Source organism: Balearica regulorum, chromosome 8, assembly GCF_011004875.1.
Source record: "Balearica regulorum gibbericeps isolate bBalReg1 chromosome 8, bBalReg1.pri, whole genome shotgun sequence".
NCBI classification, from domain to species: Eukaryota; Metazoa; Chordata; class Aves; order Gruiformes; family Gruidae; genus Balearica; species Balearica regulorum.
This window is the reverse complement of record NC_046191.1, coordinates 577564-721742: the sequence shown is the minus strand read 5'-3', so window position 1 is coordinate 721742 and position 144179 is coordinate 577564. Positions and strand designations below refer to the sequence as shown.

At 47.6% G+C, this 144179-nt stretch overlaps 2 long non-coding RNA genes across 4 annotated transcripts; both read right to left on the bottom strand.

Annotated features, from left to right (window-relative positions):
• Positions 1-73721: 73721 nt before the first annotated feature.
• On the bottom strand, positions 73722-143709 carry LOC142602699 (uncharacterized). Of its 3 annotated transcripts, none has more exons than XR_012836463.1 (4): positions 83085-83271; positions 82241-82369; positions 78396-78473; positions 73722-77455 (listed from the first exon to the last, which is right to left on the bottom strand). It is a non-coding gene; the product is annotated as an uncharacterized LOC142602699 (long non-coding RNA). The 3 variants fall into 3 exon arrangements; XR_012836464.1 differs by having other exon boundaries at positions 83137-83271; XR_012836465.1 differs by lacking the exons at positions 82241-82369; positions 83085-83271 and adding an exon at positions 143579-143709.
• Positions 107300-114663, bottom strand: LOC142602700 (uncharacterized). Its single transcript, XR_012836466.1, has 3 exons — positions 114418-114663; positions 113135-113227; positions 107300-111427 (listed from the first exon to the last, which is right to left on the bottom strand). It is a non-coding gene; the product is annotated as an uncharacterized LOC142602700 (long non-coding RNA).
• Positions 143710-144179: the final 470 nt, after the last annotated feature.

Here is a 144179-nt window from a genome sequence, read left to right as displayed (position 1 = left end):
AAAACATGCACGAGCAATGGTAAAATATGGAATAGGAGGTCAGAAATCACACACATATAAATAATGAGTCGGCATTTCCTTCTGCACCAGTGGAGGACCCAAAGAAAAGGGTCTGCTGATCCCCCCCAGCCGCCCCGGCCGGGTCTCTGGCTCTGCCTTTCCTGGTGCCGGGCTGATGGATTGGGAGGAGGAGGCAAGAGTCTGACAGATTTTCAGGCTTTAAGATTAAATGCTTGAAAATACAGTAAATAAAATATATTTGAAGAAATACAGCAAATAAAATAAACTTAAAGAAAAATGATCATTTCCCCATGCATTAATATTAATACAGGAGTATAGAAACTTCACATGAAAGATGCTCCTGAAGACTGAAAGCACAAAGCTGTTACAGCTCCGCAGCTGCTCGGGAGAGGCTAAAGCTGCTGTAAACAGCCCCACCGTAAAGCGCAGCTGCCTCGGCTGGCAAAGCCCGTTTGCATCTTAGATAAAACCTCTTTTTCCCTGATTTCCTTTTAATCTATTTCTTATTCTGCAAGGAACGCCTGAAAACAGCCATAACAATGTACTCACAGCTAAGAAACTGTACACATATTTTAAGAGTGCTCAACACCACATACGCCCCCCCGTCTGAAGTTCAGCGGCCAACACGGGGGGTCTGCGTGGGTGCAGCGAGATGGTGGAAACCAGAAACGGAGCTGATGCGCCCAAAGCCCATTGCCTCTGCCAAAGGCTGTTATGGTCTGCTGCAGCCCAACTACACCTTTATTCTATATCATACAGATTCTAGCTCTGCAAAAAAAAACAGACGACGTGGTGTTTGGATTGAAAAGTTCTTGATTAACCACTGTGACAGCAAGGAAATCAAGTTTCTGTGCTGACGATGCGGACAATGTGGTTCTGTAGTGTGTCGTCAACAACTGACAAGGTACTGATTTGGTCAGCATTGTAATTTCACTATTAATCTAGCCCGATAGTTTATTTCCCCAAAGATACGTGCAAGATGCTCTGCTTTTCTTCCCCTGAAACGAAAATGAAGCGGTGACTAAGCAACATCTACCACACTGCAGGGCTGTGCAGTGCTTCGTGTTTCCAGAAAAGGGGAGGGAGGCTTTCAGGAGGAGAGGACCGATCCTCCAGCCCTGGGGCCCCGTCGGCAGTGCCGGTGGGTATCGGTCAGTCCGGCCGCCTTCGCCCGAGGGTCCCCTAAGTGCTGCTCGGAGCAAGGCTTTCAGGCTTACCCAGGTGTCCCTCCCCCTTCCAAAATTAGTGACAGATTGCAAATGCTTTGGTTTAATCTGCTCTAAATGCAGTGTTATAAACTGAAAGATAACGGCGAAAGCAGAGATTACATTAGCTTTCGCACAGACGTTGCAGAGGGAGAGGGCACCTCCTGCAAAGCTCATTCCTGCATGCCTGCACGCCTCTCCTCCCTCTCCCAGGCAGGGCCACCACCATGCCCTGATGATGCTCGTCTTCATCTCACCTGAAGGCAGGAGCAGCCCTGGACCCTCCGAGGGAAGGCAGAGCCCCGGGGCCGTGCCCAGTCCAGCGCAGGGACCCCGACCGAGGCACAGACGTCCCTGCAGCAGGACCCCACGTGGGACCTGCCCATCTCAGCCCAAAGCGCGTCCAAGCTGCGGATGAGGTCAGAAATCGCTCCGGGCGCTGAGCCTGAAGGAGGTGCAGCCGGGGGGCACAGGCACATCAGATCCACTGCCCCGACAGCCAGCGCTGTGGTTTTACCTCCGCGGGTCCCTGACCCCCCACCCACGGCCACAGAAATTCTCCTAAACATCGGCGTTGGTCTGCTAACATGCATCAAATAAATATTCGGATACGTTTGTACCATCAGATGGATAACCCGGTGGTGTTTGGGTTTGGCTTTAAAAGCCAAATTACGTACTCTACATTCCCTCGGCAACTGAGGAGCAGGCAGAGAAACTCCTTTTAAATTTAACAACTTTGAATGTGTTGACATACATCAAATCCAAATCTGGGGTAGGTTTAAGTGACACATGTCATCTGACTGGAGGGTTTATGTGTTTGCCAGTGTGAACACAAAAAGGCTCAGTGTGTCTGGGGAGAAACAGAAATAAGATCTGCGACAACAAAATTTGCTTGCAGATAATTAATCACTTTTGTAAATAAGTAAGGCCAGATTTGCATCCCTTTTGTTTCTTCTTCTTATGATCTACAGGTCAACTCTTGCTGTGAAAATATTAACAGCAAGCAGATTTCCCAGTCACAGCCCAAGGACTCACTGAAGATGCATTCCCACTTCTCAGACAGGCGTGTTTACAGCAGAAGGGCTCCCGAGCCCATGCAGCGAGGGCTCCCGTTGAGCAAAGCGAGGGACCAGGTTCACCCACGAGGGTCGAAGCTGCAGAGCCAGAGCCATAAATAACCAGAGCAAGCTGCTTTCTGCTCCAGGGAAGGAACCAAATTCTTTGAATAAATAATAAATAATCAGGACTTGAATGAAACCTTCATACATACCTAAATGTTTGTCTGTGTTTTTCCAGGTAGGACATTACGTTTTCCCGGCAATGCTTACCTTGCTGGCTGTAACCAGCACATCATCGCTATCACTGTCGCCAAAGAACAGGGCAGCAAACGCTGATCTGAAGGAAACGTGCACCAGAAGCGTCCTGGGAATTAGTATGCCCAGCACCCCGAGTGCCCCTGACTTACTGCCAGCAGCGTGAGGGTGATGCTATAGCTCTCGTGTATCTAGCGTGAGTTGTAAAATGTGTCTATGCATGTGAGGAAACTCATCACTAAATTCTTGAAAGAAATTCTGAATCAGAGAGAGATAAGATTTTGCATCTTCTCTATGTAGGTTCTTTACACCAAGGATGTTACCTCATTATTGGGTCCAGCTAATGAACCTGGACTCAAAAGCCAATATATTATTTTCCATAGCACAATTGATTGCAATTCTAGTATAACTCTTCCATACAGTTTTTGTTTAAAAAAAAAAGTCATTTAAATGCCTATCATAGTGAAAAATGAAATTGTAGTTAAGTCTCTTCAGGACTCTTAAATGCCATTATTAGAGGAAAGAATTACAGAACAGGTAAGAACACTTAGGTCTAGTCATCTTATGCATTACACAATGGTATTTTTTTTCTCACTTACAAAACATCCAGAAAACATCGGGATTCAACTGCTCAGGAATGCCTAGATGCAGACACACAAATACACCCAGTTAACCTTGTTCTCAGCACATCTAATTGAGTTTCAAGAGGGAGCAGCAGACTGCCTTCACGCACAAATGAGGGACAAAGAGAAATAAACGTTAGGAGAAGCTGTAGGATCAAGCATCAGTTATTTGCTCGTGCTATACAGAAGATCACAGTCCATTTATTGCCCATACTAATTTAGATAATCGCATCTATGGATATATGCAAATTGATGCGTGCATAGTTTTTAACATTCATAACGCTGCAATATTTTTTATAAACCTGTTGAGAGTACACTGAAGTTTCATTCTCTTCTTAATTGTTTGGAAACAGATTTGATACTTATGACACATTTTTCTGCACTTCTAATTGCGTAGAAGGCAATCTGCAGCAATGGGTTTTGCATATATTTCACTGCCTTTTCTGACATGAATGTTGATGCAATTGATTAATGACATGAATTTTCTTATGTGTGATGCTTTTACGAGCATTTGCACATGGCTGCGTAATTCCCTCATTTGTAAAGCTGCTGCAAGCGGCAGGCGGGAGCTGAGGAGAAAGGCGGCTGTGGGGGTTTTGGAGGAGAGGAGCTGGTCCCGAGAAGCTCCCCAAAGCAAGCCCCCGGTCCAGCAGCTCTCAGAGAACCAAGTTTCTGCAGCAGATTCAGAGACACTGAGGCCACCTGAGCAACTGCATACTGTTTTAGGGTGGTTTAGGGCCGTACGGACAAGCCACTTGTGTGCCCCTCAGACCCACCACACTTCGTCCCACAGCGCCGTAGGGACCGGCAGGTTCCTGCCCCCGCCAGCCTTCAGCAGATCGGGGGTAGCATTTCACTTGGCTCCTGAGGCTTGCTCCATGGACAGAGCTGTGTCAAACATCACGGCAGACGTGGATGCGTTTTTTGGCAGACGCGGGCAGCAGAGCAGGAGGGGCGATGCGGGCACTGCCGAGCTGGTCCGACGGGAGCGGGGCTCTCCTCCAGCCGTGCCGGCTCCCCTCGGGGCTCTCCTCCAGCACGGCACTACCAGCCCCAGCACCTCCTCTAACCGGGGTGTTGCTGTCGAGGTATATCGGGCTTCCCGCACTCCGACCGCTGCGGCTGCGTGCTCAAACCTCCCCATCCCCGCTCCGGGAAGTGTCCAACGCCCGCGCTGCTCTCCGGCTTCGTGTCCATAGCGGACAAAGCAGCACACAAACCTCCAGGTAAACCACAGACACCTCTCCTGCTCATCTGGGACAGATTGCCAGCGTTTGCTGCAGGAGCAAAAAGCATTCCTGAATTACAGCATTTAAGTTCATTCAAACTGAAAGCAAGATGGAAATTTGAAAACAATCTGAATTTGACCCTGGAGTTTCAGGGATTTGCATTAAAATCCCACAACCACCACCACTGAAATTGGATTGCCAGGCTGCTCAGAGCACATAACTATAATTTAGCATGGCAGCAGATTTTTCGACTCATTTTTTGTTGCTTGTTTTGCAGAAATGTGTTTCTGCTGAATTCAGTTCACAAGCCAAACTTTGGCAAGATCATTCTTACATTTCTTTCACATCTCCGCTTATATGAAGTAAATAATTCTGACTTGTTTAATTCTTAATCTACTGTTTTATAAGAGAACCCATTTGACCTCATCAAATTTTGAGTCTAAGAATGACTGGGAAGTTTAAAGGGACTGAAAATTTTCCTTCCTACTCTACGTGACTATCGGTCAGTAAGAACAGTAAGTAAGATGTTAAGGCATCTTGATTCGTGCTGAGATTTAATTCCCCTCTTGTACTTTCCTTGGGAAAGAAGTCTTGCACAGACACAAAAGGTCAACAGAAGAGCCATAACCTGCAGAAACTTAAGTCCAGTTTCCAGAAAAATACTAAAATAAACAACTGAACCAACTGTAAGTCCTCACAAGGAAACAAAAGGAAAATAAAAAGTCAACATTGATTTGTCAAGAGCACCTCATGTCAATTCACTCATATTTTTCTGAGGCACAGTGGTAGACCTCGTGGGGAGGAGAACCAGCCCCTTGAGCAAGGCTTTCTCTGCTCTTTCACGGGGTGTTCTTCTTTAACTGAGCAAGGCAAACACTGCCCAGGTGAAGCCATTGCACCAGAGAGGGGAAAGACCTTGGAAATCTGGCTTGGAGAGTAACAGTCATTATCCAAACACAAGAACGGACAGGGCAGAGCTTTGTAGCCCTTCATCCTACATCAGTTTCATTAATGTTTTCATCTAAAGTCTGCAAACTGTGCGTTACGGGATTGTGGGAATTGCCAAGCTAGTGTGCCAGGAGCCAGAGGCCAGGTGACCCACTCAAATTTCAGAAATGGCTGAAAATATATTTAACTAGGAACAAATTATAACATGAAACACTCAGAGAGCAAACAGAACAGCATAGCCTGAAAGGTGGCAGAGCACTCACTTACTGTAGGCATTTGGAATGCTCTGTCCAGTTCTGGGCACTGAACGTCAAATGGTGAGATCCAGGAGAAGATTGTCTATTAAGATTGAATAGGGTTGTTTAACTGAAAAGAGAATGGGCACAGTAGTCTTGAAATACATACAAGGTTTCGGTAATGAAGGTGGGATAATCTGCTCAAACCCATTAAGACCCATGGAGAACAGCTCAAACTCCAGTTTAGATGCAGTCCTCAGCCTAGACGTTAGGAGGAAAAACCTAATGATCATGTGCACCGTGGAAATACATGTTTTGGAAGTCTGTCAGCAAGAATCTTTATGAATCCGCACAGTGTGGTCAGGGCGAACCTTCGTGGCCAGCAGCTCCTGGGCCAAGCCAGATCTCACTGAAGGTCAAGCGAGCTGCTAATTTAGTCTCAAATTCTTTCTTTTAGAAAGAAACTTGTGCAGTTCAGTCACTGAGACCTATTACAACTGCTTCCAGAACAAAACACATGCACTGAGGACAGATTCACAGATAGGCAGGGGTTGGAAGGGACCTCTGGAGATCATCTAGTCCAACCCCCCTGCTAAAGCAGGATCACCTAGGGCAGGTTGCACAGGATGGCGTCCAGGTGGGTTTGGAATCTCTCCAGAGAAGGAGACTCCACAACCTCTCTGGGCAGCCTGTGCCAGTGCTCTGTCATGCTCAGAGTGAAGAAGATTTTCCTCATGTTCAGATGGAACTTCCTGTGTCCCGGTTTGTGCCCATTGCCCCTTGTCCTGTCGCTGGGCACCACTGAGCAGAGTCTGGCCCCTTCCTCTAGACACCCACCCTTTAGATATTGGTAAGTGTTGATGAGATCCCCTCTCAGCCTTCTCTTTTCCAGACAAGGGAGAAGACAGGGTCCCTGCTGCTCGAAGTCCATGTGATGCTTTACCAAGGCAGGTCATTGCTGCAGACAGGATGCATCAGGACTTTCACCCTGTGTCCTGTTGGAAGTTGTTGAGCCCCCCAAGCTTCCAGCTGGCATGCCACGATTGCCACACTGTGTTCATGGTTCCTGGCAGAGGATGGCCAAACTCCAGCCGACGTGAGGGTGGACAGGAGTTTGCAGCGGGGGGAAAAAAAAAACAACACTAAAAAACCTCCCCCAAAAAAAAGGCAAAAAGCTTTTTCAGGCAATGCCCTGAGAGTATCTCATAAATATGTACATTCTAATGGCAGGAGATGTTAAGCATGAAATTGTGTATACCTTTGGAGAGTGCAAAGATCATTGAGAGTAAAAAGGGGGAAGGTGGAGCTGGTGGAAGTGATCCAGAATCACCCCCGTAGATGATACAAGGAAGTTAGGGGAAAATATTGGACACTGCAGTCAGAGAAACTCATCTGCAAAATTATCTGTGTGCCTCTGCACTTCATTCCCATTCCTTCAATGAATACTCTGTGCAACCGTTCACATCTAGATGAGGCACAAATATTTAATGAAACCTATAAACAGTCCTCAGGATGTTTGTTTTAAATAATGAATAAACCATGAACAGAGGTTTCCCATCACTTAGCTTCTAGACTTTTCACCCACTATAAATTTATTTGAAAGGCCCCACTAATGTTTGGATAACACCAGGAAAGATGTTCCTACTGTCCTGAAGGACAGGGGAAAAGCAGAGACCTAGTGCTTTTGTTTGAGAGGTTACATGGGAGGATGTGGTTTTGAAAAGCACCTCACCCCACTACAGGTGGTGTTTTATGGGAAGCGTTAACCACCACGGAGGTGCCTAGAGCTGATTAGTCTTTACTGGAACACAAGGAACAAGTACCTGCACGAAGGCAGGGAAAAGGTCTCTTTATCAAATTAAAGGGATCGGATTTAACTCTTTAAATTGACTGTAAGCTTTAAAGATTTTTGTTCCAGTAAAAGTATTGATCAGTAGGAGATCTGCACGCTCCCCTTTCTTTGTATGGGGCATTTATGCCACCAACAGCGATTGCAATGTTGATTAAAACAGAGGAAAAGGTTAAAGGCTACATTTGAGCCGTGAACATTTTTTTTCACACTACCAGAGAGATATTTTTTTTTTTTTCTAGAATAAAGGTAAAATTATTTAATGTACATTTTGCTTTTCAACAGATTCAACTAGCAATAGATACTGGCCTTGCTACAACATCCTGTTACCTTTAATGGCTTGCCAGATTTTCAGCACCAACATGAGAGGTAAAATAATGGAACAGCTTCAGTCCAATTTTTAGATCCTTTTAAGTATTTCTCGGTTACCAGAGCTGTAGCAGGAATGCCATTTTTAATTACCAGGGTTGTGCTGTATATGCGTCTTAAATCACAGTCCTCTGCTTGGAGGTGGGAGAGAAGGCTTCCTAATGTCACGGGGAGAAGTTAGAGTCAATATTTAGACATTTCAGGTGGCTTTTATTTTCTAATTCTGATAACTAAAAACAGCCTTCCGTTGATGCTTACCTTTCGCAGTGTGCTAATGTCTGCTCAGACGTTGGCAATTAACACTAAATGCAAAGAGGGTCACATTGAGAGCCGCGACTCGCGCACCCGCAGCAGCACTGTGCGACACCCCTCCAGCAGCCGCCGAGGCAGGTGGGGAGCATGGGGTCCGGTGAGATGCTCCCACGGGAGCCCTGACCCCACGCTGCGTCCCCCGGCTCGCTGCACCCCTCGACCCTTCCCGACGAGCGGCTGCCCCGCTGCCCGGGACTCCTTGCCCAGCCCTGCCTGTAAGCTGGCCACGTGCTTCCAAACGGCCGCTTCGAACGCACGTGAAACTGAGCCCTGTGTCTGACGGGGTGCTCACCCCACCCCAAATCACATCTCCCTGCGAGCCCCTCCAGGAGGGGGGAGGCGATGCACGCCAGCCCCGGGCGGTCACAGCATCGCTGCCCTTTCCCCCGCGCCCGCGAGTCCAGCAGAGAAACGGAGCCCTGGCCTTGGGCTGGTCTCTGCAGCTTTCCTGCCACGTCACGGCCCGAGCTGGGGATGCTGCGGGGCTGGGCTGGTGCCACGCTGTCAGCCGCGGAACCCCCTCCCTGCCCTCCCGCACCTTGTTTCTGACCCACAGACAGGGTCTGCGGGGCAGCACCGGGGGGGAGCACGGAGAGGGGGGAAGGACGCGCTGCAGGCACGGTTCCCGTCCCATCCCCGCTCACGTGCGGTGCTTCTGGATGGTGATTTGTATTTTCCCCTACAAGATGTCAAGCCCCGCTGCCCATGCCCATGGTTGGCTAAGGAACACTTCAGAAAAGTGTTACTTTTTTCCAGGGCAGAGACACTAATTTAAAGAAAAAAGAAAATGGCGAAAACACTTCCCCCTGCCCAGCAGTGGGTACGTTAGAACTGGGATTTCTTTCTTAGGACAAGGCCCAAGAAGAAAAATTGCGAGATTAAAGTCAGACATTGAGTGCCAGGAATCAAAACCATCTAAGCAGCAGGCATTTACCCTTTTCTCCGAGGTTTTAGGAGTGCGCGCGGGAAGAACTACCAGTACTTTTACACCGCCGTAGCAGGCGGCACGATCCCAGACCCCTGAACGGCGATGTCAGCGCGACGTCTCGGCGCCCGGGGAGCTGGCAGCGTGGTGCCGATGGGGACCAAAACGGCAGCAAATCCTCTCATGCCCGGAGATCAAGCAGAAAAAGTTCACAACAGGATTCTGGGCATGTAGAGTGATGCTCACAGTCATAATCACACTGTTAGTAAAATTTGATGTGGCAGATGGGACATCTTTTGCCGGGAAATAGAATCTGATCTTTAGAAGATGAGTTCTTGGTATGAGTCCACAGGAGCATCCCAGGGACGAGACCGCAGCAGCTCCACGCCGATTCACTGCACCCCGGAGGAAGCGTTCCGAAAACACTTAAAATCGAGAATGGTTTCTCTTTTGTCTGCACAAGCTCTCCAGCAGGACCAGTTCTGTATTTATTTCTGTAAGGAAGGAGACAAGCAGAATCACCTCCCTTTACAATTACGTTACACAGGATTTCTCAGCCAGGGATCTGGGAAGCGGTACTTGCAGGTACTCACCCAGGAATGGCCAGGGACATTTTGCTTTGCTGTCTTCCCTCTCTCTCTCTCCATCCTCTCCAGTGGCCTGCAGTCCCAGAAAACACCCTCACAAGGGAGCACAGTTACTACAGCCAGAATTATTTACCTTAAAGTGAAATTCAGGATTTGCTCTTCTTTAAAAACCTTTCCTCACGTGTCAGACACTTCAGGAAACAATCTGCTCCAGCACCAAGATTTCAGGTTCAGCTCAGGAGAACTCAGTTTTGTTAGAGATTTGTCGACTCGCTGCTGTTTATGCTTTTGTGAAGTTGAGATAACGCCCCAAGTTTGCGGCAAGCTTGTGATATACAAATAAGAGCACAGCTTTGTTATATGGCTAGACTTCAAAGCTGGGGTTGAACTTGAAACCAATTTGTGTGAAAACGCCTGCACGAGAGGCGCGTTGTGATGTTACAGCTGCTGGTGCATTGCAAAGGCACAAGCACATTTTCCTATGGTGGTTCTGGGCAAAGGGGACAGGATCTGATGAAATGGCCGGAGCTGGCCCACCAGCTGCCAGGCACGGGGTGGCACCGTGGAGACGTCCCTGGGGTGGGCCGCCAGCCCACCAGCACCCTGTCCCAGCCCCAGGAGGTTAAAGCTGGACCCCGGGGATCCAGGGTGCTCCCGTGGCCAGAGCCAGGAGCAGCAGCGATGCCAGAGCCCACCCTGGCTCTGCACTCCTGGAGAGAGGTGGTGAGCATCGCCTTCGGAGGTTCCTCCTTGCTGCTGCAGCCTACAGTCTCTCCACTCCAATTTCTCCCCTAGTTATTGCCCCTCCCTGCCATTACCCCATAAAAAAGTATAGCCAGGTTTTTAGCATTATTATGCGAAGTCACTTTGAATTTATTCATAATGGGGAGAAGATCAGAGGTTTTCCTTAGTCACAACATGAAAAACTAAAGGCAAAATAGGCTCTGGACAGACAACGTGGTGCTCGCAGCTGCTGTGAGCTGATGGAAAGATGCCTTGATAATTAGCGGCTAAAAATCCCTAAGGTACATGTTTGGACAGTTGAAGTAAACCCGTGGGCTGTGTAGGAGGTACACGGTCAGAGAAGGACAAACTCTGACCAGATCACGTGCATGCAGGGCTATCCAGGCACGCGCCGCGTCCCCGGGGCGAAGGCAGGCTGCGCGCTAGCCCTGTCGTCAGAGGAGGTCGGGAGCTTCAGCTGCTCTAAACAATACACTGGTAACAGACAAAAAACCAAAACACACCAAACCGAAAAAAGCTTTTAGACCCTTCTACTGGGCTCCCCTTCCTAAACAGACATTGGTTTCCTTTGTGCTTGAACGTGGTCTCCGAGATGTCCCTGCCTGGTTGTTCCTGAACTCTTGCTCTGAGCGGGAGGCAGAGAGGGCTGGGATCCGCTGCGGAGGGCACGCCGGCACGGGAGGTGGTGCCCGGCAGAACCCCCCGAGAAGGGTCCACAGCGGCAGCGCTGCCTCGCCACCACTTACCGGAGCAGCCGCCGTCCGGGGCTTTCCCGGCGCTTCAGCAAGCTCAGCCGGGCGGCTGCAGGCACAGCCACGTGCGCTACTCTGCCTGGGCAGTCTTCAAGAGCTTTTACGGACAATGATCAAATAAACTAACAAATTTGAAATGTGGTTTAGTAATTGACCATTTTAAAACATTAGACTACAAAGGACACATTTTCTTCTGGGATGTTTTTTAAATTCCATTTGCTGTTGTAAGTAATAGACCTCCCGCAATCTAAGAGTGCATGAAATCATAGCCATACTTCTTAAAAGCTGAATACTTTGTAACAGAAAACTCTTTCACTTATATATTTTATCATTCTTCATATTTTTTGAGCATAACTAGTTCATAAGTGCATATTGAAAACACAAGGTATCTCAATATATTGCCACCTCATCAGTAACTGAGAGTCTTACTGAGCACATGATTTTTTTTGTCAGGTAACTATGGTGATAGGCAAGGTTGGGATTTTTTGTGGGTTTAGTTATAGATTGGTTGTTTGGGTTTTTTTTAGGATGGGCACTGTCTTTCCCTATCTGTGTTGGAGTCCTGGTTAACAAAAAAAGTCTTTTTTGCTAAGATAATATAAATAAAAAGACAAAAATAGCAGTTGATAAACACTGTGTATCAAAAGCTGAAGCAGACTAACAAACAGCTGCAGCACTTTATATTTGTCTTCATGTATATGCATTTATCTTTACATAGTATTTATGCACAACACACTGCCACCAAGGTCAAAATTTGGAACCAAAAAATGACATATATGAATATAGAACAGAATGAGTTCAGAGTGGATTTGCCAAACCAGCTCTTGAACAAGAGTTTTTAAGCCACATCACTTGGAGTAAGGTGTTCTCCTGCTGCTCCCCTGCATTTCGCAGATCAGCTTTTTACAAGAGCACACGTTTCAGATAAATGTTCCCTAACACACATATCTCACAGCCCTGTGTGGCTCATTTCTTGTGCAGCCTTCGGGGATTGTACAGGCTGAACCGCTAAAAATGAGATATCCCTCTGATAATAGCGATCATCATCCTAAATGATGAATGCCCCAGCTAGCTGCATCAGCCGAGAGAGCATCCCGAGCATGAGACTTCTACTCGCTTTCTGTGGAAGAGCGAAACATCAACACATCCCCATAAAATGATTTCCTGAATGCAGATGCAATGTGGTTTAGCTTTATTATCAGACAGATCAGGGTAAAGACGTTATTTCAACAGGCTGAGCCGTGTTATTGAACACGTCTATCATGGTCAAGAACCTACTCCAAGGATCTTGGCACCCTTCCCTCCTTAACCCACACCCCCGTTCTCGCAGGCAGCGTGAGCCAGGGCCCAGAATCCAGGGGGTTGAGCAGGGACAGTTAATGTGCAATCAGCAAAATAAAAAGCAATCATGAAGTTGCTGCAAGGGTTTTGTAATGTAATGACTACTAACACTTAATATCTATTTACCAGGTACAAATGCAGGGTACCTTGAAGATTAATATCTTTGCTGATACCACAGTTAGCTTTTTATCCCCTTCCCTCTAACCCTGGCTCTCTCTGCAGTCCAACGCCCGTGTGGAGACACTGGACTTTTCTCAGACGAAGGCATACGTACCATTTCAGAACGCTGCTCATCCAGATGCACGCAGAAATAGCAGCGCACACATAGATTAAAACAGTTTAGCCAAGCAGAGAGGTCAAGCGAGCACTAAGTTTGTAGAAGTCTTGGAGATCTCCCTTTCTCCCCAGTGCCTTGCCACTAACACCAGCCCCTCGTGTTCAGCCCTGACTCCAGTAACGCCCAGCCCTGACGGCAGCTGATCCTGGGAGGAAGGACGTGCCACGTACCCCGACCCTCCCATTAGGGCTGCCCTGCCTCAGATGAGAACACCAGGGGAAAGGGAACTGGTGGAAAACACTTTTATAGCCCCAACCCAGGGAGGGTCCCTCAGCTGGAGGGAGATAGGGGGGCACAGACCGATCCGCCCTGAGCTGGGCTTAATGTGCACCAGCTGGGCCAGGTTCAGGCTGGGCTTAGCTAGTGGAAATGATGGGAACAGGGTCAATGCTGAGCAGAGCTGCTCCCCAGGAGACCCACAGCTCCTCCGCTGCCTCTGGAGCACGTCGATGGAGCCCCAGCACTGCCGTCGAGGGACGCGTGACAGCGGGGGCTGGAGCCGGGGCTGGGGATGCTCCGGGGGGCAACAGCTCTGCCTCCCTGAGGCTCTGCGGGCGTTGCAAACACGGAAGAAAAAAAAGGTGTATAATCACAGAAATAATTGCTGAGGAATATCAGAAGGGGTTTGTTTGCAGAGTGTTCTCTGAGTCTCACAATAAAAGGACATAAAAAGGACAGTAATTGGCCACTTGGGATAAAGTTAATGGTAAATACTCTAATAAAAAAACCCAGACTGCACTTCAAGTAGATCACTTATCATAGTATTCCTCCAATATAAAGACTTTTCCCCGCACCTCTGCACTTTTATGCTTAATTTGCCAGCGACTTCTACAATTATAGCATCTAAACAAACCAGAAAAGAACCTTTTGTTGTTCTGAATTAGAAAATGTTTCTGTCTGGGTGGAGAATTGTTATCATTTTAAATTGCCTTCTCCGGAGCTTGGTGTTCTGGGGTTTGGGGCTGGGGACATGTTTGGCTTGGATTTTAATTTTTGTCTTTTTTAATTTATTTTTTGACTCAGCTGAACACAGGAACATGTGCCTGGGAACCATGGGGTCTAAGAACCATCATTATTTTATTAAAATGCAGTAATACCGTTATGGGACCAGTATGGTGGAAACTGTGTGGCTGCACCCTTCAACATCGAGTTATTTTGGTTCCAGACATTTAATACTTGAGACACCCAAAAAGAGTGTGCTAAAGGACTCATCCTGCTCTTGCTGTTTCTGCTGAAATCAGAGGGAATCTTGTCAATGTGTTAATGGAAAGAAGCCTCTGCTGTGGTCTTACAGGCAATAGAGCAATGTTCCTCTCAGTGAATGTTTAAAGATTTGAAGGATATTTTAAAATACATTATAACATTAACTTAAATTCTTTCCTGAGTTCGATTTGATATTTATGCATGCTAGGCAAGAGAATGAACTATTTCAGGCTCACCAAAACAACACAGCTTGCTTCCCAGTTGCTGCCGCTTTTGAAACAGCAAGAATACAATGGAGCAAAACAAGTCCTAACCCAAATCACTGCTGGCCACACTTGAATTTCCACTACTGAGTACAGCACTTAAGTAAATTTGCCTTGCTATATTCGGTTGTTTCAAGCAAAGCTTGGAAAAATTGCCAGTGGAGATCTATGCTCTTGCTTCCTCTTTTTGACATTGTTTGAAGTAACTACATATTCAACAGCAAATGTGTCTGAGAAATCCATGCAGAAAAAAAATCAGCACAAGGCCATCAAATTAATCTAATAAGGGCAAGCACTGAAAAAAAGCCTGTTGATTTCACACCTGGAGAAATCTGCAGTACTCTATCAAATCTCCAGTGCTCAGCGTCAGGTAACATGTAAAATGTTATACATCAAAACTGGGTACAGAAAAGCGTCCTAGGTAACACTGCATGGTCTGTGATAAAGAAAAGCAGACTGCAAAGCCGTTATCCTCTTTAAGTCTTAAATTGGATGAAAGATGTTATATTTGTTAGCGCAGTATATGTGTGGATAATTCACAGTGAATCGTAAAATCAATGACTTGCACCTCTTTTTGCTTTAGATATTGTCTAGGGTCACTTCTCTTGAATGCAATGATACTTTTGAAATTATTCTCTGAATTATTTGGTTCATTTGTTCATTTTTCAAATGAAATTTGGTAGTAATCCCTCTGACTGGGAGGTTGATGTCCAGAATTTGCAGATACAAAAATGGCATTATATCTTCATGCCATTTGACTGGAATGGAAAGAGCCCTTCCAGTTAGATTTCTGGTGGAAATACAACTTGCATGCTACATGTGTGACTATTTATCATTTTTCATCTCAAAAGATCCCACTGTATCTTCAATAATAAATAAGATCGACCATCTTTTTACTTTTCAGGTACAGGATCATAAATCCAGACTGACTCCAGTGAAAATAATGGAGCCCTGGACATGTGAGATCAGGGTAGGAGACACCAGATTTAAGCAATGAAGATCTATGCAATGGAGAGCAAATTTGACAGAAAAATACTAAGTGCTAATTGCTGCAAATCTCAATCCAGCATGATTAAGATACCCGCTTGCTTACTTCCCTTTGTTAGAGTGTAGATAACGATTTTTTTTTTTTTTTGGATGGTAATGGTTTTCTTTTCCGTATTCATATTATTATACATGACCTATTTTCAAAACAATTATCCTTTATGTGTCATGGAAACTAAAATTGCTGTATGGGATCCTGGTTTTGTACTGGTCAAATAAGCTAAGAATATACTTTCTACTTAAAAAGGCATGGTCTATTTTCACATTTGTTTGTCTTCCTGAAGGAAAATCAGCAAAACCTGCTTGGTGTGTTAAGACCTCTGCCAAAAAAAAAAAAAAAAAAAAAAAAAAAAAAACTCTGGTAAGATATTTCCTTCAGTGTTTTATTGCCAATACATCATTATGCAGGAAAATGCCAAAAGCAATCACTGCCTGCTGCTGTTGCAGTGTTAAAAGGGGCACAGAAATGGCACTGTGCTTCCCCTCCGTTTCCAGATCAGATTCGCACAGGTTCTTGAACCGTGCACTTTTAAGGTTCGTTTCTTCCTGCCAGCACTCCCACTTATGGCTATTGACATTTATTTCCCCGGTTTTGTCTGAACAAATGCAATTTATTGGAAACAGCTACACTATCATATCAATGAGACATATGGTACATGTCTAAATACAAACGAAGTTGCACATGTAATAATTCCTCTAGGATTTTAGAGCCGCATCTTTCGAAATGGTAGCTGCGAAAATCTGGCATAGCGGTCAGAGTGCTGCAACGAAACAGAAAACGGGGTTCTATCACCCCAAACTGACATCGGGCAGTCGTGTCCACTGGCATTTATGGATTATTCTTTCCTCCTTTGGTATCAGCAGGCTTTCCTGGGCTGGAGAAGTCCTTTCTAGCAGAGAGCCCCAACGTCCCCCCGACCAGCCACGCGCCCACGGCCCGTGGCCCCAGAGCTGGCCGCTGGGCCGGCGGACACAGCGTCATGGCAGAGCTCAGGTGGGACAGAGAGCCCGGGGGTCCCCAGCCCACCAGCCACTGCGGGCCGTCGCGGTCTGAGCATCTGCCCCGCTGGGCAACCTGCTCCAGCATCCTTCATCAGAGAGCAGGTCTCTGCTCAGAACGGAGGAAAAGGTGTCCTCGCTAAGTCAAAATAATGCATTCGGATGCCGCCCAGACAGGAGAAAAATGGCTACAGCGACAGCAGTGCGCACGTGAAGAAGACGCCTTCCGGCACGCCTTGCCCCGGTGCAGGCCAAGCGGCGTTACCGTGCCGCGCTGGACGTGCCCTGCAGAAGGACCCTCGAGGGGCGTGCGACTGCACGGGGCGACGGAGCAGGGAGGGAAACACCCGCTCTCACTCTCTTAGAAGGAAACATCAAGTTTTCTCATATTTTTAATTCTCAGAAAGAAAAATGCTTTTCATCACTGCTTTGATCTGGAGCTGTGGCCATCTACATTCTCATGGATAATGCCAATTTTAAGAAAAATTATCTGGGGACCCAAGGACCATAACACTGACTTCACTCACGCGGATCTTACATTAGTAACTCTTGGTAATTAAAGCATCAATGAGTATGAAGCAAAAGGACACAGTGTTATGTCCTAATCGTACATTCAGTGCTAGGACGATGCAGCACTGGATGCTTCTTACGGACACGCAGTCTGGGTTTCGAAACGCCCCTGTTTGTTTGTGGAGCGCTAGCACTGTATTAGAGGTGCCCAGCGAATATCATCAGCCATGTGAACTGAATGATGGGAGAAGTTTTCAGCTCTTAGTACCTGCTAGCATAAGAGAAAGAAAATTCAGATGATTGCAATAAAACAAATAAATACTAAAGCTCCCTGTGCAAGGACTGAAGAAGAATTTTGACATTGAAAATGTGTGACGAATTTGACCTTTTATCCTCACCTACCCTTTGCCTCCAAGCTAACCCCACAATATTCAGACCCTGACCGGGCTGCACTACTTGCCATTTTTAACAAACACACCTGTCAAAGAACTATTTCTTCCTAACAGCACTGAAAATCCACCCTCGCCTCCAAAATATATTGCCTATTTGGCAAGAAAATAATACTGTTCCTTGACATTTCCTGATTCAGAAGGGTAAAAAAAGACTCAATAACCAGGCAAGTTAATATGGCTTCAAATCCATAAATGCCTACTGCTTTATCCTGCATCCTGCAAGACGAAACCAGCAACACCCCTGAGCAGGAGCAGAGGCTCCGGGTGATGGGCAGGTGTCCTCTCGTCCTCGCCTGCCGCCCCGGGAGCCCCAGCACCCCCCAGCACGGCAGCACGGGGAGGGGGCACGAGGGGCAGCAGGTACCGGGTGCTCCCCCGGCCCCGGATGGCTGCCCTGGCCGCGCTGGGATGGGACGCCCCGGCACAGAGCAGCCTGGCCGGCTGTTCTCGGGAGGAAAGGAAAATGCCCTTTTCCTGGGAAAGCTTTCTTGTGCGTTTCAAATACGGGGGTTTGCTCCTGAAGCGTGAAAGAAACACCCTACTGCTCTCATCCAGGTTGGATGGGGCTTTGGGCAACCTGGGCTAGTGGAGGGTGTCCCTGCCCATGGCAGGGGTGGCACTGGATGGGCTGGGAGGTCCCTGCCCACCCAAACCAGTCGGGGGTTCTGGGATTCTGGGATTTCTTTGTACCATTTACCCTACTACAGTATTTATATTTACATTATTTGTATTATTTCTACAATTTATATTATTATGCTGCATTATTTATATCATTATATTATTCATTACACTTAGCTCAGCTTTTGTCAGCCCATATATATTGTAGATATTAATTAATTTCATCTTATAGTACTTTGATAATTGAAGTTAAATAGGCCAAGATTTCTTACTTCCACTTTTGCTTCATATGCATGTATATATTCTTATATATCCAAAATTATATACGCGTAGATAATAAAAAGCCTTTTTTAAAATCCTTATTAATTAAAATGTCTTTAGATTTAAATGAACAGTACATAGGAAAATCCATTGTCCAAATGTATGCAATTAATGATCAGGACTCGGCCACAGTATTTTTGTCTTTCTGCCTTAAGGACCAAGGGCCAAGGGCACTTTTTGGCTGCAGGAGAAGGAAATCAAAGAGCCATCTGGGCTGGTAAATGCCACCCAGCTACCTGCACCATTAAAGCTAAGCACGCGCATAGCGTCTGGGCTCGTTCTGGACGTTTATGAAATCTGTAGTTTGTCTGAAGACATTTCTTGAACCAAAATAAGGTAAAGTCATCGAGGCAAAAATTCCCTGCAAATTGCTCGCTCAGCTCACCTACCTGCCAGGACGCTTTCCATTTAGCTGTCCGACAGTGTGACTGCTAGAAGCCTGCGAACAGAAGTGAATTCTTTTGCTTGTTAAATAATCCTTGCATAAATACCAAAGTGTATTAAATCCATTTCTTTGTTAAAATGAAGTAAAACCAAGCTATTTACAACTGCGCACCAGTGACTTCCTAACTTAGTATGCAATGTGAGGGAAAAAGGTTCGGAAACTATTCTGGAAACACTGTTGGACGTGAATTCTGCATCACGCGTGGATGGGAACAGCTGAAACGAAGTAACAGTCACGTTTGGATGTTTGGAAAGTACTGCCTAAAAGATCATATTTTATGTTTAATTGAAGAGTTGTTGGAATTAGAAAGGATATTTCTAACATTCAGGGAATTAAAAATGTAATTGAGCTTAACTGATGTGGTATCGATGGCCGCCTTACCTCTCATCAGAAAAATCGTAGCACCCGTTCGCCGTACAAAGGGACGAATTTCAGAAACGGTGAGAGGGTAGCTGTATACGTGCGGTTTTACGTGACTTTGACCACCAGTTCTGCTGGTGGTCGGCCACATCTGTACAGCAGGACGGTGAGAACCCATGTCAAAACAGGGAGATGAAAGATCAATAAATATTTAAATTAAATGAGATGTTAATCAAAGGCAGGAAGGCTGGTGACATTTACCCAGGCAAACCTGGGGAACTCGGGGAAGCAATCACTTACGTCCGTGATTATCTTCAAGAGCTCACGGGTGTCCCAGCGGACTGGGAAAGGAACAAGAGTATTTATTTTTAAAAAGAGGGACCAAGGGAATTACAAACCAGTCAATCCACATTCAGATCCTACAAAGACAGTGAATCAAAGCATCAAGCAGGTGATTTGTTAACAGCCGGGGGTAACAAATAGAGCTGGCTGCAGTGATTTTCAGTTTCACACAGATTTTGGGGCTTTACTGCTGGTGTCAGTCTAAAATGATAGGTAGGCTTATCCAGAAGAATAAGAAAGAGATAGAGCAATATCATAAATATTGGCAACTGCCTATTTGCTGCAGCCAGTGCACTTACAGGAGCTGACTGAAGTGGTTATTGCAGTCAGATCTTTCTTTCATTTCTTTGGGACTTTCATAAGTTTCGCAAATTCAGGTAATTTTTACAATCTCCTGTACTTGTTCATCATGGCATGAATATATTTTTTAAATGCATTTGGGATAATGGGCTGTTCAAAAGCATTTTGCATCAAGTACCTCAAAGAATAAATGGAATTTCTTATAAGGTTTCCGTGGCTGGTCCCCGATATTTACCCTGACGCTCCGATGCTCCTGCCCCTGCAGCGGTCCCTGGCTGTTGGGAAGCAGGATGCTCTCCGGATTGGGTTAGGGAGGGGGGGCTGCGCTGGGCAGCTGAGGCTGCTCTCCTTTTGGTGTGGAAAGGAAGGAGTGAGATGACTTTGGGTTTGACTCCTTAAACACCAAAAGTCGTTTTTCTGATCACGCTGCACTCAGAGCTGTGCCTGATCTCTCTTGTGCCACCCTTGGGAGCTGGCCATGAAAATAAAATACCTTAATATGGTGCAGCCAAAACTCTTAAAAAGTCTTACTTGAAATTTTCTTGTTCTGAAAACATCAGTGCATCAGTAATTGACTGAAAGAGTCTGGAACCTTAAAAAGATAACAGACATAACCTATTCTACGTACTTCAAATTCCTCAAAGAGCTGCTTGTGTTTTCTCAAACCTGAATTTTTCCTCTCCCCTCTCTCTTGCACCACTCCCTCTCTTCACTACAGGCTTCCAGGAGAGGAAGGTTGATTTTGTTTTTTCATAGTTAAATTATTCAGCGAGAGCTTAAGAACTACTGCTGTCGTGTAATTTTACTCTTTGGCATGTCACAACTCGTGCACCGAGCGTCACGCTGGAGGAGCTGTAAGTAGGTCGCAGCAGAACCCTCCCTTGGTGCATCCTTCGGCGGCACCGCTCCGCACCTCCCGCGCCCATCCTGCTGCACTACGGGTTTTCTCCCACGAGACGCCTAGACCTCAGCTTGCAATTCTTGTTACAGATTGTCCCAATAAAATTATTTTTTAAAAGCTTTGGTCAGCTTGAAAGTCCTAAGTCAGATGAACTCTGACAGTATTGCACCGGCATTTTACTCCAGCATCGTATTGTTACTCTTCTACTCATCACCTTCAGGCTAGAGAAGCAGGATGGCACAAGAGGAGCCAAGGAAAAAAAAGTAAAAATATGAGCAAAGCAAAAACTTTTTTTGAAGCCTGTCACACAGAGAAATACTGAGTGATAAGTAAATTGCATTTATCAACTTTTAATTATCAGTTTAGATTCACAAGTGACCTGAAGGAGGACACTGGGATTGTGTCCCTTTGAAGCGTGTCCACTTCACACAGAATTAGTCTCCTCATGGTCCTGAGGCAGCTCAGTACTCAACGCAAATATACAACCCCTCCATATCTTCTTGATGAAACAGGATGGTGCTTACTTTTTATTAAAGTGCAATTGATTTTTATTTCTTCTTTCTAAATTATTTTCTGCTCTCTCTCTGAAGTGCTAAATTCTGCTGTGTTCCTAACCAGGATTTCCCTGAATAAAACCGGAGGAAATAAGAATTTGTGTTTATTTAAACAAGATCTAGCTTTAGCATGCTGAAGTTACTGCACTTGAAAGGTGCAGATATATAACCTTAAATGTTTAGAGTTGTACTTGGGACCTGCAAACGCCCATTAATTACAAAAGCTGATCAGGCTCATCTGTGATGGCTCCTCACAGAGTTTCTGCAGGAGCCTGGCAGTCCCTGGGGCATGGGCAGTCCCGCGGGGCCGGATCAGGGGACACCCTCACCCCCCCACGGCTGGGACCCCTCCGTGCCCCGTGGGCACACGTGTGCCCATCCCCAGCGGAGGAGCAGACCCTGCCCTGGCACCGCCGGCTCCTTCCCTGCTTCAGCCCAGCTTCTGCCCTTCTCCTTTCCTCATAGTGAAGTGATGGCTGGTAGTCCAGTCCACTAATTATCCGAGATTTATGGCATTCCAGAAGCAATATCTTAAGAATCAACAAGTTTCCTTTTCCATCCTGCTGATATACAAACGTTGTATAGAACTGCTACTAAAAATTAGCTAAAAAGTTAACAGCGCGCTTCTAACAATCTCTTCCTATGGAAGACATTTTGCCACATGATTCCAAATATTGTTTAATTGGCCAGGATCTCAACCAGAAAGCAGACAACTTTTTGCAACATTGATACCAAGTGACTTTGCATAATAAGAATGTGAATTAATTTTGCAAAGCAACACATTTTGGGAGAAGGAAATGGCTGGTATATTTGCATTATGAGATTATCTATATGAGAACAGTTGCGGCTGCTCACTATTCTGACTGCAGAAGGTCTGTTACCGTGGGTGGATGGGCCTTGGTATAATAAAAATTATTGATGAGCACTGTATGAGTACTGAGCACTGTACGAGCACTGTCAGAGCACTGAGCACAGAATGATAGCGCATCGTTTCTCTGATGGTGTGTAGCATACAACTAAAACATCTGTCACCGCGCTAAATGCTTTCCTGGGTATCACTTTTTTTGCCCAATAAAGGGGACGATACGCTACCTCCACTGACGTTACCGCGTTTCCCTAAAAAAGCACGCGCTTTCGCAGCGCACCCGGAAGGGCGGGACGGCTGGTTGCGGTAAAAAATGCCTCTGACGGGGCCATGTACGAGACAAGAGCAGCGTTATGTAGTTGGAGATAACCAAACGGCCCCGTGAACTCACGCTGGGATCTGAGCCCGGGCGGTGGGGACAGCGGTGGGCTTTGGGCTCCATCCCCACTGTTTCCCGGGAGGCAGTGGGGCTGCAAACGGTCCAGAAACCCCGGGGACTTGGGACAGTGGGAGCTAAAGATAGCCCCCAGCCCTCCTGCTGGTGTGTTAAATGGTGCTGCCCCTTCGCATCATTTTAATATTTATTTTGTATAGGGTTATCCAAAAGGATAGCCATGTATTACCACCCTGAAAGCTCTTTACTTTAAGCAATCATGTAAGTACTGGATGTTTCCAAATTGTGCTGCTCTCCTCTAATCTTGTTTTCATAATGAAACTTATTTAAGTCTAATATAGGCATAATGTAGAGTAATGTGTCTTCTGCACCTCAGAATGAATGTTAAAAGTGTAAATTCATTATTTCTCCTTCAGTAGATCTCCTTTTTATCTCTGTTCTATAGACATTAGAGTAACATTTTTCTCCTGAATACACTGATGAGGATCCAAAACTAATTTTCACAAAAATGAGAACTCCTTAAAAACATGCTCTTATCATCTCGTGCAGGCTCTTTCAGTGGTACCAGTGTTCTTCACGTTCATCTCAACTTTAATTTTTAAGTGGGTCTTTTTTTTTTTTTCCCCAGCGTTTCTCTCCATCTGCAGCGGCGAGGGCCAGGTCTTCTCCCTTCCCATGCACAACCCTTCGGAAAGGTGAATTCCTTTCATTAGCGCAGGGGATGCACTTGCCCCAGTCCATCCTGGGGAGAAGGGAAAGGAACAAATGCATTAGTCCAGGAAAAATCTGGGAACTCAGCGATTTGCCCTGATTCAAGTCCCTCCCTGCTTCTGATCCTGCTTTGAGACAAAGCAAAATCAAATTTTTAAGGGAAATTTATACTCCTTGGGCAGTATACGTCATTCACTATTCACTCACACACACTCATTCATCACCTCAGTCATTCACCAGAGTTGATAAAATCTTTGTTGAAAGGTCTGCAGATAGTAATTGGGCTTAATCACTTTCAAAGAAACCTTTTCAGCTTTCAAAAAGTTTGTATTTTAAAGAGAAGCACCAAAACCCCAGCCCTAAAATAATTACGATTTAAAAATAGATCAGTGTAATTTTATTCTTGCTATACCTGGCTCTTTTTGCATTGCTGTACAGAAAAATAAAGAAAGATTAATTCCAATAAAGCAGTTATTCTGAAAGTTATTATCACAAGATTGATTAACTTATACTACTTTGTTTGAACAATAGGTTCTAGAGAGAGACAAAATACATTTTCCCTCATTCTTAATCCATGAAAAAGTTATTAGACATTTATTTCTCAATTGGAATGGCAAAAATCAATGCATGTTTTGCAAAGATGCGTGCAATTTGCTTTAAGAATTTGTACTTGTGTGATCTTCAAGTACTATGAGTTGTTTGGTAATTATTTGTTTCTCAGCTTTTATAGATTCTCCTTACCCATGATTTTACATTGCTATAACTTTTGCTGGCTTACTGAAGTGATTCCTGATTTACAACAATGGATGGTTAAAGGAAAATTAAGATGCCACTTTATTCATCAGCTGGGTTTGACTTTAATGGGAAGACAAATGATGCGTGCATAATAGTGACTCCAGCCTAGATCAGTACCCAGCTACGTCGGTGGCGAGCCTGGGCACGTGTCAGGCTTCAGCACGATACGTCGCATCCTTCTTGCCAGTGGTATGCCTGGGTCCCCAAGCCTCCACGCGGCCTTGTGCTGCTGGTGGTGGTGGTGCATGTATTAGGAGAGGGCTGTAGTCTGCATACAGGTCAGCTGCTGCCTGGCTCCATCCCCACCGTGAAGCCCTCAGGACATGGGCACTTGGTTGTCAATCCGTTGCAGCAAGAAATATCTTTCCTTGAACATCAGTAGAGCAGTTAGCAAGGTAAACTAAACAAATAAGCAACTTAGGGGCACAGAAGTTGCAGGGGAGTATAGGGCAGACTGAGTAAAATAAAAGACCTTTCCTTATATACATCCTATCCCTATATAAATATCCTTAGGGTTGTTCTGAAAATTTTCCTTTCTTGCATTTCTGTCCTAGTTTCTTCTAGCAAGTTCAGCAGTGCCATGAGACCACCTGCTATATCACATCCGTAACCAATTTGATATCATGAATCATTGAATCAGGTAATATAATGTAATAATAAGCAGGTTGGACTCCAGTGTTTATTAGCTGATGCTCTCTTAAATAAGTTCATGCTGAAACAGACTCCTTCAGCCAATTTTTTCCACTTACCCTGCTGTTCAGGGGCAAACTAGGAAAACTAAGGAAAAAATCAGAGCTGAGACAGGCACCACTACATGTCTGAAACCTGCTCGGCCATATGAAGAGATATTAAAAGAATACAGATATCTGAGCACATTTCACTAAAGAAGGCAGCCTTAATTTTAGCTGGCTGGCAGATGGGGTTTCTCATTAGCCTGTCTCTTCATCTTATTTCATGCAATTAAGTAGGCTCGGGAGGGACCCTACGGTACTGGCCATCTTCCAAAGGCTTGCACAGCCCAGGCTGCACGGCTTCCCGCTCCGGAGCCAATCGCCCTTTCTTGTGGAGTAATTTTTCTTGACATATGGAGCTGAATGAAGGGCTTTTCTGGGTGGGTCAGGTTTGCAGGACTACAGCACTGGTCTGTGGCATGGACCAGGCAGCCCACTCTGTGATGGTGGGCCCGACTCTGCACTGTCCCCTGGACAGGAGCAACAGCAGCGTGATGTGTCAGACGCACAGCATGCGTGGCAGGGCTGGCGGTGAGATCTGAGAGGTACTGGATGTGTTACGCCCTGTTTCAGCTCTCTCTTGAGCATCAGAGTCCCTGCCAAGGTGAGGGGAGATCTCTGTCCAGTTCTTCCCAGGAGGGGCAGGAACAGTTTGATCCCATGGAAAAATCTCGGTAGATCCATATTTCCTCTACACACCTGCAGTTTATAAATGATTTGTTCAACATCCTGGGAAAGACCTCTCTGACTTTGCTATTAGAGCCCATGGAGATGCTCTAATGGTGCCACCATGCTGGGCAGTGACACCCTGGCCCTCCATGGCGCCCAGCCCCAGGAAGAGAGAGGGGATGGGAACGACCCGTCTCAGGGTGGACTGTGGTGAAGCCCCCTCGGCTCCCAGCATACGGCCCCGAGGGAGCAGTCTGAGGCAGCAGCGTGCCCTGGGTGATGCCGCAGGGAATGGCAGATTGGTAGCATGCCCTGGGTACCAGCATCATGCCCTGGGTACCAGAATCATGCCCTGGGTACCAGCATCGTGCTTTGGGTACCAGAATCGTGCCCTGGGTACCAGCATCCCTCCTGGCCCCTTCATCTACCTCGGTCCCGTGTCCCCCTCGGCATCTCCTCCCTCTCCTGCGTGCGAGCATCACAGAAACATCAGCTCTCTCTCAGGCAAAGCCGTGGTGTCATTCTCTCATGTCGGGGCCAGTCCTGAAAGCTCTTATCTATGGGAGTAATTTCAGTGTTCAAAGGGACTATTGGTATGAATAAAACCCGCTCCTCGGGATTTATAGGACAGGCCCCATATTTTGCAGTCCATTGATTCAGTATTATTTCTTTGTTCCCATAGAAACGTGGGGGTTTTAAGGAGTAGTTTGAAGCTAAGACAATGAAAATAAAACAAAACAAAACCCTATCAAACCTTTGTATATACATGTATTGGGGGGAGAAAATAAAATCCTTGACTCCTTTCTGCATCTGTAAAGCAGGGTAATTTAGTTGGGGGAAAAAAAAAACAACCAAAAAAACCCAACCCTCTCATAGATGTGATTCTTTTGAATTGTTTGCTTTTTTTTCTAAGGCAATTTCAGCAAAATGCTTAGCAACACTTATAGAAGGAAGCTGCTAAATCTTTGTATTAATTCTAAAAACCTCCATTTCTTATTAAGTCACAAGAGATAGCTCTTACTTTGTTTCCAGCAAAAGGTAATTTGGGCTTTATTTTATTTAGAATGTTGCCCACCGTGCTGGAGAGGCGAGATTTCTTAATTGCTTTGTTGCAAAAACAATTTATGTGGGGTTTTTTAATGAGTTTAATTTTCTTTAAAGTTTTCCATGTATAAATGTGGCAGCATTTTGAAATCAAATAAATTATCCACATAGCTGCCTCAGTGCTGCCATCATTAAACTAAACACTTGAAGATGCTACCTCCACAAGGCTTATTGTGTAGAAAATATGTGTACAAAGAGGGAGTTACAGTTGGCATTTTAAAAAAACCCACACAATAAGCAAGAGAGAAAAGGAGGGAGATTGTTACCTGTACGCTAGAAGCTGTCCTCCTACTACAGAGCTGGGAGCTGAATCCAAACGTGGCGAGTTCAACACGGAGAGGAGGTTTTGAGAAGATGGCAAAATGTCTGATCATGCAAAAAAAATCACACTGTGTTTTTCCTCAGATCCACCTTTAAAGCAACCAATATCACTGATGCTAGACTGGGATGGCACACAGGTAAAATGAATCTCACTGGCCTGTATCCGTGTTTTCTTCCATTGCCACGGACAAAATCAATGGCAATCGGTGATAATCTGGCCAGATTATGGCAGTAAAATAAATAAACCAGCCATGTGGGACTCAGCTTACAACACAGAGGTTAACAGCTGCAAAAAAGAAGGCAAGCTGCAGCCTACGGGCTGACAAAATACAGAACTACCGTGCCCAGTTTGTATTTGACTATATGTACGAATATCAGCTTTTCTAGTAATTAAGTAAATATTTGTGGTTAGCAAAGATGGTGACTCGTCTGCAGTTTTCCCTGCCGTCAGCGCTCCGCTCTGGTAAATAATCCATAAATCCGGTGCCAGCGGTGACAGAACGGTTTGTGCGAGAAGGAACATTTTGCCTGCAGGCGGGGCGGGGGAGCGGGGGTACCGCAGCTACCGGGCAGTACAGAGGCGGGAGGGTCTCCGAGCGGGGATGTGGGCAATGCCTCCTGGTCCCAGTATGGCTGAGCAAGACTTCTGGGTTGTTCTAACTTCTTCAGAACCTCAGTGGGAGAAGGAGATGAGAAATTACTACCACTGAAATCAGGTTTGGGCAGAAGAGAACCTCTGTCCTGCTTCACCAGGTACTCTGATGGAAAGAGAGAAGAGGCTCATCACAAAAAGAGGAAAAATGAGCCCTAAAGTGGCTGAGGAGAGTATAAAAGGAACTATTGCAAAACAGGAGGGAGAACGGTACTCCCAAGCTCTGGTCAAGTGTCCAGGAGAACGTGGTCAAGTCTCTATTTTTTAGTGCCTGATGGTATGTTGTAAGGAACAAATGTGCACCTTCTGCTGGGATCCATATCAACAGGTCTTGTAATCTACAGTCTAGGATGGAAGGAATAGTTACAGACCAAGACGTTAAAATCCAGCACTGAAAGCAATTCATAAAGCTGATGTTAGTGATGAGTGGTGAATCCCTCAGCTGGGTTAAAACACCGTACGCAGAGCGCTGGTTAAGGCACACAGGAGGGAGGAGGTGGATCTGAAGGAGCAGTGGGTTAACAGCAAGCAAGCAGGCAGAGTTCTCTCTCTGCATCAACAAACACCCCAGGACTTCATGAAGCTGAATCCTACTCCAAAACCAACAGCAGCCTCACACCTGGATGCACAGCACGCCACGTCTCAGTGAGGTACTTGCCTGAACAGACGACTTATTAATTTCATTGAGCCCTGCGATGCTCACAGCAGGTACCTGCACGTCCTCCTTGAGAAGGGAGCCAAATCTAGGGCAGTTTCTCCTCTTCTCATGGGCTTCACCATTTAAAATTTTTGCCTGTCAGCATCCGTAGGTGTCTTTGACTTTTTAATGACGTATGGACCTGCTACTGTAACTGCATAGAGCACATTGCCATATTTCAGTGAGGCAGTGATTTGTAACTTGCTGTTGGAGCTCTTCTGTACGAACGTCAACACTCCAAACAGCTCAGGGACCAGCTATTGACGGTGGGCAGCATGAGAACGAAGCGTGAACAGGAGCCTTCGCTGCCCATGTGGGTCTGAGCAATGTCCTGCCACAGACATGCAGGAGAAGGACCCATGGAAGACGTGGTGCCATGAGGATGAGGATGGAGCCATCCCCCTCAGCCCCAGGCAGGAGCCTCCTCAGAGCCTCCAAACCCCGAGCACGCTGCCTGCATCAGCGTCTGGCGGGGACACCAGCTGTGTGTGCCACTCCTGGTCTGCACCCCGGAGTCCGGCTGGACTAGGTGATCTCCAGAGGTTCCTGCCAACCCCAACCAGTCTGGGATGCGGTGATGTGTCACCCCAGTATGGACCCCAAACTCTCAGGGCCTCGACAGCCCAACAAATAGGCCATAATGGCCCTACCCCACCTCCATGCCTCCCCCCTCCAGGGCTCAGGAGCCCACTTCAGCCCAGGATGGGGCCCTTGGTCCTGCCTGAGCTCCATGCCATGTTCCAGCCCAACCCAGAACCTGCCCTGTCACCTGCCTGGCCATCCCAACACCCCGGACTGCCTCATCCCACAAGGGCAACTGCAACACAGGGTCCAAATGGATCACAGCTGGATGAAATTCTGGAGAGGCTTCAGGGAGAACAAGTGACCGCAACTGAAATCTCAGAAAGTGCCTTCATTTCCTCATCTGGCTGCTGACCACAATCTCTCAAAGGTGTAAGACCTGGCCATGAAATATATGCACCATTCTCGTTTGTAAGCTGCAGGCACTAGTAGTTAATTTACATGATATATAAGTTTTAGCGATAAAGAATTCATGAAGCAAGGGTTGAATCCCTCCGCTGCCAAGCAAATGGGAACATTTCCACCACTGCAGGCTAATGATTAATTTATACACAAGTACTGGGACAGCAGACAAAAAGTCCTGTTTGTTGTCTAGACAGGAGCCAGTTCCACCTTTCTTGTCCTAAAGAGCATTGTCATTTCTAAAAGTTGAGCAAAACTCATCAATAATTTTTCAGGAAGAGCATTAAAATTAACCTGCCAGGTCAGTTGCATGAGACAGGAAGGGAGGGAGGTCTAGCTGTATGTAATCATATGTTTATCTTATAACTTGAGGCATAAAGTTTATAATGACCCTGTCACAATCCCAAAACTGTGTCAAATCCTAAAAACTATCTGAAGAGAGGTTTGTGACAAGAGGAGTTCTTGTCACTTGTTGCTTGTCTCCAGCCCCGAGGACTGCGTTGGTGATGTTTTGACAACAGTGAGCTCTCCTTGCTCTCTGCTCCATGGTGTTGGGGGTGGCTGCATGCTCACCCCGTGCCCCACTTCCCTGCCCCATGGCACAACCACCCCCGGCACACCCGTGGGGCTCACTGGCGGGGCTCTGGGGGGGCAGGTGGTCCCCCACCTTGGCTGGCAGAGGATGGAGGGACATCCCACGGGCCAGGGCACACGGCAGGGCACCGGGAGCCTTCCTCTACCCTGAGGAGCGGTGGCAGATGGGTCTTCTCAAAAGATTCGCTCAAGCAGATTAGAAGAACTTTTTACTTGCCATTGGAAACCTGGTGCCTGCAAAAACTACACATGGCAGTGGGAACTCTTGGTCAAATAACATGGAGTTTTCAAGTCAACCTGCTTGCTGCATTCCTGGCGACCGCTCATTCAAATCCTGACTAGCATGGGGCTGCTTAATTGTGGGATTTGAGAAGTTCACAGCCCAGAGTATAAAAATTTAACTCTGACTATGCATTTCATAATTATTTTGAGCCTTGGCATTTCTGGTCTAGGGGATACTAGAATTCTGGTTAGAATTAAAAATCATGTTCATTAGACTAAGAGACCCAGTTTCTGCCCTTGTCTTCCCCAGAAGCCCTCCTCAGACAAACGAGGATGATGCCACCAATGATGTGTTGTGTTGCTCGTGCCAGTCAGCAGCCACCTTTTACTCGTTTGCGATCCAGACATGCTGGTCCATGGAGCACACATGGCGTTGGGACTCGTGACTCACCACGGGATGAAAGGACCCTGCTCGCTGGCCTGTGGAGGAGGAGCCTTTCTGGGGAGGAAGGCAACCAAAAGGGAGCAAGTTGTGCAGCTTCTCATCTCTCCTCCAGCGCGGCCAAACATTTCACTGGTAAACCAGCCGAAACGAGGTGTTCCTCTTGAGCTGGTGCCTCTTCAGGTGCTTCTGCACACCAGCACCAACCCACCCCTTCCTGAGAACAAGGGTCCTCTGACCGCTGACACTTCATGTCCTCCTGGATGTGCCACCTCCATGAAATGACAACTCTAAGAGTAATGTGACAGTGACAGCTAATTAGTGTTGTATGACACTGTAACGGTGTCATTCCTGAAAGTACCACTGTCCAAAATGATGAATTAACATGGTGGCTCTTGTGTGGCAAGAGTCTAAACAATGACAGCTCGGTAGCCGAGCAGGTCACCACCTGTTAGACGCTCTGGTGCTCATTATGTTCAGCGGTGCCTTGCTATTTCAGAAGAGTGAGGCTCATTTTTCCATTCATAATAAATAAAGTTGAAAAGCCATGGAGTTGGTCAGCCTGCCCAGGACAGCCACGAGTATTGCCAGGCATTTTGCTTGTCAGGCTGTTACCCTCAACATGGTTTTTCTGCATAACAATGTTACAGCTTGAGAAATGCTGCTTCCTAAGTGTCTATTTCCAGATGAGATATTATTACTTATTTATATGCCTACAATGTGTGTCTGGAAATTAAGAAATATTCACGAAAATGAGATCTCTGGTGACCATCAAGTGCGTGATGCTGCCAGCACATCTTCCTTACATTTTATTTGCTCTTAACGTGAGCAGTAAGTACGATTTTGATTCATTTCTTACACGGCTTCCGGTGATTCATCCGGATTGCCTTTCAGTCCCAATAATTATGCACGATGTGCTACCTGAACACGCACTGAGCGACCAAGAGGGGCTCTGCCTGAGAACGAGACCTTGTTTCGTCCACACATCAAAGCCATGCGGGTTAAAAGTTGTGTGTTTGTGCACACGTAAGGCATGTATTGCTGAAAACCTCCTCTGCCTCGGCCCCGCCACGGGGCTCGGTCAGAGCGGTGGCAGTGGGCCACCCCTCGGTGTCCTCTCCACGGCAGGCTGAGAAACACCACGGCTCTTCTCCAGCCCTGCGGTCACTGCCGGGCAGCAGGCGTTCGGAAACACACTCCATACGCAGACAACAAACAAACAACTTTATTTCCAGTCCGACCACTGTGTCGGGCTACAGCCGGTGGCAGGGTCAGTGCCACAGGAGCTGCAGTAGTCACCAAGAAAATAAAGGAGATAAGGGCATGCCAGGCTCCTCGTGTCATTTCCCTTCCCCAATTTGCAGCCACGCACAGGTTGCACAGTCTTGTCCTCCAGCCCGGGACAGCGGTCGCAGCCACGGAGAGCCCGGCCGAGCAGAGTGGGATGCCTGGGACGGGACGGGACCCAGCACGGAGCATCCCCTCTGCAGAGCCAGCAGTGTCCCGGCCAGGCAGCCAGCACCGCTCCCCAGCCCCTCCGGCCCCTCCAGCCCCTCGGCCCCCCGCAACGAGCTCACCGCTCGCAGCAGGCAGCCCCATCGCCCTCCCAAAGAGCAAACCCTTTTTTATCTCCTCTGTTGTGAGCTAATAATGTTTTTTTAATTGAAACATGTTCGGCTTCTCCTTCTTTCTTCTTGTTTCAAATAAGTTCTGCCTCTGCCAGCAAAATAAGAGCCTGTGTTGCTGGGTGGTTTTTTGTGGGTTTTTGGGTGGTTTTTTTTTTTCCAGAAAATGCAAGGGTTTTTTCTTCCTCTTTTTTTGCAAGATTTCAACTCTTTGACTTTGGAAAAGAAATCATTGTGGAGAAAGTGTTTCTTGAAATGATGACAGAAGCAAAATTATATTCCTTTGTAGAAAACAGGGACATTTGAAGACAGGCTTAACGTCTTTGTTCTTTGTTCCGGGAAGTGTGAATTCTCAGGCTCCTGGACCATTAATCCTTCCCCGTTCTTAGTTTTTGAAGATGAACATTGCAGAGAATGAGGCATTGTGCTTGAAAGATCTTTTCAGAAAATACCTTTTCCTCCACAATATGCTCCAGTTCTCTGATAATTTGCAGGATAACTTGGCAATTTGTGGCTTTTCCTCATAAATATTTATTTTCCTAGGACACCCCGTCGCGAACTGGCTCCCAGGGCTGCTGCGCTCTCCCCGTCGCACCCATCAGAGCGGGTTTAGTAGCTGCCCCGAGCACGGGCACCCGCGGGGCTCTTTCCCAAAGGCTTTGCCTGCCGGAGGATGCTCCAGCCGCGCCATGCTGCCGGCAGCCTGGAGCCGGGGCACCGGGGTCTCCTTCTCTCACTACGTGCCCAGTGTTCGGAGAGTGAAACCCGTTCCCCCTGCTTGGGATCGGTTGTCTGTTCATCTGTAAATAATACAGCTCTACATTTGTTTTCCTCTACATTGGTGGCTCCTACAGGTTTTCCCACAAGCTTTCAGAATCTGCTATCATGAGGTTCAGAAACTTAATTTACTGACTCCCTTAGCACCTTAGCATGAATATCAGATGAAACGAAATCACGCTTTCCACGTATTTCCTTTATCAAGTGCCACTCTCAGGGTAACTTCTAAAATTCTTCAAATACATCTACTTTAAGCTAGATCTTAAAGAGGACGCTGATATTTCATTACTTTTGAGTCAGCTTTAAGTTGAGTTTATCCCATTCTTCATTTCTACAGGATCTGCTTTGCTTTACACAGCTATGCAATCCTGGTGTATTACTCCATGCTTTTTAAAATACTTACTCCATCTTCAACATATTACCATCAGTATTTTTAAATGCTGCCTCCTTTCTCTGGAAATGCCACCAAGGTTCCCATATGGAAAACCTCAGGCCCCACATCACAAACCCGACTTGTCCCGGGTTTATCCCCAGGTCCTCGGCGGGCTGCGGGAAAGCCCTCTGAGTCCCCGCAGGGTTTTCAGGAACTTCTGGCATCACCCAAAGCTTTCACAAAACTGTGTGTCATGAAAAGCAAAGGAAAAAAGCAGGGAAATGTGCATTGCTTTTAGAAAGCCTGTGTTTAGACTTCATTCCTGTCTCTGGAACATTTTCTTTTAAAAGTATTATGCAGTTTTTCGGTCAGTTTAAAAAAATGTTGGCTTTTCCATTAAAAAAAAAAAAAAAAGATTTTACTGGATTTCTTTTTGGTGATCTTTACTTAAATTATCCATTAGTTACACTAATGCTGCTGCAGGAGCAGAAAGCCCATCTTCAGCAGTGACCTGGGTGCGTTGTACGTGCGCAAGACAACCAGACGGGGCCAGGAGCCGCGGGCACGGTGCGAGTGCTGCCCTGCCGCCGCGCAGAGGTTGTCCCCAGCCCGTCCCGCACCCCGGGGCGCCCAGCCGGGGCTCGCTGCCGAAGCATCAGCCAGCACCAGCCAGCTGCTGCAGGAAAGCCAGGCGAGCTTCTGCCCAGGGGCAGCAGAGACCTGGCGGGGGGAGAGTCGCCCAGAGGTCGGGTGTAGCACCCACATTACAGCCGGGTATATCGTTAGTCTTTCCCGAAGCCGAATTCTTCACTGCATAAGGTGTTGTGTTATCCTGCTCCTCACAATAGAGTTTGTTAAAAAAAAAATAAAATAATTAATTTGAAAGCCTTCCTGGAGCTGTGGAGAGGGGTCCGGTGGTGCGTTGTGCGGGCACACCTCGCTCGGGTACGACGCTGTGCCGCCCGCTCTGCAGGGCGGGCGCTGGGCACGAGGGAAATTGTTCCTTTCGGAAAACTCACCTGCAGACCAAGTGACAATTTCCCTGCAAGGATTGATTGCAGGAAGATCTGAAACAGCTCCAAGCTATCACTGGAACGAGTTTATCTTTCTATTTATCTTTCCGTGTCTACTTAGGTCTCACATTCTCTCTTTCCTGTATTATTGTGTCTCTTTCTCTTCTCTACCTGCGTAGATATTTTTGGATAAAAGTCATCCTGTATTCAGTTTTTTTCAGGGCTTCCATGCCTTCAGTTTCCTCACCATGTTAGAATTACGATGAAACCATTTACATGGTTTACATAACATTTACATGAAGATTTTCCCCAGCCTATTAGAAACTTTTTTCATTCCTTCACTTAGAATATTCTCCTTGTGTATTATGGTTACACCTTTTTCTTGTCCTCATTTTCTTTTTTTTGCAGAAAGATTTAAGACACATTTTCCATTTAGAGGAATTGTAATGTTGTGTTTTATTATGGAAGATTACCTATTTTCACAGTTGCCTTTTTCACCTGCCTGTGCTCTGCTGATGCCAAATATTTTCTCCAAATCAAATGAATTTCCAAAGGTTTCCGTAGAGAGTTTACCCAGAGTTATCAGAAATACGTTAGGGGACACATCCAGCTCGGGCTGATGGCTCTGCAAGGCTCACAGTCCAAAAAACCCTCATGGGATTTTTTGCTCTTGCCCCATTTAACAAGGGGAAGTGCCAAAATCACAGACAAGCTTTACGAACGGCAGGAAGGTACGTGAAACGCGAGCACCGTGCACGCCCGGCTGAGGGACCTTTCCTGCAGGCAGTGAACTCACCGGTGCTCGGGCAGGGGCTGGCAGCTTTTGCACTCGCTGCTGTGGCAAAGCTCTCCATCACCGCCAGCGAGGTGAGAACCCCCAAGACAAGCGCACAGCACGGACAGCACGGGAAGAACCAGCAGGTTTCATTGCCCAGCCAGTACTCTTACATGTTTTATGTTATTGCTCAAAGTACATTAACACCAGACTATGACACCTGTGGAAGTGTGAATCTGAGGACCACTCAATGCTGTGAAGTTTCCCACTTTATCAGTTACAGAAGCATCTCTGCTAACTTTGTGCTGTGAAAATTCAGTGTTCGATCCGCTCGCAATTTCTCAGCTCTTAAATGGTGTGGAGCGGCCTCAACGAGGGGGTGCTGAGCGGGTCCGGCGGTCCCCTCAGCCTGCGTCTGCGTGTGTGTGAGTGTGCACGTGTGCGTGTGCACGCGCGTGTTGTGCTGCCGTGCGAGGGCTGGTTGTGCCCTCCCTGCCAGCACTGCTCCTGTGCCAGGCTCTGCTTCTGCCGCCGCAGCAGACCTAGGCTGTCCCAGCCCTTCTCCGCTTCTCCCGGTGGCACCAAGCCCCTCTGAGGGAAGGTGCCCGCTGTCGGCTCCCAGAAAGCCGCTGGTAATGTCTGAAAGCAAATACGAAATGCAAGGAATAGTAGCAAAAAATTGCAAAAAAGCCTGCACAAAAACAGGTGAGTCCCTTCTACAGAACTGCTTGGAACGTCTGCGATGAAACCGTTTCCATCAAATATGTTGCTTTAGCAAAGCCAAAGACTTCAGTTGACACACAGGATAGCTACCCAAATTTGTGGGCAAGCATCATAGGTGTCCGCTCATTGCAAAGAAAGATAATTGAGATACGTGACCAATTCAGAGCAGAAAAGGGTGCTTATAGAAGTACCAAAACCACTCCTGGAATATTCACGCCACTTAACTTCAGAAACCTCCCCCAAGTATCAGCAATGAGACCCCCGCCTCACTGGGCTGGTAAGCTGTCGGTTTGGAGATGGAGAAGGTTCCTTTAAAAGTAATTCCAGAGCCCTCAGTCGAGGTGCCAATCACAACGCGGTTCATATATTTTATTCAGTTTTCATTCCAAAGTGAAATTAAAACAAAAACCTTGCAAGTTTTAAGAAAACAAAACTATTATTTCTTACAGCTTTGGGTGATGCAGATGAATACATGTTGAAATTATCTTTCAGCTCCTGAAGTTTCCCAGTTTCAACCTCTTAACCTGAACAGCATATTGATTTCGGGTTTCTCATTCAGCACTAAAACCTGAAGATTTCTCCCAGCCTTTCCCTGTGTGTTAATGAACTACCTCAAGGTCCCAGTTGTAGTGCGAGAAAAAGATGACACTTGATGTCAAACCCAAGTCAAATTTTCTTATTTAATTGTAAATAAAAGGCATCTGCACCCCGGTTACATCTCCCGAATGTCAGGGAAGTCTGCCATGAAAACAACCCCGTGCCGTGATGCCAGCACCTGGCGGTGCTGGATGCGGCAGCAAAGCTGATTTCTGGGGTGGAATCCATGTCTTGGTGTCATCACGGAAAACACAACCGTCAGCTTTTGTTTCTTCAAAATGTGGAAACAGGAAAATAAAATCTGGATGCCCTTCATTCTCCAATTTACGCATGATGAGTGAAAAAAAAAAAAAGGAATGCTGGAGCCTTCTGGAGTGTTAGCCATACTGTACTCAGAGCAGATGTCTTGTTTACTTTATCACATGTTACTCGAATAAATAAGCGAGCCACAGTAGCAAAGTCCACTGACAGCAATGAGAGACCATGGAGGCTGGGCAGGACAATAAATAGGGCTGACATCTCTGTAAAAAAAAAATAAATAAATCAAGACACAAAGTATGGTTTTAGCCTGTAAATTCCTCAAAATAAGGATTAAGTCATACAGTAGCTAATACAATAGACACCAATTTATGCTCGGGACTTTTTAGCTAGCAGCAGCAGAAACTGCAAATAAGACTAATTATGAGAGCAATTAGTTGCATTAGTGCAGTTAAGACCAGGAGGTGCAGCCCAAGGGAGGAGCACTGAGGGGGTGCAGGAGCATCCTCTGAGCTGGGAGAGGGCAGCGAGAGCAGAAAGCAGCTGCCCCACACCGGGGAGGAGAGACCTGGAAAATGGGCTACAGGGACCCAGTCTGTGTGAATGGTCCCCAACAGAATACGAGCTGCACTGCTGTGTTAATCAAATAAAACAAATCATATCGAGTATGTGCAAATTCTATAAATCATATACATATGCACCTGGCTGCCGGGGAGCAAGGCCCCATTAATTGCTTAGATATTCCCAAAACAGTTGTCCCAGATCCAGTATACACCCTTCGTACATATTGCATGTGCTTGTGACAGTAAAAAAAAAAAACCAACATACAATAAAAACCAAATTAATACAAAAGGAAAAAGAACAACTCAAAATCTTCTGAGGAACGGTATAAACCATCATGCCATCTGACATACTGGCCATAAAGATTATTTAAATAAATCTTCCCATTACCCAGCATATAATGGGGAGAACCTGATTTTTGTGAGGTTATGGCTCCAAGGTTATCTGACTTCTGCAACGCTCTGAAAAATCAAAACACCCTCACGATCAAATCTGTGTGTTGCTGCCAAATTTTGTTTGTTTCCTCTCCTGAAAGGGTCCTTTAAACTGCAGCTAAGTGGGAAGTGAAGAGAAAGGCACCACACTGACATCTAAAGACATCAATATACATACAGCACAGTACATAAAATCCCTGAATGAAATGAACTGGCACATCAGCCTGTGCATCTAAAGAAAATCCTCCCCTGCTCTGCCAGTGAGATCAGCAAAGAGTTATCCCAGCAGTGGGTTATCCCAGCAGTGAGTTATCCCAGCAGTGAATTATCCCAGCAGTGGGTTATCCCAGCAGTGGGTTATCCCAGCAGTGGGTTATCTCAGCAGTGGGTTATCCCAGCAGTGGGTTATCTCAGCAGTGGGTTATCCCAGCAGTGGGCTATCCCAGCAACTGCTGCACCCTGCGGCACCCCGACATGTGCCCTGGAGCCACCGGCATCACTGCAGGGAGGGAAGCCTGCTCCAGGGTATTCCCCAGGCGGGGGCTCCCCAGGGCTCTGGCACTGGGACAGGGACAGGCACAGCAAAGCCTGGCACATGCCACGGTGAATTTGGCCACAGACTGTACCCTCCAAGAGAGTCATCACTCTGGTATGGTCACGATACTGCTGGTGACTGATCCAGCAGTTGCATACCTCATCCCACTTCTCAAGAGGTTATTCTGAAATGGCGTTCTGGTCTCACTGTCGTGGTAGCTCAATGTCTTTTTATCTCCAGTTTTGAAAAAGAAAATGAATTGAATATGATTCGCTAGAACACTTCTTTTTTATCCATCAGATTTTGCACATTGCTGCTTCACACACCTTGGCCATGATGATCCCTACAAGCGGCACCAGCAGCCCCAAGCCGGCGCGAAGGCGGAGGGGACAGAAAAGGTGCACTCAACGCGTGTGCTCCGCTCTCCCTGGGGACAGACACGGTCCCCAAGGTGCCCGAGGCTGCCAGTCCTGGGCCATCGGAGGGGCCCTGCTGCCGCTGCGGGGGTCCCCGACCTGCCCGAGGCAGGGAGCCACCAGGAAGCTGCAGGAGGGCAGGCTTGTGCCCAAATTTTTAACAAGGAAAAGGCTTCTGCTGGCAGACTTCACCTTGGTCTCCTCTGAAAGCACAGAGAGAAGCTGGCAGGGAAAAAATCCAAATTCAAGCAACTCAGGTGCTACCCATCTCTGCCCAAACCTGACAGGCAAGCTCAAACCAGAAGCAAAAAATGACCCAAATTTGCAAGAGTTTAAGGGAAAGTGATTATAAACAACACTAAACCCCCAGATACTTGGAGTACGACATCCTGCGGGAACTGCTGAGGCAGCTGGATTCTGCATAGAGATTATTTTATGATAATGCCACGAGGTCAGGGAGCTTAGCACAATTCACAGCTCTGTCTGAGCACTGATAATTTCAAGAGCAAAGCTCACAATATCCTCCCTTGGCCCACTGTGAAGGCTGAGCGCTGAGGAGGAGATGTCAGGCAGAAAACGGGGCGCAGCAGAGACGAGCGTGATGCAGACCCTGACCCTCCGGTTTTCCCTCCTGCTCCCATTTTCAGGGCAGAGGTCCAGGCTCAAAAGGGATATATGTAAAGCCAGCCCCCACTTCTGACAATGTCAATAGTACAGCCAGACTTAACATAGTTATTCTTAATGTTCTAGATTTTGAATTTTTATATCTTACTTTATTACACTCAAAATAGGGTGTGAGATGTAAAACCAACGTTACATCATGTTTTACAGTCCCATTGAGGAACACATCAATAACTGGCAGGTGCTGGTGACAGAGGAAGACCCTTCGCCTGACGGTGTACTCTGCACACAGATCTCAGCCGCTGCTCACCCACCAAATCTGCAATCTAAATAAGGCAGGCTTATTTTTATTGTACTCTGCAGCTCACCACGGCTCTTCTTTCTAGCATTTCAGTACTCCTAAGTTTGAAGAGCCAATGTCAAAAGCCTTTTGAACTGGTTTATGTCTATGACAGGTGTTTGTGTACGTGTACAGAAATACATAAAATGGTTTACAGTAGTATCTGCCACCACCCTCTAGTTCAGGGTCTGGGGAAACGTTCCTCAAGAAGGAAGTCTTAAAGACGCAGGAGCAAGCCGTCCCCACGTGCTGGAAGACAGGCTGGGGGGGAAGACGACCAGCCTGGCTGAGCAGGGAGCTTTGGCTGGGACTCAGGAACAAAAGGCGAGTTTATGGCCTTTGGAAGAAGGGGCAGGCAGCTCAGGGGGACTACGAGGATGTCACGAGGTTATGCAGGGAGAAAATTAGAAAGGACAAACCCAGCTAGAACTTAATCTGGCTACTGCTGTAACAGATAATAAAAAATGTTTCTATAAATACATTAGCAACAAAAGCAACCTCCATCTTTTATTGGGTGTGGGAGGAAACATAGAGACAAAGGATGAGGAAAAGGCTGAGGTCCTTAATGCCTTCTTTGCCCCAGTCTTTAGCAGTAAGACCAGTTGTTCTCCAGGTATCCAGCCCCCTGAGCTGGAAGACAGGGACAGGGAGCAGAATGAAGCCCCCATAACCCAAGGGGAAACGGTTAGTGACCTGCTACACCACTTGGACACACTCAAGTCTATGGGGCCAGATGGGATCCACCCAAGGGTGCTGATGGAGCTGGTGGAAGTGCTGACCAAGCCACTTCCCATCATTTATCAGCACTTCTGGCTGACCAAGCAGGTCTCTGTTGGCTGGAGGTTAGCAAATGTGATGCCCATCCACTAGAAGGGCCGGAAGGAGGATCTGGGGAACTACAGGCCTGTCAGTCTGACCTCGGTACTGCGGAAGGTTATGGAGCAGATCATCCTGAGTGCCATCATGCAGCATGTACAGGACAACCAGGCAATCAGGTCCAGTCAGCATGGGTTCACGAAAGGCACGTCCTGCTTGACCAACCTGATCTCTGTCTATGACATGGTGACCCACTTAGTGGATGAGGGAAAGGCTGTGGATGTGTCTACTTGGACTCTAGTAAAGCCTTTGACACCATTTCCCACACCGTTCTCAAGCTGGCTGCTCATGACTTGGACAGGCGTATGCTTTGCTGAATAAAGAACTGGCTGGAAGGCTGAGCCCAGAGAGTGGTGGTGAATGGAGTTAAATCCCGTTGGCAGCCGGTCGCAAGTGGCGTTCCCCAGGGCTCAGCACTGGGCCAGTCCTCTTTAATATCTTTACCAATGATCTGGGTGAGGGGATCGAGTGCACCCTCAGTAAGTTTGCAGATGACACCAGGTTGGACAGGAGTTGATCTGCTGGAGGGCAGGAAGGCTCTGCAGAGGGATCTGGACAGGCTGGATCCATGGGCCAAGGCAACTGTATGAGGTTCAACAAGGCTCAGTGCCGGGTCCTGCACTTGGGTGAGAACAACCCCAGGCAAGGCTACAGCCTTGGGAAGGGTGGCTGGGAAGCTGGCCGGTGGAAAAGGACTTGGGGGTGCTGGTTAACAGTTGGTGAACATGAGCCAGCAGTGTGGCCAAGCTGGCCAACAGCATCCTGGCTTGTATCAGGAATAGTGTGGCCAGCAGGACCAGGGCAGTGACCGTCTGTACTGGGCATTGGTGTGTTCAGTTTTGGGCCCCTCACTCCAAGGACATTGAGGTGCCGGAGCATGGCCAGAGATGGGCAACGAAGCTGGTGAAGGGTCTGGAGCACAGGTCTGATGAGGAGCGGCTGAGGGAACTGGGGTGGTTTAGTCTGGAGAAGAGGAAGGTGAGGGGAGACCTGATCGCTCTCTACAACTCCCTGAAAGGAGGTTGTGGTGAAGTGGGTGTTGGCCTCTTCTCCCAAGTAACAAGTGATAGGACAAGTTGTGTGAGGAAAGGTTTAGATTCGACATTAGGAAAAATTTCTTCACCAAAAGGATTGTCAAGCACGGGGACAGGCTGCCCAGGGAAGTGATGGAGTCCCCATCCCTGAAGGTATTTAGAAGACACGTAGATGTGGTGCTTGGGGACATGGTTTAGTGGTGGGCTTGGCAGTGCTGGGTTAACAGTTGGACTTGATGATCTTAAAGGTCTTTTCCAACCTGAATAATCCTGTGATTCTAAGAAAATTGTCTTACAAATCTGCATTTTTAAAGGTTTATGGCTTAACTTCTACGATTTGCCTGGATGAGACGTGTCAGTGTGTTATCAGCCTGGAATTGATATTACACCCCCCCCTCCACACCCTCAAAACAAACAACACAGACTGTGTGCACAGGCGTATATACAGAACATAATGCAAATATTTCTTATTATGCAAATTCCAACAGGTGCATATTGCAGCACAGTGACACCGTGGGCTGCAACGGCCGCAAGGAGCTGGAGCGATCCGCCGTGCCAATGCTCGCTGCTCGTACTGCGCACTGACCGATGGACCTTGGCAACGGGAACTGCCCGTCAGTCAGCAGCCAGAGCGTGTGGTGTTAGTCACAGACAGCCTGTGCATCGCCGTAGCAGGGGCAAGAGCGAGTAGCTGGTCCGTTTAAGAAATGAAGCAAAAAGGAGTTCAGATTTAAAAGGAAGGAAAGCGGGGTCTGCGCTGAGGAGAAGGGGGGGATGTTACTTCCTCTGCCACTGGAAGAGAAACAGTCAGTGTTACTCTAAATAAATTTTAAAAGTGACCATTCTCTCCTGTGTCTTGAGCCCCGATTCTGGCATTAGATAGGCAATCTTACCACCATATTGCTCATAAAATCATTTTCATAATTACTTTTATGCTTGATCGCACTCTCCTATCATTAATAACACTGGCCTTGTGCAAATACAGCAAATACTAAATGCTGGAGATTATTTAAGCATGTTACTTTCAAGGCTGAACATATTACTCACAAGCTGAACAGCCACTTTCCTACTGGGGTGCGTTTTCTGGGGAAAAAAAAAATCAATAAAACAAAAAAACCCCCAACCTATACTGCTTTGTTTACAGAACATAAAAAGGAACTATAACACTGTGAAAGAGAAAATGTACCATAAAATGCTGTTCACTTCGCCTGTCCTTTTTTTCCTTCCTAGGGTAACTAACACTTCTTGCTGTTTATTGTATGCATCGTATTGTATTGTATTTGTCATAAAGGGGCTTTCTACACATACCCCTGCTCTGGAGCTCCCTCCCTCCGGGGCTTGGCTGTGCAACGGCCGTGGAAGCCAGCTGTGAGCACCCCGAGACTCTCCAGACACACGCAATATTTCACAATAGGGCTGTATTTATTTAAACAAGACGTCCCACACGCCTGCACCAAATAATTTATGCCATGCTCATGTATTTGGCTTTGCGTGCTTTGTATGAGCTGCAGTTTCAGGTTCCTGATAAAGAGTTTCTGGGAAGTCCCTTTATCTTCACGTGGAGGTCCCAGCACAGCTCATGTAAGATCCACTAAAAGCAAAATTGCACGGGAGGAGAAAGCCCTCCGCAGAAGTAATGACAACCTGTAAAAGTGAAGAATGAAGTGACAGAAGTAGTAGCAAAAATTTTATCACAGCCAGACAGTATGGGCCCAGGGAAATTTATAGAATAAGGTTAATAAAAACAGGATGGAAAATAAATAGTGGAAGGAAAGACAGGCACAAATCAGCAATTATTTATTTATTTATTTATGTCGAGTGCCTCATTCACTGCTGACCTGCTAAAGAGATATCCAAAGAAATGCCAAAGCCGCGCAGCGCTCATTCAGTGAAAACCACGCAGGGAAATGGCAAGTGCCGGATGCAAAGGCACAGCTGACGTAAGTGCATCATCTCTCCGTGTTTTAAAGTCAACTGGTGAAACTAACCCCGTCTAAATGCTCACATTTTCCAAGTCCTCAAAAGATTGCCTTTGCAAACACTATTATCAATTGTGACTCTTGCCATTAACAGTTTTGCTTGGCAGTTTCAGATGACTAATGAGCTTGCTAACAATGTTCTCATGCCATCTTCTTGCTCAGGATATGTTTAAATGATCTCTTTGTAAAAACCGTGGTAGTTAACATGAGTTCATGGTTATTGCTACTTTTTCTAAATGCACTGTCAAGGTTCCTGAGACTGTGTGCTTTCAAGGTTACCACGAATTAAAAGCTATTTTGGCTTACTCCAAATGCCCAACTGGGATCACCCTATATGCAGTAAATCAGCCCTCGAAAGGTATTTACACAGCAGACAGCATGTGGACAAATCTTTTTCCCCACCAGCACCACAGCCTGGTGCATGTCCTCCCGGACGGGTCCACCTTGGCCAGCAGCTGCCGTTCAGACCCCAGGTGGGTGCGCGGTAGCAGAACTGGCTAAAGAACAAAGATGAAAGTAAGAGATTTCCTATCAGACTCTTCCAGAAATTCATTTTTGTCACTTAATAAGCAAAAGCTTCCAAGAACGGAAGGAGGAAATACATCCCGCTCGTGCCAAAATAAAAATGACTCTCAAATGTTGGCATATCAGGTCAAAAAAAATAGTATATTACACAAGCTTTACAAGCTTGCTGTGGAGAAGACATCAATCCAAATCCATCCTACGTGTCCTGGCTCCTGCCCTTTCTCCTTCTACCATCTCTCATTGTCTCACACGCTCACCGTGCTCAGCCAGACAGGTCTTTAAGGTGTTCCTGCCGGGTCTGCACGAGTTAAAGGAGTAACTGAGGGAAAACAGTGAATTAAGGGGGGCGGGAAGGGAAGGGTTTGTTACTTGCCCCGACTCCTCAGCTGGCAATCCAGTCGCCGTGGATGTCAGCAGAGCTCAGGCGGTTCCCGGGGAACACGGCAGGCAGCCAGCCCGTGCATTGCTTCCCAACGCAGCTCCGGTGCCCGGCAGAGGTGGGTAACGGGGGGTAGGCTGCAGGAAGCGGCGTTTCGGGCGAGGAGGGATTCAGTTGCCTTCAGAGAGGCATTTCCTGCTGTTCTGGTCACCTGAGCATCTCTCTCCAGGTCTCCAGACACTGCTGGGTGGGGTTTACCGGCCAGCCCCCGCAATGTCTCAGACACCCTCGGATGGGAGGACTATCCAGATGCCTTTGTTTAGGGAGATGAGTTGCACACCAAGTAGCACCAGCAGTGACACCTCTTAGTCTTGCTAAGATCCATGTCAGTATTTTGCCCTTTCTCTATCATTACAGAAAAAGTCAGAGTACTGCCCTCAGCATTGCTTTAGGAAACCAGTTTTCAGAAAGAGAAGCTGGGGAACCATTTATACAGCATATTTTAAAATGAACCAGTGTCTTCCTCCATGAAAGAATCTCTTCTGCTCATTTTAAGTCTCCTAACATGATCAATAGTCAAACAATTTTTCAGTTCCAGCTCTCACGTGTGTGTTAACTTGCAATTATGCTCATATAATAGGGGCATAGTGCGGTATTGACAAGAACTGAAATATCTTTCTAACTCTACTGAAATATTTGCCCACTTCCTGCTTGTTTCCTCTTCTTAAACTTGCTAAAATATACATTGCATCTTTAAAATGGTGCAAATGTTGCTAAACAAAAATCTGTACAAGACAATTAAAAGCTTTTCTTTATCAAGTTGACGCAAAAAGCACCTAACCACATGCCAAAATTCCTGCTCCTATAAGGTAGTCTCCAAACCTCAGGACCTTCCAGCATCTAAGTAATGAGTCTGCAACATTAGACAACAGTATTTTCTTCAAGATCTCCTTTCTTTTCTTATTCTGCTTTTATTTATTTCAGTGCTCTGCTGAGCAGCCTCGAGCATCCTGAAAATCCCAACCAGAATCCACTGTGCTGCCCTATTTTTGAACTTTGGTTTGAAAGTCAACTTTAATTATCCTTGCATTGGCTTCCAAGGCCGGATAGCCTACAGCTGTCCTGGCTGCAGTGGTCAGCATCACCAAGAGAGAAATCACTTGGCTGCAGGCAGAAAAAACGCACTCAGGCTCTCTCTTGGCTGCGGTACTGCATCATCATCTCGCTGAACAGCTTTGGACTGTGTTAATGTGCTGGGCAAATTAGTCAGCTGATCCATTGGGGTCACCGAGGGTCTTTCCATTAGTTTTAATGGGCTTTGGGTCAGACCCTTACACAGGAGTAGTTAGCGAATGACCAATCATAAAAACACCTTCTGGTGACATGTTAAATATTCTCGACCATATGCAAAGGTTCTCAACTGTTTATGACAAATAGCAGTCATGCCTCGCAACACTACGCTTGCACAAAGGCTCGCCATACACGAATGCAGCGCAAGATTTCCATGGCGTTCTGTGAACCGTTCTGTAGGGGAGCGCTGCAGCAATCATTTCAGAAGCTCACTCAGACATACCATCGATGGAATGGGGTGGCACTGAGAGGGAACCCTGGGATGCGTTCAAACCCCAAAATATCCCCATGTTAAAATGAACCAGCCGACAGCAAGTGAACAGCCAGGTAACAGCTTGGCTGCTGTTTCTCATGCGATGTCTACAGCTTTAGATGAGAAATTAGAGCTGTTGATGAAGTGCCTACAATGACAACACTCTCTAAGCTGTGTGAAAGACTTTCTGTGCGGCGGCGTGCCGACCGCTGAGCTATAGCTGCTGGGCAGAGAGCGGCCACGGCTGCTGCATCTTGCTGTGAGCGGTCAGGGACCCGAGGCTGGATTGTCACCGCTGGGCAGATACTGGTGCTGCTGGAAGCGGGGCAGACAGGGACGGTGCGTCAGGACAGCGCAGGGTAATGACACCGTCTGGGGAAAGCCCTGCCTAACCCAGCTGGTGCTGGAGCGTGTCCTTTGGGCTGCCCCAGCACTGCCTGGGAGGGAGATTTCTGCAGAGCAGAGGCAGCATCGCCAGCTAAGAGAGAAATCCCGCGTCTCCCCTCTGCTGAGACCTGGAGATGTCAATCTGGAGCCAAGCGCTGAAACCAGAGATTTATTTCTCCTTTCTTGTCCTCTTCTTTGTGCATGTATGTAATTGACTGTAATTAAGCTCACATAGCTTCTAAACCGTGAAACCTAAATGTCTCTGGGATCAAATGACAGCACCAGCAGAGAAATTACTGCAGCATAACATATAAATATTACTTCACAAATAAAAAGTCTTAGATTGTTTTTCTTTTCCCTAGATCATTTTCTTAAACTTTTTGCCTGCTCGCTCTTTTGCTTCTCCTTTGGTAAGACATCACCACCAAGAGATAAATAGTACCCCAGAGAGAGCTGAAGTCAAAGTTTCAGAGGAAGCCAGGCTGCAGAAAATATAAATATTGTATTAGTCCATTTCAGTAAAAGGTCTTCCCAGCTGCTGAAACTGAGTCACAGCACCAGGAATCCAGAAAGCACCGTGCCGTGCTGAATCAGTGCTGGGAGTTTGCAAGCAAACAAACCATATTTAACACATTCAACCAAAAAAAGCAGAGACTCCGGGAATTGCCTGTCTCTCCCAGCCTTGTACAGATCTGCACCTTGTCACGGACGACAGCAGTGCCCCTTCTGAGCAGTTCCTCCTCCTCGTCCCAGTTAGTCACACAGCTTCTACGCTGTTTCATTTAAGCTGTCCAGCGGCTGTTCCCGCAGGAGCAAGGCAGACTGGCGTGCTGTTATTAAATGTATTTTCTGATGCAATAACTATTACTTTGAACCTTCTGGCTCAGCGTAAAGCCTTGTCCTGTCCCCAGCCTGCTTCCTTCCTCCTCTGCAGGAACCGTCTCCCCCGCCCGGCACAGACCACCCGCGCCAGACCGTGCTGCCGCCCTGCACTTCCGCAGCGCCGGGATAACCTGGGCGTCAAAAGTCCACGGGGGGAAGCACGCGGAGAAGAAATCTGGTTGTTGTTACCAGGGAGGGGCAGGGGCAGCTCCTGCCTCCCACGGCACGGAACAGCGCAGACCCGGATCCTGGCGCATCCCAGGTGGATCATTTTGAAGCCAAGACAAAGAACCAAAAGAGGCCACGGCTTCCTGCAGGACACGTGCTCTGACTAAACATTCTTGGCAAAAGCAAAAAACAAACCAACGCTCTGATAGATGAGGCTTTTCCCCAGAGCTACCGGCTCCCCATAATTGCACCAAGCCCCAAACCAGCAATCTGCCTTACTGTGTGGCTGCTGCAGCGAACAGACACGAAACTTGTCACATTTTCTTTCATGAACTACAGAACCGCTACCACAACCGCCAGCTTCGGAGTGGTCAGGACCAATACTCAGTTGCTCCCTCTCTAAGCCCATGCTCACGATCCTCCTTCTCCCCCTCAGCAAGCTCCCCCTGCTATGAGAGACCTGATTAGCAAACCAACACCAACTGCTCGTGCAAGAGGAGCCCTAACCATCAATTGCTGATTTCATCTCTGCCATTTTTTATCGATTCCTGATTGTAGCTCAAATCACTCTTTCTAGCTCCAACCAGACTCCCACTGACCGTGGGCTCGGGATCAGCAATTACCTGAACTTCACAAGTATTTCAGACAGCAAAAAAAGCGGAGTTCAATTCACATCTCTTTTATGTTACTAAAATACCAAGCAATTTCAGCAGTTACCCTAGTTTACTTCCAGTGCGGCAGTGATCAGAAGTCAGCTGGTAATTAATTTAGTCTAATTGCATGCTCACTGTGTGTGTGCGCACTTCTTTAAAGATCCAGATATTTATCTGTTTCTGCCAAACCGCTGAAAATATTTAGTACAAGGTGTCTACCTTGTAGTAAAGCATTTGTACCTTGTACTAAGAGCATTTCAAATTGAACAGTTAAAATTTGTCATAACTACAACAAATTCAAATAGAGGAGTTATAATTATTTGCTCGGTTCAGCTATGGGAGTTATTATATGCATGTACAGGAGAACTGGATGCCAAAGAACATTACTATTCTGCTATATTTTGGCCTTACTCTGTGCAAAAAATTCCTCAGAAGCTCTGGGTAGAGGACATTAGCAAGGATCAGCCCTTAATTTCACCACGAGGACTAATTTGCTGCAGATCTGGCACAGTACAAACCCAGCGAGAAACTCAGGTTTCTTTTAGGCGGCTTTTTCCCCCGGAAGAAGACGTCTCTGCACGCAGCTGTAAGCCTGAGGAATGCAAACAACTGAAGTATCAGTGCGAGAGCTTCACTTTCAGTCAATGTACATAACTAAATAATTAATTGCTTAAAATATTAATGTTGATGCCTGATGGTTTTTCATGTCTAGGTATTGCTGCTTGTAAGATCAGCGGGTATGTTCAAATTTAAAGGAAATGCTATGTTTGGCATCAGCTTGTTGCCGGTTTGAAAGAGATGGTACCTGGAGGTAATTGCTTCAAGAAGTAGCACTAATTTTGTTTTCACATCCTGCTTACAGAATAAAGACTTATTTTAATTTGTACGTTTTACAAAGACATAAAGTCTAATGCTGTAATCCTCGTTGTGTTTTGACATGGGCCATTAGGATAAACAGCAGAACTTAGATGCTGCAAATGCAATAAGCAACCCCAAATGTGTCTTACTCATCTATGTCTTTTAAGATCACATTTAAATGTTGGAATATGAACAATAAAAAGGACAGAATATAGGGGAAAGGGAAAGGAATATGCATACTGTGTGACGTCTTTAGTATTCCAGGGTGAGAAAGCAGCAAACAGATAGTTTACCATGTGCCCTTTCATTCGAAAGGCCACCTGCCAACCCATTCCCATTTTCCCTTCACTGGGTTATCAGATGCATATAAATGAAAGCATTCCTGGGATAGGCAGAAGCGCTCATCTGTAGGAAGAGCTCACTGCCTTTTGTGAATGAGTCTGGCTGCACTGGCTGTTCTTTCATACACGCTAAACAGAGCATCTTTCAGAGCAAAACTTTTAACGTATATCGTCTGCGTTCTCTAAATTAAACAGCCCATGAATTAAAAAAGTCTTTCTATTCTGGCAGTAGCCGCAGTCCAAATATCTCGATGGCCTTTGATATAGTCCTGAGTTTAACTTCTGAGTCGTCCTTTGGCAGTAAGCGTTGCTCTCATTACTTCGCAGGCATGCAGAGCGAGGCACAGCAAGGAGAAAGGATTTTGCTTTACTCAAGTGAAAGCAAAAAAGGCTGCTGCAGCTTTGGCATGGGAGCCTTAACCTCCAGTGCCAGCCCGGGGCTTTTGCAGGAGGGCAGCTTGCCGCCCAGAGTTTTGCTGGCAAATTTGCAGAAAAGGCTTTCGCTTCCTGTCACACTACAAATAGCCAGAAAACAGATTATTAATCAATTCAGTTCAAAACAGGCAATGATTGTGTTCATGGCACAGAAATATAGTAGGGCTCAGAGAAATCCTACAGAAGCCACTGAGTGCCCCCACACACACACACGTACACAAACATGCACGTGCACACACGCACACACACACACGTACACATGTGTGCAGCACACGGCACACGTCCATCGATTCAGAAAGGCTCTGGAAGAGTCTCCCAGGTAAGAACACACCACCCATCTGTCTTTGCCTTCCAGACCTTTTCTTTCTCTGGTTTTGTAGAGGAGACACAATAGGTGCGGTATGGTTTTTGACGATGCTAAATCACCGTACTTGTTTCTCTTGGGAAAACATCCTTGTTCCAGCCCGAGGGTATATCTTCTTAATCCCCCTGCTTTGTCTTGCAAGATAATCCTGAAAGACTTCAGGAGGTATTTGAGGAGAAGAAATCAGAGGTAAATGGTTGTTAATTGTACCATGACTGCTTTTTATTTTGTGTGAATGTTCCTCCTCTTACAGTTGTTGTTTTCTCTTGCTCTCCAATCCCTCCATTTTCTCAGTAAATGAATGATTAATTGCATTAGGCAACTGCTGACCCTATCATAAGTGGTATTGAAATGCTGGCTTTATTAAACATGGTTTTAATGTTACCGGACTCACTTAGCGGTGTCTAGTGATGGATGATATCGCACAGAACAAGAAATGGATCATTTATAATTGTTGACTCTGCCGCTTTCCACACCAACTGCATGAAGCATCGTCCCAGGAAGCAGCACCCAACTGGCTGGCACCGCTTCTGTGTGCTGTTGGCTCGTGTGGCAAGGACGGGGAGCTGCGGGGAACTGCTGCCCAGCTATGCTGACTCCCCCACGCGATGGCAAACCCCCGGTGAAGCTGGAGTTGCTCCTCCACACGCACGTTGCGTGAACCAACCGTGGCCACTCTGCGCGTCGCTGACTAAAAGGTGAGCCAAGGGCTCACCTGCTACTGAGGTAACAAAAACCACCAAGGGATCAATTTTTGGTGGCCTCAATTCTTATTTATTTCTTGGTCTTTGTTTCATTCTGCTGTCACTCCACTGCTGGCTCCACAGAGCTGTCCCGAATCGCCAGGTGGGCACGGGCGATGCCCATCACCCATGGCTGGTGGATGCTCTCCCTTCCCATTGATCTCATGAGGATCCGCGAGTGCTCAGGGACATACCGTGAAGCTCCTCAAGTTCACACCAGCTACCTGAGAGGGGCTTCTCAGACTAAGCAGCAAATACGGGGAAAGGACAGCAACATCTCTAACCCCTGTCCCCTGAGAAGCTCCAGTGGTGTTTAAATAATCTGAAGAACTAAGCACGATATTGACATCAGCCTCAGCAATATTGACTATTCCCCAACAGCACACGTTGCCGTATGATCTGCAGCATGTCATCACAACCATGAATAGCACAACCAGCTCAGGCTCCAGGAAGGGAAATTAAGTCAGAGGCACTGGTCATGCATAAAGCATCCCCAGACTGTTGCTGATCACAACTTAGATGATGTGCAGCATGGGAAGAAGCCTACCTAAATCAGACATCGGTTTCAGAATAACATCACCAGAAAGACTGTCTTGGCTGCCTTTGAATTAAAATGTAAATGTAATGGGGCTGGGGGCTGCCCTTTATCAAAAGTACTCTGCTTGGGTTTCAGTGTATTGTTCTTAGCTGAAAATTTCTGTATGTTCTCAGTGGACACCAAAATTAAGCCAGGGTGGAGCTACTCTGGGAAAAAAGCCACAATGCTTAAAGGTAGATACAAGTTTCTCAAAGGATATTACAAAAAATTGAGGGTGTTGGTGGATGAGAAGCTCATCATGATGCAGCAATGTGTGCTCACAGCCCAGAAAGCCACCCATGTCCTGGGCTGCGTGTCCAGCAGCATGACCAGCAGGTCGAGGGAGGGGATTCTGCCCCTCTGCTCTGCTGAGACCCCCCTGCAGTGCTGCATCCAGCTCAGGGGTCCCCAGGACAAGAAGGACATGGAGCTGTTGGAGCGAGTCCAGAGGAGGCCGCGGAGATGCTGCGAGGGCTGGAGCACCTCTGCTATGGAGACAGGCTGAGAGAGTTGGGCTGGTTCAGCCTGGAGAAGAGAAGGCTGCGGGGAGACCTTAGAGCCCCTTCCAGGCCCTGCAGGGGCTCCAGGAAAGCTGGAGAGGGGCTGGTGACAAGGGCAGGGAGGGACAGGCCAAGGGGAATGGCCTGAAGCTGCAGGAGGGGAGATGGAGATGGGATGGGAGGCAGCAATCCTTCCCTGGGAGGGTGCTGAGGCCCTGGCACAGGGTGCCCAGAGAAGCTGTGGCTGCCCCTGGCTCCCTGGCAGTGGTCAAGGCCAGGTTGGATGGGGCTTTGGGCAACCTGGGCTAGTGGAGGGTGTCCCTGCCCATGGCAGGGGTGGCACTGGATGGGCTGGGAGGTCCCTGCCCACCCAAACCAGTCGGGGGTTCTATGAAAAATATCCGTATATTAATGGTATACTACTGCGGAATATCAGGCAGACAATTAATTGACCACAAAAGTCATCCAAAATGGACAAACACTGAGTAACCAAGTAATCATTAAAAAGAGCACTAGATATTCTTCATGCAGGATTCTCCAAAACTCACCAAAGTTCCCTAAAGTTTATTTACATTAAATTCCATATACAAGAAAACAAGAAAGCTTTGTACTTTACCTCTTGATGAAAACACAATGTATCACCTATGAAAGGAGGCACGACAGACTGAGAAATGCTAAATGGATTCTTGTATCAGTACTATCAGAGTGATTACCAAATAAATTTATAATTAAGAGACACTTAAAGTATTATGAGAAATAAAAGATCAAACATACCTCATTATCAGGGAATATGAGCTGAAATGACAGACTATATCAACATGCCATGCTGAGAAGATAAAGATCGTGTTATCACTGAATTTTTCATATCCTCCAAAGGTCAAAATCACTTCACCATAAAATTTTCAGTGTCACAAAGCTTATAAGTTGTAAATGTGTTTTTGTTCTAGTCTAGTCATGCACACAAATTATTGGAACCCTTAAATTGCTAGAACATCAAATAAAAAAATCAGGATATGATAGTTGTCATCATGACATTAGAGTGAATATTTCTGAAAATCTAATCCATTGGAGATGGTCATAATTACTGTAAAATTGCTTCTGAAACTAATTTGTTCATGCACACGCAAATGAAAGAGAATTACATTTCCGTTTTCTCTTTTTTTTTTTCTTTTTTTTTTTTTTTTGTACAAAGGAGAGAAAAGACACCAACCTCCTTTAAATATCAGGGTTTTACTCAGGTTTTGATCCCTCTTTGAGATTTGCTAATCAAGGACCTTGTTAAGGAAGCAGACTTCATGCTTGAAATCTTGTGGAGCTGTAGTCAAGACGTTAATTTTAACCACAGGTTGAGAGCAGCCCTGCTTTTCTGTGCCAACTGCGGCACCGCGGCCTGCCGACGTGCCCTGCAATCACCCCTGAGCACGTCGGGTGCAGAGCGGAGGGGCGTGCAGCGGTCTTGCCGTGGCTCTTTTCTGCTCAGCGATCGGATGCTGGAGCAGAGGTCGTCAGCTTGGAACGATGAGCCGTTACAACGATTGCCTGCACCATACCTGATCAGCCTCTTGTCAATGAAGAGAGTTGACACATGCCGTTTTCTAAGAATAACCGGAGGCTCTGCATGCCCTGCAAGTGCCTGCGCTTTCTCCATCTGATGCTTTCTCACGCAGCAGCAGACCCTCAGCACAAAGCTCAGAGGAGTACTTTGGGGTATCAGCAAAGAAAGATTGATTATCGGCTTTCTTTGCTCTTCCCTTGCTTCACGTGGCGAGCCTGGACTTACATATTTTTGCATTTTGTGTACCTTGCTTCTGCCAAGAATCGTCAGGAATGGCTTTTGTTCGGTTTCAAAGTCACGGTGCAAAGTCAAGCCAATCAATTTCTCAGAAAACCAGTACAAAATATGGAGAATGATCCACTGGTATCTCCTAATCCTAGCTCTGCTTGGCTACCGCAGCGAGACTTTGCCAGCAAGTGAACCTGCTGTCTTTCGTGCCACGCACTTCACGCTCACCGTGCGGCTCCCCAGCACGGGCACGGGGGGCCGGGGGCACGGGGGGCCGGGGGCTCGGCTTTGCTGGGGGGGGCAGCTGCGGGCTGGGGCTCAAACCTTACGGAGAGATTTCTGCAAGGCTGGTACTTCTGCCACCTTGGAACAGCAGATGAAACTACAACATCCCACCGTACCGAGAGATGTGTGTGGTCTTTCCGTATGGTCTTCCTCACGAGCTAGCCCTCAGTCAGCACGTCGCTTTGCTCATCTCATGTAGTTTAGGACTTTCTGGTTTCAGTTTGTGTGCCGTTGCTTTATTTGCAACAGGAAGAAAAACACATTCAGTGTCTAGGCCTGAGGTGTGATTTAAAAACAATTCTGAAGCATGTAATGAGACACCATATTAAGGAAAATGTGGTTTTCTCTCAGAGGTATGAGTTTGTGTATGCTTATCTTAAATATTTATCCCATGTTTATTTGACAAACTCCTGATTTCACAAGTTGCAGATAAGGAAGTCAATTCTATTGCAATTTTGTTCTTTAATCATGACAAATTTTGCTTCTTTACTAATATTATTATCATTCCCTTGTTATTATTTCAGTGCCTTCTTTCTCTGCTGCTGATAAATGAAACTTAATTGAATTTAATATTGTAAACCATAGGAGTAAGCCCATTAGCTAGTGTGAGCTACTTGAATTGTAGTCGTCGGTATAAATTAACTAACCAGACAACAAGGGAGTTTACAACTTAGTTGCTGACTCAGTAGACTAAGATCTCCTCCCCATTTTTTTACCAGCGTCAGCTCCAGGACATGAAATCTTCAGGGCTGACATATTATTTATGAAATTAATGAAGCCCTGTCCTTGAAAGACAAGATAGAAATTTTTGGTGCTCACTGTTAATGAGATATTTTGCTTCATGTTGTCGAGCATGAAGGTGCCGTGAAGGTTACTGTGGTGTAAGGAATAGGTGTGGAGCAACAGGGATGAGCTGGGATTTTCTGCAATTGCTGGGACTTCCAACTTCCATTTCGGCTGCACGGTCCCTTCACGTGGGAGATCGGGTTTTCAGGAAGGGGTCAGGTGGGGGGACCTATTTCCAAGGTTTGCCCACAGTGCCTGTAGTCCGTCATATTTTAATATTTTCAGTGTCTCTACTAAAAAGGTGAAACAGTTATGGTATGAAGAAGGTCTGCTAGATTTTTTTTTTTTGACTGGGAGTATTTTTTGTAACATTATCTTGAAAGGAATCAGCTCCTGCTTGAAAACAAGGCTTTTGATTTCTTCCCTTACCGGTGGGTTGGAGAGTGGTTAGCACATGACGGGGTCCTTCATAGTAAAATCCTACAGAAAAAAAAACAGTTTCTTGCAAGTCATGCTCAGTCTCGACAAGAATAGCATTTGGGCAGGGTGTTTGGATTTTAAATTTCAAGGGTGAAAAAAGGGTGTTAAAATACTGAGCTAAAGTGTGTTTAGTCTTCCAGCATAAATTACACAGTTGCTTAATATTATTTACTAGTGTAAAAAATGTGCTTATAACATTCAGGCAAATATAGCAAACATCCAAATGCACATATTTGATAGATCTCTCAAAGAAAACAAGGTATGTACTGGTATCCATGACAACAAAGCCACTAAGATCCATGGGTATGTGAGCAAGATACTGCTTAGCATTATGTAAATTTAAAAAAACCTGGTGCTGTTAAGGGCAGAGTTTTTCATGCATACATTTAAAGTTTATTACCTATCCCCAATTAGGTGTCCTGATGTTTGGTGGCCACGATGCCGGGGGGGGGGTTTGCTAGAAGGCAGGAGCCCCTGGGCTTGCTGCAGGAAGGGCAGCCCCAGCACCTCGGCTCTGCCTGCAGCCGGGCAAGCAGTCAGCAGTCCGAACCGCCACCATGGGCAGCGTGTTCCCCGCCATGGGCAGCCCGGTGTTCTCATCCATGGGTAGCGTGTTCCCCGCCATGGGCAGCCAGCTCCCCCCGTGGGGATGCCAGCAGTTCTGCATCCCCTGCGTCCCGCAGCGGCACAGGCAGCAAGGTGAGAGGGCAGCGGAGGCCGCGTGCTGCTGGCACCATCGGGCCGCCCAGCCAGCCAGGCCAGGCCAGAGGCCGTGCACGAGGCCGACCAGCACTTGTCCAGCCCCAACGACCTGTCTGGCCGGCCCTCGTCCCGCGGCCGCAGCTTTGCTGCCCGTGGAGGCTGCACGCCGCTCCCTCGGGTGCCTCTGCCGTCTCCATTGCCCAGCCCCGTGCCGGGCAGCGCTGGCTCCCCGGCACAGCCACATTTTACATGACAGGAGCAGCAGGCAGACCCCGGGTGAACAGGAGGGAAGGGGGGGCTTCTAGGCACAGATCTAGGTTCGAGAGGTGATATTCATGTCAGAAATTAAACCCTGTGATGTGCTAAGAAGGGAACAGTGCCAGGGGAAAATCAAAGGCTCCTCTGCCCGGTTCCTTCGAGTGTCATCTTTTTGATCTGTGGACACCTGCCGTATAAAGAAGCACCAGTTCAGAGCTACCTTAAACCAATGTTAAAGTAAAAATAAACTTGAAAATTCAGGGTAGGCCACCACAAGACCCGCAGATCTCAAAGCACCAAGGAAAGGAATGAGGTTACCTGTGAAATTAGTGCCAGCCGGTCCCGTGAGCGAGGGCTGGCTCTCCTCGGGGGGTTCTCGCCAAACTCAGCTCCTTTCTGGCCCATCGGTGCTTGCCAGTAAACAAAACCAGTTAGTCACCTCTGGATTAATGCAGCCACAGCAGTCCCTCAGCAATCCTTCAATTTTAGATCCCATAAGCCCAGAAACTCACGTGGAACTCTATCTGCAAGAATCAGAGAAAAAGAACAAAAACAACCGAAATATGGCCACGTGCTGCTTTACTTGGTTCCACTGAGCTTTTTTTCACTTCTAATGTGCTCTTATTCATGAGTGCTAAGGGACCTCTTCAGGCATAATAGTGGCGATAAAAACCTTTGCACACCACTGGAAGTTACGGGTCTTCCCACCAAGTCTGCCCTTATAAAAACCAACCCATGGTTGGTGGGAGTCATTCTCTGCCTGTCACTGCGTGGGAGGAGGGCTGCTGACATCCCTCCTGCACGGACGGTCGCTGTGCTCTGACGCAGGAAACACGCAGGTGCAGCAGGAAGGGTTTGCAGGAAAGGTGGCCTTGCCATGGGGATAATCGTGGTTTATAGAATCTTTAATGGAATCATAGAATCTTTAAGGCTGGACCTCTAAGATCACCAAGTCCAACTGTTTCTGGCAGGTGGAGCCATGTTCAGTGCCAGGTGGATAAAAAGATCCAATATCCTCTTTAAAGCATGTCTCTTGGCCCTGCAAGAAAAACCTGGCTCTAAGCGTGTTCCCTATTCCACAGGTACAAGGCCGATGGATTCGGAAGAGTCACATCTGGCATAAATCCAACATCACTATGCCCGATCCTGTCCTACCCCATCTGCCAGGCCAACAGCTGATGTAACTGCTCGAGGAAAAGTAAATTCAGATTTCCCTCAATGATTTGAATAGGCAGAATGCAAACGTGTGCAGATGTGAAGGACAGCAGTACCACCAGGTCCTGCCCGTGGTGCCCAAAGCACGTCAGCACCTCTCACGCGGCATCCCCATAGGTTCCTGAACACGGAGCAGCCACGGCGGTGTCTCAGGCACCAAAGGGGCTGAGCAGAGCTGTCAGCACGACTCTGCGGCTCTCACGACCACCCGCCCCACCACGGATGGGTTTTTCTGGGCATGCTTTAAATCATGAAGTCCCACACATCGTTGTTTTCAAAGTTTGGCCTTGAGGGTGGATTGAAGGTCAGCCTTAGCCAACAGCTTGGACATGCTCCACATCAGCATGACAAAGACTCAACAGGCAGAATACGTGCCATCTGTTATTCAAGAAAGAAACTTCAGATAAAGCCGAATCTATTTTTAGGGTAAATAGTTCATTCTATTGCCTCAGTTTCATCACTCTTTATTTCTGACATAGCAAATCCTCAAGAGCAAAAGTGAGTAGAAAATGGGTAACTTTGGGGCAGAAATCATGATGTCCTGGGAAATGAGGGTCACCGGATAATGTACGAGTCCAGTTTCTCTCTGAAGGGTTTTGGGGGTTTTGGTGTGGGTTTTTTTCCCAAAAATAGCTTTTTTATTTCCCAGGAAAAAGGCTGTGTGAACCCAGAGTTCCCAGTGAAAAATCTGTTGTTGTGTTTATGAACTGTACAACTGGCCAGATTTTGTGACATGAGCAGTAATTTAGCAAAGGAACAAAAACAAAACAATTTATGCCTGGGTGAAAACCGTGTATGCAAAATGTCAGCTCAGGGCAACTTTTCACAGATAAAATATAGTAATTATAACTCCTGAGAGCAAGTTCATAATGGAATCGTTGGCACGACCTTAACTGCGGTAATAAGAACAAGATGCCATTAGGTGTTGACGAGGATGAATTAAGGAACACAAGGCTCTGTGCGATACCGCCGGCTGTCCGTGTCCGGGGGTGAGGGCATTACCGCCAGCTGCCCATCAACAGCTGGAAGAGCCAGCTCTCAGGGTGTGAGGACCACACTCCCGCGGGCAGGGCTGGGCTGGGACCCCCACACCCCCACCGGGAGGGGAGCAGCTCCCCACAGCTGGTGCTCCCACGGGGCCGGTGCTCCCACAGGGCAGAGGGGAGGCAGAGATGTGGCTGTTTGCTCGGGCCGCAGGCAGAGAGCCAGCAGCTCGGTTCTCCTCACCGACAATTTTGTGTCCTCACATGACAGGATAGGTACAGGGCCATTTCATGCCATGGCTGTGGGCACCACAGCTCAGTGCCCAGCGGCAGCGCCTTGGACCATGGACAGACTCGTTAATATTTGCGCACGTACATCACCTCGCTTTTGTGCTGCTACAGAAAAAAATCGCTTACGGAAATTGTGGGCTGATGGGGATGCCCCGGTTACGTGCGCACTGCCCTCTGCCACGGGCTCTGCGGAGCCATCCTGTAGACCCACAGCCACCTTTTCGGTTGAACTGCTTGCCCCCCGGATCTTACTCCTGGCTCCCGCCTGGTAACGCAGCAAACACGAGCCCCAGCGCGGTGCCAGTTAACCCGCCGGTCTGCGGGACGGGATGCTGCGGGTGGCTCGCAGCCGCACCAGCGTGAGCCCCTGGCCCCGCGCCGCCCCCGGCATCGCCCTCCTCCCCGGCACAGCCGCCTGCGGATCTTCTGCCGCTTCGGCCCTTGTGCAGTGGGGAGGGAAACCAACGGCTTCCAGGCTGCCGTGCTGCCCCGACTAACACACCCTGTCCTTTTGTATCTAGTGGGGCTGGAAATTTTCAGCACGGCATAAATTAATTTAGCCTGCAGTGGTAAAGTGCATTACAGAGATGATTATATTCCTGTGCTAAAGTGTATGCACCTTAATAAAAGCCCAGCTAAGCTACATATGGAAAAGGTAACACTGCAGATTTATCTTTTTTTCTGTATTCTTTTATAGCCTCCATTTGCTTTTGTTCTCTTTTTTTTATCCCTTTTGCTTTTATGTTTGCAAGTGATAAATTTTTCCATGTTTTACATTTTATATGTAGTTTATCTCTTTATTTTATACTCATTTTGCATTGAAAATGGAATGAGTCTTTAGAATAATACAGCTGATATTGAATTTTTTAAATTGCTATTGGGTATATACTGCATAAGGTGGTTATCTGATCTCTAACTTAATCATGTGAAAATATTGCTATGGGGAAAGCTGGCTTGGTAACAATGAGACCCCTATGCTTTCATAAAATTTATTTAACTATGAACCCATTATAAAGCATTAATATAGATTTCTCTTACTTTTTGTCGCATTCAGGTCAGATTTATTGTCTACCATTACTGAATTCACACCAAAAATGAATTCATAAATGTACAGTCTCTATGCAGGATGCGATTTAAGTTTATCAAGAAATACGACTGCACTCAGGATTTCCTGGCTACCAAAGTCAGTAAAAATAAACAAAATGGTGGTTTTGTTGTAGTTCAAAAGTTGAGATTCAGGGGCGAGATAGAACATTATGTATTTGTTCTACTAGAACTGCTGTCTCAGCAGAAGGAACGCCAGTAGATCAAAACCCTAAACTTTTCCGGTACCTTGGACAACCCTTCCCACAGCACTGGAGTTGCAAAGGCCACAGCCACATCTCACTCATGTCTACTACAGCTGAGAAACAAGCACACCACCTTTTCACGATAATCATCTATTGCCAGTATACTATTAGTGTTGGTTTAATGCTCTGTGTGAATGCTTGTCTCATCTTCTTTAACGGCAGTTCTGCAATGTTAACTTGACACAGCACTACGCAGTGCACGGTCTCACTTGGCGCAACAGGCAGCAATCCTGCTGATGGAAACCCTCTGTTCAGCGTCAGTCCGGATAGATCAGCCCTTGCACGGGGTAAGGGAAACCATGCATCTGCACAGCACTCTTCTGCCAGCAGCCCTCATTACTGCCACAGCACACCAAATTACTTCTCGGTGCTGGGTTTGAAACCCAAGTGCACGGCGGTGACTGTCACGAGGAAAACGTGGCGGCACTCTGCTAGCGCATCCGTCTGCACTCACGCTGGGGTGACTGGGCGCAGAGCTCTGCCCTGTGCGCTGGGCTCGTGACCCCCACCACTGTCACCCAAAGCAGAGGTGCCTCCTCCAGCTGCGGTGAGAGCAGAAGGGAAGAGCACATCCTGCATGGTGAACCGGCGCCGAGCTCGGTCCCAGCCGTGTCCGAGCTCTGCTCCGTAAACGCCAACAGCAACTCAGGCATGAGGCATGATGCTTGTGCTGGCTGGAGCACCCGTTGCTCACCGAGACGAGCTGCTGCTGAAGAGGGTTTCCTGCTGGACACGTTTCTGATTTTCACCGGGACGGATTTACCTACACAGATCCAGCCTGCAGACATTTAGATAGAGCTGACAAGTCATGACAAGGCATGTCGCCCTCGCTTAACGTCTGCAGGCGTGGGTGTTTCATGGGAAGCTTGGACACTGTAGTCTTGTAAAGTTTCTTGTGTCACAACTGGTTTTTTATTACTACTTTAATTCAGTCTGTTAAGGGGTTCTAGACGAAATTATTTCTTCCAGAATTTTTACTCAATGCAGTATCAATCATGATGTAGAACGATCGCGATGCTAAATTGCAATGTCCACCATAGCCGACCCTCAGGTCACGCCGTCTGCAGAGGATGCTGACAAAACCTGGTGGCTCTGGCCCCGTCTGATGCCAGTGGGAGCGGAGGAGTGGCGGCAGCTTCCATCCGTAAGTGCCTGGATGGACAAATCCACACATGTACAGGCACAGGGGAGAGGAGACAGTCTGAAAGTAAACTGTCCCTTTTTAGATATTTTTATGTTGATTTCTCATCACATTGCTGAATATGAGATATTTTACCTTAAGGATGCTGTATATGAAGTTAGAGAGGTACATTTAAATAATATGAATCGATAAAATTCATTTTCGCATTCTTAACTCACCCTAAAATGAATTCTGGAGGCGTTTATGTCAGGCTGAAGAAGCAAGCAGGGATTCTTTATTTTCTGTGTAACCTAATCACTCCATTTTTTGTGAGTGTATCGCTATAGGACTGTGTTGGTTTTGCGTGGCAAGGTTTTGGTAGCGGGGGGCGGTTACAGGGGTGGCTTCTGTGAGAAGCTGCTAGAAGCTTCCCCTGTGTCTGACAGAGCCAATGCCAGCCGGCTCCAAGACGGACCCGCTGCTGGCCAAGGCCAAGCCAATCAGCGCCTCTGGGATAACATATTTAAGAAAGAGAAAAAAACAGTTAGAGAGAGCTTTTGCAGCTGGAGAGAGGAGTGAGAAGATGTAAGAACATCTGCAGACACCAAGGTCAGTGCAGAAGGAGGGGCAGGAGGTGCTCCAGGCGCCGGAGCAGAGATCCCCCTGCAGCCCGTGGTGAAGACCATGGTGAAGCAGGCTGTTCCCCTGCAGCCCATGGAGGGAGGATGAGGGGGTGTAGAGATTCCACCTGCAGCCCGTGGAGGACCCCATGCTGGAGCAGGTGGAGGCACCTGAAGGAGGCTGTGACCCCGTGGGAAGCCCGTGCTGGAGCAAGCTCCTGGCAGGACCTGTGGATCTGTGGAGAGAGGAGCCCACGCCAGAGCAGGTTTGCTGACAGGACTTGCGACCCCGTGGGGGACCCACGCTGGAGCAGTCTGTTCCTGAAGGTCTGCACCCCGTGGAGGAGACTCACGTTGGAGAAGGCCGTGAAGGACTGTCTCCCGTGAGAGGGACCCCAGGCTGGAGCGGGGGAACGATGAGTCCTCCCCCTGAGGATGAAGAAGCGGCAGAGACACCGTGTGATGAACTGACCGTAACCCCCACTCCCCGTCCCCCTGTGCCGCTGGGGGGGGCGGAGGTTGAAGCCGGGAGTGAAGTTGAGCCCGGGAAGATGGGAGGGGTGGGGGGAGGTGTTTTTAAGATTTGGTTTTATTTCTCATTCCTCTACTCTGTTTTGCTTAGTAATAAATAAGATGAATTCCCTCTCTAAGTTTGGTCTGTTTTGCTCATGATGATAATTAGAGAATGATCTCTCCCTGTCCTTATCTCGACCCATAAGTTTTTTTTCATTGTACCTTTTCTCCCCTGTCTAATGAAGGAGGGGAGTGATAGAGTGGCTCTGGTGGGCACCTGGCCCTCAGCCAGGGTCAACCCACCACAAGGACCATCAGATTTTCCATGCTGTATCGGCAAATCCAGCGCATCTGCTCCAGCTCCCGTTTCCTCGGGTGTCCAGCGTCAGAGGTTTTACAGGGAAGGCGACAAAGCCCCCCAGCTGATAGCTAACAGATGTAAGACACACAACAAAGCTACTGTCATGCGATGATAGTCTATGCTCTGAAGCTTCTAGATAATAATATTCAATAGTATTAAATATTTTCTATATTTTCCACAGTTACAGTATGTGGAAGTTCTCTGTATTTATTATGAATATTGGATGCTGATAATGACTCAGATGACAGCTTGCAGCAGTGTATTCCATAGTTATTCAGTCTTGATGTAAAGTCAGAGCGGCTTTGATTGCCATCTCTTTTATGAGACATAAACGTGTGCCTGACCATCCCTGGATCTTTGCATTTATTACTGTCCCAAAAGAAAAGGTGAGTATTTTTCTTCCTTTTGATTTTGGGGGTCATTCCATTTACCAGTACAAGTTGTTAAACCTCTGAAACCTAAGTCAACTACAGCATCAATCAATGGATGGATCTGGTCCATTAGCTTCTTCATGTATCAAGGGGAAGTACATATCACGTTTGATTTTTCAGGCAGTTACCTGCCTTTGATTTCAAAGGCATTTCTCTGGTATAAAACCAAGGTAACAGAGTGGAGAATTAGTCTACCTGAATACAACATCACTTTCCATATACTGATGTGAGGGTACAGCTGTGTCAGCAGAGGGTAATGGGTTAAAAAGGTAAGATGCTGAAGGCGGCGAGGGGAGTACTTCTACAAATGAAAAGCAAGTATAGCAGAGGACTTTGAATGTTAACTTCCCTTTGAGTGTAATTTTTCTTCCATTATGGAAATGGTTAATACAAAACCATTTCATATTTGTTTTTCGAGAAATTTTCGCTCGAGTACATTGCCTATTCCCAATAGAGAAAAAGCAATATCATCCAATTGATGAAAGCACTGTGCAGAGCCGTGCTCATTCCAGTCTCTGCAGTTGTGGCATACACTAGGATTTTCTGCATCTCATTTCCCTGTGCTAGGTGAGATCCGCAGCTAAAGTTACCTCCCGAATTCCTAGGTGCAAGTGTACCAATTTGAGCGAGTTTTACTGATTATAGTTGTATAGCCAGCCGCACTTTGGAATGTATTAGATCTTACATCTTGCATATTTGGCTCTACCCATGAAGCTGATTTCCTGCACCACCATGAAGTGAGGATTTGGCCCTTCATATTAATTCTAATTTAGTCATTCCCAGCTGAGCCTGAAGGGTCACCGAATCTTTCTGAAAGGGGTTCAGTGATGTGAAATCCCAAACCTCATGATCAGGAATCTCCCCGTCAGAGCTGCAGGAGAGCCTGCCCAATGCCTTGCATACCTGACCTTTAAAGTAATGCATATTTTGGCTGCTTCTCCAATTTACCTCGTCTCCAGGCCTTACTGGGATTTCAAGCAGTGAGCAGAAGTAACCATCAAATCAAATTATAGGACATTCAGCACAGGGTAGTTTTAACGTCACCCATCAGAAGAAATACAGTTCCTCAAAATCCAAACTTTTCTTTCAGGGTGCCTGAGAAATGGCATTGAGCAAAGTCTGCAAGGAGCTCTGCAGTGATGGAAGGGAGGTATGACACCTTTCCTCACCATCACTCTGAGGACCTTCTCAGGATGCTGGGAACTCAGAAGGTTTAATGTAGATTTCCACATTCCGTAACCGTTAAGGAACATCAGATAAGGCTGTGGGTTGCTGCAGGCTGGCACACAGGCACCAGGAGTCACCGCTGACAGAGCACGCTTCATGGCCACAGCACAAGTCCAGACTGCACAGAGGCCTGATGGAGAGACGTGGTGTGCGTCAAACACGCTGACCACGAGCCAGCAACGTGACCCTGCGGCAAAGGAGGCCAACGGTACCTGGGCTGCATCAGGAGGAGCAGTGCCAGCAGGTCCTTCTCCACCCGGCGCTGGTGGGGCCACACTGCAGTGCTGGGTCCAGTGCTGGGCTCCCCAGGGCCAGAGAGACATGGACAGACTGGAGAGAGTCCAGCAAAGGGTCACCGAGACGATAAAGGGGCTGGAGCATCTCCGCTGTGGGAAAAGGCTGAGAGAGCTGGGCAGAGCCTGGCGCAGAGCAGGCTCAGGGGGATCTCATCGTGTTTAAATAAAAAGAAATAAAGTTTACAAACCAGGCAGATTAAATATAGATCATTATTTTATTATAATTGCAGGTTCTTTCTCAGCAACATGTTTTCTCTAATCCTACCACGGGCACAACGAGTACCCTTCATTTCAGGTGATCTTTCCAACGAGGCCTTTTTGGCCTTCTATATCTTGATTATGTTAATTGGACTCTAACTACTCGGTTTAAGAAAAGCAGCTAAATTTGTAAATCAGTTTTTCTTGACAGCCCAGACCTGCAAGTCCTGGGAATTGTCTGTACCTAGAGGCTAGGGATAAAATTAATAGAAATGTCTGATAATGATTTAAGAGGGGGAAAAAAATTGCAAGTGAAAAACTTTAAAGGCAACGGAAGTTTTGCCGCTTTGTTTAGCAGGATGAGGAGTTTGCCCTCGGTATTTCTCAGCTCGTTCAGCTAGGACTGCTGAAAACCTTTACACCCAATGCCGCATTGAAGATGGTTGCTGAGGAGCCCACCCAGCCCAGCACGTTCACCTCCCCCCGGTGCAGGTCGCGATGGTGCTGGTGCCATGTACTGGGCACCACGTCCCGCTCCAGACGCTCAGCACCGATTGCCAAACCAGCCCCCCCTGCCCCGGCAGGGCCGCTCTCCCCTCCTTGCGGGGAACCCCACGGCTCTGCTCCGCATGGCAAAAACTGATGTTTCAGGCGGGGGCACCTCGGGCGGGGCTCTGGAAATCACGCTTATTCTCCTCGAGAACAGCAGTCTGAATTCCAGATGCATCAAGCCCCAATAACTCCCGCTGACAGCTCAAACGCTGCCTGTCTGTACAGTTTCTTAAAAATCAAGATGTATTAAAAAACCAAACAAACAAACTGGTATTTAACTGGGGGTGGGATAAAAAGGAAAGAACTTTCCCAGCTTTCAGTCAGCTTGAAAGTTAATGAAGATGCTGACCTAGATCCTCCGGCCCTGCCAAGCACACCTTGGCGGAGAGGTAGAATTCACCAAGGAGTGCTGATCCACGGAGCACTCTTACTGCCAACAGTCCAAGGGTTCCACACATTGCGATAAGAGAGCCCTTCACCTCCTGCCCGCGCTCTCTGCCCTCGCCTGCTTTCCCGCGGCCGCCCGAGAGCAGAGCCAGGCAGAGAGCTCCTCACACGTCCGTTCCCTTCAGCTCCTCAGCGCCTTCCAGGGAGTCTGCATATGTTCAGTAGCTTTTTGTTCAACAGGCTGTACGTAAACAAAGTCATTTCCAGCACATTATTTTGGGGTTCGGGTAGAGGCTGGTACTCCTTTTACCTTTGTGATTGGCGTTAACGGCAGTGACCTGGCAGCGTTAGGAAGGGATGCCCTCAGAGCCCATGGTCAGGTATTTCCCAAGTAAATCACACAAGACTGGCATTATGTATTGTATGCCAATGAATCAAGTGAGATGCAAATTGAAACATAAGATTTTTCTCTCTAATGTACAATAAAAATTCAATGGTTAGCACTTGATACAAAGCATATAACTATGTTTTCAAATAAGTACAACAGCTACGAAATCAGGAATCAGTAAGTCATAATGCATTTCAGCACAATACTGATGAACCCATTTTTCTGGCACATATGAAATAACTAGCTCATTTTAATTCTTTATAAATAACAGATAACAGCTTGAGAGGCATGCTCCATGCAATTCGTTTTTATGACTCCATCTCCTCCACACTTGATGCTCCCATGACATTGGGGTCAGGAGGAGAGGGTGTATTATGCATTCTTTCTTCCTTTCCTCCTCTTTGCTGCTTTATAATGTGGCTATCATTTAAAGAAAAGAAAAAAAAAAAAAAAAAAAGCAGCAATTTAGTGCATCAGAGTACCAGTTGACTGATGTGGCCAGAGATCATGTCATTAGTAACTTTTCTGCAATTTATTTCATTTATCTATGCTTTATATCCCTGCTGTTGCTTTCCAATCATCACTCCCACCAGGCATTGTTTTCCTATTGAGGCAGCAGCTAAATGAGCTGAGAACTAGATCTGTATTACATCAGCAGTGGGCATTGCAGATATTACCAACACATTAAAAGAGAAGTTCAAATGAAACAAACAAGAACGTGTTCTTTCCTCTTCCATAAATGGATCCTGATTCCCCGGTTTAGTGGCTGAGCAGTGTTCAGGAGAAAGGGATGAGCTTTGTCGCAAACCAGCTATTACATGGGATCATTAACTGAAATAAGATTACTGTTCCTCTACAATTTCATTTTTCTTCATTCTTAGAAGATTGACTAGGCTGGAGAAGGGTAGATACTTTGTTGTGGTAACAGTTTAAGGCTCTAAAATGTAAAAGGCTTGGTTGTCAAGGGATTATACTTTTGCATATAAGGAAGGCCAGCAAAAATAATCACTGGCCCATGGCCAGCGGAGGTAGGCAGTGGTTTTCCTGCAGACAGAGGTTGTGCGTGCCCCGTCCATTCAAGAGGCAGTGCCACTGTAACATAGAATGAGCCGTTCCTCCCTCTGCTCCCGAACGGCTCGAGAGGAAGATGTCAGAGCAGCAGCAGCAGCCCCGGCAGCATCCATCGTGGTGCCTTTGCCATTTCCACAATGCAAGTGAAAAACCACGTTCTGCACCTCCGGAGTCCCGTGGCTGGTTCAGAGGGACCCGGACCGGAGGTGGCGCGGAGCCGCCTCACGTGGGTCTGGCGAGGGTCTGGCTGAAGGCGGTGAGCTGCACCGCCAGATGCAGCAGCCACGTTTCTTTTTTCCCACAAGGAAACTGGTATTATAATAATAATAATAATAATAATATCAGGTCTCCATTCAGAGAGAGCTGCCGAGTGTCTCCTCTCACCTGAACGGGCAGCTCCTTCCACAGCAGCAGTGGACTCCCCCACGTTCCCTGGGCAGCCCCCGACCCGAGCCCTCCCTCGTGGGCAGCGCTGGGACCATCCTCCTCCTTGCCAGCGCCTGGCAGCAGCATCCTCCCAGGCGGCCGGTCCTCCTCCCAGGGCAGCTCTCCCAGAGCTCCTCCATGAGGTCCCTGGGCCCTTCCCGTGCTCGCCGGTTGTCTCGGCCCTCTGCCCCACAGCCCCACCAAAGCATTCTGCTCCTCAGTGGTTTTCTCCATTGCTGTATCTCCTCTCACCCTTGGCGTATACCACTCCCTTCTGCTGACTCTGTGGTGTAATCACACCTTTCATAAAGGCCACATTCCTGCAGACACCTCTTCCTTCATCTCTCCATAACCCAAGGAGCGGAAATACCTGGCTACAGGTAAAACCTGGAGTACAGTAAGCAGCACGCGGGACAAAAGCAAGCAAAGCCAAAGCAGTGAGATGTGCAGCGCCGTGCACCCTGGTGCCACGGGGGCTGCAGCAACCTCTGCCCCCACAGCCGGCTGCCCCGCACCGACCCCGGAGCCGTCGTGCAGCCGCAGTGCCAACACCGCTGGCCCCGCACTGTGCCGTGCAGCTGCAGGGACGGGGCCGAAGCTGGGCTGCTGTTTGCTGAGGCTCTGGATGGACCCCCCAGTCACTGGTTATTCAGCTTGAACACAATTAGCTTTCCCCTGTTTCCTAGAGTCGTTAACACGAGGGGAGTGGAGTGTCTCATCATTTGGTACATGCTGCAACAGCAAACTAAGCGCCAAACGACAGCGACCCAATGGAAACAAGCTGCCTGTATGTTAAAAATCACAGCGTCACAGGAGACCTGAGTTTGTTGTGGGGTGCCTCTGTGTAGCTGCCACATGGACGATGAATGATGAATGAATATATATTAAAACATTGAATGGCACGGCAGAAGACAGACACGTAAGAATCTCATTTTTTACCCTTGGGCATTGTTTGCGCTGTGACAAAGGCCACCGAGTGATGCTGAGATTGATCTCTGGTAATGCCAGGATTGATCCTCCATCCCTACACCGCAGTGAGAGATAAACGCTGTGAGCTGTGCAGTACGCAGGCTTCACTTTCCTCCCAGCCAAGTGCGCAGCAGTTACGGTTGTTCACCCTAATTTGGCAGAGCTTGTGCAAAAAAAGAGTGATCATACCAAAGTGCCACCACCTCTAAGCCACCAGGACAGTTTTTCGAACATGAAGAGAGACACAGCAAAACCAGGCGATCGTCAAACGCATTTTCACAGCCTAAGGTCGCAGCTGATCCTTCTGGAAAGAGGCAGGAAGAGGAGCCCCGAGCGGCAGCTGTGGAGCGCAGATGCTGCGGAGAGGGGCCCGAGGCGGCCACCCCCCTGCTGGGCACCCGGCTTGGCCGGGCCCACCAAGTGCTCCTTGGACTGGCATGCTTCAGGCTTGCCTCGCTAGCCAAACAGGATTTAAGGTAAAATTTACAGACAGTAAAACAGAGAAGATTGCATTTGTCAAGTGTAAATAAAACTGTTGAAAATACGGTTAAAAGTTAAAAATTGAGAAAAAACAACTTTACCTGTTTCTACAGCCTTCAGGGAGGAAATGTTAACGTCCAGGTGGTGCTGTCGCTATCCGCTCAACACATTTGGACCACTTACATGTTTTAAGAATCCCATTTAGACAATTGTCAATGACTGTTCAAGCAAAGCTAACTCTAAAATAGCAAATGATAAAGCTAAACGGTTATTCAACTCCTTCAACGTTAGTTCAATATAAAAACGTTTTCCGAGGTAAAGATAAATTATAACCATGACTTTTCTTTCATACATTTACATACAAATATTGCACAATAACCTCTAGTAAGCAGTCAAAGAACAGCTTATGATTTCTTTGCACTTCACCAGTCAAGTGTTAACAACGGATATTTGTAACCCTATCTGCAGCTTATTGCATGCTCTAAACTTACTTTAATCGAATGTTAAAACAGTAGTAAACGCTTTACCTTACCATTTGTAACCCATTAACTCAAGCTTTTCTCCGCTCACTGACAAGCTGTCGATTTTGTGTGATGCTCCCACTCACATTACCTTGAAAAACAGCTGGGGCGACCCTTGCCACATGCGCTCACTCCCAGCTGTGCTCGCCGTGCCCACAAACACGCACTGGCACACAGCTCCGCACGCCCCTGGGCGACTGTCCCTTGTGCCTGTGCTCCCTCGGTTGTGTCTGCATCCCGTGGGGGTTCTGCCCCGGGAAGACCAGCGACTGGGAATCAACGCGGGAATCAATTTCCCTTCTCTGAAGGGAAATATATGCCCAAAGTTGTGCCGGGGACATCCCGGTGGGCAGCAGCTGCTCCCCACGGCCGGGGGGTGGCAGAGGGCAGCCACTTCCCAGCCAGGGACCACATCCTTCTTGCGTCATTCTTCATGTGAGGGCAAAGGGCTGATGAATCCCTTCGTCTTCTTCTGTTGTACTTGGATGGTCCGTCCATTCACCGCTCCTGCTGCCGCGCTGGGAGAGGCAGGTCCTCCAGAGACATGGGCTGATCCTCAGTGCTTTCCTATTTCTAATTCTCAGAATTTTGGTGCTGAAACCCAGGGCATAGAAATCTCCCCGCGCAATTTCCACTACGAATCCAGTTGTAGGATGTGCAGAAAGCATTACTCTGCTGCGCGAGCTGTAGCTGTGCAAGGGTGATGGAAAGGAAGCACAGAGAATCTTTTCCTAAAACCTCTTATTTTATTGTTTAACAAACTTGAGGTTCCCTCCTGATCAGCTCTGAAGGCTTCTCTCTTCCTCTTCAGTTCATGTGGTTTTTCACTGATGCTAAAAATCATCTGAATCAGGCCGGTAAGGTTTACACACAGTTTTTAGCTGGATTGCAAGAGAATCCTCTCATTTCTTATCATCTCTTAAAAACATCAGCAGCACCTAATTGCCTATGGTCTGTAACTTTTTTGGGCACTGAATATACCCCACGCTTCTGAAAATGTTGTCCTTAAAAAAGTATCTTTCATGTGTCACAGACATATTTGAAACCCTCATTAATACCCACCAGTATTTTGACATCAAGGCTGATGTCATCCCTGGTGTACGTGTTTCCCGCGGCTGCAGATGGGCACCCGCTGCAGAGGGATACAGCCCCCCGTTTGTTACCTCCTCGCAAACAGGTACGCTACACGTGTACGTATTTCAGTAGAGGGTTTGGCAGACGGCACCATCCCTGCTGTGCTGCCGTAGTGAGAGGAGGCTGCTGCTCACCGCTCCGACACGAGAAATGCTCTCCATCGAGAACATGCCCCAAAACACAGGCTGGGTTTTGAGGTAACACTAAAGACAGTGGAATATTACAGCCTTTGCCTTGTTGGTGTCTTGGTGCATCATGATACGATGCTTTTTTCCCCCTTGTGTTATCTGTTCAAAGATTTTGAAGGTTCCTGAAAATATTTTCAAATCCAGCAATTGGGAGCTGAGGAAAACCACAACAAAATGTTTGGGGTAGTGTTGGCCATCATTCTTCTGTTTCAGAAGTTTCTGTCCTTCCATCAGAGCAGAAATGATATCACCTGACCAACTGCTGGCTGAAATAATGGGTAGCGGCTGATTACAAGCTGATCCAACGTGTAATTAGACAATTAAATTTAAACTTATCTGTGTACTTTTCAGCAGAGTTCAGTCCGTGTCCACGTTTTCTCTTAACTGCTTTCCCTTAACTCCCCCTCTCTTGCCTCTCCCCATCTGTGGAGAGGAGGGGGGAGTGAGGACCGCCTGCCCCGCCGGCCCCTCAGCATCCCCTGCCCTGCCCGTCAGAGCTGCTTCGCTTACTCTTGCACCAAACAGCTGATCTGTCCAAGCTTCGCTACGTGAACGTCTACGTTGTAAATTGCTCCTGGTCTGCTCCAGCAGACGGTTTCCCGATTGCAGCGAACAAGAAGCCGAGGGCTAAGGAGTGGTGACATGCTGCTCGAGGTCTGCGCCCCGGGGAGGAGCGGAGCATCCCGTCTGCAGTGGCCTGAGGTGGCACCTCCCGCCACCCCCCTCCGTCCCTTCGGCCCTCGCGCTGATTTTCTTCGTCCTGCCGTTGCCAGCTGAACACATGCCTGTGTTCCATTACTATAATTCTGAAAATTTGTAAAGGCTGCAAACCAAAATCTCTGCAAATATTTGCTTTAATGTTTAATGAATTTGCTTCAGCTGTGTTTACCCTGCCTTTGTGTTCACTTTCTCCAGACACTCATGCATGAAAGCCTCGCAGATGTGATTCAAGGCTGAAGCAGCATTCAAAACAAGAGTTTCCTCCCCAGTTCCACGCACAGCACTCCCCAGCAATGCCGGCCCCTCCGGGCACAGACAGACTCCTCGCTCGGACCGGGGAGGAGTGACAATTCCTGCTGGGCAGGAAGGGAAGGGATGCAGCGCCGTCACCCATCCACACAACTGGTGCAAGAGCCAGATACACCCTGTGGTGCCTCAGGGCGGCTGCCTGCACCCCAGCCCAAAAATTCCCGTTCTGGGTTTTTCGGTAGTTAGTGGAGAGGAGCGCTTTGCCATGCACGCTTCCCCAGGGTGAGGAGAAGCGGAGCTGCACGCAGCCGCGCTGACGGCATCGCTCGCGGCACAGCGGGCACGGCTGGGGCAGTCCTAGCACCGCAGCCAGCCTGGGCAGGAGCTGAGGGGCTGCCAGGGTAATTAGTGTCTGCAGAGCGCTCTGGAACAGGTACATTCCTCTGTATTGCTGGGTAACACCAGCGGTCACAGGAGACCTCATCTACCCCCCGGGCCGCGCTCCTCTGCTCGTTTGTGCTCGTCGCTAAGGGTCACAGCATCCTCCCAACGCGGACTAACCCATGAGGGCACTTAGTTATCTGTGTAACATAGTCTGTGTCACAACTCGTCAGGCTTCATGTCGGAGAAGAATCTCTGTGGAATGGAGAGGTTAAACGCGTCTTTTTTTGTGAACGACAATGTGCGCAGCTACTGGGAGTAAAGCTGTCTGAAGTGGATGCTACACCCGCTCCAGAAATCTTTTGTTAAGGGAGAGAATTAAATTGACCCACTGATATCCTCAGCTCTAGAAATGCAAAAAATATATGTATTTTTGTGTAGATTTGTAAGAACAAAATAGAGTTCATTGAACTTCAGTATATTCGAGAGTGATTAAAATCCATATCTAATCACAAAAAGGGAGTCTGCTATTTTTTCTAGCAAGAGGTGATTGTAATTCCATTGTTGTGTTACTGAGAACAACGGTGGCACATTGTATATTACTTTTATTCACACTGACTTCCACCTCACCCCACGATAATCAATGTTAAAATTCAAATCGATTGGACTGTGCATACGCCTGAAGTTGGGTTCATGCATGAAGGTCACCCATGAATCAGGGTCGAACAGTGTAATCATAAATCTTCAAAAAGAAAATAAATGTTAAAGCATAACTATCTGACCTAAACATACTTTTTATAGCGAGCAATACCCATTCTCCATAAATAGTGTGAAACCAAAATAAAGTCTCTCCCCGATGGGGTATTTGTTCCCATTTAATGTGCAGCTGGATCCAGATAAATTAATTGCCGGTTTCTGTAGCCCAGAGGAACACGTGCACGGCACTCCCCTTTCCTTTGGTTTCTTGTGCTTGGATTTCTTTGTACTAGATGTGATACTAAAAAGTTTGATCCGTGCTTTCCCATCGTGTTTATACATCATTTCCTTTAATAGAGGAAATAAAATGTGAGTGGGTAGTGTATCTTAAGACAAATTCATTGCCAAGTTAACATTAGATGTTATTTTAAAAACTCATAAAATTGACAAGTGGCATGGCTTGATAAGTTGTAATAAAGAAATTTTGTTTGCTCTGAACACCAGTCAGAAATAATGGTTATGTCTTCAGACGTACAACAAGAAAATGTTTTTGATATATTTTATAATTTGTACAAAGAGAAAGAGAGAGAGCAGTAGTACGCGGCGAGGCCAGATGCCTGGAGATTGCAGTCTGAATGAAGCCATTTCGATTAGGTCTGGCGGAGTTTGTGAGTGTTTCTCGAGAACGGGTAAGAGTGAAAACATACAGGGGGAGAAGGGGAAAAGGTAAAACTCTCTTGTGAGACAGACTTGCTGATGCTGAGTAAAAATAAAAAATACAATTGGGAGCACAATGCTACATGGGAAAGCTCTCTGCTGTTGGTGGTTGGTTTAAGCCAGGAAAAAAAAGCCGGCGGGGTACGGAGTGGCGATAGGCAAAAGTCACGTTCCCTTTGACTGCATTCACCTGGACTGTTCAGCTGAAATGGAATAGTTTCCAGAAACTGCCTTTCTTCCGCAGCTGCATCATAAGATCAGGGAACTTGCCTTGCAGAGGTTTCCCAGCTGTAGGCAGAGAAGTCACTTTTGCAGTTGCTGCTGTACAACCAGAGCTCTGCCCTCCCAACAGCTACGTCTGTCGAGAGTCCTGGGGGCTCCACATTTAATCCGTGGCTGCTCGGAGCGCGGCGTTTTGGGAGCTTCCTTCCACGGGTTCCCAACGGAGATGCTGCTTTGAGGCTGCTGCTGCTCTGCTAGTCCTTGTGCTCTCCCAGGCGTGCCGAGTGCCTCTCCACCCAGCGCCGAGGGATGCACGGGCAGAATTTTAAACAAAGATGAAGTTTCACTGCTAACACTCAGAAAAATTGTCTCTGTCTCCTTAAAGGGGAGAGGTGAACAAATAATACTAACACAGCAATCATCAAGGCTGCGGCAACAAAGATCAGTTTCAAAATGTTTTTATTTCTTTTAAAATTAGGACAATACACAATGGGTATTACCTGATACTTCATGACGGAGAAGTTTCTCAGATCTCTATGCTCCTACTGACGATTTCAGAGACCCACAAGCACAGCAAAACAAGTTTTCATCAGACATTATGCTTCCTGCTGTCTGCAGTGTGGAAATGAATTACACACGTATCTTCTTCAGGTTTGAAAGAAACAGTGCATTCGTTTTCTTTAAAGAAAGAAAATATCCTTTAAGTGCATTATGATAATCAAAATCAATTCAATGGTTGGAGGTCTCTAAAGAGCACAGTAACAGGTGCCCACGTTCCCCTGTGGGGAGAAGGCACGGGCAGAGCCCCTGGAGCAGGCATCCCCCCCTGCCCCGTCCCTGGCATCAAGGGACCACAGTCTGCACTTTCTTCTCACAACAGCATCACTCCCCATACCGGTTTACTACTTGTGAGAGATGTAGCCTGATAAAGGATCTAATAGCAATCTTGTTTTATCATAAAATATTGTATTTTTAAGTGGGTACGTGCTGAGACTCTTATTTCCAGCTCTCCCTGCAAACCAGCGCTGTCACACTGCTGAACATGCGTGTAAATCTTTGCATGTGTATACATATATGTGTGCATATATATATATATATGAAACTTTACGTGTGACTGGCATGATGAAATTATAGAAGACAATGGAAATGCAGTGGGGAAAACCATGGCTAGCCCTGCATCGTGGTGTGTGCATCCCAGCTACAGCAGAAAGAAGGAACTTGAAGGCACGTGAAGCTGAAAGCTGCTTTTGCAGATCCTGTGCCGTATTTCAAGTGTGGGGAGCTTGCACACCAGCACTTGAAGGAAAAAATAATTCCTGCTGGTGATAGGAGGGGAGGCAGCATTTCACATTGGCAAGGGTGGGTTTCAGCGTGGAACGAGCCAGTTGTTCAAGCAGCAGTCTTGCAACGAGCTCTAAGCCGTCAGTCTCCCGCGGTCACCCGGATGCAGGCGATGGATAACACCCAGACAGCTCCTGCGGCACCCGGAGGATCCTGCCACACCAGGACCACGGCAGCTTTCGGGCTGTGAGACCAGCGGGTTTGAGAAGGGCCCTGCCCTTCCCAGGAGCTCAGCGTGCTGAAGAGGACCCGGGTTTCAGCCAGCCCCCCTCCTAGGTGAGCGCTGAACAGCCAGACCCTGCGGGCATCACCCAGCGTGCTGCCTGCTTGGAAACCGCGGTGCTCCGCCTCGGTGCCCAGCCGGAGGAGCACACCGGGGGGTCTGGGCCTCGCACACACCGAGGGCTGCGCCTGCATCGCCGCGCGGCGTGGGAGACGAGGCTTTCCACGGGAGATGCTTACAGTGTGTGGCTCTAATGGTTAAATGAAACAGGTTCAGAGAAACACCAACACATTTTATAAAGTGTGCGTTTCTGTGCCAGACGTGATAGAGTATTCAGGAATGTGCTATAGATATTTACATATATCTTCCCCTTCACATGGGTAACGTTTACAACACTCAAGGCTTAAGAAATTGTGATTTAGGGAAGGGAGGGCTGCACAAATGTTGTCTTCCGTGCCACCCGTGTCCTCGTGGCAGTGCAGCTCGGAGGTCTGTGAACATCCATCCATCCATCCATCCATCCATCCATCCATCCATCCATCCCTCCCCCCCAGCACCGCTTGTTCGGAGCTGCGCTCACCCCGCACGCGGCCAGGACTCTGCAGGCACCAGTCCTGCACAGCGGCAGGTTGACTGTCCTGCCTATTTGGGGAAAAAAAATACTTTTTTCTGAGTTATCAGCTCCAGTAAAAGCCTTGGTCCCATTATAAACTATGTCTCTAAGCAGGTGAATCATCTGCCGGGGAAGTATCTCCAGGTTCGGATCGGAGGCTTCTGGCTGAACGGAGCCTCCTGACTCGAATTTGGCCTGTTCCCATCCAAGGAGCTGGGGTTCTTTTCAACACATACATTAAGTTTGTACCTCTAGAGTTGTAAAAACAGGAATGATAATAAATTTATAGCTCACCTTGCTTGTGGAGTAGTAACTTTACAATGCTGAGCAAAAGGGGCATTGCTCACAGAAACCGATGTCGGGCAAGTGCGCAGGAAACGACGCCGGATCTCAGCTCCCCGACCGAGATGGCGTGGCCGGCCATGGGCCCATGTGCCCGCAGCAGGGACCCCTCGCAGCCCCGGGCACCAGGGTCCCGCGGGACCCCGCGCCGCAGACCGGGCTCCATGCCGACGGAGTCTGCTTTCCAGCTGAACGCATCCCAGTCCTCCTCTTAATTTTACCTCCAACCAACTATAATTGTGCAAAACCACGCTGCTAATCTCATATTTTTCAGATTAATTTCAGCAGCAGCAGCATATTGGCAATTCAATTAACTAATTATTTAATGTGTTTGTTTTCTTTTAAAATTTTCCCAGTAATAATTGTTGGCTGTGTTGTTATAAAAGATGCCAGAATCTATTTCAATTATTATTACTTTTAAAGCACAAATGACATTTTTAATATCCTTCTGGATGCTTATTACCATAGGAAATTGCCACAGGAGTACAGTAACATCTCTTTCTAAAGCTGATATTTATATTCTTCTCATTACTTCCTTGGCCTCACCAAGCACTTATCCAGCAGCAATCAGATATGATCAGGGACGCTGTCCTGTACCCCTTTTACTAAGTTACAAGGCAATGACAAGAGCAAGACTTTTCTGCGAGACTAAATTTATGACAACCTGTGAAAAAAAGATTAAAAAGAGTTTATGATGGCAGACAGCAATCCAGTTGTACAGGAATGTCGGGTGGGCATCTGGAGCTGATCCTTGCCTTCGCTGGGCAAAGAAATGAAGCAGTTTGGCTGTGAGCTACCTGCTTCCCATGTCACCTGGCAGGGAACGAGCCAGGTGAGCTTTCCTAGGTATGCGTCAGTAGGAACCACTGTGACGTATATCGGGCAATCACAAAATCCAGCAATCGGCATTCACCAACATCTGAGAACATGCTGCAGAGGCAGGAATTACTTTACACGTGCAGAAGCACAGGGCTTGCGAGACAAAGGCCTCCAGCATCCTGGGGTTTGGACCACTGCACCGGTCCAAAGATGTGGAGGACTTGTGACCCCTCGGCTCGAGGGGAAAGACCTGCAAAGCAGCAGTGCGATGGGACCACTGGGTCCAAACACAGGTCTACAGAGCGGACCCTCGACCCTTCGTGTGCTGCGGAGCAATGGGGGGGCTGTGGGACACCGAGGCCATCGGGTAAAGGCTGCTCCTTCTCAGAGACTCAGGCTCCAGCTCCCCAGTGTGTGGGACCATGTGCCTCACTCCCACTCCCAGTGAGGCAGAGGAGTTGTGGTTGTCCATCCTGAGCATCCTTGTATTGGATAGAAGGAAATAGAAAAATGCACTTTCAGATGCTAATCTGCATTACCTTCTTGGAATTTCTTTCTCTCTTTCGCTCTTAGGACAGAGGGACTGTGAGGGGATTGATCTCTGGAAAGTTGATGTATGAATCCTCACCTAATTGCCTGTTTATTTACCTGAATCCAGACATGGACCTTCATGGTGCACTGAACAGAGCAGCAGAGAGAAGCATCCCCTCTTTCTTTGCTCTTTCAGGGCAATGCTGAATGCAAGGTTTGGTGGCTTTGCCCAAAATCCCATTTTACCCAATGAACATTTCACAGGAAAACCATGCCAACAACACGTGAAGCATGAAGCTACCGATGTCCTCAGTAGGAAGACACATGCCTCCTCCTCGTATAAGTACTACCACTCAAAACACGCTGATGTTTATGTGATGGGCTCAGCGAAGGCGCTTGGCTTCAGCCACTGCCTCTGCCCACACCCTGCCCAGCCTGCCGAGCTGCATCACGGGCAGCCAGACGCCGCTTTGCCGTGCCGGGAACATGAGGGTCGTCGTTGGTGTCTGTCAGGAAAGGGCACTGCTGCTGTGAAAAGTCATCAGCACCCAGTGTTTTGTCCGTGGACACTGAGCTTGAGAAATAAATATTGAAAAGCAAAAAGGAACCTGGCTCATATTGAAACAAGCACCTTTCATAAAGTTACTGGGACAAATCTGCGTTGCTCCATTGGCTTCCTCCAGCAAACGTGAGACTGGGTCAGTGGAGTAGAAAGTGCCCACCCTCCTCTCATCTAAACCACATTAAAATTGGGGTCTAACAGGTGTTGGTACAGTCAGAGCATCACCTTAGGACAGTAACTAAAACCAGAATCCGCGACCAAATTAAGAATAAATGTACAAAAATAACACACTAGAGATATGCATTAAAAAGATCCATTTACAAATGTACCTTTTAGTATCTGCATCTGCCTTGGCAACGTGCGGAAGATTGGCTGCTTAGCATTTGGATTGGAATTTATTCTGTGAACTGAAGTGATAAGAGAGGAGCTCAATGTTCATGTTATTGATACGCTGGACATCCCAAATTTCTCACTTCACTACACAAATTGCTTTCTGCGGACATAATCCAAAGCCTACTGAAATAAAGAGGAGTTTTTCCGTTCGCTGCAGTGGACTTTGGATGGAGCCCTGCCTCTTGCAGGGACTGTTGCCGAAAGCCATCACTGTATAGGAATCGGGTCGTGTTTTTATGAACTAGTTCAATAATATTCTCAGGCTGAGCCCTCAAAGCGCAATGCATGAAAGAGATTGTTGTTATACAGTTTTGATCATAAACCCTAGTATCTATAAATAGAGAAATATATTCTCTGTCGCCCACATCTGAAAGGTCAGATGTCCATCACGCACCCCTCACTGCAGCCTCGGTTTCCTGGGCTCGCTCCTGATTTATTGCTCCTCCAGCTGCCCAGGTTACGTTTACAGTATGCTGTCCACACGGGCTATGATATAGATCGGGAAGGATAAATATTGAGGTTCCCATATGGCTGCTCTGTATCCAGGACTTCTGAAGGGCTGAAAGATGTTCCCATCACTCCGGAGCACTCCGCTCTCCCGAATCGCTCCAGCCGACCGTGCAACCCAAACTCAATGCACGGCGCGCTGCAGCAGCATACTCAATCACGGACGACGCTGCGTACAGAGCAGTTGTCTTATTGTCTACGGGAAATAACTGATGTTTTATCCATTTTCCACCAGCATTTTCCGTAGCCTGATTTTCAAACACAGTGCTGCTTGCAGAGCCCATGACCAGCTGCTGCACATCAAAAAGAGTCAAACCATTGTAGAGTTGAGCTCAATAATTAAAAAAGAGAGACAGTATTAAAAAAAAAAAAAACTTTAAGTGAAGCTGGCCTAGATTCAGCATCAGAATATCAGTTTGAAAGCACAAGGCCAAAACCTGCATCCTACACGGCCTTACAGCTATCGAGATGCATCTCTGAATTCCTGTGGAGGGGATCAGCTTTCTACTTAAACTTTGTCACATCCTCCTCACAGGAGATCCGCTTTTAACTTGGAGATGTCTCTGACTTCCACTGTAAATTACTGCAGCTGCGTAGTGTAAAGGTAGTAATTGCAATGCCAGACTTTGGCAGTTTGAAAGGACTGCATCAAATGCTAACAAATAGCTCGCTCTTCTTCCCGTGTGAGTTAAGTGTATTCAGTGGTCAAAAATAATTGTGCAGATAAAACGATACCAGGACTGCCGTCTGTCCGTGGGATGTATTGGCAGACTTGTATCATGTAATCAGCTTCGCCGACCGCAGTCTGACCTCCTCTTCCTCCTCTCCCTCCTCTCCTACAAGACCCAGCACTTGTTGGCAGCAACAGGCATGTGTCTGAATTCCAAAGTTATGCACGTATGAAATCGAATCTACTGATCCCAGGTGAATTGGCTTCAATAACTCTTTGTCCACATGACTAAAAATAAGATTGCACCTGCCTGAGTAGTACTTCGGCTGCTTCCAGAGGAGAGAGAACTAGTGCAGGGAACCCAGAGACGTGCTCTTGGCAACTGAGCCAGGGGCAGGTAAAGCAACAGAAGAACGAACGTCGCTGCGTCCCCTTCCCTCTGGTCCGCAAACCCTTTGAAATAACATGTGGTACTTTTCTGCAGGGACAAGACATTGACGTGACTCCAGGCCGTGAGTGCCCACAGACACCCGCAGTTTGCTTTGCCTGCTGCTGGTGGGACGATGCTCCGACCCCCTGCCCAACGCAGTCCGGGGACTCCCCAGGCACCGGACGCCCCACCGAAGCCACAGCTCCTGGAGGAGCTACACGATGAGCTAGAAGCAGAGCTCCCGGCCGTGGTAGTCCTGGCACATTTTCTGTGCACGTGTGACGTGGCTCTGCCACTTCGAGGGGTCATATGCTAAAAGGAGGATGAGCCAGGACGGCTCAGTCTGTCCTACCCCTACGGAATTCTCCGCTAGAGAAATGCATACCTGAACCTCACCACAAAAGTAAGTGCACGTTGGTAATTGTGTTAGTCTCTCAGGCATGATGTTAAAGAGGATTGACCAGAGAAAGCAAAATGGGACAGCTACGGTGTAAATTTATTTTACACTGTAAACATTTATAATATCCATATACTAGTGCATCAAAGGAAGCATAAAACTCCCTTGGACAATGGCGGCAATATGTTCAACGCTTCCAAAAGAGTGTGAATTGATGATCAAAAGCTTTCTGCAAGTTGAACATCTCACATTTTCTGGGGCACATGTCTCAGGTGACTTTTCATACCCATAAAATGTATTTGTCAGGAAATCGGTTCCTCAGAAAGAAACATTCAAATTTACCAGTTCCAGGTTTGGGGAATTTTTCCCCGCACATGAGGAGCATGGCTGGCTCACACAGCTGGGAGAAAGGCCACGGAGGGGAGAAAAATCAAAGACTGATGAATCCTACGGGCAATCACTGAAATCCACAGTGAGCTGACAAGGACCTGGCTTTACTCTCCAAGACCTGAGCGCCTACTTCATCTCCAGGGAAATCAGTATTTTGATCAAGCCTTTTGCTATTAGCAGTCCCCAACACATGCTTTTCCTTTTGCAAATGTATTGCAGTTTGTGCTTCCCAGGGTGTCCAAAATGGTCTGATAGCATCAGGTTTTCAGCGTGAGACGTTTTAGCAGCAGCAGGAAAAGGCCACCTCTCCTGGTACCCCACATGACTGGCTGCTTTGTGATTCAGGCTTCACTTCTTGTCTTTTTTTTTTTTTTTAATTCCCTCAGAGACCACTGATGGCAGTTTGTCTGCTGCGTTCTCCATTCCTGTACTTGTTCCCATCCACAGGACAGAAGAGATTGCCCTGCACAGCTTTTCCTAACCTTGGAGTTCAGAGCAGGGGCTTTTTTACACGATATGATTTCCAGCATGATGTGGCACTTGCTGAGCATCCCTGGGTCACACCGAGTCTGCAGAGCCCTCAGCAAGCCTCAACGGCAACAGCTCTTCCCTTCTGTACCATCCTCATACATAAACCACCTCAGTCCCACCTCTCTTTACCCCTCAATTATAGTTGTGATATTTCTTTGTGGGAGACTTGCTGGGCTTCCCTTTGGCTCACCTCGCAACTGCTTCAGACCTGATTTCATTTCTGCTGCCCCTCAAAAAGAGAGCAGGGAGGAGTGCAAACAAACTGGCTTTTTCTAGTGCACTTATTCTGTTAATAACGGCTCTATTTTATGCCTCATGAATCCGCTTGTTCTGCATCATGTCCTCGGAAGACAACTCCAGGCACTGGGCAGCGAACGAGCCACAAACGAAAGCAACCGCTGCTGCCGACGCTCTGCCCACGGCACGATGGACGACCGGCACCCAGCACCCTTGACCCTCCACCAGACGCCTGGTTCAGGGCCTTTTCCCAATGCAAACTCTCTGGTCCTTTGAAATTTCCCAGAAAAGCACACGACTTCATCTTTCCCCTAAAACTGCCATCGAATGATACATGGTTCCTTTTCTGAGAGGATCTGCCTAACCCGTTCTGTCACAACCTTCTCTTCTGGGAAGATGCCTGTGACTGAGCAGTGCCGTGGGGATAAAATTGGGACTCCACGGCTTTATGCACTCAGCCTGGCCCACCCCCTGCCCGGGGGTCCTGCGGAGCCGGGCGGCGTGCAGCGCAGCCCCCGAGCCCTCTCCTGGGTGGGACGGGGTGCCCCACGCTCCTCGCCGGGCTGCATCGCTGCCCAGCCGTCCCGGCCCCTCCACAGAGACCTTGCTTCATACTTACACGTAACGCCGGCTGAAGTAATCTCATACCATAACCTTCACGATGAAGGATGTTTCTAAGTCAAAAAACTTCCACAGCACAGGTTCTACCAGCTGTTAAATTTGTGATAGTTTTAATTCGTAACCAAGTCTGCATAAGAGGAGACAAAACATTTGAGGAAATGATAAAGATATTAACATCCTCTCTCAAGGATTTTCTGTGTCTAATTTAATAGCTTTTAGCTTTTTAAAGCATTTGCCAGTACAGTTTTCTCACTTCGGCTGGGCACAGCTTGCGACCTCCATCTGAGTAATGTCAAATCATAATGTGATACACATCACGAGTGTACAAATAAAAAGCCTGTTTTCTCTTTCTCTGCTTTCCGGACACCATTTGCAAATGCAGCCTTGGCACGGGAACGAGCCTGGCAGGAGATGCCGCTGATCCGGACCCTGCAGCTGCAGCTACCCCAGCATTTCCCACCCGCGTTCCGCCTGGGGTCAAACGGCAGCGCGGAAGCGTCTGCGCGGCCGCGGGGGAAGAGCCTTCTGCCTGTGGGCTCCCGGCAGCAGCACCGAGCGTGCAGGCGGCGGGGAGTTCCGAACACCCGAGGCATGCCGTACCCCGGGGTGATATATCCTAGGATTGCACGCACACCTGGGAAAACTCCCCGTTGTGTAACGATGAGAAGGCAGGAGCAAGAAGGGAAGAACAGAAATCTCACCCCAAAAATCCAAAGTAAATTACAAGAGAGAAAATAAATCCCAGATTATTCATATTTAAATAGGAGCTCGACATCTAACTGAGACTAATTTCACTTGCTGAGATTAGATACACACAAGTAGACAGAAGAAGGACTTTTTACATCTTTATCTTCAGTAGGCAAGAAAATTAGCTCCAAATGTAGGTATCCTTACACGGGACTGCTGTGCTGAACCATGAAGGGTTGAAGAAGCGGGAACTTTCGAGATACGCACTTTTTATTTCCATCGCTTTGCCAGGTTTGCACCATCAGCATCCCGTTTCCAGAGTCGGCAGTACACTCAGCAGGGTGAGTCGTAGGAAACAGAGGTGTCCTCTGAAATCGGGAAACAGGTTTTCAGCATCCTTTACGCTTATGGCATCTTTAATTTTGCATTGTCCTGGCAGAGAGATTAAACCAACCAAAATCCATTACAAGGCCTTAATTGTTCCATTCTCCAGAAAAGAGATGTTTGTATACATGAGTCATAATAGTCATCATTCATTACGATGGTGTTCTTGTGCTGCTAACTTTAAATAAACAGCAATGTTTTGATAAAGTTTGCAAAAGCATAATTAGTCTTACAGGCACAATATTTTCAGATTTCAAATGCTTGTTCTCCAGCTGTACTTTTTAGATTTATAATTTCAAAAGCAGCTGATCGCAGTCTCTACTGAAGCTCAAGATACGGGCGGGGGGGTGGGGTGGGGATGTTGGATTTAATGGAATTCAAAACCTTATTAAAATATATGCAGACAGAGAGATGCGGTACCTGTTTCTCCATTTTCTTTGTTATATGCATCTGTCACAATCTAAAGAAGAGAGAAAGAAAGAAAAATCTAATATAAACACATACTTTAACATTAATTCTGTTGGGATTCAATAGCATGTAAACCTTTTTTCATGCAGTTCTTTATTTCTTTAATGGACCAAAACACACTCAAGCAAGAGAGCCGCTCTTTCAGAAGAGCTGAAAAGGAAATATTGTAGTAAAGGACGGCAAGGCGAGAGGAGAAAACCACAATCGGTGCATCTCGCTGCACAGCTGCAAGGGGAAGAGCAGAGACGTGGGGGCACGAGGGCTGGCACAGCCCAGCGCTACGAGGATTGCAAACTTCTTGAAAGCCGGAGATTTTGTGGCTGCAAGGCCCCGTGATGTCAGTTGTAATCAACCTCTTCTTGGAGAAACAGACCACTACAGTGTGCTCGTTTTCAAACAAATTCAATATTTTGCTGGTTAGCTTGACTTTTAGATTTATTTCCCAATTGACTAACTCATAAGAGCTTTCCTTGTGTACGTGACTGCTATTCTTAGGCTTTACAAGTGGTGCAGGTTCTGCTTGGGCTATAGTGAAACAGTGAGTAATTTTATATTTATTTTACTCTCTTAAAATGTCAAGATTGAATACAGCTTCAACCTTAGCTCAGCTGCTTCAGTGCAAGAGCTCCACAGCTGTTTGCCGAAGCCGGACTTTCTGACGGCCCCGGCGTAAGTCCAACCATGGGGAGACAAGGTCTTTCCCCAGCCAGGAAAAATGCCCCCGGCTCCGGTACGGATGTTCAGCCATGCTGTGTGTCCCCTTAGGGTCCAAACTAAACTTATTTTAGAGCTGAAATCCGGTGTGTTTCCCAGGGTGGAGGGATGGAGCCTTTCAAGAGGCACAGCTGCATTTCTTTGCTGCTCTGTTCGGTTCAGCCTTAGAACAAGGCGCAATCTTTGCATTCCAAGAGATAAACCAACCGAGTAAACACAGTAACTTTACGGGCAAACTGCATTTTTGAGGCTGCGGGCGGTATTGCAGGTGCAGTTTCCCGCGGTGGGGCTGGTGCAGCAGCACAGACGATTGCGCCTGCTGCCTGCGCGTGCGGGAGCGGCGGACCCCGGCACCCCGCACGCCTGTGTCAGCCCGCGTGAGCAGGCGTGCAAACAGAGCGTGGCCCCAGCAAGGGTTTGTGTCCACCCAGGGGAATTGCCTCTGGCTTCACTGCAGTCGCGGTGGCATTGCTTCTGTGGCCTTTCCCCCGCTGCAGAACGTCCGGGCAGTAAATCCTCGCCATCACAGAGCACGGCTCCGACACCTGTTGATACGGGAAGAGCAATGCCTGTCACGTCGGTACTCTGCGCAGAAGGGTATGTGACTTACAGGCGCCGTCTCTGCTGAGGGTGCGTGGGGCTGTGGACAGAGCAGGTTACACTGAGGGCTGGCGGGTGTCTCCACGCAGGGCAGACATCCCTGCGGTGTACAGCTCTGCTGAGAAAACACAGTTTCGGTTGGGTTTCTGCGCTCTCAATGGCAGCATCCTGCAAACATCCCGCAAACATCCCTGCGTCACCCGGCGCTGGACCTGCCCTGGGCTGGCCCAGCACGTCGCGTCAGTGAGTTCCTAACGGGCGGTGTTGGAAGCTCCCTGCGCTTTAATTTGACATCAGTTTTACAGTTTGTTATCTCAATTGAATCTGAACAGACATTTCTATACGCACTCACCAGCTTATTTCTTTCTACAAAACTATAGCAGTTTGGGTAACAGTAATTTACTGTGTTTCATATTGGGAATTCTCTGCATCTTCCAGACAGCGAGCTCAGGGTTTATCTATGCCTACTGATTTTTGCTTTTTAATTCAAGCAGTGACCATTAACCCTGGCTTATCCTTAGCTCATGCAAGCTGCTGCTTTCCAGAGCCAATAACAGAATGTGCTCTTTAGTGTTTGGACCAGATTTATTTCCTGCACTAGCTGAAGTAAATAGCAATTACTTTTGAAAACCACGTATTTGCTTGTATTTATATTTGTACTCGAAACCTAGGGCTGTTTTCTTTGCACCGGCCACAAGACGATTCCCCCGAAAGGGCAGAGCTCTTGGAAAGGTTGAGCTCCAGTCTTCAGGCAGCCCACGGGCTCCGTGCTGCTGCTGGGGGCTTAGAGCGGGGTGGGCTGCGAAGCTGCGTGAGACACCAACAGAAAAAGCGTGCGCTTGTGAAGGGTGCTCACAGCGCCAAGGAAAGAGACAGTGTGGAGGTGCCTTCAGAGCGATAAAAGCTTGGAGAAAGCAGAAACCTCAACAGATCTGACCCTACACCAGAAATGTAACGGCTCCCAGCTTGGCTAACCCATCCTTTCTCTCCTCTAGCTTTGATCCATCTTTAATCTAAAAAAAAATAAAATAAAACAAAACATTGAAACTGCTCCACAATTGCGTTAATGTACTAATGTGCTGGTGAGGATGACAAGATTTACTCATCATTGCTTTCAGGTTTTATAGATCCTACCTAACATCTATCACCATGTCTATACTGTAAATTCCGATCATTTGGGAGCAGTTTAGCAAACTGCAGCAGAAATGGAGAAAATGAATGCCTCGGAACAAAAGAGCCTTAACAAACCACACAGGTTTTCAAAGCAGGCTGTGTTAGAGGTTAGTTATGCTCCTTCATTTGCTATAGCAACGGACACTTTAGCTGGAATGTGTACGGTGTCACACCATTTTCTGCTTTATTTTGTGGGGTTTTTTTAATGTAACCTCTCAGATGGCCTGGAAGTCTGTAAGCATCTCTTAATAGACTCTTGTTATGAAAATTCCTTCCTAGGAAGCATCTAGAGATAAAGATCTTTCACTCAGGAAAAAAAAAACAAAAATGGAATGGGCTTTCTCTGGTGCAACTGCAAAGCGATTTGGTATGCGATTAGTCAGAAAGAAAGAAAATGTTCTGTTCTTATTTATTTTTTAAACTAACAAAGGAGAACCTAGTGCATGCTTTTTGTAGTCCAAGCATTTAAAAAATGACAAATGTCCAAATATTTTAGCAGAGATGACAGAAAAACTGAAGGCCACCAAAATGACTATTTTCTTCCTATAGCAGAGAGTTGTCCTCAAAAATGGGATTTCTTTATTTTTGGTTCATTTTCTTTCTCGGGCCATTTCTGACCCTCTCAGCCATGGCAGCTGCGTTGGCAGTGACGGCGATGGATAAATGCCGTTGTTTCCATGTGTGCCATTGTTTTCGTGCGTGCCATTGTCTCCATGTGTGCCGTTGTCTCCCTGTGCTGCTGTCTCCATGTGTGCCGTTGTCTCTGTGTGTGCCGTTGTCTCCCTGTGTGCCACTGTCTCCATGTGTGCCGTTGTCTCCATGTGCTGTTGTCTCCATGTGTGCTGTTGTCTCTCTGTGTGCCGTTGTCTCTGTGCGTGCCATTGTTTCCATGTGCCGCTGTCTCCATGCGTGCCGTTGTCTCCATGTGCTGTTGTCTCCATGTGTGCTGTTGTCTCTCTGCATGCCGTTGTCTCTGTGCGTGCCATTGTTTCCATGGGCTGCCATCCGGAGGTGCAGGATCCACCGCGAGAAGGTCCTGCATCCCGGTGCTGCTCGGGGACGCTGCTGAGCAGGAACATCACCGGGCTGACCCCGGCCCCGCGCTTCGCGGTCGTGACCGTGGGAGCGGCTGATGCAGAAACCTGCGGAGCCTACGGCGGAGGAGGTCGGGTGTTCAGCCTGTGAACATGCTGTGCCTGGAAGCTGGTACCTGCGGAGGATCTGGCATACGTTTTTATGAAAATTGCTTTCTAAACGGCGGCTTATTGAGATATTTATTGGCAGTAATTATTCAAATGAAAAAATAAAGCTAGTAAATTTGGTTCTTCAGAAAATTTGTGCTGATTTGCAGCATTAATAAACACAAATACCAAATAGCTACTTGAGTGCAATCTGAAACTCCTTTACTCCATTTTGCATTGTTCATCAGTTTGACAGACTTCGAAAACCTAATCTGCAATATTGTGGGAAATAATTTTTTAGCTTGTCTCTGCCTGATATTCATTTTATAAAAACATATATAGTTTAGACATAAAGACTTGTCATCGTCTCCCAAATCAAGGGAAAGAAAGATAAAAAAATAAAGTGCTTAAAAACTGGTTTTCAGAAGATCAAATTAGGTGGATGAACTGGAAAAAAAAACAAACCCTTCAAAAATGTTTAAGGTTGACTTGAAACAAAGTATTCACTATTGCTACTAAAGTAAAAATAATAGGGGATACGCTTTCTGCAATATAAACATGGGAAATGTCTAAAGACAACATGTTTGAAAAAAAGAAAGAATCATCTGAAGAAAAGTTCTGAGATTGTCTTGATTTGTGAATGGCACACTTGATAGACAATTTGACAAAGCGCACATTAATTTGGTTTTAACTTTTTATTCTTTCAAAGCAGAAAAAATACAGGTTGAAAAACTTTATCCACCTCCACTGTGAGATTTGCAGTGAAATACTGAACCCCGCGCTGTCATCAGGACATCAAACTTGTGCTGAAATGGTAGAAGCAGCACAGGGAAGAGCTACAAGAATCATTTGCATCTGGAAGCCTCCTTGCAGTAAAAGATTTGAGAAGATCAGCTATTGATTTTATTCTGAAATGTTCAGGAGGTGACGTAAGCTGATAGTGGAGGACTCCAACTCAGCACACAAAACAATCTTCACGCTGTGAAGAAATGAGACAATTCTGGATAAAACTGGTTTTTTGTGGGGTTTTTTTCCTAAACAAGGAAAAGGGCTTCGGGAAGGATTTTCAGGTTTAATTTTAAAGCTTCTGTTCTGCAAGAAGTCAAACGAGGTGACCGTAACAGACCATTTGGGCACATAATCCACACATCTGTCGATAGATATTTAACCTGTTTCCCACCATTCAAATTTAAAAGCATTATATATTACTGAGGCCAGTGTTTTAACTGGACAGAGTGTAAGGTGTTATCAAATTGAAAAGTGGCAATAAACACCAAGAAGTTCTGCAATAAATCATTCAGCCTCAAGAAGGAGAATATTTAGTAGCTGTTTATTGCTGAGGAATCGACCGCTGAAGAAGACCCACCCCAGCAATGCTTTGGTAGTCATCCAGCACCAAACTTCAGAGTTCTGCACCGCAGCCAACGCACGCTAAAACAGAAACATCTTCCAGGAATCGATCAGAAAAGTCTGTGCTCTGAATTACGTGGGGTTTGCACAACGCATTTCACCAGCTTTGAGCAAATTAACGCAGGTCTGTGATAGATTCAGTGACCTGAAGCTGGTCCTCGACATCAGGTGAGGCGGCGAACACCGAGCAGATGCTTACGGCAAGCCACACCAGTCACGGGTGCAGCGGTACCAGTCTGGCCGGGGAGTTGAGGTCTGTATCTGCACGGCGGCAGCAGTGAGCACCCTGTCAGGGGCAACGCTGCCCGACGGGCCGGGAGCCGCGTGAGGACCGAGATGGTGGGAGACGGAGGCTCCTGCAGCAGGAGACGTCCTGGCACCCCCACGCCGGGGCAGGGGCTGGCCATGCAGGGCATCCCGAGGGGACCTGCCAGCCGTAACATCCCTTCACCTCCCACACCGGCAGCGGGGACGAGCCCGGTGCCCTCCCAAACCGCTGCTCGGCACGCTGCAGGTGGGCGGCGGGAACCAGAACGCAATGGCAGCCCCCCCGGGGCCAGCGCCGCCGTGGCATGGGCTTGGTTAGCTGTGGGTGCTGTGCCGCGGGGGGAGGTGGGGGTGGCGGAAACCGCCAGGTTCAGAGTTTGATCAGGAAAACTGCCAGCTCTGAAAGCCGTGATGCAAAGGTACAGCAAACGCTTAGTGTATGTTAATGAACATATGGTAAAAGCTATCAAACATTTTTTCTGTAGATATGTGACTGTGATACCCTAAACTCACGTGCAAAAGGGAAACTAGTAAATAAAAGTGTCTCGTACCTTCTTTCACAACCAGCAACAACGCAGAAATAATCCCTGCCAGACCGAATGGTCCGGCCTCGCCACCGGCACGGCACTCAAAACGGGACGACAAGGACATGAATGGCAGTGACGCGTATTTCACACCTCAGTAATAAAACAGCGTAGGAAGGGTCTGAAGCCTGCAGTTTCACAGGCACTTAAGGAGCTTAGAGGAAATTAAAGGATATTATAGAAAGATGAATTATAACGAAGGAAATACTAAAGGATTTTTCCTCCATTATGTCCTACAATTACTTTAATGCCTCTCTAAAGGCAAGAGGCTTAGCGTGATCCCAGTAAATCACCGAGGAGTGTTTGTCGGGAGCACCAAAGTGGGTCCTGGTCCCGGCCCTCAGAAGCCAAATCCCATCCCGGTGCTGGTGCCCTCCTGCCCTCTGTGCCTTCGGAGCCGCGGCTCACCGCTCCGGCACAGCGGCTGCGCAGCTCACCCGCCAGCACCACGTACCTGCACCGGTAACAAGCAGTATTCTCCATCCGCACAACACCGTCGTGGGACAAAGGCACAAAATTAAAGGTACCCCTCCTCCTTTCCACAGCCTCTAATTTCTGACACATTTAAGGCCATCTTTTAATTATATACACCAGAGAAATGCAACATCTAAAAGGACAGGGTTGAAGAAAAACAGATGCAAAAGGGAAGGAAGGTCTTGAATCTATTAACTAAAATATCAACATCATCCACAACTATAAATATCTTCTTTTAAAAACAACAGTGACCAGGGCTTCTAGGCAGGAGTAGTCCTCAGAGAACAGATATTATAGGAGTGCCACAGTCTTACGAAATAGCTTGCTTGTACTGCTGATGGAAACAAACGGCCCTGGTGGGACCTGGGACTGTTCCCCGAGTACCTGCGGGGTTCAGGATGCTCCCGGCCGCCCGGGCAGGGCACAGGCACGGCTGTGCCAAACCAAGCGTTGCCTCCTGGGGCTGATAGAAGAAATAAGTCCACTGTGTAGATTTCCAGCTGGAAATTTATCTCTGAGTAAATGGTAAGTAAAATTTCTGACTTTGGACTCATCAGTGTGTGATGATCCAGCAGCCTTAATAATGAAGATAAATTTCTGAGAATGTCAAAACATTTATGGAGAAGAGTCAAAGAATTAAAAAATGCGCAGCGATTCCTTAGATACTCAGTCTGAAGTTTAAGCTTGTATCCCATCTGTAAGGTTCAGTTTCATTTCAATTTCAATTATAAGATTTTACTCTTGCTATTAATTTCCACTGTCAACTGAAATCTAAGGATTTGACGTAGTAAGACTCAATTGTGGTGGGAAACAGAAGCTTCTCTACCGTTTGCTGTGTACAGTCAAGAAGGGCTTGTTTTTAGTATTAAACCAACAGAAATACTGGCAAGTACTATGCAAAGATTACTAGAACTTGTAAACATACTGCTTTATATAAATAGTGAGTTTGGCTTAGAGTAAGTGCCGCTCACATTGCTGACTATTTTCTATCAATCATCTCTAAACTCCTTTTTCGTTGCTGACGCTGATTTGCCCTTGCTGAGACGCCGGCTGCTGCCCAGCCCCACCGTGCTGTTCACCCCCCTCCTTGCACCCGTTTTGGGGGGGGCACGGAGGGGCTGCCGCTCTGCTCTCGGGACTGTCCGGCACTTTGTGCTCCCTTCCCTGAAAAACAGCAAATCTTGTACCGCGCACGGGAGCGTCGCGCCAGCGCGGGTCCGTCTGGCCAATCTGAGCGCACGGGCTGCCCGGCTCAAACGGCGGCTGCAGAGAGCTGTTTCATGATCTGCCCTCGCGCCCGTCCTCCTCTCCAGGCTCCTGAAGTCATTGCCAATGCAGAGCTAAATGAAACCAAAATCCTCAGAACCTACAGAATAAGAGAAGAAATCAGAAAGCAAGGCTCTTTTCAAGTGCAGACATCAATGAACGATAACTCCAGACTCAGCTCTCTGCAGGAAACTTTGAGTTCAGACCCATCTTTCCCTCTACTCCCCCGACCAGCACCAAAATATACATTCCATTTTTCATGTCACCTTCAACAAGTGTGCAGAATCAGCGGCTGGAGGGTGCTTTACAAAGATAAATTCATCCAAGAGACGAGCGCCAGGCTGCAAATGTTTTATCGGGATGGAAGCATCAAGCCGTGGGCGAATCCGTGCACCGCGTGGGGCTCGTGCCCTCCCTCGTTTCTCCACCAGCACCTTTGTGGAAAGGCCCCGGCTCGCCGCTGCAGCAGGCTGGCGGTGCGCGGGGATCCGCTCTGGAGAAGTCAGCAGAAAACGTCATCGCTCTGCGGTGTTTGTACGGACACCTGAGCTGCCTGGCCCCGAAGGGGACCGGAGAGGACCGGGGAGGGGGGACTGCGGCAGGGCCGGTGGTGACAAATCCCCAGGGCTCACCGCAGCCGGTGGTTCCCAGCCTCTCACGGCCCGGTGTTGGGGCCCTGGCAGAGCGGGATAGCGCCCGGGATGGGGACCCTTCCTGGGGCTGCTCGGGGACAGGAGCGGTGCGGGGAAGCCCCGGATCAGGGAGGTTGGGACAGAGGATCTGCACCCTGCCCGCCATCTGCAACCGGGGGGGGGCTACCTGCTGAACACAGGGAGGATGAACACAGCGGACTAGAGGAAAACACGTAATCTGAAGCTGAAGTTGTACTATTTATTAGATTAATTATTTTCTGAAAGCAGATGGAAAGTCTAGACAACCGATATGAAAACCAATTCTGCATTTTGTCAGTTTTCCATTATGCCACAAGGTCAACTCTAATTGACCTACAACGCCATCTTACAGGAGGCTTTGCAAACGAGCCGAGAGCCTGTCCCGCCGATGCTGAAGGTGCTCGTGCCTCCCACAGGTCCCCTCTCGCTGCCACCCTGGGGACACCCCCCTGGCGACAGGGACCCCGGGGCCAGCGCCTCTTCCCGCCATGGGACGACCCCCCGTTTTGGCAGGCTGGCAGGGCTGGAAGGACAGGAGCGCAGCGTCGCAGGGCTCTGCTGGGGTTCCAGCCCTCCCCGGGCACCACTCCAGGCTGGCCAGAGGCAGAGGTCTTTGGCTCGGATGTGGGGGTTACACAACTTAAAGGGGGTGTACGGCTGCACCTCTTTGACATTGCGAAGCCGATTTGAGAATCAGTGGGGTTTCACCTTCTGCAGACAAACGGTGAATTTCTTCCGCTGTTGTTTGGTTACCTTTGGGATTATTATCACTGAACTGCACTGCAGTCGCATTTAGGAATCCTTTCTATCAACCAGGACCTTCTTTGCACAAGCTTAACAAAAAAAAGTAATTCCTCCCCGAATTCAGGACATGAACCTATTGTATGAATTGCTGTGAGGGCTCAGGGAGTTCGGGTGGTGGCTCTTATGAGGTCAATCTGCAGCTGAGGACGGACTGCCACCTGGGCACGGCAAGGGCTGACACCCTGTTTCCGAGGTCGCAGCCCCCACGCTGGGGAGGGACGGGCTGTGCATTCAGGAGTGCTCACGGCTGTACCCCCATGGCTGCAAGGACCGTGCCGCACGCATGCCACCACCTCGCCAAAACCCGTCCTGGCTCGTCCTCGCCATGGCACAAGTGACTCACTGCAGCCGGTGCCCCCCCCAGTGCTCCCAGTTTGCTTCCCTTGGCGAAGCGCCTGTTTCCTGAAATGGGACCTGCCCCTCGGCTGCTTGCGTCCTCTCTGCGAGTCCTGTCCCGCAGCACAAGACCGGCTGTCGGATCGCTTTTGCACAGGAAACTTGGGCTGCTGCATCAACAGCAAAGTTTTAATCCAACAGAGATCAAAGGCGGGCACGTTCAGAGCCAGGTTTTCCAAACTATCCATGTGCCTCGTTCCTACTGAAGACATTTTGAACCCTGCACTGTATTAACCGCTATATTTCAACCACTACACTGTATTAACCACTCCCAAATCAGTTTTCACGCAGAGAGGGTGATGATTATACTTACATGACTGCATTAAATAAATGAGTAGCCTCAAGGCCGAAATAACTGGCCATGAAGGAAACCCTTAGGGCTTCCGCCGGCACGGCTTTTTGGTGCTTCCCGGGAAGTGCACGGACTCTGTGTGCAGAAGTGCACGTGTCTGCAGCCCAGGTCTCTTTGGCCTGGGGCTATCTCGTTTTCCCCAGCAAGGACGGCGCTGCACAGGGTAGAAGAAGCCCTGGTCTTGTTTGTAGGAGCCTCGGGACAATCGGTGAGGGCAGGAGGCTGCCACGCGCACCGGAGGTCGGACGCCAGAGGAGCTCCCAGCACCTCCCCAGCAGGCACGGCGTAGTCCAGAGACAGGTACGTACCTCGCTGGCACTGACATCTCTGGGAATCGGGCTCCAAATGTCTGTTTGAAATCTGAGTCTAGTTTCCATCATCCAGTGCTCGTGCTTTTAAGTGGCAGAAATGTGGCAGAGAAAGGAGGAAGAGAAAGGAGAAATGTGGGGGGCGATGGACGGCTGCCCACAGACTGCAGCTGCCGGCACAGACCTGGAGCAAGCCACACAGCAGCACCCGTGTACAAGTGCATTCAACAGCTTGATAAATAATCCTTACTCATCCCAAAGGTGGATTTGCCATTCCTCAGATGGGGTTACACGACTGATTTCCAGGTTTTGAAGTGTGGGGATGGGTTAGGAGAGGCACCGGTGCCTCCGCTGGGACCCCGATGTGGCAACAACCCCCTTCACGGGGGTCTCCGGGCTGCTGGGCTCAGGCTGCCTCTTTGCCTGCACTCTGGGGGCAAACACAACCGGCTCAGCTCTGCGGCTGTTGGAAACCATCTCTTCCCTCTGCAGGGACAAGGCCACTGCCACGAGGTACGTGCTGCCCAGAGGGACGGGCCCTCAGGCTGGACAATGCCTCCACGGTGGTGAAGCACCATCTCCCTCCCAGGGCAGACACCTCCATCCGCCCGGTTCGTAGGGGAAGGGGTTTCCTTCGCACACCCGTACTCTGCTTCGTCAACCCTTGGCTGCGCACCCCCGGTGACGAAGCTTACCCGGAGCGATGTGCCTGTAGACAAAGATCTCCATGGACTCAGGTCTGCCACCCTCACGCACGGAGAAACAGCCCCACATGCTGCCAAATTTAAAAAGTCTGCTATTGAACTTATGGACTCAAAAGCTAAGTCTTAAACTTTTAAAGTATTTTCAGCAAAATTGAGCTCTTCTGCAAATGTAAGACTTTCTCATGCACTTTTTCCCATTGTGGTGGTCATTCTGTTTCACTAGAAAAAAATTAATCCAGCAACATGCACCCAAGTTAGTGACTAGTGGCAAAGAAAATCGGGGGGGGGGGGGGTTCAGCTTATGACATGCAGTATTCATTTTTAAAAAGCAATTTCAGGTTTTAAAACACTTGCTGGTTTGCTTTCTGTACCATCACGCCAGCCCAGTTTCGCCATCCCATGGCCACGGGACCCCGTGCGAGCATCCCCTCCGCTCCCCTGCCCACCTCCCGCTCGCCCAACCAGCCCCCGCTGGCACGACGGTCCAGACGGGAAACCTGCGACGTTCCGCTGCACGAACCACTTCCCCCCCTCGCCCCTCACGATGAATGAACCACATTCACCGCAAGAGCAGGAATTATTTTTTACACCCCGGGAGGGAGCACGGACAGAGGGGTCTATTTCAGTTCTAGCTGGCGGTCCCCAGGACGGCGCCGGGAGAGCCATGGTGCGTCTCCAGGGCCGGGGCTGCTGAGCGCAGATCGCGGGAGTGGGGTGCGGGAGGCGGGGGGATGGCCTGGCAGCCCAGACTGTCTCTAATGGGGCTGTTAACAAAGTTATCAGGTTTGTGTTCAAGCCACTAAAGACGTGATACTGACAACAGCACAAATAAATTGGAAGTCTGTTACACAAACACTCCTGAAAATTTTATATTTACATGGCAACCGGCTTATTATATTTACATGAACATCTGCTGCAGGTTCACTAAAATCTTTAAAACAGATGGACATGAAGAAAGAGCTAGTAATTAACAAAGCTATATGTTGATTAAATCGGCATGTGGTTAATTTTAATGATTACTGATCTTTATTGGGGTCCATAAGACTTCTCAAAATCAAATCCACTTTAGCTGACGCGTTGATTAGCTGCAGAGCCGCAGACACCAGCGCTGCTCACCACGTGCCACCGGCTGGGCAGCACTCTGCGCTCCTCCGTGGGCTGAGGGCCTGATCCTGCTTCCACAGAAGCTAGCTGGAGCCAGTACCTGTGGGTCCATAGCCAGGAAGGGCTGTTGTGAGCATCCATCATGCCTTGGACGGAGAACTTTCCAGGATAGAGCACTCTTTCGAAAAACCACAAACCAATCTCCATGAAGACATTTTGGCAATGAGGCACCAGCCATCAGCTCTGGCAGGATGCTCCGGTTACCAGATTACCCCCGCCGTACATAAACTGTGCATTTATCTCAGCTTCCAGCTTTAGATCTCCTTATATCCCTTTCCACTAAATGGCAAAGCTCCCCGTTACCAAACTTCTGCTCCCTGCGTTCATACTCACAGGCTGAGATCAAACCCTGCCTCCCCATCCCGTTCCTGACTCCGGCAGACGAATTCCTCTGCACCCCTCAGTGCCCGGCTCCTCCTCCTGCCCCCCGCCTGCCGCTGCCCACTGCCGTGCACGATCCCGCTGCCCCTGCCCTGCTGCAGCTCCGCAGAGGGTTTCCGTGGCGGTGGGACCCAGTGGGACCACTCGGCCGTCCCCGAGCCCTGTCACAGCCCCGCGCAGAGGTGAGGGCCGGGCGCCCACCGCCTGACACCCAGCAGCACCCCCCGCTCCCCCCCGGGGTCCCACTGCTGCCAAAGCAAACGCCGCATGGACAGGGGGTATCGCTACTGGTCTCATCGACCGCGTTTGTCTTCTCGTTAAAAAAGCTACCTACCTACTGGTCCTATTTTCCCTACCCGCAAGTTGACTGACACTAATTAGAATACATTCTAATTAATGATTCATTAATCAAGTCTCACATCAGCTATTCTGCTCCTGCACCCGGGATCGGCGATGCGCTCCCCGCACAGCACCGAGCAGTGCAGCAGTGCCCACACGGGTTTGCGACCCCCCAGCTCCCACCTGTGCAGAGCCCGGCCCCCGCAGCACCCCGCGGCCCCTCGCGCTGTCCCCTGCCCCACTCTGCTGCTGGGGTCCCGCTTCTGAAGAACTCTGGGTTTGTATCATTCAAAACGAATACACAAAGAGTAGCAGTACACCTTCATGGCGCCCACCAAGAACAAGCCGCCACAGTTTAATGTCGGAAGCAAAGCGCTCCCCAGTTCGTCAGGGCATCGACTGAACACCGGTGGAACCGGGAACGCCGACTGCGGCAGTGCCAGCCGCTTACGGGAGAGGGGAGGACACAGCTGTCTCGGTGGACTATGCTCGAGGTATGGGTCAGCTCCCCCGAATTACCTTACCTGTAAAAATTAAGGTAACTAATGAACACAAACAATGAAATTGCTGGTGAGATCCAGAAAAATATGGGAATTCAGCAGTGCAAATCACCTGGCCGGTACCAGGTACCAACGCTGGCTCGACGGGGGGAGTTACCAGTCAAGTCACCCTACCTCTTCTCTAAAAGTACATGCAGCGGGAGGACAGTTTCCTCTTTCTTCTTATCACTATTTTAGGTGAAAAGGGGAAAACTACTTCAGAAGAAAAAAACCAATAATTTTAACAGGGAACCTAGACCAGGAGGTGCAAAAAAAAAAAAAAAAAATCTCGTCCTGTTGTGCTATCTGACTATCATTTCAAATGATCATACTGCAAAAAGAGAAGGCCAGTATCATAGGGTTAATTTATATTGAGGCAATTATATTTTTTCTATGGAAAACAAAACAAAATGCTACTTCCACACTGTCTGGAGCTTCTCCAGGGCAGCAATCTGCTTTACCCTAGCAAATTTGCCGGCAGGTGTGTTCATCAAGTCACATTCACAGGACACCACACGAGCACAAGCTTCTTTTAATTATTGGTGGGAGAGTGCTAAACAGCCGTATAAGCATTTTGGGATAAAGCATGAAAGAAAACTCTCTTGAGGCAATTTCTGCCACACAGCGTCTCCAGATAGCATCGTGGGGCTTTCTGCACATCCCAGAGAGGAGACATAGAATAAAATTGGCCCATCCCTGGGGGAAAAAAAAAAAGCATTAAAATATGCAGACCGATTCTCTGTTTTGCAAGTGAAAAATAAATCAAATGGGAGTAAATTTTTGACCAGTTCTTTTGTCAGTAACATAAACAACTACCCCAGAATCGGGATAAGGGGAAGGCAAAGCCACTGGTCTGCGGCGAGAGCACAAGATATTGCAACAGGGACAACACAGTAGGAGGAGTGCAGTACATCGCACTCTGGCTGCTGGGGCTCCATGGGGAATTGCAATCGTGCCCGTGTATCAGCAGCGCTGGGGAAGTCACCGGTCCAGCGGCACAGAGTCCCTCTGGCGTGGGGGGCAGGCAGGCAGCGGGTCCGCAGGGCCAGGGAGCGGCCGGGACCTCTGCCGTCCCGCTGCTGAGGTACCCACTGCTGAGGTACCCGCCACTGAGGTACCCACTGCTGAGGTACCCCCTGCTGAGGTACCCGCCACTGAGGTACCCACCGCTGAGGTACCCACCGCTGAGGTACCCACTGCTGAGGTACCCCCTGCTGAGGTACCCGCCGCTGAGGTACCCACTGCTGAGGTACCCCCTGCTGAGGTACCCGCCGCTGAGGTACCCACTGCTGAGGTACCCCCTGCTGAGGTACCCACTGCTGAGGTACCCACTGCTGAGGTACCTGCCGCTGAGGTACCCCCTGCTGAGGTACCCCCTGCTGAGGTACCCACTGCTGAGGTACCCACTGCTGAGGTACCTGCCGCTGAGGTACCCCCTGCTGAGGTACCCACCGCTGAGGTACCCACCACTGAGGTACCCACCGCTGAGGTACCCACCGCTGAGGTACCCACCGCTGAGGTACCCACTGCTGAGATACCTGCCGCTGAGGTACCCACCACTGAGGTACCCACTGCTGAGGTACCCACTGCTGAGGTACCCCCTGCTGAGGTACCCACCGCTGAGGTACCCACTGCTGAGGTACCCAATGCTGAGGTACCCGCCACTGAGGTACCCACTGCTGAGGTACCCGCCACTGAGGTACCCACCGCTGAGGTACCCACTGCTGAGGTACCCGCCGCTGAGGTACCCACCGCTGAGGTACCCCCTGCTGAGGTACCCGCCGCTGAGGTACCCACTGCTGAGGTACCCCCTGCTGAGGTACCCACTGCTGAGGTACCCACTGCTGAGGTACCTGCCGCTGAGGTACCCCCTGCTGAGGTACCCACTGCTGAGGTACCCCCTGCTGAGGTACCCACTGCTGAGGTACCCGCCACTGAGGTACCCACCACTGAGGTACCCACCGCTGAGGTACCCACCGCTGAGGTACCCACTGCTGAGGTACCCGCCACTGAGGTACCCACCGCTGAGGTACCCACTGCTGAGGTACCTGCCGCTGAGGTACCCACCGCTGAGGTACCCACTGCTGAGGTACCCACTGCTGAGGTACCCCCTGCTGAGGTACCCACCGCTGAGGTACCCACTGCTGAGGTACCCACCGCTGAGGTACCCACTGCTGAGGTACCCGCCGCTGAGGTACCCACCGCTGAGGTACCCACTGCTGAGGTACCCGCCGCTGAGGTACCCACTGCTGAGGTACCCACCGCTGAGGTACCCGCCACTGAGGTACCCACCGCTGAGGTACCCACCGCTGAGGTACCCACTGCTGAGGTACCCACTGCTGTTTCCCTAGAGCTGGAAGAACACCTGAAACCACCCAAACAAAATCAATGTTTGCATTGTCGGTGTTTCAAAGTCTGATGTACTTGAAACAGAATGGCTTAAACAGACTTGCAAATCAGCCTGGTGTTACACTAATTACTGCAAACAAATTCACCAAACGGTGCAAACTGCTGAGTTTGTAGTATAAAAACTTTCCGTAAATACCAGCCACTGGGGTCCAAAATGCTCCAGCGCATCCTTGGAAGGCAGGATTGTCATCGTAACTCACAAAGCACCGGTGGTTTATAACTAAAGAAATATTACCGAGATAAAATTACTGTTGGTATGACCACGGAGGGCCTGACACCATACCATTACCACTGCTGGGAATAGTCCTGGATTAATCTAGCCAGGTACTTATTTTACAAGCATTGTTCTTTCTGCAAACATTTAAGAATAAATAACAATTTTAATACTAAAAAAAAAAAAAGCCTGTGCACCACTGTGCACTACTGTGCATTTCACTGTATCAATGCCCTGCAATTTTGTGTATGAAATTTGCTCCTGCAAAAGTCTGTGGGAACACAGTAGGATTTTACAGAGCATTAAAAGGCATGGTTTTATCAATGAGGAAACACACAAAAATGGCCTAATCTCTAAGCAAATAGACAACTCCAATGAAAAGAAAAAGGACTAAAAAAAGCTAAAATGCTAAACTTAGCCATCAGAGATAAGAAATACTGCCATATGCTGCCACATAGCTTCACTCTCATTCAGCAGTCTCTGGGATCAACAAAACATTGTCAGGAATTACTCCAGTCAGCACGGATGATACTGCAGAGATTAGATTAATTAAACTAATAAATCCCAAGCACGGATCAAAAGCATCCAATATGGAGAAAGCAAGCCGACAGACAGACGGGAAGCGCTGCCAAGAAGATTTGCAAAGGTCCCACCAGTCCAGCGTGCTGGCAAGCCCTGGATGCCAAAGCAAAGAAACGGCTGGAAGGGACCAGGGAAGGAGCCAGGTAACCACGGCCGTGCCGGGGGCTGACTCTGCCGTAGACCAGCGCTGAACCACTGGCGCTCATCTCGCCCCTGTCCCGATCCAATATCGGGGAGGTTTCGATATGATCCCAAGAGCGAGATTAAGACACAAATGAGGTCAAATGCCGTATACCAGAAACAGTTTTTATTATGAAAACTGTAAAAAGAAAAGGTAAAGGTAACCGATAAGAGCGACAGGACGGGGCAGAAAAGAAAGGCAGAAAACCAAGCAAGACTCCGGGATAGAATCACAGGAATAGTCACCGCCACGGACCCACGGTGTCTCGGTGGGGGAAAGGGTCCAAATCTCTCGTTCTGCGATGGCAGACGAAGACGCGGGTCCACGGCGTCCTGTGGACGAAGGCGCGGTGCGGGTCCACGGCGTCTCGGAGGTCCGTCTCGGGAGAGTCCAAAGCTCTTGTTCTGTGGCGGTGGGCGAAGTGCCATCCTCATCTTGGAAGTCCCCTTTTATACTGGTGGTGGTCTTCACCATGGCACGTACGACACGGCTTCCACGTTCCTGCACATGCGTGCACACAGTTCCAGCCCCGTTCTTCACACGACTGTTACCTGACTCCGGCAAGGTGTTTTTCGAAGGCTGAAAGTCTCGACGACCCGGCAATCATCCTGACGACCCGGCAATCGCCCTTGTCATCCTTATCGCACTCAGTACCTGGAGGGGTTTCCCGCTTGAGCAAAGCGATCTTTGAGACAAAAGTTCTTTCAGTCCGGTTTCTCACACCACCCCGTGGCTCAGAGATTGCTTCAGGACCCATGGCGGTTGTGAGAAAAGATAGTTATATAGAAAAAGGCTGGAAAAGAGCACCTCATACAACTCGCACTACTGACAGCGTGGAGCCACGTACGGCACGAATTTGCTTAACACCACCGGGTGAAACAGTAGTTAGAAATTGCATGTTGGTTACAACACGTTGAATCAATTGTATAAAACATGGAATAACACATGGTAAAAACATCAGCGTGGCAAAACCACATGACAAGTAGAATAAGATTCACTTAACCCATGGGCCACCTGGGAGCCAGGAGAATAAGTCAATGTCCCAGCCTTTCCATGTCTGAACAGGGACATGGGCCAGCTTCCCTATTCCTGTATTTCCCGCTTGAGCAAAGCGATCTTTGAGACAAAAGTTCTTTCTGTCCGGTTTCTCACAGCCCCGCGCTGTCGCCAGGTGCTCACCGGTGCCCATGCCGGGGTGAAGGGGTCGGCGATGCAGGGACCCCCCCATCGCCATCGTGCCCACCCCGGTAAGGAGCCGCCTGAGCTCTGTGTCCTCCTCCTTCACCAGCGTGGTATTTCATCTGTCGTCGTCAGGAGAATGGTGCAATCGTCAGGAAGAGTAAACTCACGAAATGCCATCAGGACAATATTCAGAGGTAACGGGAAAAGTAAGAGAGAAACATGCAGAGAGATTTTTTTATGCGGACGCTTTTCCTATCGCAAGCCAGCTACTTACCAAAAGATGGCAATGCAAAAGGCCTGCCAGAAAGAAAGAGGTCAGTAATTCCAACCACAGATTTCAGAGAAAAGCCTTTACAATATACTTTAAAATATACTTTATACAAATATACTTTAAAAATTAGAGGGAGAATGTGTATTGTAATTCCTTTTACATAGCATCCTCCTTGCCACTCAAAAGGAAGTGACATTTAGCATAGTAATAACAATCCCAAGTGACACCACTTTGGAAAATGAGCAAACCAGCAAAAAAGATAAATAATACCAGTATCATCAGAGGAAATACAAGTGTAGGCAGAAACAGCCAATGAACCTCCAGAACAAACCTGCGGAACTCATTGCCAACGGATATTACTGAGAGGGAATTCAGAAAAACATAGTTACGTACACAGGTGCTGAGACGAAACACTTATTTCAGCTGGGTATTATGGGAGAAGATATAAACTCTTCTGTGTGAGCACAGAAATACACTCTGGATTTTTCCTATGGACAAAGGTTTCCATAATAATCCATTTCTGTTTTTTCCGTGCCTTCTGAAGCATCTGAACCTGGTAAATTATAGAAGAAAGGATAACAAAACAGATGGATTGTTGGTCTGATCACATCTATCAGTCCCTAAATTTCTGAGTAATAAGATGAGACTTAACTGGGAAAAAATGACAACTATGAAGCAAGGGGGAAAAGCACATATTGAATAGGAAATGGAAACCTAGAAAGGTAGTAAAAGCTAGAGACCTTGGGGCTGGATTGGACAGTAAATTAGAAATGAAAATGCAATAGAATTTGGCAGCAAAAAAGGTCAACGCAATTTGGAACTGCGTGTGCCAAGACTTTCCATCACAGAGCAGGGAGGATAGAGCCTATTACCAGTCTTCTAGATTTAAGCAGCTTGAATAAGTTTCAAATAAATATCCAAACGTTTGGATGCTTAACCAAATCAAGCCTCAAAATCCTTTCGGATTTTCGCTTTGATTTCTAACATCTTTATGTTTGGCCTCTTTTCTGAGAATTCAATCTGTTGTAAAAATGGATCTTTCAAGATAAGCATCTGCAGTTGCCAAGAGACTATTGTGTTAAGCCCGGGGATGATTTAGCATCTCGCAAACTGGGATTTTGGAATTAGAAAAAATTGCTTTGCTCTTAGTAGCAGATACATTTCGGATGCCTGAGAACACGGCCATTGCTTCTCAGAACTTCTGAGGTAGTTATTCCCCCCCAAACCACAGCTATTTTACTTAAACAGCACTTTCTTCTGAGGCACATTACCCCGGCCACTGGATAACACACACCCATAAATAAAGAAAAGCCTCTCAACGAGACACAAAATAGTCCTTTCATTTCCAGAGCCCTGCAGCGACCCCCCCATTGCCAGCGCTCCGTTTGCTGCCGTTTACTGGTCTGCAGCGCAATGAAAAGCACGGCTGAAGAACAAGATTTCCTGCACAGTTCTTTCTCTGAAACTCAAGGATCTGACAGGCTGAGTGGGGACTAAGCTTCAGAGCCATCAGCTGCCTCTAAAAATAAGTCTTACTAATATTTAATGCCATAAGTATTTAAATATTATGGTGCGGCGAACAGTAAGAATTATTTTGTCTGTGAATCTGTAGTTGCTGCACTCTTTTTATAACCAAAATTACATCTTTCAGCTGTTCATTATTGTTTGATGTAACTAAATCTTCTATGTCAAGGAAGTTAAAATCACTTCAGCCTCAACATTCACCAGCAATTTTCTTTGAAGAAGGTAGAAATTTATTTGGCCTGACCTAATGATTGAAGTAAGTGGGTTTTCTTCAAGCCGTCTGCCAAGCTAGACATATTTACTTGGTGTGCTCTAAAGTTGCATTAGAAATGTTCCCTGTAAGTACAAACAGCTCAGGAAGCTTTTAAATGACTGTGCATTGTTGAGATAAATCCACTGCTAAAACCCGGGTGGTTTTTTGAGAGTGGTCTTGAACTGGGAGGGAGGGCTTCCCATTATTTCCCTTGAAGGCTACAGAAACACATTTTCCCAGGGATTTCACTTAAATGCTAAGAAGCAAATGCAGTCATTTAGAAAAGGTAATCATCTGTAAGCAGCATATGACCTGACAGTATGGAGAAAATATTAAAAGTAAAATTTATTGAAGGGATCATTTATAAAATTTCAAGTTAGTCGGGCACCGTAAATGTCGTTTTCACTTCACAGGTATAGGCATGTTGAAATACGGAGCGCTGAGAAAGCCTGGGCAGATCAGCGGAGCGAAGGCAGGCGATGCTGGGGCATCTCCTCTCCTCTGCGTCGGCAGCAGAAGCTGGGGGTGCTCGCTGCCAGCATCGCCCCGTGGCACCGTCTCTCCCGGCGTTTCCCACGGCCCTTCCGCACTGACTTAGCTTCGCCGCTTCGCGCTGGCTCAGACCTGGGGGGTTTGCAGGAGCCTGGGCCCGAGGTGATGGCCCTGATGGCTCCTCCCCAGTGCCATCCAAGACCAGTGTCGGCACCGTTGCCCAATTATCTTACTGCTACTCTGAAATAAAGCAGCATTGTGCCGTGCAAACTTAGGCAAGGGAGTTCAAGAGAGGAATGGGTTTGCCAGGAAAGGTTTGAGCAGGATGGAGAGCTGGAACTGCCCTAAAAGCAGGTGGGATGGGCACCACAGCTCCTCATGGGTGGCGAGCCCGTCAAAGTGCCGGAATGAGGTGGGGCTTTCCCTGATGACCCAGCAGGCTTTGAACGTGTGAGGTTCACCGTTTCCAAAGCCCCTTAAAGCCTCCACAGTCTGACTCCACAGCTGCAGCTCTTGCTCTCTTTCATCCACTTCGTAAGAAACTCACAATTATTTCTTGCTGGTCTAACTCTTTGAATTTTCCTGTTGTTCCTTTTGACCTAACCTGCAGGTTAACTGAGAGCCAAATTGTGTCTGTTGGATACAGCAAAGCACATAGCAAGTAACCTTAAAAAATGGGAGATTTTTTAAAGATCAAAAAGGCCTGATGTTGCTAGTTATCCTCAGTCTTTAATTCTTGGTCATTACACCAATAAATTATAGGTTCAGATAAATGTACTCTTTTCTGGGTTCTTGGAAGACAGCATCAAAAACCTGAGAAATGCATTATCCTACTCAGTATAATAATAAATGGAAATTCGTATTGGGTACCAAACTACTGGAAAAGAAAATTATGCTGAAGGAGCTGTAGTGCAGAATTGCCCCAAAGCGTTCGCCTTCACTCCACGCCAGCCGCGGAGACAGTTAATGATGATGCTAGAACGGTTTGCTGACTATTACAGAACAGTCTAAAGTACCTTAAATTGTCCCAAATGGCAACGGTTGTGCTATGATGTGGACAGAAAGGTCAGAAATAATGGAACTTTGCCACTAAGCCATTTGCAAAAACGCATTGTAAACTCGGGGCAAGCTCCCTCTGTTTTGCTGGGAAAACAAAGCTCTGCTTCGTTCCCTGATTCTGCGCCTTCGATGACTACAGAGGTTCCTGCTCTCCGCATTGCACACAGGTGAGTCTCGTTACTGGGAGTTGCAAAATATGTATTAGAGGTCTGCCGATTAAGAATTCCATGCAAGACACAAAACCGAGCATTTAGTGGAAATCAGAATGAAGACGCATTACAATGAGGATGTCAATCTGAAAACCAAAAGTTAAATTAAAAAAAAAAGTTATCGTTCAGTAGGAAGGATTGACTAGAGTGTATTACAAGTTAATTTTTAAAACAAGTACAGTGAAATATTGCCAGTTGCTATACAGATCAGAGTGAGACAGGCAGGAAATTAAAACCTGGGGTTTGTACCTGAACTCATCTCATACCCATGAAATGTCTATTCATTATACCGTCAAACAAATGGGAATTTGTCAGGCCTTCAGGTGGTGTCAATTAAGAGCCCTTCCATTTGTTTCAGTGTAATGATACCTGTTTACACCAACAGAAGAAACATGGCTTGAAGTCCTTGTATTTAATCTTCTGGCTTTTGCTAAGCTATCAAAAGATGTTTTTACAAAAAAATTACTCCTGCTAATTTTATCAGGCTGCCTTCGGAGGCTAGAAGCACTCAGTCTGATTTTAATCTCGGCTAAGTTGTTATAAAATCGGAGGCGCACGCTGCTGCGGTGGCAATACCCTGAACTTCTGCAGAGCAGCGGAGATAATCCTGACAGTCCTCCAGGGTTTCTTGTCTCGTCGAGAGCCCACGTTCAAACACCGATGAAGGGCAAGTGCTGCCTGGCTTCCTTCACGCTGAAAATCCACCTAGTTCTGGTGGATCTAGCCCCGCTTACTGTTCCCAGACCTTAAAATACTAGTTTTTTCTCCGCCTTCCTTCTCGGCAGGGCAGGGCAGGGGCAGCCGGCTGCAGGCAGCAGAATGGAGCGCGGAACACTGCAATGCTGCTTCTCGAGGGGTCGTAGGTATTTCACGTACAACAGCATTTCAGCGCACTGCCACAGTTCGCGTTCTCTTCGCTCCGCGTCAGCCTTCCCTGCATCTTGCCCCCGTCCCAGTGCCGCCTATTCATCACTGCCTCGGCCCCGCGAAACGCAGAGCCACCCTGCCAAGCCTTCAGCGAGGGAGCGGGGCCGTGGGCGGCGGGGGCAGCTCACAGCCTGCAGGGACTAACTCCTGCTTAGTGCCATGAGAAATCAGCTGTCTGTGCGCTTCCAGGTGACTTGCCCAATATTTTGCAGGCAGTCGATAGTGGAGCAAGACGTTGGACACAGATGGAGAAGAAGTAGGCTGCTGAGTGACTCGCCTGCGACTGCTGTGCTGCTGCTTCGTTCAGCTGATGACCAAGCACGCAAGAGACCGTTTGTAAGAACTTCTGCCTGCCCTGGGCTGGAAGACCTCCGTAATACAGCAGCAGCGATACAGTCAATGATGGCATCGGTAGGAGCAAAAAGAGTGACAATATGAAACTGGAAAGCCAGTGAACGGTGGGAATGCAACTGGGATTTCAGAAGAGCAGTTAATTGGAATTTATATTAGTTAGGGGATTCACAAACCTATTTAAAACATGCTTATCACACACAAACGTGAAGTGCCATCTACTCCGTGGTTACACACCAGGGTTCATAGCGGTGCCACAGAGACACCATTCTGCCATACTGGAGCATGCCCATCTGCTCTGGTATGGAAATCTCATTGAAACACATGCTATGGAAATACAGCATATGGTTACTTTCAGTCAAAGCAGCGATGCTATAAAGCAAGCAGGAGCTCCAGCCGTAGCCAATATAATATATTCAGAGACAAATCCACTACAGTCCCTATCTTCTTTCATTCAGTCGGAGGTTTCTGGGGGAGAAAAGCTGCCGGGTGCTGCAGCGTGCGATGGAGCGCCCACCGACACTGCATTTGCTGACAATCAGCCCCAAAGGCTGTGAAGGGGCAGCAATCCTTACAATGCTACCTCTGCCTTGGGCAGCATGGGAGGAGAGCAAGTCAAAAACTGCCTTCACACCTAGATCTGGCTGGTTTGAGTACATGTGCCACCTGAGATATGTTTCAGGTTCATGGACATCACCGTCATCAGAAGTTCGAGACATATTTACATCCTTTTTCTACAAGGTGTGCCCAGCCCTCTTTTGGCGCTGGGGCTCCAGCTTTCACCCGTCTCTGGAGGCTGGCTGGGGCTTTGGCCTGGGAGGATGCTGCTTCTGGAGCAGCTTCATGGCGTTCCTTTCTACGGCAGTCCTGATGGGCCTCATCCGTGCTCCCTGGTGCAGGGCAGGTTCAGCTGGCTGGGCAGGGGATGCTGTGCCCCGCATCATCCCCATGGACCCACTGCTGCCTGAAGGTTTTTAAGGGAGTGGCAGCAATTTTTCCACAGTTGTTTTCCATGCCAGGGTTGCTTTGCTAAATATCAACTACAGTACTGACTGCTCTTAGCTTCCGTTCTTCTGTACTTTTATTCTCCAGCCATGCCCATCACATCCTCATGATCACATTCAAGCAGTTCTTGAGATACACTACACATATCATTTTCTCTCCAAGAGTCCTGATGGCTTTGCAAGTTAATTAAAATAGAATTTCAAAGGCTTTTTGTAATAGATTATAGTATCTTTGGTTTCATTATATCTGTTAAAATTTACAACTAGGGATGTCATTTTTGGTGAAAAGCATGTTCTTTTACACCCAGCCCATTTATTTGTGTATTTATTTAGTGACAGAGCGTCTCATTTATAAGAAACATGCAAAAGCAATCATTAATCATACTTCTGTCATAAAGCAGCTTCCCCAGCAGTAAACTAAAAATCCACAGACAAGCTGCTCGAATGCGGGTGTTCTGAGGACAGTCAACGAAACCTCAACAATAAAGCTGACAGAGCCACCTTTTTTTTTTCAAAGTCTAGCAGAGATTTCATAGAGGAAAACAAAGAATTGGCAAATTAGACACTGGAGTTATCTAGAAAGAATACAGCACTATGGATGAGAAAGAAAAGTAAATCAAAAGCAGTCAGTGCAATCAGGATTTTCAATGTATCGGACCCATTTCGGGATAAATTAAAAAATGTTATATCACTTACACAGCTGGCAGGCTGTATCATGGCAGCAGTTTGATGCATTCCTGCTCAAGTGATCTCAGGCACCGACAGCCCCATTTGACAACGTTACCACGCTCGAGGCCATGCCTACTTCAGCAGGCAGGAATTGCCCAAGCCCTCCTGCCTGCTGGTGCCTCTGCCCAGGGCCCCGCGCGCGCCCGAGGTACGGGGCTCCGGCAGTGCCCTGGGTGGCAGCTGTGCCATGGAAACCCGCCGCTTCACCGGGGACACTGCCGTGATGGCGTCCTTCACGCACAGTGGAAGGTCAGCACTTCGTTAAGTTTCCTCTCGTTTCTCCCTGCCATGCCTGGCTCGCCTCAGGAGACCCCCACCGACAACGCCGTCCCTGGGCACAGGGTAACCGATCTTGTGTTCGCCCGGGGGTTTGCATTTGTGATGCATCTCCCACCCCCGCCAAAACACCACAACAGGGGAAAGGAGAAGGAAAACTGCAGGAAAAAAAAAAAAAAAAGAGAAAAGGCAGAAGGTTGTGCTGAACTTTAAGGTTTGATCTCAGTCTGAGAGACATGGACAAAGACCCAGCTGATCTCCATGGTAGGGGATTTGACTGAATCCACACACGCTGCGGGTGTAAGGACCTGTTTAGGAAGCTGGGTCAGACTCACATGCCGGGTTAGCTGAGTCCTGGTTTTGTAGCTCCACAGAGCATCCTCAACATCATCCCTCCACGTGGCACATGCTTTGGCTCGGGCTCCCTGCTGAGCATCCATCCTGCCCGTCCCTGCCTGACGCACGCGCCCCGAGGCACAGGAACTGAGGTCCACCCTCAGCTTACCTCACGGCTCCTGCTGGAGGGCTCTCCCCTGCGTCACTGATGAGAAGGCAGCGCACGAGGGAAGCACAGACCTTCCTTCAGAAGGGCACAGGACCATGCTGGGGTTCACTGGCTTCCAGGCTGCTCCAGGCTGGGCAGCGTGAGGGCAGCACACGGCTCCTGCCTACCCCCAGCCCTGCCTGCAGCTGCAGGGTTGCTTCCTGCAATAGTCCTGCAGAAACACAAGCCAAATATTGCTGCACAAAAGCTCTGACGCAGGGGACCAAATCACTCTTTAACATCAAGTGGTGAGTCCCTCAAGTCGTACTTATGCTGATTTTGGCACCTACAAGGGGCCACGATCTCTTCTTCTCAAGGTCCCACCGCGTTGGAAGCAGCCCACTGCCGCAGGAGTGGAGGACAAGGCACCAGCACAAACAGAAAGTTCACTCAAGCTAAACATCGTCTTACGGCTGTTTGTCCTGGTTTTGCAGACAGTCCTTGCACTCTGTTATCAGAATAGTTGCAGACAAGGTTTCATATTTTTGTACATAATTCCCTTTAAAGAAATACGTTCTGCCTTGTTCTATGCTGTAACCACTGTTTTGAAATGCTGGGATAATCACTGAAACAAAACATGCCTGTTCATTTGATTTCCAATTTGCCTTAATGATCATTCTTAGCCACTGGAAACGACTGTGGACACGGAACAGTCTATGCAGATAAGTTGCGAGCAATGTGCACGGGAGTAAATTTTGGTATGTCATAATACTAGCCTCCTCTCTCTGTGGATATTGGCATTTTAAAGAACATCCCCTTCTGCTGGTGAAGACCTCTCAGTGCTGCATTACCCCCATGGCACCCCCAGCTCCCACAGTGAGGGCCGGTTCCGGCATGGGGCTGAATGGCAGGGAGGTGGTGCGGGGGCTGCCCGCTCTGCTGGGGTCTGCTGGGACCCAGGGAGCTCCTGCGGCTCTTCGCTTGTGGCCGTGCTCTTTACGTCTGGGGCTCGCCCCTTCACATGCTCCCCCGTTCCTCGCAGGACTCCGTTCCTGCTGTGGTCGCCTCCGCAGAGTGCGCGGTTCTGCCTCTCGCCCGGGCTGGGAATTAACGTGTTTTGGCATTGCCACGCGGGCTGACGTGGCTGGCCGCTGTGAGATATAGGCATGAAGGTCATTATATGTGCAAGTGATTAATGGACTAATGCCTTTCCTGAGTTCTTCTCTATGCTTTAATGAATATACTCGGTATTCAGCATGAACCTAGAGGGTATGCAGTTCAGCTGATAAAACCCATCTTGCAAAAATCAATGACAGATGAAAAGACCAGTGTCCCTTACCAGAAGGGTTAGACGCAGTGCAGCATCTTCACAACAGCATAGCGGTACTAGTTTGTAAAGTACCATTTTATATCCACAGGTTGCTGTTTATTAAACATTAATAAACAACAAAAAACAACTTTGTGTCTGGACTGGGCCGCAGCAAACTGGAAATTGTCCTTGTCAGTCATTGATTTAAAAGTAAAAGAACTCAACTAATCCAAAATCCTCCATTACTGTGACTTTTTTTTTTTCTTAAATATTATCTCTGCATTTTGGAGAATATAGACTTTGAAACCCAAAACCCATCTGACTTACAGAGACTTGCAGAGAGCCGGGTGTCCAGGAAGCAGAACAAAGACTGGGTGGCAGTTCCACAAGATCATTCTTCTAAAATGTGTGGTCAACAGCAGGGACTGCTCCCAACGCCCTTGGGATTTTGAGTGAACACCCTGGAGTGGTGGGGAGCAAACCAAACCTTGGCTGTTGATGGTTGTCTCAGGTGACCAGCCTCTATCACTAGGTATGGAATTCTTCTTGGTAAGCGCAGAGGAAGACTACAGTGCAGGATGAAAAATCCCCACATTATTCCCTGGTAGGTTTTGTGACAAACTCTGCAGCATGATGACAAAAATAGCTGGTGTGAGAGGACAAGAGCAAAGTCACCCGCCAGAGTCCTGGGCTGCGGCGAGGTCCCAGTGGGGTAAGTCAGACCTTAACCAACATCGTCCAGGGCACGGGTGGAGGGAGAGGAGCTCCAGCCTTCTTCCTGCCCTGCGTCTAACACCGTCTTCAGCCACGGAATGCAGTTCACATTGTGTGGAGCTGCAGTTGTCACTCTTTTTCATAAAAAGCTAAAAATATTAGCCGTGTTACAAGTGAATCTCAGAAAAGTAGTAAAGGTTTATGTTAGTGCTGTAAAAATGTCCTATACTTCCCATTTTAAAAGGATGTCTTCAACCTCTCACACTTTGATTTCTGAACTTTTGTGCCTTTTAATCATGTAGCAGTGAGAAAACAGCAAGGGCCATCTTAAAAAAAAAAAAAAGGCTTAAAACTGAAAATAGGTTAGATCACTGATATTATGAAGTACAAATATAGACAGCACCAGATTGCCTAGGCTACCTACACCACCTCCATGCATCACAAAGCTCAGATGGCCTCAAACTAGCCAGATCTAGCATAATTTTAGTTCAGCTCGTTATTGCTAAACTGGCTGGGATATTCACAGCCTCAAATACTTTGAGCTCATTGTAGATAAGGGACTTTTTGCATTACGACATGGGGTGATTTGATACGTAACTTTCCCTGACTATCTTTCCACACTTGGCACAATGCTAAAAATGCAAGATATGCCAAGTGGCATACAGCTATAGCAATTTTTTGGAATCTCTCTTGTATACTACTGTGAAGTGAATTGCGACATCTTTTGAAGTAAAACCCTCTTGCAGAAATAAAGCAGACTCCTAAAGAAGAAGGACGGTGGTATTACATTAGTTCAGTGTGGCACAATATTATTTCCTAGAAAATGGCATTTAGCAAACCTTGTATTTGCTTTATTATATTAGAGAAGGCAGAAATCCAGTAACATTCACACATTTTCATAATCTGTTGCAAAGTGCATATATCTACATGATATCAGCATGGGTTGGAAACAAATATTTTAACATCTGGAAGTATGTTGGATATGAACACTGCTGAATGTGAAGGAGGATCGCTGTCAAACTACAACAACAACATAGGTCTTGATTCATCCTGATCTCAAACATGTCAATATCTTCATGTAAATGAGTGAGTATCCCAACTCTCTATTGTCTTCACTAATCATTAGCACAAGGATGACCAAAAACCACAACATCTTTTGTGTAATTCTTACAAAACTCCCTCTTGACACTTCCCCATGACCCACTAGATACAAAGGCCAGAGATATGACCATGGTCATTGCTCAATACGTCCACCACCACTGATCTGCTTCAGCCTCATGTGCATTATATTTTTCATATAATACATGACTTAAAACACTCTGTGACCTTCACTTGTTGCACGTAGAGTAAGTAATTAAGAAGTGGGGGGTCCATCTTTTGAGAAGGTCTTTGCTACTTCCTCCTTCAGCTGCAATGCTCAGAACCAGTGACCTTCCCTATGGGACCACTTATACACTTTCTCAAAGCACCTCTTCAGTGATCAAACATACTCTTAGAAGAATGATACGCTCCTAATGTAACTTGACGGGGCAAGGAACCTTTCTTAAGTAGTGTTCCGAAAGTGCCAATAATCACAATAGCCTCGGCAGCATCGCCCAAATGTAGGTTATTTTGTTCTTCGGTTTGCCCCTAATGCACTCAACATGAAGTAAAATTGTTGTGAATTAAGGGCTTTCATTCAGTCTTCCTGTAAAATTAGCTTTTATCACACCTACCAGGGATGGTTCATGCATTTGTAAATGCGGAAATGTGTCATTAAGATCAGATGCCTTGGTGAAAAGTCAGTCATTACATGCAGGTAGTAGATCTACTGAACCAGAAATGTCGTGGTGCAAGGCCTGCCAGGACATCCTTACCTTCACCTTCTTCCTTCAGCAGCATGCCTCTGGGGGCGGGGGGAGCCATTCATGCCACAATGTTTTGTAGAATCAAATCACTGTTCCTGCAGTCTAGGGCAAAATATATCTAAATCAAAGGGCATCTGTAGCAATAATATCAAATATGACAAGGCAAGTATGAACTGGGTCTAATAGCTAAAGACTTTTTGACTTTTTAAGATGTTCAATTGAACATTTAAAAGGTTTAGTCTCATATCAGGTCTAGAAAGCACCCTGGGGGCAGGCTTAAGTAACTATGCCATTAGGCAGTGAGCTGCAAATTGCCTATTAAGTCTGACTGAAACTGTAAAATTGCTTTTCACAATGCAAATTAATGTAAATAAGAACAATTGGTTACACATATCACAGACTATCAAATTGACGACAGATGATGCATACTGTTTTTTCCCCCTGAATTAGCATTGCTTTAAAGTTAAATTTAGTGCATGTTTAAGAGGCCTGGATGTTCCTAAGATAAATTCTACCAATGCATTATAAACAGCATGCACATCAGGATGTATATCCTCTATTATATGAAATATAAACCTCTTTTTAGGCAAGTCAGTGATACTTTCTTTCAAGCCTAATAGAAATACCACAAAGCAAGCCATTTACTCAGCAACATATTCAGCCATATCGTAACCTCATTCAGAAGAGTGAGATTATGAATCAGTTATAAAGCCATTAGGACGGAAGGAGAAAAGCTGTGCATTTCAAAAGCATCGACAAATGATCAAAGCCCCCATGTCGAGCCTTTGGGCTCCAGTCAGTCACTCGTGGGAGCAGCTGCGTGCAGCAGCTAACGCTGTCATTGCCAGGAGCTTTCACTGGGCATCGTATTTTTAAAATTTGTTTCCCAAAGATGCAACACAATGTAAATCAGAAAGGTCTCCTTCTTTGCCTCATCTTCATTTGAACCGAGTTGGCATACACAGGCATAACTAGTTTAACCGCTTGGGAAGAACGAGGTCTATGTCAAGTGATGGACACCTTCAGTCGTGGTAGACTACTTCTATTCCACAAATTCATCTTTCAGGAGAGTTCCTCGCTGACAGCCAGGGGCACAGCCGCTACAGCAGTCAGAGCAGAGTTTTCTATTTAGCGGTGGGGGGTGTTTTTATCAGAGATTTTGCTTATCAGTATTAACATATGTTATCTGAATTTTTACATTCCCATTAGCTACAGAAATAACTGTCATAAGTTTATTACAGGCTCTTGCATAAATCAGATATCCTGATAGCTCCCCGAGGATCACAGCTTACCTTGCTGAGGGATGTAAAGGCTGCAAACGAGGCGCGGGTAGCCACAGCACCTGATAACGGCCGCCGTACTCCCCGCATGCGAGGGACCACGTGCCGGCTGCGGTGCCGCGTGCGTGGCACAGCCCCGTGCCGAGGCCGACGCTACTCCAGGCGTGCGGGGCCGGCCGAGCCCAGAGGACGGACAGGGGCAGCAGGCAGCTGCCTGCAGACTTCCCCGGGGTCCCGCGGCAAACGGAGCAGGGGCACCTCGCAAAGCGAAGCGGAGACCACCCCCCGGCAGCACGCTGCCAGCCTTGGCTTCCCTGGAAGAAAACAGCAGGTGTCACGAGACCCATGAGGACAATCAGCAGGGCTGGAAACTCAGCCCACATCTCGCATGGCCACGGGCAAGGGTGCTGAGCATCCCGATACGGCGACTGCTGTAATTTCAAGCCGTGTTCATCCCCTTCCTTCATTGTTGTGCTGCTGTGTTTTCAGCAGCATTTTCTTCTCTATCATTTTAATTGCTGTTTTAATGAATGGTATTTGGAAAAAAAGTCTGGTACAAGGTGCACAGGCCAAATAAACACCATGTTTGCTTATCTTTCAGAGTAATAAATTTTAAGGAAAAAAATAATTAGCCACAAGCTGGGACTGTTTTCTTTCAGCCTTGGGGACCTTTCAGTGGCAGTCAGCTTTCTGTGTCTCCCTTTCATCAACATTTTGGTAGGTATAGATTAATTAGACAAAAAGAACTTACACCAAATTTGAAAACATTGACCTATATTTTAGGTTGGTTGTCTGGGTGTCCTCTGGGGTTTGTTCAGGTCTTGCTGGGTTTGGCTTTGCTGAATGTGTTAGAATCTTTTTGTATCACATTGCTCACTATCTGGGACATAACGTTAAAAGATTTTAATCCCTGTATCAGCCAAGCAGCCCTTCTTTTCCTATAACATTGTGACTTTAACTGATAAGGGTTTCATTTAAATAAACTACAGCTCGCAGTCATTCAACAAGAAGATAAAACGGCATCGACTACTCTGTGTTCAGCAGTCCCCTTCGGGTCAGTCCCCTGGAAACGGCTGGAAGCTCGATGGCGATGAGCAGCAGGAACCCGCACAAAGGGCACGGGAGGCCAGAGCCGCTCGGCTGCGAAACTTCCCCATGGCCTTTCAGCAGCTCCAAATGCCAGCATGTCTGCCAGCTGCCTCCACCTTGCCTCCACAAAGTCCTTCTCCCCTCCTATCTTCAACGGTTTGATGGTTATGGAGCTACACCTCCAGTGCCGACCCATCAAGCGCTGCTCCCGAAGCTCAGAGGAGCTCTGCTGCGGGTTAGGAAGGAGGTTTGAGCATCACCTGCTTCCCCGTGGCCTCCAGCCGTGTTACCGGCAGGGACCTGGCCAGCACCCGGTCCCATGGCCCTGCCTGACTGGCGTTGGCTGGTGGCATTGGCCTCGGGGGGCTCCCCCAGCTATCGCGTGGCTCGCGCTGGTACAAACAACACCTGGATCAGCTTCTGCAGAGGACGGAAAAGTCTTCCATCCTTGCAGGGCCATCCCGTCCTCCCCATGGAAAAATCAATAGCCCAGAAACTAAAAAATGTCTGGATCTGTAGCGTTCCCATTGCCCCAGGTCTCAGCTGTGATCTTCTTTACAGTCAAGCAATAATCTGATGGAAGCTGTTATTGTGCTCTGTATTTCAATATATTTCTTTGATAATAGTGTTCAGCACATGCACCTGGTCTGAAAACCTGGATTTCCTGACAACGAAGTATAAAATGAATTCTGAAAACCACCAAATTTGAATGTTAAAAGGCTGTTTTCTAAACATCATGGTATTCCCTGTAAATCACTAATGGTAAAATACAAGACTTTATGATACTGTTACTAACAGACACAGTTATTTATTAGGATTTTTGAAATGCTGGAAACAGGATCCCTATGCACATAAAATCACAGTGATTTATTTCAATGCATTTTGTAAGTAAATTCTTAACAGATGGATGGAGCACCAGAAGGGTAACACAAGGGAGTCAGCAGGTGGACAGAGGAGCCAAGAATGGACTGGCACTGATCAGATTATCAAATCCAAATACCTTGAGACAAGCACAAGCTGCCCACAAAATAGGCTGGCGTTGACCAGATAAACAAGCAAAAATAGCATGGAACCGCAGACCTTTCACAGCATCCTTCTCCAGACCCAGGGCTCCCGCCGGGGGCCGAGGCACCGCCACAGAGATTTCCAACCACCGCTCCCCCTGCGCCCAGGGCTGATGAGGACGCGCGATGGGAGACCAAGAGCTGTTGATTCCCAGGACCTGCGGCAGGAGCTCGCTGCCTCACACATAGGCACGAACACATGCCCGAGCTCTTTGGCACTATCCTATGCACACACGTATACACGTGTTTTGAGAGGTCCCCATTGCTAACGTGTCTTTACAAATGCTCTTCCCAGAGCAAATAAAAATTGAATTATCAGGCTGTCATTTAGTTGTTACAAATAATCCTTGTAATTTTGCCCAAATAAAAAAAATTGCTTTTTAGAACAATTATAAAGCTAATGACCAGATATGCCTCTGCCTGCTTTCTGACGTGACCTGTCCCGTTTCACCCGTGCGCTGACTTCTCCGACTGTCCATGCCTGACACGCAGCTCCTGCCTAGGTCCAGCTGCCACTCCAGAGGTGGGGCTTCACCAAATCCATACCAGCATCCCCACGGGAGGGTACTTCCACTTTGGTCTGAAGGGCTGGCCAGGACTCAGCTCTACTCCTGGAGAGCCAAAAGGTTTGAAGTATATTCCTGACCTTCAGCCTCCACTCAGAACAACAACTTTGGCTTGTTTAGATAAGGTTATTCCATGTACACGTTATGCCATGATTGGTAACAGGTCTCTTCACCATTTTTATTGCCTTACCATCCCATTTCCTGACTGAAAAAGTAACTTTCATCTTCCCTATAACATTATCTTTAAAAAACGAGGGAATTAAGGACTCTGGCTCCAGACCAGCAGAGCTCTCGCCCACACACTCTGCTCTTGTCATGGATGCTGGCCCATTGGACCCGGGGGGTATTCAGCATAAGGCACAGCAAGGACCTGACTGAGAAACAGAGAGACAGAAAATTCACAGTGTTAAGTGCTCAAAATAAGGAGACTCAAAACCTGCAGAAGAAATCAATCTTTCTGTGTCTCTTTTCTGCTGTAATGATTGTAGGTGTTGATGTAACAATTACGAAAACCCTTTCCATAAAACCTGTAATATGTACGCCAGTAGTACCTTTTAAGAAGACCAGCCTGAGGGACAGTCAATGATGTGAGCTATTCCACTTGTTACTTCACATCTTTGCACATGCCTTTGACAGGCCCTTCTGCAGCTGACAAGATTGTTTATGATGTTTTAGAGGAACAGGAGCTTTGACTGGCTAAACCAAAATCCTAACCACAACTGAAGGTCTGGTTTCTTTTTCTTATCCTTGAAAATAATCATTTACTCAAACCACTTTTCCAGAGACTATTACTTCCATGTTATACACCTGCAAAAAGTGAAGGAGTTACGCTTGTCAAAGAGAGGTAAGAGCCTCACACATTAAAATGTCACTGAAACAAGCTTTTGCTATCTTATAAACATTTCCTGGATTAAATCTTGCCTGGCCTCTTGCTCTTCTGGAAGCAGTTGCACAGTTTAATAACATCTAGATGGGATTACTGCAATTCCTAGTCTGCTGTTCTGCCAGCATGGCCGTTGCAGAAGCTGCATTTTGTGCTCAGCCTCAGCTCGAACCATCTAAGAGTGGGTCGGTCCGTCACCAGGCTCTGCCACCGGGTCCTCCCCTCACCGCAGCACCACTTTCCTCTCAAGCTCTCCAGACAGAAAGAGGCTCAAGAACAGATTACTGAAGTGAATTTTTAGCTACACACTGAGATCATTAAGGTCTCATCTTGTAGTCCGATGAGAATCATTAAATACAAGAGAAGTCAGCTAAAGACTGAGCGCCTCGTTTCATTAGTACTTAGCTATTGTTCACCACAAATCTTAAACAAGATCTTTTGGACAGTGTGCTTTACCCTTCTGTTTTGTGGATTTACTGCTTTCCGGTGGCTTCTTCTCCCAGACCTTCTTTCCTGTGTTCACTTTATTTTACATTTTTTAACAGAAAAACTTGCCTCAGCTGCCTAAAATATAATTTTCAGCCACAATCTCTTTAATACTTTAAATGCGATTGCAGCAACATTCTTTCAGTGCCAATACAAATAAATGAATCAACACCTTTTTACGGTTGGTGTAAGGACTGATTTTTCCCCTTGGCTGAGTTTTCTACACAGTCATGTATTGACTTAATTCTCAGTGATCAAAGCACATATTGGCTTCTGGATACAGTACTGATATGTGTAAACTGAGATGTGCCTAACAAGTCAAAATATTGCTGGTCAAGATTTCAAAAAATGGCTGACTGCTTTGTGTGGTCAGCTTGCAACATTTTCAGCATGTCATTTGTCAGCACACTATTTTATTTCTTATTTTTTTAGAAATGCAGGCCCTCAAAATAACTATTCCTTTCAAAAAAAATTGGCTGCATTCTTTCTGCAAGCAGTGTTCCCACTAAATACGAGACATGAACAAGTGTTACCGCTAGCCTTATCACAAAACAAATGACAATCCCATGTACAGTGAAGCCGTAGGAACCAACCGGTCCTTCAGCATCCAGGCCACAACAACAGGGTCCAGCGCATCTGCACATTCATTGCAAACAACTTCAGTAGTGCTGTTGTGGCAATCACGCAGGCAAAACGATGCAAAAACCGGCAAGATTTGCAGGGAGGAATAGCGGATTTTAGTAAGTCAAAGAATACTTGACTTCTGGTATAGTTGGAAAAAATACACACAACTTCTACCTGAGAACTGAAACAGAAGCTGTAAATGTTGTTTATTGTCATCATTTACAGGAAAAATTGAAGTTCTAATGAAGACTTGAAGTCAGTCTCAATCTGCCATGACTATAGGCAAAAGGATGCCCCATGTTACTTTATTGCTGTTTAAGTGCTTTAACAGCACTCAGCTGAAACATTCAATACTTAGTTAATATTCAAACACCAGGTATTTTGCTGCCTGAAGTTTTACCAGTGAACTGAGAAACCAAGGCTTAATCTACCAGCAAGCCCAAGGCAAAAAGGAGCACTTTGCTGTCCTTATCCCCAGGTTAGGACGGAACAGATCCTAGGTGTGCGGCCACGCTACAGCTAATGCTCAGCAGCGACGCAGCAACCACACTAAATTATATTACCCATGCCTGAGCTTACCAATACCAGCTTAACTTCACGCTGAGGATTTGTTCCTGGATTATACCCACCTAACTAATTAAGATTATGGTCTGCCCTGAGAACTTGGATGAGCATAGTGAGGGGAAGATAACTCCTCAGACAATGTGGCCCCACTTCTAATCTCTTGGCCAAGATCTCCAATTTCCTTTCACGTCTGGTGGAAATATGTACAAAATACAATGTAATACAGGCTGAGAGAGTTGGGCTGGTTCAGCCTGGAGAAGAAAAGGCTCTGGGGAGACCTTAGAGCCCCTTCCAGGCCCTGCAGGGGCTCCAGGAAAGCTGGAGAGGGGCTGGTGACAAGGGCAGGGAGGGACAGGCCAAGGGGAATGGCCTGAAGCTGCAGGAGGGCAGATGGAGATGGGATGTGAGGCAGCAATCCTTCCCTGTGAGGGTGCTGAGGCCCTGGCAGAGGTTGCCCAGAGAAGCTGTGGCTGCCCCTGGCTCCCTGGCAGTGTTCAAGGCCAGGTTGGATGGGGCTTTGGGCAACCTGGGCTAGTGGAGGGTGTCCCTGCCCATGGCAGGGGTGGCACTGGGTGGGCTGGGAGGTCCCTGCCCACCCAAACCAGTCTGGGATTCTGGGATTCTGGGATCTGTCATGTCATGTTAAGTAGCATCTTCCTTTTCAAATTTAGTTTATATTTCTTTGCAAGTCCCCAAAAAGTGAGATTCCTGGAAGCTATTGTCACTGTATTGTAGCACAGAGAAGCCCCCCCGGCCCGTGCCCGGCTGAGTACTCCTTAATAAGCCTTTGATGAGGAGAGTCAGCAACATCTGTGCCGCACCCGCCCTGGGCGCTGAGCTGCTGCGCCGGCTCCAGCGGGTCCTGCTGGCCAGGGCTCTGCAGCCGCTGCCAAACCACGCTCAGAGCGGCACGTGTCCGCGGCGGAGGGAAAGGTGGCCAAGCACGGGAGCTGCCTGGCACTCTTCTAATTACACAATGAGCTTACATTTGGTCAGATAGGCTGACAGATGAAAACTGAGGCTTTTCAGAAGAATGACTGCTTGGAGACATAAAGGGAGAGAGAATTGCTGCTTTGCCTCCTGCGGAAGAGGAGGGAGCCCGACGGCGCAGGCATCACCTGGGATGGGGGGGATGCGGCCAAGGGCCCTGCGCTGTCTGGTTCAAGGTGGGTCTCTGCAGCCGGGTGACTCGTTGAGTGAGAAGGCTACACAGTCAGTGTCTCTCAGTGCCAGTTAATAATTCATTTTTTATAGATGATGGGAGTTGTGTAACTGTGAACATGTAATCAGAGTCTTGGTCTGGAATAAAGTTTAGAATCAGGATATAAAATTGTTTCAAAATAAAGAACTGAGCCTAAGTTTTTTTCACCCCCAAAGACACTCTAGCAGAAAGTCTGCTCCAGTTTTCCTCCCTCCTCCTTCCCCTTTGCAAGATGTCTCACTACTCCAGGGCTGAACAGAAATTAAGCTCACAATCCCAAGCAATGTAGAAGTTCTGGCTCTAGTCTCAATTTTATCCTTTTAAGCCCTGGCTTTAATTTGCCAGCCTGGCATTCCACAGGCGACGGAATGGATTGCTGTGTTGGCATCCACAGGCACCATGTTCATAACGCTTGTGTCCCAAGGACAGCGGGAGCAGGATGACTGCTCAAAAACCCACTCCAGAGATCCAGGGGAAAAGCTGTGACCAAAGACTACAGGCAGAACCAAGGGCAACGTGAGCTCTTGCATCCAATTAAATCAAAATCCTTCCCCAGCAGCTTGTCACCTGGGCAAAACAAGGCACTCGTCCAGTGTTTGACCTCGCCCCTCCTTAAGCACCAGCGTAGTCATATGAAGTGTGCACTTCAGTGTTTCGCTGGAGCAGCCTTTCCCAGCCTGATCTCTCTGTGGCTCCAGGCACGTGGTCAGGCAATATGCAGGTGAAAGAGCTCCCTCAGCCAGGGCTTGGGAACCGCGACAGAAAATAGCGTTCAGCTTGTCAGCTAGACGGCATAAAGTGAAAAGTTAATCAGTTGTGCTCGATAAGATGCCAGGAGAAAAGTTCATCCTGGCACACGTGCTGGACTTGCAGTGAAGCAGGGAACACTTGCAGGAGGGCTGAAGTGTGCATCTTTGAGATGACAAGCCTGTCACTCCTTCCAGCCTTAGAGATGTGTCTGCTGGGAATACAGCCAGGGATGCCATTAATGGATTAGAGTTAAACATGTTAATAATGGACACCCTGGGGAACCACCCCCTACCAAAAAAAGAAAAAAAAAATAATAAAAGAAACCTCTGTAACCACTGTAATGGGCCAAAGTACACTAAAAAGCAGCATGAAAGCAATTTCCACATACGTGCTGTCACTGCACTTCCTCTGCGTTTTGCAACAGAGCATTTAAAAGGTCAAATAAAAAGACTTTGTTTGCAATGTAAAAGTCGATGGCTTGAAAACATGTTACACGGTAATCTGCCGTCGCGGAGTGGTGCCTCTTTCGAGCTGCCTTGCCACGCTGATTGCAATGCAATTTACACAGCTGGGCAGGCCCACGGGTGGCCAAAGCGTGGCAGGCAGGTGGCTGCCTGTTAGAGAGTGAAGGATTAAGCAAAAGAGAGGACATTTCCCAGGGAATGAGATTTCATCGGCTATCAACACCGGTGACCACCTAAAGCAGGTGGCGTAAGTACGGGGAAGGGCATAAATACGGGTTTCACTGTAGTGCAGGGCACCCACAGCAGCCATCTAACCACGGCAAACAGTGACCTGACAACTGTCACTGCATAAAGACATCCAGAAGGCCCCCTGTCATCCCAGAACTTTACCCCCCAGCTGATGAAAAGTGGAGCATCTTTAAAAGGGTCTTTGCTGGCACATGCTGAATGCACCCTGCAGAGAGAGAAGTGCACAGTCGGGTTTTACCGCTGCTAAACCAGCACCCCAGCAGTATCGTGGGGAACATCTGGATTAGAGAGCAATCCAGTTAGGGTCATTTGAATTTCTCTGCCTTATTTCTCTATGTGCCTAGCGAGGCAGCTGTTAGGCTAGCTACCAGGGCATTTACAGATACCAAGGAAATACTATCCCCACTTAGTTCAGGCTTGCGGCGTGCCTGTAATTAGGTAGAACAAGAAGAGGTTGAAGAGAGAAGCTAAACTAGTTGGCTGAGTGTACATGCAAGCCATCAGTGGCAGGTTGCCACTCTCTGGCCTCACGGTTGTATTTAAACATGACAGCAAAATTCAGACTAGATAAATACACCAGTTGCTTAGTCACCATCAACAAAGATTCCTCAGGTTCCTCAGACAGCAATATCAGACAATATCTTAGCATAGTTCACAAACTTATGACAAAGATTTAATATTATACGTGTATAAATGCATCTGGTAAAATAAAATAAAGGCTAACAAGCCACCTGCTTCATGACACAAACTTCCATAAACGTCATAAAATTTTATGCTATCATAAAACAGTGCAATGGAAAAAAACTTCCATTATTTCACTGCAAGGGGCAAAAGCTTTCATGGTACTTGTCAGGACTTGTTCAGAGAAATGCAAAAATAAGCACACAAAAACATATCGAGAAGGACAAGGCAGTAAAATTCCCCAGAAAGCAGGCTGATAATTGAGGTTTACCAGCATGTCTTTGCGTGATGGTGCTCTCACATCACAGTTTTTGATTGCAAGATTTCTGAGATACGAACTGTGTCATCCTCCCTCCTAATAATGATTTGTGGGTTTTTACCACCAGATTTATCCCAGCCTGAGCAAGAGTCATGAATCTCACCTGTGAGGAGGAAGAAAACAACAGTAGCGCATTTCTTTTGCAGACAGACAAACTGAAGCCAAGCTGGGGCACAGTGAGGAGCGAAACCCCATCCATGGTCCACTTCATCCCAGCAATAATTTTGACAGAACCACAGTCCAGATTACTCTCCTTCTTTTCCATCCATTGCTGTGCACATGGTCAGGTCCTGAAAAAAACAAGAGAATACTCTGCAAGATACCAAAATATTAGTGCTTTGTCCCCATGTTCTGCATTATTTGAAAATTTTCTGTTTGAACTTTGCTTACAACATCATTTATATGAAAAATGGGAAATATGCAAAGTTTGAAAAAATTAGGCTGCAGAAAAATAAAAATTAAACAAAAGAATTCAATAACGTCAAAGCACCCTGTTTTGAATATATGCATTCAAGAAAGCGCATTAATCTTTCATTTCAACATTATTTTTAACTTTATTTACATCTGTCTCAACTACTTCATTCGCATTCTTTGAGAGAAAAAAGAAAAAAAGGTTTGCATCTCAGAATTCCTCGCAGAACAGAAAATAGAGATGGAAACGGTTTTTCCCTGAAGGAGTGCTCGTCCCCTTGCTGCGCTCCAGCAGCACCGGCTGCCCTGGCACCTTCGCTGGTCCCCGGCCAGCACAGCTGCACCAGCGCGTGCGACTGCTGGCACCACACAGCTCGCTTTGCCTTGTCAGTGGTCTGCCGAACCCGAGACATTTCAGACAAATATTTCCAGTAACATTCTTCAATGAACTTCCCTTTCATCCACACCACAACACCAAAAATCTGACCCGCTCTGGGGTAGGACTGGCTCTGTTTTAAAAACCTCTCCGCATGGCAGAAGAAGAAGAGCTGTCCTGCGGGCTGGTCACTCGGGTGTCTGCGATGGGTAACTGCCGCCCAGCGGTGGTGGAAGCTGGTGGAAGCTCCCAAGTGGTCTGCAAACATCAAGGACAGTCCCAGACAGGACAGGTTAATAGGGGTGATGCAGGCAAAAATGTTAGGGGATGCAGAATAAAAGCACCAGCCACGGAGGTTTGCTGTTTACCCTGCTAATGTAAGTTGTATGTGCTGTATGCGTAAGTTACTGGTATTTGAAAAAGAGTGTATACATCCCAGATGTCTGAGAGGCTGTGTGTAATACATCCTTTGAAGCACGCTTGCTAATATGAGGTTTTACTGTGTTGCGTTTGCTATTGTAAACTTCTCGACTAGAGGCGCTTCCAGACACAAACAAACAGAAAACCCCCAGTTTGTTAGTTATAACGTTTTACTTAACGTCCTGTTTGGGCTCTGCTGCCATTCACTCCCTGAGGTTCATCAAAAATAGTCGCCCGAGTGAATTACTGAAGGAGCCCCAAGGGAACATTTTGCCCTACCCGGCAGGTAAGTGGGTGGCATCACGCGTTTCAAAACTGGTTTGCGTACTTCAGAATTTGGGGCCACATGCAGCAAATATCTGGCAACTTTCCACTGAGCCGAGAAGGGAAACAGAAGAAAGCAACTTCACTGTCTACAAATAACTGTGACACGTTTGGGATTTCACGTAACGTTTAAATCCCAGCTCCCAGGATTCAGCATCCTGTATCAGCAATAATGACTAAAACTGTTGAAAGTCATTAAAGAACTTACTAATCAGTCTCTTAATTGAGGCTATCTGCTTCCCATTACACACAGACAAATTAAGCAGGTTAAAACTGTTCCCAGCAAACATCTGCTGAAGCAAGTCAAAATTAATGATAAATAAAATTGAGTTCCCTTTGTGGTTGATTTTTCTCCCATCTGTGCCTATAAACACTCTATCCTTACTTGTCAATCCAAAAGAACCTTGAAGTACATTCCCAGCCTCTCCCAACGTCTTCCCAACAGCCTTTATCAAAGGTGAACACAAACTGACGCGCTCTGTTCCCCACCCGCGCGTGTTCGCTTGCCCACTTGCAGGCAGCGACACAGCCCCGCGCCCGGCAGCGCAGCGTGCCGAGCCATGCCAGCGCTGCCGCCAGCCTGCTCCTGCCTGGGCACGGTCTGCAGAGCAGCACGCCGGCACCCGTCCGCCCGGGTTGGAGCCGAAGAGACACATCGGGGTGTGGAGCCTTAAAACCGCAGGGCACTGGGAGCTGCATCTCGGTGTCACCGCTGGTCTCCGTGTGATCCTTCCCTCTGCGCCCCGCGGTGCAAACAGCACGTGACGTGCTGCAGATGGCCCGGCACTCACCCGTGCTGCTCCCTGCTCAGGCAGGACCGAGCAACACAGGTGCTGGATTTTGCACTTGCCAGCTAGCTGGTAGCAGCCAATAAATTTTTTTAAAGGAAGTAGTAAAATCCCAATACTAGACCCACTGAGAAAGTGCTAGCAACCATCCGCATTGCCTGCTCAAATGCTAATTGGTACATTGGAGAAATAGATGTAGTACACCATCTGGGCAGATCTCCAGAGTCATTTTCGAGAAAGGTATGTTCAGCACCGCATGTACCGGGCAAGGCTCTTCCTCCGTCTCAGCGCTACCAGCACCGTTCAATATAGCACACAGCATGCTCTGCGTATTGGCTGGTGCCCGAGTAGATAACCATGATCTTCCTTCCCCCAGGGGCAGCTATCTCCAGACGTCAGTAAATTAGAGAGTCTCCTTGACACTGATAGACAAGTTGTCATGGAGCTATTTTTCTCTTTAACAGAGCTGCAGAGCTCTGCCTGCGTATCTGGCTCATGATAAATGGCCCGAGGTATTCATTTGCTCGCCCGCTTATTACATTGTCCACTAATATCTTTGCTCCAAGTACTCGCACTGCTATTGCTGTATGGTGCTCCCCAGGGGCAGCAGCTATTTTGGCAGTAAGAAATTTAAAAGGGCGCTGAGATCAAAGACCTTCTACAACAGCTTCTCGGTCTAGCAGACAGCGACACAAATGGCGTTCCCCAGCCCAGGAGGAACTCCTCCAGCCCTCTCCGAGCACCAGGCGCCCGACAGCTCTCGCCGCTGCAGCCTGCCCTCTTCCCCGGCTCTGAAGGCAGCAAGCGGAGCCGGCCCGGGCAGCCAGCCCAGGCTGAGCAGCACTGGGATAAACGATCCACCCGGGAACCCACCGCCGTCATCCGTCGTGGCAATATTGGAAGGCCTGACTTCTGAGGGGCTTGGGGTATAAATACCTGCTCATAACCACTCAGACAAACTTTCAAACTACCTAGATGCCCGGCTTACATTGAAGTTGATGAAAAAAATATTAATAAGAATTAAGCCTACTTCCAGAAAAAGGTAAGCTTTGAGAAAATCCTAGTGGGCACCTAGCTGCATCTTTAGGAGCCCATCACCTTTTAAATAGTGTCTCTCAGTGACAAGAAATGTCTGCCTTTGTTTAACACACCCGTACAAAAGCTCAGATAAAATTCCACAGAAGATGGCCAGGGAAAAGCTGCATTCAAAATTGACTTGCATTAGTGAACAGAAGCAAATGAACTTGGAAGGTCACTGACATCCCTTGGCTGCCAGCCCGCAGCCTGGTTTGGAGCAGCGGATGCGAGTAGCCCAGGCGCTGCGCACAGGGTGCCCACACGTGCTGGCCAGAGCCTCGCTCTGCCGAATGAGATGTGCTTATTGCACACGCAGGCCGATAAATTGGGAATCATGTGGTTGGTTATTGCTGAAACAAGGTCATTTGAATCTCCCATCTATTACAGAATTTTGGCATTTACATTTTAATAACAGTTTTTGCCTCCTTTTCATGTTTTACATGTGCAGATGGATTTGACACATGCTACCAAATGCTTTTTGGTGAATGTAGGTTTTTTGGGGGGTTTCTCCTTTCCAAACAAGAAAGCTGTTCTACGAAATCTAATGCATGAGTTGTCTGTCCTCCAACTTCATCAGTGCCAAGTTTCTAAGCAAGAGCCGTCAGGAAGCTTTCAACCATATACATTCAAGACAGAGCTTTTACATATGAAATGAAACAAAAATCCCGCCGATGCCCCAGGACCGGCAGGGAGGGGATTGTTCACAGGCACGGCTGGCAGCGCTGGCATCGGCAGTACCTTGCTGATCAGCAGGGATGTGAGGAAGAGCAGGAGCCTGAAGTTTGAACTGCAGCTGCGCAGCAGGACCAGGGCAAGGCTGGGGGGAGCAATCCTGGGGAGAGCACACTCGGAGCTTCCTTTAATTGTATATCCTTGAGTAACTCAGCAGCAGAGCTGCTAGTTATACTGGCTAGGCGCAGACCCAGCCCAGCGGTCCTTCTCAAACAACGGATTTCACATCAGAGACCTCCCAACGAAAGCTACCTGCTCCTAGCACCTCGGCATCTGAACCCAGAAATTACTGCTTTCAATTACGGTCTTACCTCAACAAACATGGCAATTCACAGAGGACGAGAGGATTTTCAGAACCAGCCTCAGCCTCTCACACACCAGACTCAGCAGTCCACATTAGAAAAATCCTCGGCAACCTTGCATAAATGCACCTTCGGGCTGGCACTCCAATTGCACTGAGCTGAGCTCATGCTTTTTGATCCTGGGAGAACAGAGAGAGGAAAGTGCATGGGAAATATGGGGGGTTTACAGATACATCACTGCTCTGGAGAGCTTACTCAGAATCCATTATTAATGTCCAGATGATGGTTTGGACAGTTAACAGCATTGAGCCAGGGATGCAGGCACCTGGCTTTCTGCAGAGAAAAGCAGACCAAGCCCTGGGGGTCTGCTGCAGAAGTGCTCTGAGCACCCAAAGTCCAAGACTGAAAACACGTAAGGAACGGTGTTTTGGAGGCATTGCATGACCCCACTTCACAAACAGGATTCAAGCACGTAAAGAAGGAAATATGTTTTTTTCTTTTGATCTACTGCTAGCAGACTACTAGACTGAATTTCTGCTGCTGGTTGTGTCATATCCTCGGTCTCCTCTTCCCACACCTTTCATGTGCAAGCAGGTGTATTAGCTCACCTCAAACATATCTCAGAGACATCCCAGCCTTTTCTGCACAGCTGAGACGCAAAATTTCCTAAAGTAAGAAGCTGCTAGGGCGTATAAAGCAGGTCAAAATAGCAAGACGAAAATACTTAAGTGGCAGAAATTCCTTAGTTAGAGTTGCTGCTGGGTCTTAATAGAGCCTCCATGTCTCGAGAGTTTTGTATTGTCATATTTTACAGCATATTGGATGAAAGGTGTATCAGGAGAAATGGTGAGAAAAATGAGAATAACATCAGAAAAAATGAAAATAAGTTATTGGAAAACTTAGGAAAATACAGATTTAAAAAATAAGTTTGGTTTAATTTCTGCTGTTCTCCAGACTTAAAGGTACCGAACAGTCTCTCGCAATCAGCCAGGAAACGTACACCTTCGGAGGGTTGTGCAGAGCTGGCAATTCTCATAACAGGCCACTGCTAAACCAGTATTTTTAAAGTTTTCTACTCTTAACTGTCCATATCACCACCCGCTATAACAGGGGCACTGCGCAACTGTTTTTCAGAAGGATGCTGCTTCACAGACTTCTGGCTGGAGACAGTCTATACCGAACACTGACAGCTTTGGATGTGATAAACACTCCTGTACTACTAAGGCTTGGGCAAAAACCTTACTCTTTCTTCTGACTCTGCAGTACCACATGCAGTTACAAGCACCTGATCAGACCGAGTATCCGATATGAGCTCACAAAGACAGGAAAAAATTTGCACAAATATTTGATTGTTAGGCTTCCCAGAAAAGGATGAAAAAAATATTTGGAAAAAACTTAGCTCCAAATTTGTCCAAAACATTTTTCTTCCAGCCTTCACAGTGAAAAATGCCCGAGAGGGAAATAGTCTGATTCAGCTCCAGCACACCACCAAAGTCGTCCTGCCTACCACAGAATGGTAAATGGGTTTTTCACTCCTTGTGGCCATCCCATTGGAATGAAATGGGCAGCCATGATGTATCTGCATCCGCTACTTTCAATGGTTAAAAAAAGTTAATTGGAACTTCTGAAACAATGAGACATCCAATTTTTCAAATATGATTCATCCTGTGTCTGAACTAGTCTCCCGAGGGTCATTTTCATAGTAAATTAATCTTTCTAATGTCAGATGTAAATTATCAGCAGTGACACCGTGACCACAGTGTCAGCAGCAGCGATGGCCTTGCTGCAGATAGGCGTGGTAGTGACACTGATGATATTGAGTCTGACAATATAAAAAATTAGCTTAAAATTAAAATAACTCCGATGACATCAAACGCAACAGAGGCTCATTCGGACCCTGACCATGTCTGCCTCTAGCCACAAGCATCGTCTGGAAATGATGGGGCTAACACCACTCGCCTTCTCTGTACAGTCTTCCGGAGGTGCTGTGACAAGTGCCCAGACAAAAGCCACGTATTCCGGCCGCTCCTTGCCCGTGGAGAGACGGGAGCTGCAGTGACTGGTGCCAGCACCTCTTAGGGAGGGAGCAGACCTATGGGTAACCGACTAGCTGATGCATCGCTGTCGGACAGGCGTCGATCACCTTGCCTTCTAGTCACTCAGCCATGGAGGAGATGGGCCTTAACGCTGCTACGATTAAACAGTACGTTCTTGTAGCTTGAATTGAGGCACTGAGAATTACAGAACAGGAGTGGAAGCCCCTGAGCAGCGTTCACTTGTGAAATTCTAAGAGGTCACAATATGCGTTGGGAGTTAGGTAAATAAAATATAGCGAATAACTATTGTAACTTTTCAACAGCCTTTGCCTTGCAGATTGCTGTTTTCTTGTGGTGTTTTCAGCCATGCACTGAATACATCCTGGAAGTAATTTTGTCTGCTGCCTGTTTGCAAGCAAGTCAGATAATATTTCATATCTTTCTTGGCAAGATGAACTTCAGAATTGTGTTCTAGCAAGTATACTCTGGGATTTACACCCTCATTTCATGTGCCATCAAAATTCTACAACATTTGACCAAAATTTTCTTTTTTGGCAAGCACTCTTGCCAGGAAATTCATTAGCCAGAATTTGCAAAATGTGAAGAAAAAAAATCAATATTAGCACAGGCAGGGCAAATTCATGTGCTGATTAATGCAGGTATTGCTTGCATTTTCTTTTACAGTCTCAGTTATCATTGGCAATATACAGGATGTGGCAACTGTTTAACCACATAACCTTTAGAGTCACTTAAAAACGAGGCTTAAATCATGGCCAGGCTCCAAATTTCATTAAGCCTGGAGAGGTATTTTGCTGAAGAATCCAATAGTAACACTCATTTAAAAAATATGACAGCTAAAAATAGGACGTGTGACTTTTTTCCTTACGCATTTCCCATCTGACTGGCAGGCCAGGTCTCCCCTTCCGCCCCGGTTCCCGCCCGGCGCCGAGACGGGCTGCCTCCGGCTCTGAGGCAGCGTGCCCCAGTGCTCTCTGCAGCAGCTGGAGCGGTGGGACCCCCCAGGGCAGCTCAGCGTGCCCCGAGCTCCCGTTTCACCTGCTCAGAGTCACCGTCCTGCCACCACGGGCACGGAGTCTGCAGCCCTGCTGTCGGCACCACGTCCCAGGGAGGGGACGCTGCTCTGCTCCAGCCTGTGAGCACGGCGTTATGAACCCTGCAAGGCAATGAGCAGATAAGGGGGGTGGGGGGTTGGACGCAGCAGGGTCCGACCAGTTCCCCTGCGCTGGGCTTTTGATAACAGGCGCCCGCTGGCGAGGTCGGCAATACCACATTGGAGCTGCCCTCCTCCAGCAGCCACCGGGCTGAAAAGGCAATGCCATGAAGAGAGGGGAATGGAGCACCACAATCACACATGCAGAAATATTTCCAATAGCCATATTAAGTGGTGGAAACTTTCTCCTAGCAGCAAATGCCCTGCAGACAAAACAAGAGCAAACTCAACACCTCCCTGCACCAACTGTCCTCAAGTCGGTGCTCGGCAAAAGCTAATCTAAATTAACAAGAGCTGTGAATCTAGAGCAGGCTACTTAAACCTCATTGAATCTTTGTGCAGACACACTTATTCCGAAGTAAAATTCCCCTGGTTGCTTTAGACGAATTCTCTTACAAATTATATTAAACTGGCAGCTTTTAGCCTCCTTTTGATTTGCGGGCACCCCAAAATGTCAGAGGGAGACGCTGCAGACCAGGAGCAGTGCACGGCTGCAGACAACAGGCTTCTCTTGCATTCGGTTTTCAAGCAAATCCCAGGGCTCCCTGAACAGAGACTGAAAAGTGGCTGACTCAGTCAAAGAAAAGCCACATTAGTTCTGCCTAGGAAAGTTTATGCAGTAAGTAATCTACGTTAACTCTTAATTTGGACCATTTTCTCTCAGTTCCCCACCCAGACAGATGATTAGTACCACAAGGTTGGCTGGCTTTTGGTAGGAAACTGATAGACCTATAAAGTATTTTGTAAACTTCAGAAAAGCTTTGCAATTTACATTTTGTTATTTTAAAAAACCCTCCCAGACGTGCAATTTAACACTGCATTCATAAATCCTACACACAATTAAGAGGCACATTTAAATTCTGTAGATTAAAAGTCAATGCACAAAGTGGAGCACTGATAAGTCATGCGACCTCTGCAGCACCGAGCACCATTCTGGTAGGAAAAACCGTACACCATCTACCCTGCTACAATTGTCCCAGTTGTACCAACAATTCAAAAACCGGTTTAAATCCTCGAAGCTGAGTGGGTTGCAGCGGGCTGCGGGTGACTGCAGAGAGGCCAGGCGAGAGGTCATCCCTGCCCCAGGGCGCTGGCACTGGCGAGCGCCGGGCCCAGGCGCTGATGGAAGGACGGTGCTGTGCACAGCCTGAGAGAGAGTGAACCGCCTGCCATGAAGACGCTGGTTGTTACGGCACAGCTGTTTCGGTAGGCAGCGACTGGAGCTGTGCCGTGTGCCCAGCGGCGTTACCGGCACAGGTCCTTCCCCTCGGCCGCCCCAGCTGCCGGAGCGGGCCCGGCTGTGGCACTGCCACAGGCTGGGGGACAAGCCGATGGTGCTGGGCAGGGCCCTGCCGGGTCCCGGCCTGCTCCTGGTCCCGGCCTGCTCCTGGTCCCGGCCTGCTCCTGGCCGGAGGGACAGAGGGAGGGCGCGAGTTTCTCCACAGCCCTGGGGCGCTGCAGAGCGCTGAGCTGGGGGCAGCCATCACCACCAGAGCCCGGCAGCCGTGGGGCCAGGCCACCAGAGCCACCACTCCGGCCGGAGCCGCCTGCAGCCTGCAGGCCTTCCCGTAACAGCTTCATGGTCAAGGGGTGATTCGCCCGCAGAAACACAACGCCAAATGGCACGGCCAGCCCTCCTTCCAGCCGGAGACCTCCAAGGGCTTTGCCAGCCTTCCTCCGGGGGTGGCTGAACACCCGATGCTGCGTCGGAAGCGTTCACCGCTCCTGGGACAGGATCAGCCAACGGAGCCCAAGAGCCAGCCCTGCCATTCAGCAACCACCATCATTCGATAATTACAAAACAAACTATGCAACAAAATAAACGAGGCTGGTAATTTGTTATCATTTTACTGCTTCGTAGGTGTGCTGAAGATTGTAAATTGGGTGCTGTATTAAAAATGACAGAAACACATTGGGTGCTGCACTAAGTTGTTTGTGCATTTCAGCATCTGCAGACAGTAACGGGGAGGATGGAAACGGCAGCACAGAGATGCCGAGAGGTAGCTACACTGCTAGAAAATGCACAGAAATTTGAATCAGATGGGGAAACGACTACTTGGCCCCAGTGCATTTTGGAGCAGGGTCCTGACGGTGGCGGCACGGCAGGAGGACGAGGCAGGGCAGACAACAGCGGGCAGAGGGCAGACAACAGCGGGTAGACAACAGTGGGCAGCCTGAGGAAGCCGTGTCCCCGCGGGGATCGATCCCAAGCTCCACTGCTGCTCCTGGGGGAGCAACTCTGAGCCACCCTTGAAAGGGCGTGCGGCCTCCCTAATGCACCGTGGTACCCTGGACCGAGGGGCACAAGGAGCACGTAAACAGGCAGATGTGGTCAGCCGTCAAGCGGCAGTAGGAGCGCAGCCAAAGGGAACGTAGGAACAAAAACTTGGCACGCTGGGAGGATGCTGGGCCTGAAGAGAACGATGCAAGCCGTAACGATCAAATGAGTCTGGAAAGTAATAACAGAGGAGCTGTCTGTCTGAAACAAAAAGATCAGTGGCTCCAGACACTTTTTGTTTATTAAGGTTTGTTCTTTCTAAAGGGCTTTGCTTCGCAGTGATCTTGCATTATAAGGCAGGATTACCCTCACTTCCTCAATTCTGCCAAGTACAAAGCACTGTTTATGAATTATTGAACTCTTCATTTGCTGTGCGCACTCTGGGTAATGGCAAGCCTGTGCTTTAAGAGGACAACCTGCCGATTATTCAATTTTCATGTGCTTTATTAACGTGGCACATCAAGTATACACACATCAACAGCACACTGAAAAAAACCTGTTTGCTTTAGACTCAAATATTATGCAAAGCAAAGAAATTATTACAAAAAGGGCTTCCCCCCCATTCGTTACCAGGTTCAATTACTGTGCCACTTAACCTGACTATTTTAATGTTCATCTCCTTCTACTCCACATGAAAGCTTTATTAGCAGCACTATAATCATTTAAAAATAAGCTAAAGCCTTAGAGTGCTGAAGAGTTTTGGGTTTAGAGCTTAAGTAGAGGTGCATAGCAAGAATTACTGAATCGGAAGAAAGTTGGCATGTACTGTGCCTGCTGTTGGATACATCTCCAATACCATTGCAGGGGACAAATTAAACAACCCCCAGTTTTAATTAAAGGTGAAATTATGGATATAGTTCTTCTGATGCCAGCAGGAAACAGAGAGGCTCAACTGTTACCTGTGTCCCTTAGCACTGGGCAGGCAACTTGATAAGATGGCATATTTTTTTGGTTTGTATTTGTCTCTATCAGTCATGGGCAGCAGAAAACATGGCCAAATCTAATTTCTTTCCAGATATCAAACAGAAATTTTCAAGCACTTGTTGCACTGTTCCCTCAGCAAGAAGCCAGACTGCATTGATGGCAACTACTGCAGCTACGCTGCAGCACCAGCGTGTGGCTGTAGGCAGCACCAAGTGAAGGCTTCACTGCCTGCACTCCGCGAGCTGCTTCTGGGGTCCGCACAGACTGATCAATCAGGCTATGCTTTCATTATCAGATATAGTCTGATAATTGAACAAGTCAGATAGCAGCAGCTCTTTGATAACACTGCTTTGGAATGGCCACTACAGCTCGGTTCTACATAAAACAACTGCATGTCAGAACTTCATGAATCTCATTAAAGTAGCATCAACATTTCCATATGACTTCCGGACTTTTTGGCTGCTCTTCGCTTCTTTCCTGGACCTGATTCTTCCAAACATTTAAACAGCCGTTTAATGAAGTGCATGCAAGGAAAAGAATTAGGAGGGCACTGAAGGACACGACTAATTGTCGGCACGTAGAAACACTGTCGACATACACGGGATTGCTCGTGTACGTGATGTTAATTGTGCGTGTAGGAATCCTGCTGGATCAGAGTCGACACGCTGTGAATCCCAGCTGTACGAATTAGGTCTGTGCCTACGGATGCTTCTGAAGAAGGATGTGCTTCAGGAGCTGCCTAAGTCTAACGAGGTACTGCAGGCTTTGTGGAAATGAGGCCTACATAAAATGAATGAAAACTTTTTTTAAATTTGAAAGGGAAATGTATTTAATGAGATACATGAAGATGCCATCAGGAGTTAGTAAAACTATTCATATAAAATAAAATTATTCAGTATACTTATTCAATCATACTCTTTGTCATTTATCTGTCTTTACATACGTAGAAGAGAAAGATCTACTTCTATTTGTTAGATGCTTAGCTTTTTGAAAGAGTAACATAATAAGTGAATTGATAAGTAATGAAAGCATTAACTGTCATATAAAGATTATGACTCTGGTGCTCGGTAGTGCAATTAAATTTAATGTTTGTTTCTCTGTCTCTGTGAATAACGATAAGATTTCCCTTGTGAATATCTAAGCAGCTGACTGATAACATTAGGACAACTGCTCTGGGTAGCCAATGCAATTCATTACTAACCATGTCATTAAAACTAAGTTTTACAATTACTTTAAGTGACCTTAGGTGCTAAGCAAGGAGGTAATATTTAGGTGTGATTACCTACACAATAAACACGCATAAAACTATCCCCAAACCAGGTCACCCATTAAAAAAAAAAAAGAAAAAAAGAAAGAAAAATACAAGCTTGTTTGTATAATAGTGAGATGTAAAGATGCATTCATTTGTTTGTGCAAATGGTATGATTACATTCAGAGATATGAATGTATAGTTCTCATTTCTGGATAAAACAGCCAGGAAGGCATGAATAACAACTGAAGATCAATCAAAATCAGAAATGCTTTCTGAAAAAAGGGTAATTGAGAAACAGAAAACTTGACACTTACAACAAAAGGTTCTTGAGGGAGAGACATTATTTCTGAAATATGTTGACTGTTATCTAATTAAATAGAGGCAAACATTCTGGTGGCTAGACTCCCAGAACCCTAACATCACAGTTGTTCTTCAGGAGTGCTTATTAGCAACAACAGCGGTATTGTTTGAGAGTAATGTGCATGCTCTTACAGAAGAGCTCAATATTATTCAATAAAACTCATGCTTTCGGAGACAATGAGCATCTCACAGGAGAGCGGAATTTGAAGACTTCAGGACTGCATAACTGGCCAAATCATTTAATGCAGATCGTTCATCTCGCTCACATTGGAATTTCTGTGGAACACATTACTCACTGTTTTCTCCTGTTACTTGACCAAACTCAGTGATGTCTCAGATGTCTGGATGAAACGATCGGTCTTCAGTAATGACAGTAATGATCACCCTATCCTCTGCTCATACAAACTAAGATTCGCCATCTCACACAATAATGCTGTGACAACCCTGGCTGCAGCTGGTGCTAACGAGAAATTAGTGATGCCCTAGCAATAGGAAGAAGCTGAACAGATTTAAGTCAGGTCAGCTATAATTGCACTGGGCTAATCACCAGGATCCCCCCCCCAGCAAAGCTGGGGTTTCTGTCCTGCTTCCCACACACCCATTCCCCTGCCCCGCGCCGGCAGGCACCGGGTCCCGGCGTGCTGGGTGGCTCTGGAAGCCAGGCGGCCATAATGCTATTCCTCTCCAGTCTTCAGAGTCCAAGCTTCTTGTTTTCCTTTCCGCTCCTTTGCACAATTACGTGCATCCCGTTTATCCAGGCCTTATGGCAGCAAACCGCCCTGTTGTTCAAAACACAGTGCAGCACTGCAATACCTATCAAATTTATTGAACACTTCCTCGATCACCTGAATTCTTGGTGATCTGAACTTATTTAATGTCCCCGGGAGATTCAGTTAGTCAAGGTGGTACGATACATGATATACAGGATGTGACTGATGTTAAATTGACTATGAGATAATTAGATGCTAATGTCACCTTTCTGTCAGGATGACAGGAGTGTCACTATCTAACACATCTGTGTAATTTCTGAGTGACTACGGTGTCACCTTGCAGCTTGTTTAAGGCACTCTGATGGTGGCAGTGATGACATGATTGCAATATTGCCCCATGCGTAGGGTGCACCGTTTGGGTGTAGGCAGACGCTGCGCTCGCTGCAGCGGCACAACACTGTTTCACTCACAGTCGTCAAAAAGCCTACAACCAAAGCAAAGTTAAGAACAAAAATGAAGCGCAACAACTCTCTTTACTCTCAGCTTAGCTTGCACCCGACCTCCTCCCACACATGCACTCACACACTTGGAAACACTCTGTTTTCTCCGTTCTCTGAGGCTTAGATCTGGTAATCCTGAGTTAATGACCACACTCCATGTGATACGCAGGAGCTGGGTGAAGAGTAGGCAGATTTTGGTGGCTTTTCTCTTCTTTTCTCTCTCGTCAGCCCTGGAGGAGCACGCTGACAGACGCCAGCTAGGAGACGGGAACGCAGCCCTCAAGGGGTGATCTTGGATGCCGCCCCGTGTCCCTCCAGGCACACGTCCCCGTGGTAAGCGCGGGGTCAGGCAGGAACTTGCCCCAGAGCGCTCGGGGATGCACTCGGGCTCCGCTGCTCCATGCCGGCTCCAGCTCTGCAGACCTGGGCACTCGCTGACGCCGGTGTGCCGCAACACGCGAGTCTCCAGCAGAGGAGTCGGGGTAAGAATTAGGAAACAAATCCTCTGAATGTATTACTTTGGAAGAATGAGTTAATAGAAATTGTGGAAATCCTTATTTTTTGGGAATTTGAGGAAGAATATTTTTGATCAAGAAATTGAAGGATTTGCGGGGGAGGGGGGGAGCAAGAAGCTGCTGGAGGACCACCAACACGAGCAGTACATGTCGAATGCTTTGATGGGTTCACATAAACAGAGCTGCATCTCACAGCACAGCACTCAGCACTCCTGTCCCTCCCGCTGCCCACCCACCTCCTCCTGCCCAGCCAGCCCTGCTCCCAGCCTTGCAGGAGCAGCACCTGTGGGAACACCCTGGGACGGATGTATTTTAATCCCCAGACAGGTGAGGACATAAAGCCTGGCCTTGAACACATTAATTAATGCGTAACTGAAGAACGAGGGCGCAATCTGGGATATTTTCCTACAATGCCTGTTAAAAAGCCCTGCTCTCAGGGAACGCCGTCCACCCGCGCCCGCAGGTCTCTCCGTCAGCTGCGGCCACGCCACCGGAGCTCAAACACCAGCCCCAGCCCGGAGGGAAACGGGGAAAGCCCAGAGCACAGAACAAACTGGGTGTGACACGAGAAATTCCACACCGTCGGCAAGAACCTCACGTGGGTAATGACATCTCCGACTCCTCAGCGTCAGGGAAGCGTTTGTGACAAAAGAAGTGGCTCTGTGTTTAAACGCAGTAATAAAAGCCTTCCAATGTCCTCTGCAGCGTCAGGACCGAGCGCTGGCTTCCGTTCCAGGCAATACAATGTGAGGGTAAAAGAGTTCAGCACCCACCACGCGTACATCTCTTCTGCTTTTATGAGATCTGATATGTAAAAACTGTTCTCTTCTGTACCACAAAACAGAATTTATTTTAATCTCAGTTGGATCTTATCAGACATGCTGTACCTATCAGCTCTTTGACACAAAAATCAAAGAAAACACTCAAAATAAAAGGAGATGGACATAAAATGAAAAAGGAAGAGGATATCTATAAAAATATTATGAGCTTTAAATGCACAAATATATTTCAGAACCCCCATTTTTTTTAGAAAAGTTGTTGCAGCCAGATGTACAACTCAGAACAAAGACGACCAGGAGTAGCCCCGTTGCACACAATAAAACCATTCCTGCCGATCCTGGCCTTGAATTTAATTGACAAGTCGATATTGGCCTTTGCATTTTAATTATACTCTGAAAACTTTCTTAGTTAGGGGGCATTTAGAAGTGAGGACAATCCATGTCCTAATAAATAGATTTGCCTGTGGTTTGTGAGCTCCAGGCATATCTGAAGCTTAAGTGCCTGGTGCTGGGAACTCTATGGAAAACCCAACATTGAAAGTTAAGCGTACGAGGCACCAAATCATCGAGTGCTAACTAGGAAGAAAACGAACTCTTTGTCCTTGCGGCTGTGCCACGCAGGCAGCTGGGTCACGGCTGGGCTTCACGGAGGCGGCCAGGGCACCCAGTGCCGCAGTGCCCGTGGCAGGGCAGGTCCCCCCGAGCGGGGCCGGCTGAGCTGGGTGGCCACTGGCCACCCCCCCGGCAGAGGTCCTGGGAGACCGAGCCAGCCAGATCATCCACATCTGCCGGCTTCTGTTTAAACACCCGCCACTCCGCGGGACGTGTCCACTGCCGGTAAAGGATATTTATATGTGCAAGTGACCAGTTAGGTGCATAATTGCCCCTTTATATTCATTCTCAGTTGGAGCTTTTGAGTGCTGGGCATGTTCAGAGGCTTGACACTAAAACATGCAGAGCGGTGCACTAAGGCATCAAAAAGGGTAACTTAAAAGTCATTGCCATGGCTACGTGACAACTTATTTTGCAGTATAATATGTTTTATGAAATATGTATGATCCTATTTAATATATACCATTTGTTTTTAGCATTTCATTTCTGATAATAGCCTTTTAATGATAATCATGGTCTTTTAATGATTGTAATAATTAGAGTCTTATAAATCAACATGTTTTATGTTAAATATGCTGGAATCCTTTAAAAATATTTATTTTCACCTGCACGTTAGAAGCTGCTTTGCTCTCTTGCAGTGTCTGGAATCTGTTTAGAGCCGCATTCAAAAGTCTTCCTGAGCCTCATTTCCTTCCCTGGCTGTGAAGGGCTCCTCATACCTATTTCTTCTTTCCTTAGGGATGTGATAAAGAGGGCAAAATCAAGCATCCACTGTTTGCATCTAAAACACCATTGATCACATTCTTCATCTTTTTATTAACCAGAAACCATTACAGGACTAAATCTTGGCAATGAACTTGTAAACAAAGGGCTCAGAACAACAACAACAAAACACTCAAGAAATACTGTATGCAGTCAGCTAAAGACATCGCCTGGTCTCAGGTGTCAATACAACCAACAATATTTCTTTATAGACTTCACTTTCTTTCTTTTAGAGCTAATATTAGAGAGCTAAGCAGCTTATAACTTTCCCATTCTTTGAAAAACCAACATCCTTTCAGGCTTTCTTGTTAAAAAATATTGACAGCTTTCAGACAGGTTTCAGTAAGATTTCCAGAAGGGAAATCTCATAATTCATTTGATCTTGCCGTGCCCCATATTACACAGGAAGGTTTAATTATACATCTAACAGCTACTCACCAATTTTGACATAGTTTCATTAGACTTTTATTAAAGACAGGGCTAGGAAAAGAGAGAAATATTTGTAATTCTTTCTACTTTTTTCTTTTTTTAAAGGCAAAAGTAGCAGCCGTGAAGGTGTTTCCATGTCTTCCCAGTGGCCACAGGTACAGACCAGACAGATCTCCTCTACTGGTCATGCAAGAGCATAATTTTTTTTTTTTAAATAAATAGGAGATTCACCAAAAAGTTTGAAATGGGCTTGACTGAGACTATGCATGGATTTGGGTCACATTTAGGGTCTGATTTTATCAGATGATAAACATATTCGCATTTGGCTGAGCTGAGGTCATTTCCACCCACCCGGCTTCCTACCTGGTTTTGAAAGCAGGCGCTTGATTATCTTAAAGATTTCCATCCTTCTTTCAAGGTTGCTTTGGCTTAGCCAAGAGCTTCAAAAGACCTTGGGAAAAGACCTAGATGAACAGAGCATATCACTGTTTAAAGCTCATTTTCTCAGGAACCCCGTTTACAGCAATGAATGCAAAGAGTCATTCGCTAAACCCCAGGCGCTTAAAGAAGTGCCTCCACACGCCACGAACGCTGCGGAGCTGCAACTCAGGCTGCACCAGCAGGTCTTGCATCAACAGGTCCAACATCTGCATGGGTTTGTGGGAAAACCCCAGGACCTTCTGGTGTGGGCTTCAACTGTGACTGGGGCACGCTGGAAACCGGTTAAAAGAGGAAAAGATAAGCCCCGTTCTCCCCTTAGTCAGCTGGGTGAGCACCTAACGCCCCCATAGTGAATAACTAGGAGGAAGGATCCTACCACGGCGTGTGCTGCAGACAGGGAGCAGCCGACACGCTGAGCCCGTGGCGACGTGCAGACCGCGCGGTAGAGCCAAGGCCCCGCAGCAGCATCCTGTGGAGAGGCACAGAGAACCTACGCTGCCTCCCGCTCTCGAGCTGTTGCTGCCGATGCTGAGGCAGCAGACGTGAGGGTAGCATTGCTCCACAGCAGTTTTGGTGGCAATTAATGGGCAGTGCTTCAGTTTCCAAGAAGTCTCTTAACGTTTTCTGTAGTCAGAAACAAAGGGACTCTGAAGGGAGAAAAATGGATTTTCAAGGTCCTAGCAAGAACCCCAGGATAAGCGAATGCCATCAAACAACAGTCTGGCCCATGGCTTTTGTGCCCCTCTCTGCTCAAGTCTTCATTCTGCAGCCGCCTCAAAGCAGCAATTTGACGACTTACCAGCATCAGCTTCTCCTCCCTGCTGCTGCCACCCATTTTCAGCTGTCTTCCCCTGCTCCCACCCGTAACGGCTTATGGCGTTACAAGCTGGCACGGAAGCCCCACAAGCCCTGTCCAGGCTGGCAGCGAGCTAGCCCAGCTGTAGGGATAGCTGTATTTAAAACAGACAATACTAAATCCCATTTGAAAGGTGACAGCACTCCCGACAGCATCGTGTCAGGCCGGGTCTGAGAGGAACGCACCTCGCACACACCAGAGCTCAGCTGTAGCCCTGCAAACCGCTGCAACACCACCGTCCAGCGACACGGTCTGACCGTAACCAACCAGCACAGTTTTAAATCCCACCACACCAAGTAGCACAAGCACTGGGACAGCTTTATCCGGTGACAGCTCAGACACCGAGCAGACAGCGCTGCTGGAGCAGTGTTTTCTCAGAGGCTTTTTGGCAGCATAAACGCCGTGCTTCTGGAAAGGCACGGCAGAAGAGGTAAGCTACCTGCCGCTGGCTAACGACAGCGCCTGGGAAATCAGACTCTCTCTCAAGAGGACGTGGAGCACTGCGGCTCTTTGTGTGCGCACGGAGGATGCAGCCTTTGACGTGCTGCTGTGGCTGCTGCTGTGGCTGTGTCTCACGCCTCCTCTCCTGCCCGCGCCCCCAGCGTGGCCCGATCCTGTCCCGCACACCCACGGCAGCAGGATGACCGAGAGATGGAAGGAGCATCTCTGCCTGGCCTGAAAATGGCATATGTGGTAGATCTATTAATCCATTATCATGCATGCACAGATATTTTAACATTTTCAATGAAGAAAAACTCAGTTTAAGCAGTAATTATAGCGGATCCCCTCTCTATAGTAACAATGGAAAGAGAACATTATCACCACTGCTTGTGGCAACAACTTGAACAAAAACGGGTTAGAAGGGAAAAAAAATAATTAGAATGAGACATGCATGCCTGACTCTGAAAGAAAGATTGTTTATGCCTAATACATTAGAGAAATTGCTGAAGAAGAGTTCAGCGAGAACCTGGCTTATCTGTCACGTACAGTACGCCGCATGCTGGCTCCGCGGGCTGAAGCAGCCCGACGGGTACGAACCGAGTCCAGCAGCCAGCGGGAGCCCTGACAGCATGAGGGCGACATCCCCTCCAGACGGGTATGTAAAATACACCTCACAGCTTTATCTCTAAGAGACTCTTGGGAAAAACAGAGATGGAGAAGAGCAAGAGCATCATCCGGCACTCCACCTGCCTCAGGAGGATGGGTCCATGCTGCTCCCTATTGTAAGCAGCAACGGTAGGGGATGTGCCTTACCAGGAGCCAGACCACGCGTGCTGCACGCTCACGCTGCCTGTGGGCACACCAAATCCCTCAACGCGGACTTTTTAGCACCGCGATGGACCACTCATTTCATTCTCTTCATACAGAGGTAAGTGGGCAGAACCTACTGTAACGCCTGGGCTCGTTCCAAGTGGAGAGACATCAGGACCCCACCAGGAGGGTCTCAAACGACGGGGGGAGGCGGCTAGTGCGTGTCTGTGCATAGTACGCATTCCTATCTACATGTACGTGTATAGAATACAGTAGGTATGTGTTTAGGTGTGCATTGGTACGTTTCACATGCCCGCGAGATTTCTCAAAGCACCTCCCGTCAGCAGGGAATCCTCCTGCCCTGAGCCGTACCCGAGGATGGGTGAAGATGAAAACGTTAACTTCAGTGGCTGGGCTTTGGTAACGTCTGTGGTACCTGCACTGCATCTGTGCCTCAAGCCTGGAAGGAACAGGCGACTCCGCAGCACAGCTCACTGCCACCCCGCGTCAAGTCTCTTGGTCCGAAGGTCCTGCTTTAGTAGTTTTGAATTACATCAGTAATTAAAAAAACAAACAAACAAACAAACAAAAAACAACCCAGAACTCTCTGCTTACTATACAAAAGAGTCAAAAGGCTCTAGAACCGCAGCTGGGGTAAACACCTCGGCTCTGTTTATAGAAAAAACCCAACAGTGTAGACATTTCCCGGTCTAAGTGCTAGTGAAAACTTATAACTGAGAAACGTCATGAAAATGTTGAGATTTATCTGGGCTGTGCTGCTTGCAGAATTCCAGTATTTTAGGGTGGAATGTGAGTTCATGGAAACTGAATACAGAAATGCCCGTTCTATCACCTAAACCCACTCACCCTTGCACAGAGTTCATCATTTGTCTGCCAGGCGTTCTCCAATTCAGTAACAAATACACAGAGGAAACGGCTGTGGATAACAAACCGGACTCAAACGCGGGACGTCGATCCCTGGGTTCTGCTGGGGCCCTGGCAAGCTCTGCAGGCACAGCCCGCTCGCCTCTAAGGGGAAACCACCGTTTGCTTGCAGAGGAGGCAGGATGCTCCCCGCTCGTCAGCAGGGGATGACAATACTTCCCAGTTCACACGAGAAGTACACAGCATTCCTGCAGGAACAGAGCACCGCTCCGTGTCAGAGGCGATTCTTTATGTTTATATACTCAGTGGTGATAGCATAGGGTTGTTGGGGCTTTTTGTAACAGGAGAAAACAAAAAAAGGGACTTAGCTAGTTCTCTGGGTATCTGCCAAAAGCTATAAAAATAAAACCAAACAATAAAGACACAAGCTGCTTCTAACTCCCCAGGCCAGGTATTAACCAGCCACAGTATATCAACCCTAACCATTGCATCCTGCCAACACAAACATTTGTCCCTGCCTTGTTTCTCCATCCTCTGAAAGTCTGAGCAATCCCACGCGCCCTGCAAGCACGTCTCCAGGGAC